The sequence below is a fragment of the Bufo gargarizans genome, chromosome 8 (genome assembly GCF_014858855.1).
Source record: "Bufo gargarizans isolate SCDJY-AF-19 chromosome 8, ASM1485885v1, whole genome shotgun sequence".
NCBI lineage: Eukaryota > Metazoa > Chordata > Amphibia > Anura > Bufonidae > Bufo > Bufo gargarizans.
Genome location: NC_058087.1, coordinates 136,143,958 through 136,288,136, shown reverse-complemented (window position 1 = coordinate 136,288,136; position 144,179 = coordinate 136,143,958). Strand labels below are relative to the sequence as shown.

Below are 144,179 nucleotides of genomic sequence, written 5' to 3'. Positions count from 1 at the left end.
TGCTTCCTCTGGGGATTTTATCCAGTTCTAGAAATAGCAACGCCATCTGGGCAGATTTGTAAACTGTAACCTTAAGGATGGAGGATAGTATGTAAAAAAACTTCTGACCAGTATGTTTCAAGTTTTGGGCAAGACAATAAAGTATGCAGTAATGTTCCTACATGGTCACATTGTCTCCAACAGAGTGGGGAGGTTGTGGGATATATTCTATGTAGCCTATCCTGGGTGAAGTACCACCTGAGGAATGTTTTCATCGCGGTTTCATAGTGTGTACTGCATTTACATGCTAAGTAGACTACCTGCAAGGCAGAAGTCCATGTTTTTCTATCATATGGGTGAGATTTGCAAAATAAAGTATGAGAGTGATTCAGACCATAAATGCCCTTTAAGGTTTTGGTTCTCTTCCGGAGAATTTGTAATATCTGGGGGTGTCCTGCACCGATCCCAGAGGGACCGTCATTAAGGAAATGTCTTATTTGCAAGTATTAAAAAAAATTCTGCATTGGGCAGTGAGTACGCATCGCTCAACCTATCGAAAGCATAAAACAACCTCTCCTTATATAATTGAGAAGTCGGGGACGTAGACAGAAATATATTGTAAAGGCACCGATTCCCATGATGGCAGAGATTCCCCCAGGGTCTGTGAGTGGAAGTCCCTCTAGCATTGCAAGGTGACCTGTGATAGAGAGGAGATATTCCCTATTAGGGATATACTTCTGATATGTGCGTAAGTGAGGGCGTGGAGAGAAGCCGGGAAGACAAGGTGATTTTAATTTGTATCCAATTAGTAATGTCTCCACTCCTTAATCGGGAGACCAACTCCAGTTGAATCGCCATATAGTAAGTCAGAAAATTTGATATTAGTGATGAACAGCATAGGCAATATTAGTTTTCACGATATCTTGCAAATTTTTGGCCTAATATTCACCATAAATTCGCAAGTTCTAGAATTCGTGATCACCAGTCATTATTTTCTTGATTACGCACGCAATACAGGCATCGCCCACTTTTGCTACATTTTTCAAGCTGGAGAAAACGGTTGGCAGCAACTTTCGTGACTGTGAGGAAGAACTCCTGATCACTGTAAGCAATTTTACATTACAGCACTGTTTTTGATTACATTTTGCATGCATGGCAGAACAATAGCTTTATATGCAGATAGAGTGCCCCAATATATTCGCGATTGCGCAAATCGGATCTAATGATGCCTATCTAACCTACACTGACGTCTCCCACTAACTATCAGTATTTTATATATATATATGAGCTAACTATCTAATGTAATTGAATAAGGATCCAGATGACTTAGCAAAGCACAGAGCACAGCAATGACACTGCTCTCTCTCTCAGAACTGCAAAAAAACTGCAGAAAATGGCTGCTGGGGAGGTTGTTATATAGTAAGGGGCAGGTAACTTTCCTATTGGTGGCTAGGGATGTTGCTAAGCTCAGACAAAGATATTGCCCACAAGCAAGAAGCAGTGAGGGTACTAATGAAAAAAAATCTAGAATATTCGCGATTACGAAGATATAGCACTTATATTCTAGATTTACGTGAATTCTCGAAGTGCCGATATTCGCGATAAAAATTAGCGATTAGAATATTCGCGATCAACACTATTTGGTACCCCGATGCCTCCATATAACTTATGCTTAGTTAATAATGTATCTCATCTTGGAATTTGTAGTGTGCAGAAGTGCCTATAGAACAAGACATTGAATCATTAACTACCATGTGTTGTGCTGTGTTTGTGTACAGACAGCAAAGAGCACCTGTGCCAAAGCAATCTATGGCCCCTTTGGCTTCCAGATGCTAATTTGAGTATGAGGCACCCATTATGGTATGCCAATTAAGCAGTAATTGTAAGCCAAGGATGAGGAATCTTTACTGTTATCTCTAATGTCCAATCTAATAGGAAGCTTGATTACGTTTTTATTTTTATTTTAATCAGGGGTCTCCAGTGCCTGCAGAACTCTGTAGGTTGCACAAATGGTATGCCTGTACAGCACCCCAGAACAGGGTCCCTGCAAAGGGCCAACTGATGTGATGTTATATTGCTAAGTTAAGTGTTGAGATTCGTTATATTTGCATACCTAATAGCATTGTATGGAGAATTAGGGGTTAAAATCTTCACTCAGTCTGCTACATTGCCAAGAGATGGGCCTGACTCCACCTCCTATATGTGACCTACATATGCAAGCTCTTCAGAGCTATGCTTGAGCTCAGAGAACCTTCATCTCAGGCTTATACAGCAAGGTAAGCTATTGTAATGTCACAGACCTTCCTGCGACAGGTGGCAGGAGATCTGCGAGACTTGAAACACGTGGTTTGATCTGACATGTTTTCCTTTTGGCTCAAATGACGTCTGTGTTGTTTCTGGTGTTTGTCCCAACTTCTATCCCCAGGTGTTGCTATTGTGGTCATTTAACCTTCTCTATTGTTGTTTCTCCCACTATGCTATGCAGTTTACAACGTCTGTTGGACTTGTGGTTAGCTTGTGTTTGGTTCTCGGCCGAGTTCCTGGTGCTACCAAAGCTTTATTGAAGATAAGTGTTTCCGTTCCCTTTTGTATTTTGTTTTGATATATGTGTGTGTTGCCTTTTCCTGTTTGTCATTAGGCCTAAGGGAGACCCCTGTTCGTCCTTCTCTTTGGAGGAACAGGTAGACTCAGTCCTGACATTAGTTCCAGGGTCCTATAGGGTGAGATAGGATTCTAGGTATCCGGTGTATGAACTTGCCTACCTTTGGGGTCTGTTCATACTGGTAGTCAGTCAGGACTGGAGTTAGGGTTTTCTCTAGGAGGTGTCCATCTTCCTTCCCTAGTTTCCAGGCCTAATTCCGGTATCCCCTTTCCATCCTATGCTCGGTGTGGTGTATTCCTCCCACACACGAGCGTGACACCTAAGGATGCAGATGCAGATACAGTTGTGGACAGACGAGGAACTGTCACCAGAAATAGCTATTCCGGACTGGATGTCCCAAAAGGATAGCAAGGCAGGAATCGCTATTCCCAGTGGAGGCCCCTTTAACCAATAGCCTGGGCTGTTGTGCCGGCGCAGCACACAACGTTACTGATGTTGTATTGTGTATATAGTGATACATGGAGGACAAAATCCAAGCGTTGGTGAAAACCAAAACCAGAATTGTTTAATTCTGACTCTAGTAAGATAAAGATTGTAAATGGTGGGTAAATATAGTATTTTGCTATCCAAAAATGTCTCTAATTAGGATCCACAGACATAACTTTGCTTGGGGCCCCAGTAATGCCAAGTCCACCCCAGTGTATGCCATGTCACAAGTCTCTTAAAGGCTATGTAAACCTTCAGAGGCAATTTATTTATATGATTGCATTTTACTAATTTTTGGCTAAAAATATTTGTTTCAATTGGGTTTTATTAAAAAGGGATAACAGTTTTTCCAGCTGTGTAACTGGTACTTTGACTTTGGCCGGTCATCTAATAAACCTTATCTCTAAAATACTGAGAGGTCATAAACACTTATAGCCACATTCTTATTAGTGAAATAAAAACTGAACTATAATAAGTGTTTAGGAAGTCAGAGAGGAGAGATAAGGAGTCCATCAGCTTCTGGTCTGACAGAAAAGACATAAAATCAAAAGGGTGCTACTAGAGCATCTCAGCTCTGTACAGAAATAAGGACTCCATATTTTTAATAGACTTATTTTAAAAAATATTTTTAGCTCAAAATGACTACAATGTAATAATAAAAAAAAATTGCCCCCCAAAAGATGTACATAGCCTTTTTGGTAGTAACTAGAGCAGAAATATAGACTTCAATAGGAGAAAATTGCACTTTACATATTGTATAATGTCTATTTATTAAACCCATACTTTTAGAGACTAGAAGCCAATACCTCCATTAAGTTTCTGTTTTAAAAAAATTCAAATTGCAAATGTATGCATGGAGCTCAGGCGAGGGAGCAGTAGCAGCAATAATGGAGGTTGTAGTTACTTACTCTGATGCTCTCCTGGGTCATGAAATGATAGGAAGGGTGCAACTTTTCTTCCTTGTAGGGCACACCCTAATTTTGTGGCTCCTGCCATATGTGAGGTGGAGCACCCTTGGTGTACATGAGTTTTGAGGTGCAAGGCAGGGTCCCTGTAGAATGTGACTACAACATAAAGGTTGGTGCACACGATAATGAGGCTGAGTTTAATGCAAGTCCACTGTACTTTACTGAGGCAGTTCAATAGATGGTTCACCCACTGTACACATCAAGCACTATATGGCTGTGATGGCTAACCTCCGGCACCGCTGCTGGGGTAAAACTACAACTCCCAAGATGCTCCCTTGCTTGGCTGTTCTCAGAATTCACCACAGCTGGAGTGCCGAAGGTTAGCCATCACTGCTATATGGTATCTGCAGTATTCTCAGTCTAATACAGTCTCTGAACAGAGGGCTCTTCTGACCTTTTTTTTTTTTAACTGTAGATTTTTATTAGCAAATGACATGCAAATTTTTCAATAATACAGAAATAAAGAAGAAAAACAAAGTGATACAGCATAGTTCGTACAGAGTCCACAGTGGACCATTGAGAAGTAAAAAAGGCACAGAGACAGCGCATACAGCAGTACAAATACCGTGACTATGTCTAATAATGTATCACAAAAGGGACACAGGATAAGACAACTGACAGAACACAAAGGGTAAGGGACGGATGGGGAAAATAGGAACAGGAATGATGGAGGGGGGGGGGGTCCTTAGGGGGATGTCGAGTAGGTATCCCATGGGAGCCAGATCGCTTGGAACTGTTCCACAGTGTTGTTAAGGAATGCCGTGAGATAGTCCATGGACCTGAAGTCACGGACCCTGGCCAGTAGCGTAGACTTGGTGGGGTAGTCTGTTTCCAGGATTTAGTGATCAAGGTTTTAGCTGCGGTACATATGGAGAGGAACAGTCTGGAAAAGCACTTGCTCAGCCCCGAACATGGTAAGTTGAGTAGGTAGACCTTTGGGTCCAGTGGTAAAAGGGATCCAAAAAGGGAGTGAGCCACCTCTTTACCTCTTCCCAAAATGGGGTAATGCTAGGGCATGTCCAGAAAATGTGGTACAAGGAGCCTACATCGTTCAAGCACCGCCAAAAGACAGACGGAACAGTGGGGTTTATACAATGTAGGAGAGCAGGAGTATGATACCAGTGCATTAGCAACTTATACTGGGTCTCCTTGTACATGGTGCAAATAGAGGATTTGGCTGCCCTGTTCCATATAGTCTGCCAGGCACTGCGAGAAAGAGGTGATCCGAGGGCAGTGGCCCATTTATCCATGTACCCATGGTGGGGGATCCCACCCTCCGCACACATGGCCAAGAGGCGGTAGATGAGGGAAATCAGTCCCCTTGTTCTGGTGCCTAATTGGCATAGACGTTCAAATGGAGTAGGGAGTGACACCATAAGTGAAAAAAAAGCAGTACTCACATAATGACAAACCTGGAGATAGTGGAGTCTCTCAGTTGTCGGCACTTTCGATTTCTCCTGGAGCTACGCAAAGGATTTAAGTGTCAAAGTAGCAGCATCTACAATGTCCGCTAAGAAAAAGAGACCCAACAATGACCAGACCTGGACCATAGATGTGGTTAAGCTGGAGGTGATAGCTGGATTGTAAAGGAAGAAGATCATGGAGGAGTGCTGGGAAGCTAAGGCAAATCGGCTGTGGTACGTGTCCCATATGTGCTTGGTAAAGGCCATGGGCCCCAGAAGGGGAGTGTGGGGAGCAACAGGAGTCTGTTGCCATAGTAGTGTGTTCGGATGAATCGGAGCAAGCCACAGCTTTTCAAATTCCACCCATTTGGTGTATGCCTGTTGGGACGCCCCAAATAGAATGACATGTAGATGAGAAGCCCAGTAAAAGTGCATGATATTGGGGACCGATAGGCCGCCCTGTCCATGGCTGCAAACATGACCTTGCGGGGGATGCGGTGGCATTTACCTTTCCATATGAAATCGAAAAAGGCCTGTTGGAGAAGGCATAGTTCTGACATAGGGATCCGCACTGGGAGGGTCTCAAAGTAGCAGAGCAATTTTGGGAGGAGAGACATCTTGACTGCTGCTCTGCGGCCTAACAGAGATATGTACAGGGGTTTCCTTTTAGCGAGGAGGGACTTAAGCTCTCAAAAGAGAGGAGGAAAGTTACTGGAATACAGGGAGGCGTACATAGGGGTAATATAAACCCCCAGGTACTTTAGCGCGGCCTCCAACCAACGGTAAGGGAAGTTACTTTGAAGCAGTGCTAGGTCATGGGTGGGTATAGAAACGGGCACAGCCCCTGTCTTAGAAGTATTAACCTTATATCCTGAGAGGGCACCGTATTGTGATAAGGCTTTTTGTAGGTTAGGAAGTGTGATATGGGGATTGGTCAGTGTAAGTCTGAGACGGATCCGCTCATATAATGCAGACGGTGGCTCCGTTCAGAACGGATCCGTCTGCATTATATTGTTAAAAAAAATTCTAAGTGTGAAAGTAGCCTGAACGGATCCGTCCACACTTTACATTGAAAGTCAATGGGGGACGGATCCGTTTGAAGATTGAGCCATATTGTGTCATCTTCAAACGGATCCGTCCCCATTGACTTACATTGTAAGTCTGGACGGATCCGCACGCCTCCGCACGGTAAGGCGGACACCCGAACGCTGCAAGCAGCATTCAGGTGTCCGCCTGCTGAGCGGAGCGGAGGCTGAACGCTGCCAGACTGATGCATTCTGAGCGGATCCACATCCACTCAGAATGCATTAGGGCAGTACGGATGCGTTCGGGGCCGCTTGTGAGCCCCTTCAAACGGAGCTCACAAGCGGACACCCGAACGCTAGTGTGAAAGTAGCCTAAGGAGGACATGGTCCGCAGAAAGGGAAAACTTAAACTCCTTGTCCCGTACTTTAAGTCCCTGGATATCAGGGTTCAGCCGTATGTGTGCTGCCAGGGGTTCTATACATAGTGCAAAGATAAGCGGTGAGAGTGGGCAACCCTGACAGGTTCCATTATAAATATTAAATGGAGTGGAGGAGCAGAAAGGCAGCTTGATAAGCAAAGAGGGGGTAGAGTAGAGGCTGAAAATGGCTTGTAAAAAGGGTCCTGTGATACCGTAGGTTCGAATAAGAAGGACCAGTCGAGCCGGTCGAAGGCCTTCTCTGCATCAAGAATTAAAACTTCTGTGGGGGTCGCGATGCGAGTCACCACGTCAATTAAATTAAATACTCGGCGAGTGTTATCTCCACCTTGGCGGTAAGGGATAAACCCCACCTGATCTTTATGAACCAGGGTAAGGAGCCGTACATTCAAGCAAGCGGCGAGAATTCAAGTAAAGATTTTAAGATCTGTGTTAAGAAGGGCGATCAGTCTATAGTTAGCGCAATCCTGGGGATCTTTACCTGTCTTGTGGATGACTACAATGTGGGATGACAGCATGGACGACGGGATTGGGGAACCTAGTAAAAACGAGTTAAATAAGACCAGGAGGCGAGGGGAGAGTTCTGATTGAAATGTTTTGTAGTACAAGTCTGTGAACCCATCAGGTCCTGGGGATTTGCCTGAGGGGAGAGTATTAATCACGTCTCCTAGTTCCTCAGCTGATATGGAGGCAGCCACCTCAGTGGAGAGCCTGGGCAATTTACAAGAGGATAGGTAATCCTGTATGTGGGGTAGCGGTGGAGTGTGCGGGTGTTTGCTGGCGAGGTTATATAATTTAGAGTAATAATCACATAAGCATCGGGCTATCGCTTCGGGGTGGTATTGGGGGAGGCCAGTTGTGTCTTTCACCACCTGGGGAGAACATTTGGAGGCAGAGTCTTGTACCTGACATGCCAAAATGGTGTGGGCTTTGTTTTCCTTCTCATAATATCTCTGCTTGGAGTAGAGCAGCATGCGTTCCACATTATGTATGGAGGCATACTTCAGTTTTGCGCGGGCCTCCACTAACACGCTGAGGAGGGAAAGGCTTGGCTTAAGGCTCAATCGGGATTGTAGCGAGTTAATTTGAGCCATGAGCTCCTGAACCCAAAGTGTTCTGTGTTTTTTAAGTCACGAGGCCAGTGCAATACACTGGCCTCAAACTACTGCCTTATGGGCTTCCCAAAGCACGGCCTGGGACGAGACCGAGCCGGTGTTTTCGCTGATGAATGTTCGTATGTACCCCTCAGTGTCTACACGGCACTAGGGGGGCACACTGGGGGCCAGGACAAAAGTAGGGGGCAGCTATAACAACAATAGATTTACACAAGTATGCTTAGGAATGCTGAGATACTTTACCCAATACCTAAAACCGCAACAGGGAAGAAAAGTCCTGCTGTCTGTGGTTAAAAAACAAACAATCACTCAGATTTCAACATGTGCTAGTTGCCTGTGGATGACACTTTTATAGGGAGGGGGATCTGTGGATGACACTGCTATGGGGGGGTATGTGGATGACACTTATGGAGGGTGGATCTGTGGATGACACTGTTATAGGGAGGGGGAATCTGTGGATGACACTGTTATAGGGAGGGGGATCTGTGGATGACACTGTTATAGGGAGGGGGATCTGTGGATGACACTGTTATAGGGATGGGGGTCTGTAGATGACACTGTTATGGAGGGGGATCTGTGGATGACACTGTTATGGAGGGGGATCTGTGGATGACACTGTTATAGGGAGGGGGATCTGTGGATGACACTGTTATGGAGGGGGGTCTGTGGATGACACATACCGTATATAGCATCTTATGCTATATGTGTCATCCACAGATCCACCCATGACAGTGTCATCCCCATTTCGCCCTCCATAACAGTGTCATCCACAGATCCCCCTCCCTATAACAGTGTCATCCACAGATCCCCCTCCCTATAACAGTGTCATCCACAGATCCCCCTCCCTATAACAGTGTCATCCACAGATCCCCCTCCCTATAACAGTGTCATCCACAGATCCCCCTCCCTGCCGCTCACAGGAGTGTACATTTGACATTTCTAAACTGTAATCCATATCCTGCAGTAACCATAACTTTAAATCAGGATTAAGCGGCCGCTCATCTCTACTAGTACCTTAACCTTACACCACTCGGCTAGCTTCGGTAACAGGGCCAGGCTACAGCCTACAGGCACTGCCTGTTAGTTGTTACCGAGCGAGTGCTGATTTCTGCAGGTCAGAGGATACAGATTACAGTTTAGAAGAAATGTACACTCCTGTGAGCGGTCCAGTGGCGGATCCAGAGCCTGGTCTCGGGAGGGGCACTTCCAGATTATTTTCTGTCCGCCTCCACAAACAATGGTGCATTTTAGAATAGACTACACAGTGTAGAGGTATACTGTATATTGTGTGGCACAGTTTATGCTATATGTGTATAACAAACATATTTCACATGAAAACTTACAGTTACTTGGCTTGGCCCTTGGGGATCTCGGACGCCACTTCCACACTTTGGCGGGGGGCTCGGTGGAGCTGATGTTGTGTTTTATCCTAATGAGAAAGATTTCATAATAAGGATTTGAAGAAGGGGCAGAGGGATAGCAGAGCAGGGAGAGGCTGGTGCTGCTACTAGGGGGCTCATACCATGGGGGAGTAATAAAGCCCACCATTATGCCCCCCCCCCCCCGGTAGAAATAATTCTCTTTATAATGTGACAATGGAAAAAATACCCCCTTGTAATGCCTCCAGTTGAGCTAATGTCCCCATAATGTGCCAATATAAAATACCCCTATATAGTGCCCGCAATAAATGCCCCCATAGTGCTCCTCTCCCCCTTCCTCCTAGTGCCCCCCATAATGTACCAGTATAAAATGCCCCATATATCCTGCCCCAGTAGATGCCCTCAGTGTCCCCATAATTTGCAAGTATAAAATACCCCTTCTTAGTGCCCCTGTTGATGACTCCATAGTACTCCTCTCCCCGCTTCCCCATAGTACCCATTATAATGTGTTCTAGTATAAAATTCTACTGTACAGAGCCCCCATATAAAATACCCCTTCTTTGTGGCCTCAGTAGATGCCCCTATAGTGCCCACCAATAATGTGCCAGTAATAAGTGCCCCCAATAACGTGCCAGTAATAAGTGCCCCCAATAACATGCCAGTAATAAGTGCCCCAATCACGTGCCAGTAACAAGAGCCTCCCATCACATGCCAGTAACAAGAGCCCCCCATCACGTGCCAGTAATAAGAGCCCCGCCAATGTGCCAGTAACAAGAGCCCCCCACCATGTGCCAGAAACAAGAGCCCCCCATCATGTGCCAGTAACAAGATCCCCCATCATGTGCCAGTAACAAGAGCCCCCATCATGTGCCAGTAACAAGAGCCCCCATCATGTGCCAGTAACAAGAGCCCCCCATCATGTGCCAGTAACAAGAGCCCCCCATCATGTGCCAGTAACAAGAGCCCCCCATCATGTGCCAGTAACAAGAGCCCCCATCATGTGCCAGTAACAAGAGCCCCCATCATGTGCCAGTAACAAGAGCCTCCCATCACGTGCCAGTAACAAGAGCCCCCCATCACGTGCCAGTAATAAGAGCCCCGCCAATGTGCCAGTAACAAGAGCCCCCCACCATGTGCCAGAAACAAGAGCCCCCCATCATGTGCCAGTAACAAGAGCCCCCCATCATGTGCCAGTAACAAGAGCCCCCATCATGTGCCAGTAACAAGAGCCCCCATTATGTGCCAGTAACAAGAGCCCCCCATCATGTGCCAATAACAAGAGCCCCCATCATGTGCCAGTAATAAGCCCCCATCATGTGCCAGTAATAAGCCCCCCATCATGTGCCAGTAATAAGCCCCCCATCATGTGCCAGTAATAAGCCCCCCATCATGTGCCAGTAATAAGCCCTCCATCATGTGCCAGTAATAAGCCCCCCATCATGTGCCAGTAATAAGCCCCCCATCATGTGCCAGTAATAAGCCCCCCCATCATGTGCCAGTAATAAGCCCCCCATCATGTGCCAGTAATAAGCCCCCATCATGTGCCAGTAATAAGCCCCCCATCATGTGCCAGTAATAAGCCCCCCATCATGTGCCAGTAACAAGAGCCCCCCATGTGCCAGTAAGAGCCCCCCTATCATGTGCCAGCCCAGTAACAAGAGCTTAGAGCCCCCCCCATGTGCCAGTAACAAGAGCCCCCCTAAAGTGCCTGTAAAACTATTGTAAAAAAAAAAACACTTATACTTACCTCCATGTCAGTGATGCGATGCAGGCCTCTTCCGGCCTGTGTACCAAGCTGTATGGCCCAGACGGCATGATGACGTCATTGCGCCGCCTGCACCGGCCTCTGATAGGCTGCCGGCCTAGTGCCTGCAGCCTATCAGAGCAAGGGGAAGGGACACGCTTCTCCCTCCCCTGCCCCGCCACACTAGAACAGGCAGATGACTATGGAGATGAGCGCAATGGAAGCGCTCATCTCCCTGTGCCCGGCTGCGGCCGCTCAGTTGGGGGGGCACATGGGGGGGCAGAGCGTGATGTAGGGGGGGCCGTGGCCCCCTCTGGCCTCCCCTTGGCGACGTCATTTAGGCACCAGTGACAGGTGTGCTGTGTTACAGGCTGGGAGGAAAGGGTGAGGGTGACGGGGGCGTGGTCTGATCAGGAGATAAGTCCAATGAAAACATCACACATCATCTTTGAGGTCAGAGCGTTGCCAAAGAAATAATCTATCCTAAGTGTGTAATTTATGGGGGAGGGAATAGAAGGTGAACATTCGACTTGAGGGGTTTTCCACTCTCCAGAGGTCGTTTAATGGCAAAACGCTGAATCGTGCTGAGAAACTTCCTAGCCTGAAGACACTGGGTCGAGGGTGGGAAGGTAGAGAGGAGGGACAATCGATCCGCATTCTCGGAGAAAAGCATATTGAAATCTCCACCCAGGATCCATGCCGCTGGAGGCAGATCTTGAGGTTTACATAGTACTCAACGCAGAAACGGAAGCTGGGAGGTGTTGGGGGCATACACAGTACAGAGCCCGATAGGGCGACCTTGGTAAATCCCCTCTAGAATTACATAGCGGCCCGCATGGGGGTAGTGGTGATTGGCAAAACTAAAAGATCCTGTCTGGTCGAAGTGGGTCTCTTGGAGAAAGGCCATGTCTGCCCTTAGGTTGGGGAGCTCCCTGAGCACCAAGCGCCTTTTGGCATTGGAGCCCAGCCCCTTAATATTCTAGGTGAAACACCTATTAGGGTAAAGTAGAGTAACAAGGTGTCTTACCAGCTGCAACGGTAGTATCAGTAGAGCAGGGGGGTGATCACTCCGGGGGAGGGGGGGGGGGGTTCTTCCAGGCTACTCGCTGTGCAGTAAGAGAAGAGGAAACAGGAGAAAACGAGAGAAAGACACGGGGGGAGAGGGAGGAGAGGAGAAAAAAAGGTATAAAACGATAAGGGATAGGAAAAGACATAGACACCACAAGACTTCACAACGACAAACAATTAACTCTATCCGTGAAGTGAACAGAATAACAAAGTCTGAAAAGGGACCGATCCCGCTGGGCCAACCGCCAGCAGGACGGACTTACTGAATCCCGCTGTCTGGGGACCGAACCAGTCACGTCCCGAGATTGGGGGGGGGGTGACCTGAGTAGAAAAGAAAACAATCTTGGTCAATAGACGGCGACTATGCCGCCATTATAACTTTCTTGGCCCCGAGCGGGCGATAACAGTGGAGTCCCCAAAAGAAAGGCTAGGGAGAGTGTCCGGATGGGCTGACTAGGCCATCAGCGATAGGGAGACGTTCCTCTGGGTTCGGTAAGTGACGATCTTGCTGAAGGGGACATTCCTCCAGCATCCGCAGATGGCACTTTGGGCGAGGGTAGACAACGCCTCTTATGGCCTCCCATCGTCTGCCAGGTGAGTGGGGCCGGCAGGGATGTTATGGCAATCTTCCAGTCAGAGAGGTATGGCACTGGCAAGTCTAGCGCGGCACAGAATGGGTCCAGGTAGGTGTAGAAGCGTGGGACCACAGTGCGACCGTTTATCCGGGCATTTAGGGCAAAGGGGAACCCCCAGCGGTACGGGATATTATGGTCCCTCAGGTCCAATAGGTGGTGAAGATGGCGTAGTTTCAGCAGTGTGATCCACGACAAGTCCGGGAAAAGTTGGACCCGGGTCCCTTGGAAATCCAGAAATCGGAGGTCCCTGGCTTTCATCATGATCGCCTCTTTCCGGGTGAAGTCATGGACGCAGCAAATAATGTCCCTGGGTTGGGAGGTGGATCCATTGGGCCGAAGAGCTCTATGAGCCCTGTCCAGCTTAGGGCTCTTTCACACCTGCGTTCTTTTCTTCCGGCATAGAGTTCCGTCGCCGGGGCTCTATGCCGGAAGAATCCTGATCAGTTTTATCCTAATGCATTCTGAATGGAGAGAAATTCAGGATGCATCAGGATGTCTTCAGTTCAGGACCGGAACGTTTTTTGGCCGGAGAAAATACCGCAGCATGCTGCGCTTTTTGCTCCGGCCAAAAATCCCGAACACTTGCCGCAAGGCCGGATCCGGAATTAATGCCCACTGAAAGGCATTGATCCTTTAATAACGTCCTGGCTGCCATAGTAACACTGAAAGCATTTTGAAGACGGATCCGTCTTCAAATGCTTTCAGTTCACTTGCGTTTTTCCGGATCTGGCGTGTAATTCCGGCAAGTGGAGTACACGCCGGATCCGGACAACGCAAGTGTGAAAGAGGCCTTAGTAGAATGGGATGGGGGGTCCCCCATAATTTTGTTGAAGAGCGCATCCAAAGTTCCTTGTGTGTCCTCCTCCCCCTGGGGCTCTGGGAGGCCACGGATCCTAATATTGTTCCTCCTCCCTCGGTTGTCTAAGTCCTCCAAATGACGCTGCAAGTTACGAAGTCCCACTGCCTTTGAGGACATTGAGGTATGGAGTTGAGAGACACAGGACAGCGTAACTTTGTGATCCTTCTCCAGGGTCCCCATCCGGGTGGCAATAGATTGTAGGTCACGCCATACCGCTGAGATTTCAGAGCGGCATGTTGCGTGACCTCTGTGACTAGGGCCTGGAAGTCCCCTTTAGTGGGCAGCTGGGTGAGTATGGAGGCCCATTCCATGTGGGGGGGACCACCGCTGGTTCCGCGGTCAGAGAATGGGGAGTGAGCGGGGGTGGGGGCAGCGTATCGCTGCATGGAGGGGGTAGCCCCTATGTCTTCAAATTCCAAAGGGGAAAGAGGGGCAGGGAGCACTGCCACTATATTATTTAAATCTGGAGTGTCCCTTCTGCAGGGGGAGAGAGCTGGGGGGGGTGAAGGCAGAGATTGGTTAGAGTGATTCTTCTGGACACTGACCTGTGGGGGCACTTCTTCAGAAGCTGGTGCGCCGCGCCATCTTTGATGCTGGGTCCTCCTGCTGGGTCCACGTCTGGAGCGGTGGTAGAGAGGCTGGAGGCTGAATGGCTTCTGTGGCCACACTGATTGGGGCTGGCTGAGCCCCTGTTGCAGGTCAACCTGTAAGTGCCTGCTCCCGTCTCTCAATGCAGCGCTGTGGGAGCGCGTCTGTCAGAGCTGCCAGGTCGGGCAGTGTAGATGGCGGCGCACTGTGTCCTGCGCACAGGACAAAGCAAAGGAGCGTGCGGCGATGCAGGGAGTCCGGAGAAGGTAGGGCCCCTTACGGGGGCTGCTTGGGCTGTTTCTTGCCCATGTGGGGAGCAGAGCTGCGGGCTCTGGGCCTCTGGTATGGCGGCTTGGTGGCGGAGCTCAGCGCTCAGACGTCCTGCTCCAGGAACGGCTAGCCTGACCTTTTAATATGATGGGGAATCTGAGGCTTATTGCTCCCACCAGTATGCAGAGAAGTCTTTAGCCACTATGTAGATGTGTTACATTTCTCTGATAAATGCTCTGTACTTTCCCTTATGTGGCGACTGAACCTTTTGTAGAATCCAGTAGCTTCTTCCTCAAGGGCTGGCATATCTGCTGCCACTTTGGCTGCTTATAATTCACAAGGTTGAGGTATTCCCTGGTCTGGCCAGCTCTGCTTCCTGCTGTACCCTTGGTACTTACTCACTCACAGCTTATTCTAGACTTACCTACTTCTTCCTAAAGAGGAAGGGGTGCTACCAGTCCTGCCTAGCAGCAATAGCTAGGAACTACTTACCCTCTCTATATACAACCTGTGGAACACAAAGTGAATAGGATACTGTGTCATTAACCCTTTCAGTGGGACACTGAATGTATTTTGCGTTTATGCTTCCACAAAAGAAATATCCAACTCCATTATACTGTAGGCATGGTGATAATGTAATCTATTGTTATGTAATACAAAGGAATACTAGATGCAATGGAACTATCTCTGCACTCCCTAGGTCAATGATATGATAGGACATAATCTACAATGGCAACTAATTCATAACTAAAATTTGTTTAGCAGAAGTTTATGACTTTGTTTCAACTTCACATTTTTCAGTCTTTTTATAAAATCCCATTCACACTTTGTATTTTGACCTCACATTGTCTGTAGGGCTTAGCTCACAATACAATTTTTTGCACTTGCTACTTAGTTCCACCATAGTAACTGCATTCATCTTTTTCCCTCATCTAAGACGTCACCAGGAAATAGTCCATTGTGGCATAAAACATTTTTGTTGTCAACATAATCACTTCATTTGAAGTACGCTCTGTTCACATCTACTCTTCCTCCAACCTCCAAGTAGCTGTTATTTACCGCCCCCAGGCCCAGCCACCATCTTTCTTGACCACTTTAACGTTGGCCGACATCCCCACTATCATCATGAGTGACTTCAACATCCCTATTGACACCTGCCACTCAGCTGCCTCTAAACTCCTATCACTCTCTTCCTCCTTTGGCCTCTCACAGTGGTCTTCAGCTCCCACCCACAGAGATGGTCACACTCTGGATCTTATCTTTACCTACCTCTGCTCCCTATCTAACACCTTTCTAATTCGCCTCTCCCTCTATCCGACCACAACCTACTCACCTTCTCTTCCCTGGTCTCTTCTGCTGCTCCTCCGGTCAACAAACTAACACACCGACTCCGACTCTCTTCTGCCACTCTCTACCATTTGTTCCCTCCAAGACCCAGATACTGCCACCACCCAATATAACACCACAATAAGTACAGCTCTGGACATTGTTGCCCCCCTTACACACAACAAAATCCAAAAAATCAACAGACAATCGTGGCAAACCAACCTGACCAAAAAACTCGGACAAGCTTCCAGGGCTGCTGAGCGGCGGGAAATAATAATAATCATCATCAAAGCATTTAGACTTGGAGGTCTTATCTTAGGCTACTTTCACACTGGCGTTTCTGGGTCAAAATGGATCAGTTCAGCTCCAATGTATTCTGAATGGATAAGGATCCGATCAGAATGCATCAGTTTGGCTCCATTCCGCCTGTATTCCGCTCTGGAGGCGGACACCAGCGTTTTGATGTCCGCCTGACGATACGGAGCCAAACAGATCCGTCCTGACTTATAATGTAAGTCAATGGGGACAGATCCGTTTTCACTGACACAATATGGTACAATTGAAAACGGATCCGTCCCCCATTGACTTTTAAATGCAAGTCCGGATCCCTTTTGACTTAGACTTTTTTTTTAAGAATAATGCAAACTGGTTCGTTCTGAACGGATACAAGCGTTTGCATTATTGGTGCGGATCCGTGTGTGTGCAGATACAAGACGGATCCGCACCGAACGCAGGTTTAAAAGTAGCCTTACTTCTGCCAAGTTTTAGTTATCTTGTAGAAATTAAATTCACCACGATTGCATTTTGTCACAACACTGTACTATATGTCCTATATATTATTTGTTATACATAATAGAATATATTTTGTTTGTACAGACAGCCTGAAGAATGTCTGAGGACTGAAAACGTTCACCTATAAACTGATTTCCCCAAAAAAGATGAGAAATCAATAAAAAAATATATATAACAGGTTTGGAGTAAGCAGAAGTTTCAATAATCCTGTTAATCTTGAAGACTGCAGCAGATTTTTCCTCCATTTTCCTGCATTTCCTTTTCATATTTATAAGCCTTACAGAGCCACACTTGGTTCACTTATTGTGGTGTGTTATATTTTTAGCCAAGTTTTTAGAATTTTTCTTTATTTTAGAGATATTTAAGAGATATGACATTTCTAAATAAATGGCGGTCCCTTGATTGTCCTTCATATGAAGAGGGAACAGTTGAAACACCAGATACAGGCCATGGACAAGCAGCTTGTTTTTCTCATCCTGGCCAAACCCTTTAATCGCACGACGGGCGGCTTCCGTTTTTGGGAATCCGCGGTTTGCGGAACGCCAAAAACATCAAGGTCGTGTGCATGAGGCCTTATGCAGATTTCTAACAATGACAGCTCAGTTTTATATCAAAGCCACCCTGGCAATCAACTATTTACCGCCTAACTGCTTCTGAAATCCCTGACAATCTGCTGTGATTACTGCATGGAAGTTCCAGCTTGAACCATGTTTCCCCTTATATTTGTACAATGGATCCACCAGTGACTCCGACTTATAAGGTTGTGAGCAGTTTTCAAAGCTTTTCAACTGATTTTCTTTTGTTCCTCATCTGTTTCTAAAATAAAAAAAATAAAGCAGCTTTGAAAAAAAAATCTTAACATTTTGTGTCTACACCTCATATACAGACCTATGTGTTTCCATGGTTACAGACGGCAAACAAACCCTGTGTATTGTGATTCTGCAGTTGTCCTATCTGTCACCTGGTTTGAATCCATTTATTCCCCATGTTCATGTGATTGCAAATATATTTTAAATAAGCATTAACATGGAAAGCCTTGAAGACTATGCTTGCATTATTAATAATTAGAGGATTTGCTGAACATATTCATGAACATTTTTCATATGTGAAAAATGTATCAAATTGGAATTTAAGTCATATTAGTATGTGCAGTGTTAAAACTGTAATAATAATAACTACAAGCAGCAAATAAGTAAAATATATTTCACCTGCTCTCTGTTCTTTAACAAAGAAAAGATCCATAAAAATAAAAAAATTGTTACCCTGGCAGCCCATGTGAAAAAATCCATTAAAAAAAAAATTGTTGCCCTGGCGGACCATGTCCATCATTGCCCTGCTGGCCCTAGCAGTTATGGGTGTCGTGCCACTCACCCTGTGTCTGTATATCCTGTGTTTATAGAGGCTTGTAGTCATTGAACCTCAGTCTGCAGCACTGCAGGGGTTAAACTTCTCCTGCTCTGTGAGCTGCTGCAGGGCTGTGTTCAATTGCTAATCTGCTACTGCTATATATCTGTGGCTGGGTCCTTTAGTCCTTGCCTGATCAACAGGTTCTGTTAGGATCTTGCTGGTTCTTGCTAAAGAGCCATAATCCTTTTGTCTGCTGTGTACTCTCTTCTGCCTGATCTCCTGGACTCTGACCCTGAGCCACCTGCCCTCTGGACTGATTTACGGGTTTGCACAAACTCTACCTGCCCTGACCTCTGCCTATTTCTTGACCACGAGTATTGCCTGATCCCTTGGTTCTTCACTTTGTCTCTGATTCCAATGGGTCAGCAGCCAACAATTCCGTTTTGGTTAACACAGTGGATCCACACCCACAGTCGTCTGTCTAGGTAAAGGTCCTGGGTATAAACTGTTCATTCTTGATAATTGCCTGTTTATTAGTTACATGCAGCAATCAGCTCCACTGTATAGGGATGAGAAATCGCTAGAGTGATAGCTTGTCCCCATACACATTCATTGCTTCTGAGCAGCACACAGTTTTTTAGACCTGGATACTTTTGCCTGAGCTGAGGGGCAAAGTACCACATGTATTATAAATGGCTTATGGTAAGTTATAATGTACCTCTGCAGTATTTTATTGCACGTTCTATGGGAGAAGTTTATAGTTTCATTTGCACCAGAATTCTGGTAGGAAAAAAGAGGCAAACTTTGCTGCACACCAGCAAAAATGTGTATTTTTTGTGATTTTGATGTCACTCTGAAAAGAAGATGGAGAGTGTCATAGTTATCAAAGTTAGAAAAGAGTGGCATAAACACTGGAGTAACCTCTCTAGATAAATGATTTATCTTCAATTCAAAGATGCAACAAATGTATCAATCAACATGCAACGTTTGATATATTTGGTGCAAATTACAGCAATGCAGACTCAAATCTGACTTAATTCCTCTAGTTTTAGTTACCCCTATAACTAAAAGAAAAAGGGTCTTGACCCTAATAAACGTTAAAACTTATGTTCACCTTTACAAGCAATTTCATTACTTAACTTCAGTTCATCTAAAATGAAAAAAATAAAGCAACTCTCTTTTATATCTTATTGTTTTGTTTACACACTAAGCATACCTATACATTTTGCAGATAAGCAAGAAGCTGAAATTAGATGTCAAGGAGTAATACATGATGGGATCAGACTGCACACAGAAGTGGTAGCCTATAACCATTGAGAAAGAAAATGTGGACATATACCTTAAAGGTGTTGGCCACTTTCCGGTTACTTTTGATTAAGGTGTTTTTAAGATGATTATAGGACACTTGCTAATATAGCCTTTGCTGAAATTCTGTGCCATTGTCTGTCTATATATATATATATATATATATATAGATATATATATATAAAGAAGGACGTATATATGTATGTATGTATGTTCCACGATCACTCAAAAAGGCAACCATCGATTCTAACAAAACTTGGTATACACATCCCTTGCTACCTGGAAAAAAATCTTGTGGGGGTCACAGCTCTCTAGCACATATCGTTCCTGAGATATTCACAAAAAGTGCAAAATATGGCACATCACATGACCTGCATTAGCCAATAGAAGCCTGCAGGTCTTTCTCTTCATATCCCAACTGCCATACACACAGTCACATGTCCCTTATCAGCCAATAGAAGCTTGCAGGTCCTTAGTCTCTACCATACACACAGTTTTACACCAGGTTTCCATAACAACCCAGCCATTTTTCTTCACTGCTGTAGGTCAGCTTTAAAGGGGCAGGGCGCTGTGGATGACACTATTAAGGGAGCGGAGTGCTGTGGAGGTGACAGTTCATGGGGCAGGTAGGGTGGTCATTCAGGCCACCCTCCAAAGACGGACTTAAAAACCCCACCCCCAGGTCCCGCTAAGCCACGCCCTCAACCCAGTTAGGCCATGCCCCTCCCACACCGCAGCCGACAGATTAAAAAAATGAAGGTAAAAATCAACTTCTGTCAGCTGCAGGGGTTGGAGGGACGGTAACTTTCTCCCTGCAGCTCACACTCAGACAGCACAGTGCTGCTGTCTGAGAGTGAGCTGTTCAAAAGGACATCCCTGCGTGAGATATTCCTAAAAAAATGCATTAGCCAATAGAAGCCTGGTCACATGACCCTTATCAGCCAATAGAAACTCGAAGGCCCTTAGTCTCCACATACACACAGTTTTACACCAGGTTTCCATAACAACCCAGCCATTTTTCTTCACTGCTGTAGGTCAGCTTTAAAGGGGCAGGACGCTGTGGGTGACACTGTTATGGGAGCGGAGTGCTGTGGAGGTCACAGTTCAGGGGCAGGTTTGGTGGCCCCTCAGGCCACCCTCAAAAGACGGACTTAAAAAACCTCGCCCCCAGGTCCCCCTAAGCCACGCCCCCTCCCACTCCGCAGCCGAGGAGGATTGAAAAAATGAAGGTAAAAATCTACTTCTGTCAGCTGCAGGGGATCGATGGAGGGCGACTTTCTCCCTGCAGCTCATGCTAAGACAGCACAGTGCTGCTGTCTGAGAGTGAGCTTTTCAAAACAACATCCCTGTGTTTGTCCAGGCCCTGCACCGGATGGAAGACAGGGAGTCTGAAAGACGGACTGTCCAGCCAAAAACCAGACCTCTGGCCACCCTAGGGGCAGGCTGTTGATGAGGTCACAGTTAAGGGGACAGTCCGCTATGGAGGTCAATGTTAAGGGATAGATTGCTGTAGAGGCCACTGTTAAGGGTACGGGGTGTTGTGAAAATCACTGTTAAGGAGATGGGGTACTGTGGAGGTCACTAATAAAGTGACGGGATGCTGTCGAGGTCACTGTTAAAGGGGAGGGCTGCTGTGAAGGTCACTAATAAGGGGGCAGGATCCTGTGGGGGTCACTGTTAAAGGGACGGGCACTGTGGAGGTCTTTGGTAAGGGGACAAGGAACTATGCAGGTCACAGTTAAGGGGGCGGGGTGTTGTGGAGGTCACATTTTAAAGTAACAGAGCTCTGTGGAGGTCACTGTTAAGGGGGTGGGTATTGTGGAAATTACTGTTAACAAGATGGGGTACTGTGCAGCTCACTAATAAAGGGGCGGCTGCTGTGGAGCTCACTGTTAAAGGGGCAGGGTACTATAGATGTCACTGTTATAATGTCAATATCTTTTAATAACATATACAAACATTCAATGAAATAGATTAAATATACCCGTGCGAACCCGGGTCCTTCTGCTAGTCATAAATAATCATGTAGTAATCCAAATGTGTTGTGCAAACCAGCAGAACAACTATACAGGTTTATGTATAAATCAAGTTCCTTCATATCAGGGACCTCATCCTCTCATTCAGTGATAAATCAATGAAAACTCTGCTTCCAGCAAAGTAACACGCCTATATTAAGATGAATCTCCCACACAATCAATATTATCAGCAAGCCACGTAAATAAATAATATCAAAGAACATCAGATACTTTGCTAGTTACTTACCTTAAGGTTCTGCCCTCCAGTACATCACTCATGCAGTAGAACTTATTTCTAACAAAAAATAAAAAACAGTTCTCGGTGCACGGATCCTTAGGAGAAGCAACTCCACTGTACAAACAATGTAGTGGGTCCAGCACTCAGTTCTTTTTGAATTTCAAATGTTCTTAAAAAAGTCCAAAAATGGCACACAGTAGAACATTTCCCCACACCAGTCAACGTATTTCGGACTGTAATCATTCCTTATTCATGGCACTCCCTTATACAACTCTACTATCATACTTTGAGACATTTTTATGCGAGAATTGTGCTGAAATTTTGGAGCAAAGTGGTGCATCTTAGGCCTGTCCCTTTCCCATGAAGCTTCAATCCTTTTGACTGAGCCCCGTCCTGTACCGTGCATGTCAGGAAAAAAAGTGTCTAAATCCTAGATTCGCCAAAGTGCAACACCTTTTTAGACAGATTTTTCTAATGTGCATAAATTAAGGATGAGAGAAAAAAACAGAACCAAAGTACTCAGTCAAAAGTTTTGGATCAAACCAAGAGAACAATGAAGCCAAATCAGAAAGCAGATCACTAAACAATACCAAGCCAAGGTCATACACGAGTGGTAAAGTCCAGGTTCAAATGCATCAGTCAGAAGCGAGTCCATGATCCAAGCCAGGGTCAAACCAGGAGATGCAGAAAAGCCAATCTAGAATCCAAGAATCAGGATCAAAAGGCATAGGCAAAGTCAGAATTCAGGAGGTCAGAACAATCCACAATCCAAAGCGCTGGTGAGGTATTAGGAACCATTCACAGGGAATCTGTGACCAGCAGATTGCCTGTTTAAATACCACGCCATTCCTGGTCCTGTGATGCAGCTCCTGGTCACGTGAGACGCCTTCCAATTTTCCCAGAAGGAACCCTCAGACACAAGTTCTTAGTCGACAGCCAAATGTTATCTCCTACCCCAAAATTAACCCCTTAAGTTTTTTGTCTACCTACCTGGATTTTTGTACCTCTTGGGATTTCCTCCGTTTTTTTGGAACTTGGGCGCAAAATGTGCACAATTCATCAGTTACCACCTCGACCTCTGTATTACTGGATTGCGACGATTAAAAGAACCCCATTGTGGGTGAAAGCTATAATTACAGTAGAACGGCGAGATACCAGTATACGAATTTGCATGATTATTTAAAGCAAATTCCACTAATGCCAAGTATAAAACCCAATTACTTTGATTCTCGGTGACATAACATCTCAAGTATTGTTCTAAGGCTTGATTAACACATTCAGTTTGACTGTTCAACTGAGGATGAAATGTCAAAGAAAAAAACTAATTAATTTCCAATTTGAAACACGCGGCTCTCCAGAATCTAGAAACGAATTGAACACCCCTATCAGACACAATTTTTTCTGGGAAACCGCGCAAACTGACAATGTGGTCAAGAAATAACGGGGCTAAGACCTTCGCACTGGGTAATTTACTAAACGCCACAAAATGACACATCTTACTGAATCAGTCAACAATGACCAATATAAGTAAGTGATGAAGTCCATAGATAAATGGGACCATGGTCTCTTAGGGATGGGCAAAGGATACCATTTCCATACAGGAAGACACCTCGGAACCTTGGAGTGAGCACAAATCTTATAGGCAGCAATATAGCTAGACTCCCGGGTGACCGCTTAAAACCGAATTGTGATATTCCCAGCCGACAAAGGGGGTTCTATAGGCATTAGGGACAAAACAAAATATATACAGGAGGTGATGCGTTAACTATCTGATACCGAAACCTATAAGACTCTTGATGGAAACCCTATTTTTCAGATTAAAGGGGTTATCCCATCTTAGACAATGGGGGCATATCGCAAGGATATGCCCCCATTGTCTGATAGGTGCGGGTCCCACCGCTGGGACCCGTACCTATATCGAGAACGGAGCGTGGAGCGCTGTGGCTGGAGGACCCTGGGTTTCCCAGGGTCCGACCACCACCAGGCACAGCTCCCCGCCTCTCCCATTGAAGTGAATGGGAGCGCACACCGCATATGCACGGCCAACGCTCCCATTCATTTCTATGGGGCCGACGGAAATAGCCAAGCCAGCGCTCGGCTATTTTCGGCGGCTCCATAGAAATGAACGGAGGGCGGCTGCGCATGCGCAGTGCGCCCTCCTCCACTTTCTCTGCTCCGTTCTCCTTGTAGGTGCGGGTCCCAGCGGTGGGACCCGCACCTATCAGACAATGGGGGCATATCCTTGCGATATGCCCCCATTGTCTAAGATGGGATAACCCCTTTAAAGAAAAAAATTGTGAAATTGCTAGGTCACTATACTGGTCTGGGGGTCATAGATAACCAAATGTATAATTTTCTTACAAACCAATCACCAGTTATACCATTATGTTCTATGTCCTCCCTAAGGTACACAATACTTTAATAGACCCTCCTGGGCACCCCATAGTGGCCTCAGTGAATTCTATATTGTCACCATTATCCAATGTATTGGAAAAGATAATAAAAATACATCTTCTTTTCTAATGGACACTACACATTTTTTAGGGGTGATTTCTGAACTACAAACAATACTAAAAGCTGGCTGGTGACGATTGATGTGGTCAGCCTGTACACCTCCATTGAACACAATGGAGGAATGCAGGCTGTCCCTACTCTTCTACAAACCAGTGGTTTTACAGACATGCAGCAGGAATTCTTGCTTGAGCTATTGCAACTGGTTCTGTTTGAAAACAGTTTCTGCAGCAACGGGGTACCGCGATGGTCTTGAATGTGGCCCCGACCTACGCTAATGCATTTAGGGCATTTTTTGAAGAATTATATGTATACAATACTCAAGTGTTTCAAGATAACAGCTTAATATGGAAAAGATTTATTGATGAGATTTTCTGCATGTTGGCGGGGCCACTTAAGAACCTTCTATCCTTTTTCAAATACTTATGAGGGTCTGAAGTTTACCATAACCTATGATAAATACTCTGTGAGCTTTTTGGACACCTCTGTACATAAAGATGAACAGGGTCACCTCTCCATAGATTTATATAGAAAAAAAGACCGATAAAAGCAGCATTCTACATTTCAGTAGTGCCCATCCTTCACCTCTTAAAAAAGCTATACCAAAATCCCAATATCAGAAGATCAAACAGATCCAGAAAAACAGACATTGAGATTAGAAGAGATGACAGAAAGGTTTAAAGAAAGGGGGTATCCTACAGAAGTGTCAAATAAGGCCAAGGGAGACTTGGATAAACAATTGCGTTCCCTTGTCAAAAAAGAACAAAGAGTAACTTTTATTAATACATTTCATCCCTACAATGCACAGTTTGACAAGATCATACGCAAACATTGTTGTTTTTTTTTACTAAAGCCTATCCACAAATAGAGGAATTTAAAAATCCAGAACTGGTTTGCAATAAACGGAACCCTAGTTATTGGGATAAATTGGTACGTGCAGACTTGGGTAGTGGTAAAACTGATTTAAGACAAATCACACTGTCTACACAGAGGTGAGGCACATTTCCCAGCCTACATTGTTTTCAATTTTCTCATAGCATTAAAAGGTGAATTTTTCCATCATCCACATACAGGAAAGGCATTCAAAATAGAAGGCTTTTTCACTTGCGAATCTGAAAATGTGATATACCTGATTAAATGTCCCTGCGGACTATTATATGTTGGAGAAACTATGCAGTCCATAAGAGACCGAATCTGTAAACATAAGTCGACGATCAGGACAAAAAACCTGTTACTACCATTACCGCTCCACTTTGATAAGTACAAACATTCCATTGCCCAACTAAAAATCCAGGTCCTGGAACAAATAAAGAGACCAAGAAGAGAGGGTGACATTAAAAAACTTTTTTTTACAGAGAGAGGCATACTGGATCTACATACTAGACACATTACAACCGAGAGGCTTAAATAAAGAATATGAAATAATGCACTTATTGCTTAATGTTTCATTTTTTTCTTTGCAGACTTCATCCTCACGCTAAGGACATGGACTCTATACGCTACAATAGTATTTTTTTTGTCATATGAATTTGATGTAATATAATATGTTTATTTGATACATGTTAACCGCCTAAAATTGCCATCTGATGAGGTGACCTATCCTGATACATATATGTACCGGATGTATGTCTGTTTGTTTCACTTGTTGATGAAGGCTTACTAGCCGAAACGCGTCCTTGTATACACGCTGTATGATTGGATAGAATTAAAGTATAGGACTCGCAAGCAAGTTAAAGTTGCCGGGATTTTCTTTTCATAGATATTCCCCCAGTAGACAGAGGCGAAGATAAGGGTAAATAGTTTACGGGTGCAAGACCTTGGTTACTTTCAATTTCAGATGCCAGATCAGATGAAATGGGAGCTAGACCTTGGTTACTTTCAATTTCAGATGCCAGATCAGATGAAATGGTAGAGATCACAATATCCGTCGGTAGAATGAATTCTGGTTTAGCTTCAGGAGATTGGACTGCACAGAAGCTCCGGAATAAAGCATCCACCTTCACGTTTTTAGTTCCTGGCCTAAATGTAATTACAAAATTTAAACGGTAAAAAACAATGCCCACCTTGTCTGCCTAGGATTCAATGGTTTGGCAGATTCCAAAAAGGTAACATTTTTGTGATCTGTAATCACCGTTGCTTGGTGTTGCGCTCCTTCCAAGAAGTGGCGCCATTCTTCAAAGGCCAACGTAATGGCAAGGAGCTCCCGATTTCCAACATCATAATTCCTTTCAACTGCAGAAAATTTGCGAGAAAGAAAGGCATATGGCCTAAGATGAATGAGAGCCCTAGTTCCCTGAGAAATCACTGCTTCCACTCCCACCTTAGAAATATCTACCTTAAGCAGAAAAGGCAAAAAAGGAGCACCCAGAAAACACTTTTTTTAAAACACATAGGCATTAATGTCCTCTGGTTGCTGGTGACTTACATCTGCCCCATTTTCAGTCAGATCTGTAAGTGGTTTAACCACTACCAAAAAGTTAGGAAATTTGTGTTAATAATTTGTGAGCCCTAAAAAGCATTGAAGGGCCTTGAGGGATGTAGGTTGAACTAAGTCCACTTCCTGGACTCCAAATATACACTTCTCAGCTTTTGGAAATAAGTGATTTTCCCAGAGAATCTGCAGAACCAGTTTAATATGTGAATCGTGCAATGCCCAATTGGGAGAATAAATTTGTATTTCATCCAGATGGACTACCATAAATTTTCCGATATACTGTACTCTCTAAAAATATTGTTAACCAAATTGTGGAACACAGTAGGGGCATAGCTCAGCTAAAAGGGCATAACTAAATATTCAAAATAACCCTCTGGGGTGTTTAATAGGGTTTTCCATTCCATCCTTGCGGATAAGGTTATAGGCACCTCTGAGATCCAACTTAGAAAACCACTGTGCCCCCAAGATCTGATTAAATAGATCGGGGATCAAAGGCAGAGGATACAGATTTTTCACAGTGATTTTATTCAATTCACAATTATCTATGCATGGCTTGAGAACCCCATGCTTCTTAGTCACAAAAAAGAATCCTGCTCCCATAGGAGACATGGAAGGATAAATGTGACCCTTAAATAGACTTTTCTCTATATAATCTCACGTTGCTTGGCATTCAGGACTGGAGAGGTTACAGTATATATATATATATATATATATATATATATATACACAGTACAGACCAAAAGTTTGGACACACCTTCTCATTCAAAGAGTTTTCTTTATTTTCATGACTATGAAAATTGTAGATTCCCACTGAAGGCATCAAAACTATGAATTAACACATGTGGAATTATATACATAACAAAAAAGTGTGAAACAACTGAAAATATGTCATATTCTAGGTTCTTCAAAGTAGCCACCCTTTGCTTTGATTACTGCTTTGCCCACTCTTGGCATTTTCTTGATGAGCTTCAAGAGGTAGTCACCTGAAATAGTCTTCCAACAGTCTTGAAGGAGTTCCCAGAGATGCTTAGCACTTGTTGGCCCTTTTGCCTTCACTCTGCGGTCCAGCTCACCCCAAACCATCTCGATTGGGTTCAGGTCCGGTGACTGCGGAGGCCAGGTCATCTGGCGCAGCACCCCATCACTCTCCTTAATGGTCAAATAGCCCTTACACAGCCTAGAGGTGTGTTTGGGGACATTGTCCTGTTGAAAAATAAATGATGGTCCAACTAAACGCAAACCAGATGGAATAGCATGCCGCTGCAAGATGCTGTGGTAGCCATGCTGGTTCAGTATGCCTTCAATTTTGAATAAATCCCCAACAGTGTCACCAGCAAAGCACCCCCACACCATCACACCTCCTCCTCCATGCTTCACGCTGGGAACCAGGCATGTAGAGTCCATCCGTTCACCTTTTCTGCGTCGCACAAAGACAGTGGTTGGAACCAAAGATCTCAAATTTGGACTCATCAGACCAAAGCACAGATTTCCACTTGTCTAATGTCCATTCCTTGTGTTCTTTAGCCCAAACAAGTCTCTTCTGCATGTTGCCTGTCCTTAGCAGTGGTTTCCTAGCAGATATTCTACCATGAAGGCCTGATTCACACAGTCTCCTCTTAACAGTTGTTCTAGAGATGTGTCTGCTGCTAGAACTCTGTGTGGCATTGACCTGGTCTCTAATCTGAGCTGCTGTTAACCAGCGATTTCTGAGGCTGGTGACTCGGATGAACTTATCCTCCGCAGCAGAGGTGACTCTCGGTCTTCCTTTCCTGGGGCAGTCCGCATCTGAGACAGTTTCTTTGTAGAGCTTGATGGTTTTTGTGACTGCACTTGGGGACACTTTCAAAGTTTTCCCAATTTTTCGGACTGACTGACCTTCATTTCTTAAAGTAATGATGGCCACTAGTTTTTCTTTACTTAGCTGCTTTTTTCCTGCCATAATACAAATTCTAACAGTCTATTCAGTAGGACTATCAGCTGTGTATCCACCTGACTTCTCCACAACGCAACTGATGGTCCCAACCCCATTTATAAAGCACGAAATCCCACTTATTAAACCTGACAGGGCACACCTGTGAAGTGAAAACCATTTCAGGTGACTACCTCTTGAAGCTCATCAAGAGAATGCCAAGAGTGTGCAAAGCAGTAATCAAAGCAAAAGGTGGCTACTTTGAAGAACCTAGAATATGACCTATTTTCAGTTGTTTCACACTTTTTTGTTATGTATATAATTCCACATGTGTTAATTCATAGTTTTGATGCCTTCAGTGTGAATCTACAATTTTCATAGTCATGAAAATAAAGAAAACTCTTTGAATGAGAAGGTGTGTCCAAACTTTTGGTCTGTACTGTATATATATATATATATATATATATATAGCTGGATCGTTCCACTTAGAAGCCACATACAACTTGTATGTCGATCCTGTTTAAAAGAGATTAACTGTGACTCCACAAACGCCCCTCTATCAAGTTCATCATAAAGAAGACCCAGAGCTGAAACAAAAACATAAACAGATGCCAGTTTAGGAGAGTCAACCAGCAGTGAGAAGGCCCATTCCTGTGGGTAACCTTGAAGAAATAACAATACAGACTCGTTTGTCATTCAGAACCAGAGGAATAGGGGCGTAACCGAAAATACAATTTGCAACTCTCTCTGAGGTTCCAGGGGTTGAGAGGACACCGTTGGGCTAGACAGCTCCTGATATCTTTCCTGATGATGTATAGTGGTCCCTCAAGTTACAGTATTAATTGGTTCCAGGATGACCATTGTATGTTGAAACCATTGTAAGTTGATTAAATCGGTTCCAAGATTAAAGAAAAATAAGCAGATAACTAAGACAGATAAAACAAGTCCTTACATATAACAGTTAGGAATAGCTGCTAACTAGCAAATAATACAGCTATTATACTGGAGAAGTGGCATTGATTGGTTGGATCCGAGTCTTAGACATTGTATGTTGAGTCTGGTTTCAACTTACAATGGTCTTTTCTGACCCATCGTATGTTGAAAATATTGTATCTTGAGGGGGTTACTGTACTCTCTCTGCCAAATCTTGCTTATTTATATGCTGGGGTTTACCAGGGAAAAGCAGAGGGAAAAAACAAACAAAGCCACAGACAGGCACACAAATACTGTGAAAAACCTAGAACCAAAGTACTCAGAGTCAAAACCAAGAGACAATAATAAAGCCAAATCAGAAAGCAGATCACTAAACGATACCAAGCCAAGGCAGGGGTGTAACGATCGCGGTCGCAGGGGGTGCGACTGCGAACGGGCCCAGCGGGGGCCCGCTGTACTAACATGTAATGAAGCGCTGTGACAGGGCCCGGCATGAAGTACAGTGATCATGCCGGGCCTCGTCAGGGCGCTCCATTACATGTTTAATATGAGGCAAGGTGGGGGAGGTTTGAGCAGAGGGGGGAGGAGGAAGAGGGGGGACGCTCGCACTCACTCACATACACTCGGCCCGGCAGTTCTTGTCACTGCCGGGCTTTCTCCAGATCATCAGTGAAGCAGGAGCTCTAGCGCTCCCTCTGCTGGCCGCACATCGCGCTGCTGGCTGTGGGAGGAGCTCTGAAGGCTCGGGAAACTGCCTTCAGTACAGCCAGCAGCGCGATGTGAGTGTGGCAGCGCAACATCAGGGAAGAGGGTAAGTATGTGTTTTTTTTTCTTTTCCCAACACTGCAGACTGGGGCAAAGGGGAAGGGTGGGGGTTGATGGGCACAACTAGAGTGAGGGGGCAGAAAAGTGGGCACCTCTACTGTGGTAGATAATCTGCCATAACTACTGTGAAGGGGGCACGTATAAAAGCATAACTATGAGGGGGCACATATATCAACTACTGTGAGGGGGGCACATAATCTGGCATAACCACTGTGAGGGGCACATATTTGGGCATATTTAAAGGGATTCTGTCACCTGCTTTTACCATTTTAAGCTGTCACCATCGCTATGTTGACTAAAGTACCTTATTTCCAGCAGTCGTCTTTTTACTTATTTTCGTTTGGTAGTTTTGATATAAAAGCGATTTTTATGTTATGCTAATTAGGGTCCAAGGTGCCCAGAGGGGCGTTTTTTTCACTCTCCGGTGCCCAGTGACGCCCCCCTGCAGTGCCCAAGACAGCCTCCTGATCATCAATTAACCTCCCACAGCCCGGCAAACGGTTCCGCCCCCTCCCCACGTCATAGTGTACCTTATAGATATGCCCCGTCCTCCTGCCTGTCTGCGGCCAGAAAACTCACGCAGGCGCAGTACCGCCTGCGGCCTGCGCGATCATCAACGTCCTGAGGGCAACAGCGCTCAGGTCACATCACTGGGCTCGGCGCATGCCCAGTGAGACTTTTGAGGCTGTTGCCCTCAGGAGGTTGATGATCGCGCAGGCGCAGGCGGTACTGTGCCTGCGCGAGTTTTCTGGCCGCAGACAGGAAGGACGGGGCATATCTATAAGGTAGATTATGACGTGGGGAGGGGGCGGAACCGTTTGCCGGGCTGTGGGAGGTGTTTTGATGATCAGGAGGCTGTCTTGGGCACTGCAGGGGGGCGTCACTGGGCACCGGAGATTGAAAAAACGCCCCTCTGGGCACCTTGGACCCTAATTAGCATAACATAAAAATCGCTTTTATATCAAAACTACCAAACAAAAATAAGTAAAAAGAAGACTCCTGGAAATAAGGTACTTTAGTTAACATAGCGATGGTGCCAGCTTAAAATACTAAAAGCAGGTGACAGAATCCCTTTAATGTGAGGGGCACATAATCTGGCATAACCACTGTAGGGGGGCACATATCTGGTCATAACTACTGTGAGGGGCACATAATCTGGCATAACTACTGTGAGGGGGAACATATCTGGCCATAACTACTGTGAGGGGGCACATATCTGGCCATATCCACTGTGAGGGGCACATATCTGGTCATAACTACTGTGAGGGGGAACATATCTGGCCATAACTACTGTGATGGGGCACATATCTGGCCATATCCACTGTGAGGGGCACATATCTGGGCATAACTACTGTGAGCGGGCACATTTCTGGGCATAATCACTGTGAGCGGGCACATATCTGGGCATATCCACTGAGGGGCACATATCTGGGCATAACTACTGTGAGGGGGCACATATTTGGCATAACTACTGTGAGGGGCTCATATCTGGGCATAACTACTGTGACAGGAACAAAAGGTGGGCATAACTGCTGTGAGGGGCCACAAGAAGGACATAACTTTTGTGAAGGGGCCACAAGGTGGGCTTAATTACTGTGAAAGGCCACAAGGTGGGCATTAGTACTGTGAGGGGCCACAATGTGGACATTAGTACTGTGTGGTAGCACTTAGGGGAAATGTCCTAAATTACCCTGCCATACATTGGCATAGCTCAGTCTACCAGGCCAGCACAGCGCCCCCTGCGGGTAGTTTCACAGGGGCAGTCACCATCCCTTCCTTATGTGATTATTCTTTTTTTCTCACCACAGGGACCTTGTTCTGGATCCAGCGGACATCACGCCAACGCCAGCAACACCCTGGATGAGGTAGGACCAGATTTTATTAGGACTGGGTGAGTGTAGCCATGCATTGGGCTTAGGGCTCTTTAACACGAGCGGATCCTGTGTGGCTAATCCGCTGTGTGAAAGACAGCCAAGCCCCGCTCCGGACAGCAGAGACACGGAGCAGTGACATAATTGATAATGCTCTTTGCCTCTCTATGATCGTTTTGCTACAAAATCACAGTGACAACTTTATCTTACTGTGATTTTGTAGTAAAAAGGTCACAGAGAGGCAGAGAGCATTATCAATCATGGCATATGTGGTGCCAATATTCAAAAAGGGGCCAAAAACAGACCCTGGAAACTATAGGCCGGTAAGTTTAACATCTGTTGTGGGTAAACTGTTTGAAGGTTTTCTGAGAGATGCTATATTAGAGCATCTCAACAGAAATAAGCAAATAACGCCATATCAGCATGGCTTCGTGAGGGATCGGTCATGTCAGACTAATTTAATCAGTTTCTATGAGGAGGTAAGTTCTAGACTTGACAGCGGCGAATCAATGGATGTCGTATATCTGGACTTCTCCAAAGCATTTGACACTGTACCACATAAAAGGTTAGTATATAAAATGAGAATGCTCGGACTGGGAGAAAACATCTGTATGTGGGTAAGTAACTGGCTCAGGGATAGAAAACAGAGGGTGGTTATTAACGGTACACACTCAGATTGGGTCACTGTCACTAGTGGAGTACCTCAGGGGTCAGTATTGGGCCCTATTCTCTTCAATATATTTATTAATGATCTTGTAGAAGGCTTGCATAGTAAAGTATAAATTTTCGCAGATGACACTAAACTGTGTAAAGTAATTTACACTGATGAGGACAGTATACTACTACAGAGGGATCTGGATAGACTGGAGGCTTGGGCAGATAAGTGGCAGATGGGGTTTAACACTGATAAATGTAAAGTTATGCACATGGGAAGGAAAAATGCAAGTCAACCGTACATACTAAATGGTAAAACACTCGGTAACACTGACATGGAAAAGGATCTAGGAATTTTAATAAACAGCAAACTAAGCTGCAAAAACCAGTGTCAGGCAGCTGCTGCCAAGGCCAACAAGATAATGGGTTGCATCAGAAGGGGCATAGATTCCCGTGATAAGAACATAGTCCTACCACTTTACAAATCGCTAGTCAGACCACACATGGAGTACTGTGTACAGTTCTGGGCTCCTGTAAACAAGGCAGACATAGCAGAGCTGGAGAAGGTCCAGAGGAGGGCAACTAAAGTAATAACTGGAATGGGGCAACTACAGTACCCTGAAAGATTATCAAAATTAGAGTTATTCACTTTAGAAAAAAGACGACTGAGGGGAGATCTAATTAATATGTATAAATATATCAAGGGTCAGTACAGAGATCTATCCCATCAGCTATTTATCCCCAGGACTGTGACTGTGACGAGGGGACATCCTCTGCGCCTGGAGGAAAGAAGGTTTGTACACAAACATAGAAAAGGATTCTTTACGGTAAGAGCAGTGAGAATATGGAACTCTCTGCCAGAGGAGGTGGTGATGGTGAGTACAATAAAGGAATTCAAGAGGGGCCTGGATGTATTTCTGGAGCTTAATAATATTACAGGCTATAGCTACTAGAGAGGGGTCTTCCTCTGGATCAACTTGCGGGATAACAGGCCGAACTGGATGGACAAATGTCTTTTTTCGGCCTTATGTACTATGTTACTACTATGTTACTGCTTCGTGTCCCTGCTGTCCGGAGCGGGGCTTGGCCCTCATTCACGCAGCGGACTAGCCGCACGGTAAAGAGCCCTTAGTAAGAAAATCTGCCGCTTCTTTGTAAAAATGGGGGTCCCGATCCAAAGTTTGCACTAGGGCCCATAACACTCTAGTTACTCCACTGAGCCAAGGTCATACTCAAGTTGTCAAGTCCAAGTCCAAATAAGTCAGGCTGAAGCAAGTCCAAGATCCACGCCTGGGTCAAACCAAGGGATGCAGAAAAGCCAAATCAGAATCCAAAAATTCAGAGTCAAAAGGAGTAGCCAAAGTCATGAGGTCAGAAAAATCCACAATCCAACGCGCTGGTGAGGTATATAGAACCGTTCACAGACAAGCTGTGACCAGCAGATTGCCTGTTTCAATACCCCACCCTTCCGGGTCACGTGATGAACTGCCTGGTCACGTGACACTCAGAGAATCGCGTCTGCCGGCGCTGGTAGTGACATATTCTTACCTATGTAACAGTTTTTTTATTATTTTTTGCATCAACTCATATGACTTATAACCTTGTTTTACCACTATTGCTGTTTTAAATGTACCCGCACAGACGTACTTCTATGAGGTTTTCCAACCTGATTGGAAGAAGCCAATTCTGGTTTTGAAACACATGATTTTCATGGGCATCAATAAGGGATAATTCTTTGAAATAACAACTGCTATAGATCCATAGAATCTTGATCCGTTGTTAAATCCTCTGCAATGCTTTACAGAAGGCACAGCGCAGGGTATAGAAAAGACAACCTCACTGAACATATTCTGCGGTTGTCACTATTTTAGTAACCCTTCACCCGCTTATTATGTGCCCTTCAAAATCCAGCAGTATGAATTGCAAGATGCGGCGCAAAGAATATTTCCAGATGATTGCACGAAGACGTTACGACATGCAGTATTTTTGTCACTTGAAGAGTCTAAGTGATGGTATTTGACAGTAACTGGAATGGATTTCAGGAATAATAGAAGTGTCATTTGTGACATAATGTATAGATAAAATGTAATCCACCGTACATTCATTTATTCTTGCTTTCCTGTAATGTATAATTAAAGAATATTGGTCTACATCAACCACAAATGAAAGAGACATCTGAGCAGACAATATACAAAAGAGAAAGGGGTTATATTTATACTCTGGGTGTCTTCTCAGCAGCGTATTACAGAAATATCAAACAGACTGAGCTGCATACATGTTAATGGGGGAGTCCTCAGTGTCGCTGAAACCAACAGTTAGGCTGGGTTCACACCTGAGCGCATTCGATAAGCGCTGTTTACAGGCGTTTTTATCGGGCGTATTTTGGGGCTTTTTTGTGTTTTGAAAACGCGCGTAGTACGCGCGTTTGTGTGATTGGACACAGAGGCATCCAATGAATCTATGGGCGGGAACGCGCAACAATACGCCCCAAAGCAGCTCCTGTACTTCTTGGGGCGTAGGGCGTTTTACAGCACGTTCGTACGCGCTGTAAAACGCTCAGGTGAGAACCATGCCCATAGGGAAACATTGGTTTTTGCCTGTTGAGCGTTTTACAGCGCGTAGGAACGCGCTGTAAAACGCTCAGGTGTGAACCCAGCCAATAAAAAGATTATTTGCAGCCAGAGCAACAATTTCTGCAGTCGGCAAGAATCTAGGAATTTGACCAGAAGTTTTGGATCAGGTCTCACAAAGGCCAGGAGGTAATTTTATGTGTTGGGTAGTTTAAGAGAAATGTTTCCTCTAAGGTTTGTAGCTAGTTAACAAGGATGTTCCCCTTTACAGGGAGTCTGTCAGCTCAAAAAAAGGTGTATAGAAACATAGAATGTGACGGCAGAGAAGAACCATTTGGCCCATCTAGTCTGCCCAATATACTGAATACTATGGATAGCCCCTGGCCCTATCTTATATGAAGGATGGCCTTATGCCTATCCCATGCATGCTTAAACTCCTCCACTGTATTTCCAGCTACCACTTCTGCAGGAAGGCCATTCCATGCATCCACTACTCTCTCAGTAAAGTAATACTTCCTGATATTACTTTTAAACCTTTGCCCCTCTAATTTAAAACTATGTCCTCTTGTAGCAGTTTTTCTTCTTTTAAATATTCTCTCCTCTTTTACCTGGTCGATTCCCTTTATGTATTAAAAGTTTCTATCATATCCCCTCTGTCTCGTCTTTCTTCCAAGCTATACATGTTAAGGTCCTTTAATCTTTCCTGGTAAGTTTTATCCTGCAATCCATGTACTAGTTTAGTAGCTCTTCTCTAAACTCTCTCCAAAGTATCAATATCCTTCAGGAGATATGGTCTCCAGTACAATAGTCACTATTACACAGTATAGTGTAACTGATGCTGACTCCGATTATGTAATTTTTATATTCCTGCTCACTTGCATTCCGAAGCTGTGCATTTAGAGGACTCCATTATGTCAGTGAGGTCAGGAGTCCTCAATGCATTTTTCCACTGGTTTTTGGAGCATAGCGTCGGCATGCAATTGAGTTAAGAGAACAAGTACATAACTGAAATCAGCGTCACTTACGCCATGCACTGCTGACTCCAGCTTGGCGGTGTTTCGGAGCCGACAGATTTTCTTTAACTTGAGCAATTTGAAGCAACACCAAATAAATATTACCATAAGGCCCCCCAAGTAATTAAAGGGGTTATCCAACTTGCACTGCTCTCCCGGTCCAATTACTGTATATGCAGTGGCCACTACTGGGATCACATGCCGTACATTGGGCATATGATCCTAGCCTGGTTAAAAACCGCAGCGCATGCGTGAGAATGAATCTCTCGCAACAGCGCTAGCAAGAGAATCATATTTCTCACGCATGCGCTGTGGGTTCTAAACCCAGGCGAGGATCACTTGCCCAATGTACGGCATGTAATCCTGAAAGTGGCTGACACATATAATTGGACCAGGAGCACAGCGCAAGTTATATAATCCCTTTAAGCATGCAACAGCCACTGTGTGCTGAAAGATTTTATTGTCTAAATAAATACATTTTGGTGCTCTCTGACAAAACAAAAAAAGTGGTCTATGAGACTGAGGGGATAAAAGGTAGTATCTTTGGCAGTCTAGGGTAGAAAAAACCAGTAAATGGTAATATCTAGGTCTAGGGAAGAAAAGAGATAAATGGTAATATATTTGTTGATCTAGAGTAGACAAGGAGTAAATGATAATATATTTGGTGGTCTAGGATAGGAAATGGTAATCTCTTTGGTGGTCTACGATAGGAAATGGTAATCTCTTTGGTGGTGTAGGTTTGAAGGCTCTAGACCACCAAGGATGCTGATAACCCCTTTATTGCCATAGATCACTAGGTATAAACACAAATATCTTTAGCGTTCTGGAGATATGAAGAGATGCAATAAGCTGGATGATTTGGGGTACTGAAGAGGTACTAAAATCTAGAAATTTGCCAATTGGCTTCCTATAAAATTGACCCTTATGTGCATTGTGTGTTGGGGTTGAGCTGACTTCCCAGGGAGTCACCCCAGCCACACAACTATCTCTGCTCCTTGAGTCCCTGAGAGAAAAGCACTTTACAAATGTTTTTTATTGTCCTAGTGGACTGGGGTAGTTTAAGTGTGAACACAAACATATCTGGTGGTCTAGATTATCAAAGAGGCCAATATCCAGTGCTCTAAGGCTTTTAAAAAGTTTATGTCCGCATACATAGTGGTCTTGGACAACAAAGGTGTTTCTGGTAACATACCTAGTGATCTATGGCAATAAAGGGGTTATCAGCATCCCTGGTGGTCTAGAGCCTTGAAGGGTTTTGTCAGCATCCCTGATGTTCTAGAGAAGTAACATCCCTATGACCAGTGGTTTAGGGCCGTAAAGGTGTTAATAATCGACCTAACCAATGGTTTAGGACAGTGATCAATAATATCAGCCACAGTGATACTATTAAAATCCTAAAAACATAACAAAAAGTAATAACAAGCAATGAAGCATAAAATATGGCATATAAATGTTTATTGGCCAATCATTTAAAGCTTGTCACAAAACATGTAAAGGTGAAAAACATTTAAATATTACACGCAAGACCTGCTCATTGTATACAAGACCACATTCGGTGACGTCTGTATTCCACCAGGTGTCTGTCTGTGATGTGTTCTAGTGAATGAGTTCAAAAAGTTATAAAAGTAAAGGTCATCAGATAAATATAACACAATATACGTCTATGTACTTAAGTGAAGGTGTAAACATATACATATACCATTACTGTAACAGTCAATTAATAGAGACCCCAGGCAGACAAAAGGCCACAGTTTCAGTAGTAACATATCTTCTAGTCAATGTGGGTATTGTCCTTTGAAATTCTCCTGCCCATAGGAGAGTCTCCAGTTTGTGAGTCTGGATTAGCCTGGTTTGGTTTCCTGGATAGCAATCTATGTAAAAAAAAAAAAGATAAAGAAAATATGTGTTTATTGCACACCTGATTTAGCTAATCAGAATGTTCTAGCACATCTTTATATTCACCTTAAAGTGGTTGTTCAGAATTACACAAAGAAAGGGGTTCTCTATAGTCTATTCTTAGAGGGCATCTGTCAGCAGTTTTGTCCCTATGACACTGGCTGACCTGTTACATGTGCGCTTGGCAGCTGAAGCCATCTGTGTTGGTCCCATGTTCATATGTGCCCGCATTGCTGAGAAACATGATGTTTTGATATATGCAAATGAGCCTCTAGGAGCAACGGGGGCGTTGCCATTACACCTAGAGCCACAAGCTCTCTGCAACTGTTGCAACCTCTCCACTTTAATTGACAAGGCCAGGAGGGTGTGATCACATTTACACTGCCTGGCCCTGACAAAGTGCAGAGGGTGCAGCAGTTGCAGAGAGGGCAGAACCTCTAGGTGTAACGGTAGCGCCCCCATTGCCCCTAGAGGCTCATTTACATATATCAAAACATCATTTTTCTCAGCAATGCGGGCAGATAGGAACATGGGACCAACACAAAGGCCTTCAGCTGCCATGCAACAGGTCAGCCAGTTCCATACGTATAAATCTGCTGACAGATGCCCGCTGAAGAAAGAGCACCACTCTTGGTGAACAGGATGGCACAGGCATGAGATTTACACGGCAGACGGGGCCAGCAGGAGAACCAACGCTTGCCTGGCCCCTGTCAATCAAGACAGAAGGGCGTGGAAATGAGGTGGGCGAACGGAGCCTCTAGGAGCAGGTGCACCCCCCCCCCCCCCCCCCCCCGGTCCTAGAGGCTCATTTGCATACAATAAAAGTAAAAATTACACGAAAACGGGGGCATACTTAAATAAAATAAATGCAGAGTTAAATTCATTTTCACATCTATAATGTCAGCCTGTTTAATAGCGAAAATTGGGGTGACAGAAACCCTTTAAGGTAATATTCTATACCAAAGACATTTAAGCCATGAAAAAGAAATCAATATTAGCCGGCAATTAACATTTAACTACGACGTAAATCTATTTTTACTTTTTAATTTCACACTTTGCTCTGTTTTTAATATTGGCTTTGAATGTCAGTAATAAGCAGGCACTTTTGAGAATAGATACAGCAACCATACTGAGATGCCTACACCTAGTCAGACAAGGCTAATGTTTCCATAGAATGTGACAAAGGTCTCCCACCGAGTGAAAGTAAATAGAACCCAGAGGATTTATTCCATATAATACAGGCCTCCCTGCTAGAACAATATGGTAGACTCACTGCCAAGCAGGGGTTCACAGTTCCCCCCCGTGCTATAAAGCATCACGCTGCGAGTACCTTTGACAAGCGAATATCATATTAAATGCTAAATCGCCTCCAAATGAAACACCGAACAAATGCATTTTGCCTGGATACAGTATATGATAGGAGGTTGTAATACATCTAGTGGGCACACAGAGGGGATTAGAGGGACAGAACAGAGATTAGAAATGAATAACATGGGGGATAATGCCAAATAAACAAGAAATCGTCAGCTATTTCAGCTTCTTCTTTCCCACATATATCTCATCCTTAGGGCTCATGCACACGACAGTATTGCTTTTTCAGTGTTTTGCAGTCCGTTTTTTACGGATCCGTTGTTCCATTTTTTGTTTCCGTTTCCTTTCCGTTTTTCCGTATGCCGTATACAGTAATTACAGAGAAAAAATTGGGCTGGGCATAACATTTTCAATAGATGGTTCTGCAAAAATGGAATGGATACGGAAGACATACGGATGCATTTCCGTATGTGTTCCTTTTTTTTGCGGACCCATTGACTTGAATGGAGCCAAGCACCGTGATTTGCGGACAAGAATAGGACATGTTCTATCTTTTAACGGCACGGAAATACTGAAATACTGAAACGGAATGCACACGGAGACACTTCAGTATTTTTTGCTGAACCATTGAAATTAATGGTTCAGTATATGTTCCGCATACTGAACGCAACATACTGTCGTGTGCATGAGCCCTTACTGCTGCAAAACGAATTCACTTATGTTTTTTCTCACTAAGCGGAATCATCTGTGTTTCAACCATGAAAAGTAATCAATTAACCCCTTGAGGACCGGGCTCATTTTCACCTTAAGGACCGGGTCGTTTTTTTGCAAATCTGATCAGTGTCACTTTACGTGGTGATAACTTTAAAACGCTTTTACTTATCCAGGCCATTCTGAGATTGTTTTCTCATCCCGTATTGTACTTCATGACAGTGGTAAAATTGAGTCAAAAAAATACATTTACAAAAAATTGGGAAAAATTAGCTAATTTCCAAATTTCAATTTCTCTGCTTTTATGATAGATAGTAATACCTCCAAAAATAGTTATTACTTTACATTCCCCATATGTCTACTTCATGTTTGGATCATTTTGTGAATGCCATTTAAATTTTTTGGGGACGTCACAAGGCTTAGAAGTTTAGAAGCAAATCTTGAAATTTTTCTGAAAATTTCTAAAACCCACTTTTTCAGGACCAGTTCAGGTCTGAAGTCACTTTGTGAGGCTTACATAATAGAAACCACCCACAAATGACCCCATTTTACAAACTACACCCCTCAAGGTATTCAAAACTGATTTTACAAACTTTGTTAACCCTTTAGGTGTTCCACAAGAATTAATGGAAAAATTGAGATAACATTTCAAAATTTCACTTTTTGGGCAGATTTTCCATTTGAATAAATTTTTCCAGTTACAAAGCAAGGGTTAAACAGCCAAACAAAACTCAATATTTATTGCCCTGATTCTGTAGTTTACAGAAACACCCCATATGTGGTCGTAAACTGCTGTACGGGCACAGAAGGAAAGGAACGCCATACAGTTTTTGGAAGGCAGATTTTACTGGACTGGTTTTTTGACACCATGTCTCATTTAAAGCCCCCCTGACGCACCCCTATAGTAGAAAGTCCAAAAAAGTTACCCCAATTTTAGAAACTACACCCCTCAAGGTATAAAAAACTGATTTTACAAACGTTGTTAACTCTTTAGGTGTTCCACAAGAATTAATGAAAAATAGATAACATTTCAAAATTTCACTTTTTTGGCAGATTTGCTATTTTAATTAAAAAAAATTCCAGTTACAAAGCAAGGGTTAACAGCCAAATAAAACTCAATATTTATGGCCCTGACTCTGTAGTTTACAGAAACACCCCATATGTGGTCGTAAACTGCTGTCCAGGCACACGGCAGGGCGCAGAAGGAAAGGAATGCCGATTTTGCTGGACTGTTTTTTTTACACCATGTTCCATTTGAAGCCCCCCTGATGCAACCCTAGAGTAGAAACTTAAAAAAAGTGACCCAATTTTAGAAACTACGGGATAGGGTGGCAGTTTTGTTGGTACTATTTTAGGGTACATATGATTTTTGGCTGCTCTATATTACACTTTTTGTGAGGCAAGGTAACAAGAAATAGCTGTTTTGGCACCGTTTTTATTTTTTGTTATTTACAACATTCATCTGACAGGTTAGATCATGTGGTTTTTTTATAGAGCAGATTGTCACAGACAATACCAAATATGACCATTTTTTGGTTGTTTGTTTCAGTTTTACAAAGCATAAAAAAAATATATATATTCTTTAGTGTCTCCACATTTTTGGGCGACTGTCTTGTGTAGGGGCAAACTTTTTTCGGGATGAGATGACGGTTTGATTGGCACTATTTTGGGGTGCATATTACTTTTTGATCGCTTGCGATTACACTTTTTGTGATGTAAGGTGAAGAAAAATGGCTTTATTTACACAGTTTTTATTTATATTTTTTTACGGTATTCAGGGGTTAGGTCATGTGACATTTTTATAGAGCAGGTTATTACGGACGTGGCAATACCCAATATGTATACTTTTTTTTATTTATGTAAGTTTTACACAATGATTTCATTTTTGAAACAAAAAAAATAATGATGTTTTAGTGTCTCCATAGTTTGAGAGCCATAGTTTTTTCAGTTTTTGGGAGATTATCTTGGATAGGGTCTGATTTTTGCGGGATGAGATGACGGTTTGATTAGCACTATTTTGGGGTGCATATGACTTTTTGATCACTTGCTATTACACTTTTTGTGATGTAAGGTGACAAAAAAATTGCTTTTTTTACACTTTTTTTACGGTGTTCACCTTAGGGGTTAGGTAATGTGATATTTTAATAGAGCAGGTTATTACGGATGCGGCAATACCCAATATGTATACTTTTTTTAAATTTACTTACCGTAAGTTTTACACAGTAACAGCTTTTTTAAAACAAATAAAATGATGTTTTAGTGTCTCCATATTCTGAGCCATAGTTTTTTTATTTTTTGGGCGATTGCCTTAGGTAGGGGCTCATTTTTTGCAGGATGAGGCGATAGTTAGATTGGTACTATTTTGGTGGGCATACGCCTTTTTGATCGCTTGCTATTGTACTTTTAGTGATGTAAGGTGACAAAAAAATTGTTTATTTAGCATAGTTTTATATTTTTTTTTATGGTGTTCATATGAGGGGTCATGTGATATGTTTATAGAGCTGGTCGATACGGACGTGGCGATTCCTAATAGGTCTACTTCCCCCCCCCCCCCCCCTATTATTTACCAATTTTTTTTTAAACTTTATTTGGGGAAAATGACGTTTTGTTTTTTTTATACTTGAAACTAATTTTTTTGGGGGGGAAACTTAATTTTTTCAAATTTATTTTCACTTTGGTACTTAAACTTTTGGGGGTCTGATCCCCTTTACAATGCATTACAATACTTCTGTATTGGAATGCATTGGCTGTATGAGTAATACAGTGTGTATTACTCATACAGCTTCCTGCCTGTGAGATCCAGGGGGCTGGATCTCACAGGCTCTTCACCGGAAAGCAGCCCCGATGACTAAGGAAGGCATCGCGCTGACTTCCATGCCATCGGGTCCCCATTACAGCAGCATGGGGACCCGATAGCGCTGGAATGACCCCGTAAATGCTGCAAACCGCAGGTCTGAATTGACCTGCGGTTTGCAGCGATCGAAGATACGAGGGGGGTCACAGGACCCCCCTCGGCATTGACGCAGAGTGCCTGCTGAATGATTTCAGCAGGCACTTTGTTCCGATCACCGCGCACGGGCGGTGATTGTAAATACACATGACATACCGGTACGTCATGTGTCCTTAAGTACCAGGGCATCATGACGTACCGGAGACGTATTGTATAACACTGACAGCATTATGAACTCTAAAGGATGTTTCACACGAGCGAGTCCAGTGCGGGAATCACACTCCGTGTGCGAGTGTGATCCTCCGCTTGGGACTTGCAGGAGCGGACGGCATGATCATGATTTATGATTTATTTATTTATTTCCCACAGAATCATAGTGACATAAAGCTGTCAGTATGATTCTGTAGAAATAAGGTCAAGCAGAGGCACATAGTATTATAAATCATGATAATGCCGTGCGCTCCTGCAAGTCCTGAGCAGAGGATCACACTCACACATGGAGCGTGATTCCCGCAATGGACTCGCTCGTGTGAAACAGCCCTAACGGTTACATAGCATCATAAATCAATATAATGCTATGTAACCCCTTTAACCAGCCAGCATTAGTAATGTCAAAGCAGCATAAATAGCTATAGGTAAATGGATGGTATCTGGTAGTAAACTGCATGTTTAATTACACACATTGTAAATAAAAACATGGTCTACAAATTATCCCTTTTTGGTGGCAGATGTTTCCTTCTTGGTCTTCTGACCTATAAAATGGTAGCTCTTTTGAGTGATAAATACAAATTGAATCACAAAAGATTCAAATTCAGCTAGAACTGAATTTCTGGTAAAATCAAGAGTAATTTGATTTGTTTAGAATCGATTCGCTTATCTGTAATGATGACTAGCCTATATAGGTCTCTGAACTCCTTAGGGTATGTTCACACCATGGAACTAGGGGTATAAAATCTGCAGTGTACTAAAGTCCTCCAAAGCAAAAGAGACTTTAGGGTCCATTCACACGTCCGCAATTCTGTTCTGCATTTTGCGGAACGGAATTGCGGACTCATTCATTTCTATGGGGCTACATGATGTGCTGCCTGGATCCGGACCCTGGACCTGAATTTTCTATTAAGTGCCGGCAATGTGCGGTCCGCAAAATGCCGAACGCACATTGCCGGTGTCCGTGTTTTGCGGATCCGCAAAACACACACGGATGTGTGAATGGATCCTAACAGCCTAAAATGTATCATCCCATTTCTCCTGTCTTCATAAATATCCCCTTTGTGGCCCTAATCTTATGTCTTGATAGACGGCAGGGTCCAAACATAAAGGAGCACCTGGGGCGTTTCAGATAATAAACTGAAAATGGTTCAGGCCCAGTTGCGCACATGTAATGGTGTTGAGCTGCAAAATAATAGAAAACCCTTCTAAATGACCCCATTTTAAAAACTAGATCCCTTAAAGCATGCACCTAGTGGTGTAGTAAGCATGCTGAGTGCAAAATTATTATAGGATGAAATAATGAGTATATATGGTTTTATTCAAATTGTTAATAAAATTTTCACATGAAACTGGAGATTTTTTATTTTATTTTTAGATGGGTAACCCTGTTAACTGTCTTAGAAATCCACCACATGGAGCAAAATGTTGGAAATTCCAGTTAGTTCCCAAGATGCAAGAAGACAGATAGGGCTGTAATGACAAGCTGGCATTCAAGGACAGGACTGGTCGTACAACGTCTCTTTATCCCCAATAATCCCTATACGAGAGATAAACCTGCTAAGTAACACGCTGCACCATATTTCTAGACGTGTTGTGGGGTGTCCACAAAAAAGAAATTCTTCAACTCAAATCATTAGAGATCCTCCAAATAAAAAAATATCATGCCAATATCATGATACAGTAATGTGAATGGAATTAACAGCTTTGTGTGGCAGGACATAGGTCATAAAAAATGAAATCAGGAAAATTAAGAATACAAATCAGAAAAGGTAAAATTTGTTTCAATGTCTGAAAAAAAAAAAATTTGCTCCACAATCCATCCCAAAAGGATCCCTCCCTAGAAAGTCCACAAACTAAACAGAAAAAGAGAATAAATTGACTTCCTGAAAAGCCACCCTTTTTGGTATTAAACAAAATGAATAACTGGCAACCGTAAGGTAAGTCTCAAAACAGGAGTCCGGGTTGTGATGGGCAACTGGGGCAGTAAATTCGGGTGTCCCACCTACTTCCGTGTTTGCTACACACCCGGCATCTTTTCTGAGGATATGTCTTGCTGGTAGTGGCATGGTCAGGGTGAGGGAAGTGGCTTTCTGAAAGCCTTCGAACGTCCTCAGATTTAAAGGCTTGCCCAGGTGCAGGGGACTCAAACAGGAGACTCTCAACCACCTTCTCCTGGAACTCAAGAAAGTTGAGGGTTCCTTGGGACTTTTTAAATAAAAACAAAACTATTGTAGGTAGCAATCTGAATGAGGTAGATTGTTACCTTTTTATACCAGGCCTCTTCACCTAGTAGGGTTGAAGCGCCTGGTCCGAGAGGTCTACACCTCCCATAAATGTATTGTAGTCTGTCACACAGACTGGTTTGTGTTTGTCCACAGTAGCCCCCCCTCTCCCTAACTGCTACTGTGGGCTCTGCCTACACGGTGGTCAGCATATAGACATCATTCCTGTTCTTCCACCTCACTGCAAGCAGTTGGGTCACTTGCAAGGGCGAAGGATGCTCCTTTCTCCAAACGCTTGGACACCAGGGGTTGTGGGTATCCCACTCTGTTTTTGCGCACTGTCCAACAAGCCCCTGTGTTTGCAGCATGGAGGGATTTAAAAAGGGGTATACTACTATAAAAATTATCCGTGTACACGTGGTACCTTTGTGTATTTTTTCCGATGTCCCAATATTTTCGGGGCAGCCTGTGGGGTTAAGTTGGGAGTCTCTGCCCTCATAAACAGACAGACCGCAGGTGTAGCCGGTTGTGCTCTCGCACACCTTGTATAATTTTACCCCATATCTGGCATGCTTGGAGGGAATAAACTGACGGAAGGAAAGGCAGCCTTTAAAACTAAAAAGGGATTCATCGACAGTTTTTTTTCAGGGGTATACAATTTAAAGAATAAATCTGACACCCACTGACCGCCAGTTACGGACGGACAGTTTATAAATAGATTTTTCTTTTTTTAACAGTAAATCGCACAGCCAGGACAGAAGTCTGATCTCTCTCTCCTCACAGAAGACTGCACTGAGGGCAGAGAGAAGCACAGCACATGTCCTGGCTGAGGTTTAGTAAATATAATGGATGTGATCTCCATGATAGGTTTATCATGGAGACCACATGATCAGGGACCATTATTATTGGTCCCTGATCGTTACTGTGCTGAAGGCAGATCTTCAGCACAGTAACCAGTGCGCATGTCTGTGCCATTTTGTATAGTTTTTTTTTACACTGAGGATAGGGAGAGGGGGGTGGGCTCCTGCCCTTTAGTTAAATGAATTTAGGGCTATATTGCTGCCGGACCTGATCGGGGCATCATTATTACTCTCTCTCCTCTCCTGAGTAGAGAGAACCTGGTGCAGAGGCGAAGGCGGCCGTCTTACAGTGTGCGCATGTGCCGGCCGCCGCCGTCTTTCTTGTGGGGTGTGGGTGAGGATCGGGACCCAGCTTTCGCTGCACCAGAGGCTTTCTCACTCCTCTCTTACATGAGAGAAGGGAGAAAGTTTACTGCCAGCAGCATTTTCAGTGATCGCCGTGATACAGTGTATCACAGCGATCACGTGATCAGAGACCGCTTGTCAGGGTCTCTGATCACTGCCCCGATCCACTCAGATACCTCCGGTAGCTGCGGGCATGGAGCTAGAGCGCTTGATTTAAGCGCTAACTTCGGCTGAAGTGCCGCCGTAAAAAAAAGCTGAGCTCCAGCCCAAGCCCACTTAGTGACCGCCGTAAAAACTCGTATGGGTGGTCAGTAATGGGTTAAAAAGGCATCTGTCAGCAGATTTGTAACCCATGTTCACATGTGGCGGCCACATTGCTGAGAAAAATATAATGAGCCTCTAGGAGCAATGAGGGTGTTGCTGGTACTCCTAGAGGCTCCTAGGGGGGGGGGGGGGGGGGGGTCATATTCTAGAGACGAATGGGTCCCAGATGAACCTATCTGACATTGATGGCATATCCTAGCAATATGCCTTCAAGGTCTGAGATAGGAATACTCCTTTAAGGTGGTCATACAAGACTTTATTCCCAGATGATTTGTTGGTAATGAGGGGGGCTCAGCTGATTTAAGGGGGAGAAATATTAACTAAACTTCAAAAAACAGAGCCTGAATGACATGACCAACGAATAATCAAGCTCCCATGTTTAAAAATAAGGGAGGAGAACATAAAACATGTCATCTGTGTTACTTAGATACAGACAGTATAATTATGCTAATTGCATCTTGTGTAAGAAAATCTGATTTTCTAAAGATTTCCAACTAGCATATTTTTTTGCTCTCAATTCAAATTAATTATGCCTTTTTTTTATTGTGAGTGTGATCGTTCATTTTGGTAAAGGAAGGTTGGATACATGCAATTTTAAATAACAATATGATCACGAGCTTGTGTACGTAAGCCGTCTTCTCCCTTGGGCACATCAATACTACATCTATGAGAAAATCCATTTTGAAGAGCAGGTCTCCAATCTTATTAGTACGGGTCTATCCATCCCTAATACCATCAAGATAGTTCTCTTAGACTAGTGCTGATATATTGAAAAGCTCTGGAGTGTTCCTATACACAATACCATTGCAAAACTTGTTTTATTCTACTTTAGGGGATAGAAAACAATGCATTCCTTACAGCAAACTGTTGATTTAATCTATTCATGCCTGAACTGTTTTCTTATAACTTTTGCATTTGAGAAATTCTCCAAAGAAATAGGGAGCGTGGATTTCTTTGAACGGACCTGTCCTTGACTTTTAAAGCCGAATCAAACTGGGCAAAAAAAAACGTATGAATTGGAATTTTATTCAATTAATTTCTTATATTTTCAAGATTTATTATTTGGTTTTCTTGTTTATGCGGTTATAAACTTCGTGTTGGTTTCTTATACTTTTTGTGACGGTTGTTTTGTACTGATCTGTGTATATTTTATCCTCTCCATTAAAATGTGTCTGCATCAAGTCTCTTTGTAATTATCACTGGGAATGTCCTATTTAATATTTCGATAATTTTTTTATACATGTGTTAAATGGAACCTGTCACCAGAAAAATGCGAATGAATCTGTAGGCAGCATGCTCTAGAGCAGGAGGAGCTGAACAAGTAGATATATAGTTTGTAGGAAAATATTTAGCATAACTTGTATTTTATTCGTTTAAATTACTGCTCATTCTGGGCTTTGAAGTCAAGGAGGAGGTCCTATCGGTGACTGACAGCTATCTCTGTATACACAGCTATGGAGGGGATGCTGTCAATCACTGCTAGGGCCGCCTCCAGGGGCGTAGCTAAAAGCTCATGGGCCCTGGTGCAAGAGTTCAGCTTGGGCCCCCTTCCCACAGTGCTTGTTGGCAAGGGGCAGGGGAGCACATATCCTTCCTGCTGCCAGAGGCAAACATTGAAAGGGCACCCCCTCATGCCAAATTCTTAACCTAACCCCTTCCCTCCAGCCAGAGGTGTAAATTGACCAGTATGCACTTTCTATAATGCCAGTGTCTTATGTGGCACAAGGGTCTTTGGGCCCCTCAGGCTCCTGGGCCCGGTAGCGACTGCTACCTCTTCACCCTCTATAGCTACGCCCCTGGCCGCCTCTATGATGTCAAATCCCAGAATAAGCATGGATATAAATGGTTATATTAAAAGATTTACTGAATGTTTTCCAATAAAACTATATATCAATCTGCTCTATAACCTGCTGCCTGCATCTGAGACATCATGTTGAACGTGACAGAGCCAGGACCCTTCTTAGGCCTCTTTCACACTACAGTATGTCCATTTCAGTGTTTTGCGGTCCGTTTTTCACGGATCCGTTGTTCCGTTCTTTTGCTTCCGTTGTGGTTCCGTTTCCGTTCCGTTGTTCCGTTCCGTTTTTCCGTATGGCAAATACAGTATACAGTAATTACATAGAAAAAATTGGGCTGGGCATAACATTTTTCAATAGATGGTTCAGAAAAAACGGAACGGAAACGGAAGACATACGGATGCATTTCCGTATGTGTTCAGTTTTTTTTGCGGACCCATTGACTTGAATGGAGCCACGGACCGTGATTTGCGGCCAAATATAGGACATGTTCTATCTTTCAACGGAACGGAAAAACGGAAACGGAATGCATACGGAACACATTCCGTTTTTTTTGCGGAACCATTGAAATGAATGGTTCCGTATACGGACCGTATACGGAACGCAAAAAACGGACCGCAAAACGGTAAAAAAAAAAACGGTAGTGTGAAAGAGGCCTTATAGTGAGGAATTTTTTTTGTCCTTTATGTTTTAGTACTCTTTTTGAGTACCTTTCAGAGGCGGATTGGTCATAGACCCTACAGGGAAATTTCCCGGTGGGCCAGTGCTCCAGTGGGCCACCTAAGTTCTCCTCTCTGCCACTGACCGGGTACAAAATGAGCTCTCAACAGTAATTAACGCTGTGAGAATCAGGTACTCGTGTACCCGGCCAGCGACTGCACATGCCCTCCTGAATTCAACTGCTGTGGCCCGTACATCACCTCCTAAACCCCCTGCTCCATAGACAACTGGAGGAGGAGGACAGAAGATGGTAGCTATTGATGGCCACCACAAAGGGCCAGCTTTCGGGGCAGTATATTGTGCTACACTGTTATTTGGTTCTGCCGGGATAGTATTTTGCGCTGTGGCATTGTTGACCCCGCCTACTTGTGTAGCCCCGCCTTCTGTTCATTTGGACCTGCCTACAAAATGGGGTCACTTTAAGTTCCCAGTCCAGCCCTAGTGCCTTTTGTATGTGCATTACAGTAAACATTCATTTGAGAAGTGTGGAGCATTTCAGATGACCTGTGCCTTTTTCTTCAGCACCCCAAAACCCACAAAATATTCAATGAATTTCACTTACCTAGAAGTGTGCATGTAATTTATAATACTAGACACCGCCAGGTAACAGACACTCAGAACTCCTGACACTCCGAACGACAGAATCACAAGTCCACATAGGACACACAGCAAGGTGACGCCACACACGGTTATCACAATGCCTAAGAAAACAAAAACGCCATAGTAAATCACACTATAGGCCCATTTACACACAATCAATATTAAATCAATGACTTTAATCCCGAGAAATGCTTCTTTTTATTTCTATGTAAATAGGTTTTCAGTGCAACATGGGCAGGGCTGCTTCACCTGATCACCAATGGGCCGCCAGTACCGCTGCGCTGCCAGCGCCTCCCGCTCTTGTTTGATTGACATTCCCTGAGACTTTACAGCCAGTAGCAATGACACAAGGGGCGCCATTTCTCAAGATTAGAGGACCGGATTCTCACAAGAAAGGCATGGTTACGTTTCAGAATTCACCAACCCTACATTTGTGGCATGCTTTTTTTTAAACTGATTTTGGAAGCGACATACTCCCTTTAACAATTTGACATATTTACAGGTGATTTTATTCTAGGGTGGTCTATACAATCTCTACAGTTTGTATGATATAATCAAACAAAAGACAAAACATATTTAAAAGGGAAATGTGTAACCAAAACAATATTTGTGAAGACTTTTTTGGTGATGTTGTTTCTAATTTTCCATGTCACCATCTACATTTAAAAGAAAATCCTAAAATCATGCAGTTTTAGCCCTGTTTTAGGTTTATCCCACTAAACCTAAAAAATATGCACGAGTTCTTTGTCTATATACAGATCACTTTACTGCAGATATCATTACAGGCAGGATTAGAATGACAGATATCACCTATATACAGATAACACAGGATCCACCATTCATAATAGGCAGGGCCGTCTTTACCAAGGGGCAAAAGGGGCAGCTGCCCTGGGCCCAGTTGCTCCTGGGGGGCCCAAGGCAGCTGCCTCTTGAGCCCTGCTAGCTACTGCCCCGGGTGTCAGGCTGTCGGCTACACAGGCATCATGATCGTACTGTGTTAATGATCTTAATTCTAGGACCTTAATGAGTTTTGCTCTAGGACCTTAATGACATCATTACCATGTGACCAGTAACCTAGCAATTACTGGTCACATGGCTATGAGGTCATCACAGGTCCTACTGAGTGTTGCTGAAGTTAACTGTGGAGCTTTTTTTGTGTAAAGATTACATCAGAAAAAGGTGACAGGGGCTGTTATGTTAATATACTGTAAACTACTGTATAGTGGGGTGCTGTATACTGTGTGGTGGGCTGTATATTATGTGGTGGGCTATATACTGTGTAATGGGCTGTATACTGTGTGGTGGGCTGTATATTGTGTGGTGGGCTATATATTGTGTAATGGGCTGTATATTGTGGGGGGCCTGTATAGTGTGTGGGGGCCTGTATAGTGGGGGGGAGTGCTATACTGTTGTACTGTATAGTGTGGGGGGCTGTATCGTGTATAGTTTGGGGTGCTGTATACAGTGAGGTGTATACCATGAGGTGCTGTATACTGTGGGCTGCTATACTGCTCTACTATATACTGTGGGGTACTGTATAGTGTGGGGTGCTAAACTGCATACTGTGTGCTGCTGTATACTATAGGGTGCTATACTGCATACTGTGGGTTGCTGTATACTATAGGGTGCTATACTGCATACTGTGGGGTGCTGGGGTGCACTGTAACACTAGGGTGAGCCGAGCCCTGGTCTCCTTCCTGCAGAGCGGTGCCCACTTCCAGCCCAGAGCACTGATCCTGAGCCGCTGGAGTCTTCAGAACTGGAAGTATTTACAGTCATTCACTGGACTCTACCAGATGTGTGGATCTTTTGTGTGTGTGTTGTGGTGGAGGGCGTGATTGCCTGCTAAGGTGTGGGAAGGCGGGATCCAGGGGGCCCAAGTAAATTTTTGCCCAGGGTCCAATCAATATTAAAGACGGCCCTGATAATAGGTGATATCACAGCTTATCTGCTCCCTCCTGACCTCTGTACAGGTCGCAGAGCATGCCTAGAAAACTCTGCCATGGAAGTCAATGAGTTTAGCTCCTGTCTAGTGTGTCTATGGCCGACAGTGACTGCTGTAATACATATCGGACAAGATGGCTGCCCTTATAACATTTCCAAGAAATAGAGTAAAAAATAAAATAAAAAAAATCTACTGCAAAAAAATATCAACTTTGTAATACCCTTACAAAGTTCATATTTTCTTTCTGTAGATTTAGGTTTTTTTTTCACACTAGCGTTTTTGCTGGATCCGGCAGGGTTCAGCAAAAACGCCTCCGTTACTGATAATACAACCGTCTGCATCCGTTATGAACGGATCCGGTTGTATTATCTTTAACATTGCCAAGACGGATCCGTCATTAACTCCATTGAAAGTCAATGGGGGACGGATCCGTTTTCTATTGTGGCAGATTGTGGCAGAGAAAACGGATCCGTCCCCATTGACTTGCATTGGGGGTCATGACGGATCCTTCTTGATCAGTTTCCTAGGACGGAAAGCAAAATACAACATGTTCTGGTTTGCTCTCCGGTCTGGGAACGCAACTAAACTAAACGGAATGCATTTTGGAGCATTCTGTTCTGTTCAGTTCAGTTTTGTCCCCATTGACAATGAATGGGAACAAAACTGAAGCATTTTTTTTTTCCAGTATTGAGCCCCTATGATGGAACTCAATATCGGAAAACTTATACGACAGTTATCCTTTATTTTTTTGGAGTATTGGATTGTGGTGATTAATATCACCTTGGTGGCCCTATTTCAACTTTCCACTGTATTCAATTACCCCTTAATTCCACAGTTTTGTTCCCTGTACTGCCTACTTTTACCTCTGCTTAAAATCAGGTTGCTATGCAGGTCCGTCTATGTGTTGAAGGACGGAGGACGCAGAAGCACGCAGCGTGCAAGGTCAGATTACTGACAGCCAGGGACTGTAAGTAAAGGATTAAAGCCAGGTCCTCCCCAGCAGCTGATAACAGTGCCTGGGCTGTGTGCACTTCTCCCTGTCCCTGCACTTGGCAGACGCTCCCTCACTCAGCAGAGCTGGAGAATGCAGAGTTGGTGCAGCGCAGATCAAGGAAGGGAGATCTGCCGTCTGCTCAGTGTATACATGAAAGCAACATGTGGTAAGAGGACCCCTTTGTGCTGCAGGTGATTAACCCTTTAGGGGGAGGGCTCTGGTTACTGACACTTTTGGGGGGCTATTGTTACTGGCTAGTGAGGGCAGGCGGGATTAGCCTCAGGGTGAGGGCAGTGGCGGCCATCTTAACTGAATAGTGAAATTGTAGTTTTATGCAGACTTGTTGCTAAGGGCTGAATCTTATTAAATATTGGGTAAGTCAGTCTAAGGCCTCTTTCAGACGGGCGTTGCGGGAAAAGGTGCATGTGCGTTGCGGGAACATGCTCAATTTTTCCGCGCGAGTGCAAAACATTGTAATGCGTTTTGCACTCGCGTGAGAAAAATCAGCATGTTTGGTACCCAAACCCGAACTTCTTCACAGAAGTTCGGGCTTGGGATCGGTGTTCTGTAGATTGTATTATTTTCCCTTATAACATGGTTATAAGAGAAAATAATAGCATTCTGAATACAGAATGCATAGTAAAATAGCGCTGCAGGGGTTAAAAAAAAAAATTGAAAAAATTTAACTCACCTTAATCCACTTGATCGCGCAGCCCGGCATCTCTTCTGTCTTCTTTCTTTGCTGTGTGCAGGAACAGGATCTGTGGTGACGTCACTCCGGTCATAACATGATCCATCACCATGGGTAAAAGATCATGTGATGACCGGAGTGACGTCACCACAGGTCCTTGTCCTGCACACAGCAAAGAAAGAAGACAGAAGAGAAGCCGGGCTGCGCGAGCAAGTGGATTAAGGCGAGTTAAATTATTTTTTATTTTATTTTTAACCCCTTCAGTGCTATTTTACTATGCATTCTGTATTCAGAATGCTATTATTTTCCCTTATAACCATGTTATAAGGGAAAATAATAATGATCGGGTCTCCATCCCGATCATCTCCTAGCAACAGTGCGTAAAAGTTGCACCGCATCCGCACTTGCTTGCGATTTTCACGCAGCCCCATTCACTTCTATGGGGTCTGCTTTGCGTGGAAAACGCACAATATAGTAGCATGCTGCAATTTTCATGCAACGCACAAGTGATGCGTGAAAATCACCACTCATGTGCACAGCCCCATAGAAATGAATGGGTCCGGATTCAGTGCGGGTGCAATGCATTCACTTCACGCATTGCACCCGTATGGAAATCTCGCCCGTGTGAAAGAGGCCTAATAGTAACTGATTCTAGAATATCATGTTAGTGGTAACTGCATATATGAAAATTTAAATTAGGGTCTAAATGTGACAGTTATCCTTTAAACGCTAGTGTGAAAGTACCCTTACTGTAACCAATGAGCACTTTTATTGTGAAAGCGCTCATTAGTACAGGAGGACCAGGGGCGGCGAGTATGATGTTGCTAGCGCTGGCAATACTCACCACTTCCTGGTCCTCTTCTCCAGGAGCCGCGAGAAGCACAGGATCCTGACAGTGTACAGCTTCAGGATGTTGTGTGCGTAGGCATGTGCTATGACCTGACGATGTACTACTTCCTGATGCAATGCAGCGCTGGATTAGACTGCTTCTTTTAAAATGTATTTCAAACTCTACTACAAAATAAGATCATTTTGATGAATGACATGATGAATTTTCGTTTTTGTGTTCTCGTTTTTTTATCCCATGCTTTTCCAGAGCCATAACTTAAAAAATTAAAATAAAATTCCGTTCATATAGATGTATGAGGACGCATTGCATATTATGTATTGGGAGGCTGAAAATTCCAAATGGGGTGGAATTGGGAAAAAATGCAATTCTGCCATAGTTTTATTTGTTTCATTTCCCATATTTAATAAAACTAAACTGTTATGATTACAGCAATACAAAATTGATAGTTTTTCTTGTGTTTGATTACTGAAAAAATAAAAATAAAAATTGTGAAAAATATTTTTCTTGCATCGCCAGAAAGTCTGACCCACATAACTTTTTATACTTCCATCTACAAAGCTTGTGAGGGCTAATTTTTGGTGGGGCGATCTAATTTTTATCGATACATAGAAACATAGAAACATAGAATGTGTCGGCAGATAAGAACCATTTGGCCCACCTAGTCTGCCCAATATATCTGAATCCTATGAATAGTCCCTGGCCCTATCTTATATGAAGGATAGCCTTATGCCTATCCCATGCATGCTTAAACTCCTTCACTGTATTTGCAGCTACCACTTCTGCAGGAAGGCTATTCCATGCATCCACTACTCTCTCAGTAAAGTAATACTTCCTGATATTACTTTTAAACCTTTGCCCCTCTCATTTATAACTATGTCCTCTTGTAGCAGTTTTTCTTCTTTTAAATATTCTCTCCTCCTTTACCGAGTTGATTCCCTTTATGTATTTAAAAGTTTCTATCATATCCCCTCTGTCTCTTCTTTCTTCCAAGCTGTACATGTTAAGGTCTTTTAACCTTTCCTGGTATTAACCATTTTGGTGTTTATATAACCTTTTGATAACCTTTTATTTAAGTTTTTTTTCGAGGGGGAGATAAAGTGAACCAAAAAAATATTTAAAAAAATGGCGAGTTGGCCATTTAGATTTTTTTTCTGTTACACCATTGGGGATGGGATACATACATTTATATTTAATAGTACAGAGATTTTGGAGTATGGCGAAGTTTATTATTATTATTTTTTTATCGCTTATTTTTACTATGGGGACGTACTGTTTTGATAACCTCAGATTCTTCAGAGGGACACGGGTTATCACAAGGAACAAATGGCTCCCCTGATCAACCATGCAAGGACGCCATTCGGGCCCCAGGTGTGTGAAACAACAGACATCCAGGTGCATTTTGAAAGAGACAACATGTACCATACAGGTACGTGCATGTCATTAAGGGGTTACATTAATTTGGGGCACCTAGAGCACCAAAATGCCTTATCCTAGCCCTGGGCAGAATGCATCATTAAGTACCCAAGGTGCAAAGAATGAACTATCAAACTGTCACTATCGTTTACCGCCACAGATAATTCTGGATAAAAAAAATACAATGTGACTGCTGTGATTGTAAAATAGAAAACATAAAAAGTGAATTATTCACTGCATAAAGGTGAAGTAAGGACAATGAAGGAGTCAATATGTGTTGCAAAAGCTATCACGCTGCTTGTCTAGCCACTGCCATTACTTGTTCTAGGCTCCCAAGGTAATTATAGGAACGCAATGTGCAGAATGCGAATGAGTTCCATTAATCTTGGTCACGTTCATGCAAACCAATGTTTTAAATCACCTCATGGTTATTTGCATAAGGGTACATTCACATGACCGTGTGTAATCCTTTCCGTTTTGCGGTCCGTAAATAACGAATGGATCAGCATCTATTCCGCAAAATGCGGAACGGATGCGGATAAAATAATACGGTTGTGTGAATGTACCCCAAGTTACACCTAGGCACACTGCTTTCTTGGATTCATGTCAGCTAATAATAAGCATATTTGTATATAGGGTTAAGCATTGGTCCCAGATCCCACAGGACACCTTCAGAGGTCTTGTGAAGTCCATAGGCTCGACAGGTCAGACCTGTTTTGTTTGCATGAAGGGGACCTACTCAATAACATTATGGCTGATCGGTATACACACAAAACATATACAAAGCTCATTTCAACATGACAACTTAAATAAAAATAACAAAAAATAGTGCATTAAAAACCAAATAAGAATGGTCAGTATTTCTTTTTTAATTGCAAACTATTTCTTAGCTAAATTTTAGTTTTCAATGATGACATTTCATAAAGAATATCAGAACTTCTTTATGAAACATATGGAGCAGTTTATCTGTGAAATTACTGAATATATAAATATATTGTGAGAAGATTATTACCACATAGGACATCTGTTACAAAAAATGCATTCAAGAAACTGTGAAAAACAGATGTAAGTACTAGGAACAAACAGCATAACAAGAAAAGCTTATAGTGTGCGGAGTAACAAACTATATTGTATATGCAGTGACCCAGTGGACAACTGCTAAAGGGTCAATATTGCAATTTACGGTTAAAGTGGTAATACTTTAAAATGTTTAGCGAGATATTTTTTTCACTGTGAATCCCAAATAGTGATATACAGGTGCATCTCAAATTGGAATCATAAAGTTAATTCAAAAAGTGAAACTCATATTATATAGATGTATTAAACGTGTGAGTGATCTATTTCAAGCATTTATTACTTTTAATGTTGATGATGACTTACAGCAGGGATGCTCAACCTGCGGCCCTCCAGCTGTTGTAAAACTACAACTCCCACGATGCCCTTCTGTAGGATGATAGCTGTAGGTTGTCAGGGAAAGATGGGAGTTGTAGTTTTGCAACAGCTGGAGGGCCGCAGGTTGAGCATGCCTGACTTACATCTAATGAAAACCCATAAGTCAGAATATTATATAAGACCAATTAAAAAAATATTTATTTTTTTACACAAAAATGTTGGCCTACTGAAAAGCATGTCCAGTGTATGCACTCAGTACTTGGTCTGGGCTCCTTTTGCATTAATTACTGCAGCGTGGCACGGAGGCGATCAGCCTGTGGCACTGCTGTGGTGTTATGGAAGACCAGGTTGCTTTGATTGCGGTCTTCAGCTCATCTCCATTGTTGGGTCTGGTGTCTCATCTTCGTCTTGACAATACCCCAGACATTCTCTATGGGGTTTACTTAAGGCGAGTTTGCTGGCCAATCAAGCAAAGTGATACCGTAGTTATTAAAGCAGGTATTGGTACTTTTGGCAGTGTGGGCAGGTGCCAAGTCCTGCTTGGCTGCACCACCATAAAGCTTGTCAGCAGAGGGAAGCATGAAGTGCTTTTAAATTTCCTGGTAGACTGCTGCGCTGACTTGATATAACACAGTGGACCAACACCAGCAGATGGCATGGCTCCCTAAATCATCACTGACTGTGGAAACTTCACATTGGACCTCAACAGATTGGATTTGTGTGCCTCTCCACTCTTCCTCCAGACTTTGGAATCTTGATTTCCAAATGAAATGCAAAATCTACTTTAATCTGAAAACAGGACTTTGAACCACTGAGCAAGAGTCTAGTCCTTTTTCTCCTTAGCCCAGGACCCTGGATCATGAGTGGCTTGTGACAGTTGTAGACCATGTCCTGGATAGGTCTGTGTGTGGTGGCTCTTGAAGCAACGACTCCAGCCACAGTCCACTTTGTGTGAATTTCCCCCAAATTCTTTAATGGCCATTTCTTGACAATCCTTTCAAGTCTGCAGTTATCCCTGTCCCTTTTGCACTTTTTTCTAGCACACCTTTTCCTTTCACTCAACTTTCCATTAAAGGGATTGTCCGATTTATGAAAAAAAAATTAACCACTATAAATCTGATGGGCAGTGTCAGGATTCGGGGACTTAGATTCAGGAGGAGAGCCTGCAGGGCCACGCTGGACGTCCCTTTGTCAGCACTCCTTCCTGAAACTAACCAATCTTAGGTGCCACCACGCGTCATATCATATTGACGAGACACCTTTGCATGAAATAACACCTAAGTACACGCTACAACTGCTAGCATTCACAGGGCTAATAACTCAATATAGGTAATGCTTCTTCTAAGGTCATGGAATCGTTAGAACATAAGAAGACTCCTATTAAAGTTAAGTTTTAACCCATAGGATATCAGCGGCGTACATGTACGGCGCTGGAAACTGGGACAGAAATCTCAGTGCTGTACAGCTATGGCTCTCTGATCAGGCGGGCACAGGAGCTGCGCCCGCCCGATCAGCTGCAGGGGTCCAGCAGTCACTGATAGCCAGACCCTTGCTGTATGCACAGGCATCGGTGAAAACACTGATGCCAGCGCATTAACCATTGCACTGCCACGATCAGCGCTGACGGTGGCACATGCGGTATCCCGCCAGGTACGGGGTGTCTATGGGGTCCCCGCACTGCTGTGACGGGGACCCGATGGCAGGGAAGGCAGCCCTATACCTTCCTTAGGCATTGCGTCTGCCTTCCGTGAGAGCCTCCGAGAGCCAGCCCCCTGGATCTCACAGGCAGGAAGCTGTAAGGGTATTACAGCGAGTAATAAACTTACAGCCAATGCATTACAGTACAGAAGTATTGTAATGCATTGTGAAGGGGATCAGACCCCCAAAAGTTGAAGTCCCAGAGTAGGGCAAAAAATAAAGTGAGAAAAGAAGTTAAAAAAAAAAAATGTTTACAACAAAATCTAAAGTTGCAAGTAAAAAAATATATACAGTACAGACCTTCTCATTCAAAAAGTTTTCTTTATTTTCATGACTATAAAAATTGTAGATTCACACTGAAGGCATCAAAACTATGAATTAACACATGTGGAATTATATACATAACAAAAAATATGTCATATTCTAGGTTCTTCAAAGTAGCCACCTTTTGCTTTGATTACTGCTTTGCACACTCTTGGCATTCTCTTGATGAGCTTCAAGAGGTAGTCACCTGAAATGGTTTTCACTTCACAGGTGTGCCCTGTCAGGTTTAATAAGTGGGATTTCTTGCCTTATAAATGGGGTTGGGACCATCAGTTGCGTTGTGGAGAAGTCAGGTGGATACACAGCTGATAGTCCTACTGGATAGACTGTTAGAATTTGTATTATGGCAAGAAAAAAGCAGCTAAGTAAAGAAAAACGAGTGGCCATCATTACTTTAAGAAATTATGGTCAGTCAGTCCGAAACCAAGTCTGCCTCAAAATCTTTGTATGGAAATATCTTTTTGGATAGTCACCTTAGCAATTTCATATTACCTCCATCCACTCCGTCCAAATGTCCCGCACACGTGCGTACTAAACATGGAGAAGGTAATGGTAGGTTAGCTGCAGTTATCTAATTGCTCCCTGTTACTGAGCTGGGATCGATTTGTTTTTAAATACCATGGAAGCATATACGTGGCCTAAGTTCTCAGGAGAAAGCATGTGGCTCAAATATGGATTTGTCCACTTATTTCTTCCATGTATATTGCAAGATAGGGGTTTCATGTGTGACCTCGGCTGGAAAGGATACTAGCCTTTTCATGACCCGTCTAATGGTTCTGGTCTGTATCACACTGGTATCTGACATCTTCACACTTTATTATAGGGCTCTGGTCTTCTGTGTTGTTCCATCTTACAGAGTAAAAAAAAAAAAAGAAGATATTTACCTTGTTCTGTTTTGGCCCTTTGTTTACATGCAGTTGCAGAGCTGGGGGAGCGTGTTACAACATTGTAAGGTTTTTTTCATGAATATTTGTGGGTTTTATTAAAGACTGCCTTTCCTCTCCCCCTGCTCTGAAAAGGGAGTGAATAAAATTGTGGGACTACAAGTCCTAGCTGTACAGTACAATGACATTGCCGATATTCAGGATCTTCCCCTAACTGTTCTTGTGCAATGCTCTGCAGACACTTCTTTCAGCCAGCAGAAGATTACAGAGGAGGGAATTCCTCCAGTCTTCGTCAGCTCTGTGTTTGCAGGGTGAGGAGGGAGGGAAGATCCTGTGAACAGCATTTATTTCCTCAGTGCCTGGAAAAGTGGAAACCCTGCAGCTGCTCAGTATATGAGGCAGAACCTCCAACCCGGAGCCTGTGCTGCTGATGGTAGAAGGGGTTAAAATTTTCAGAACAATCCAGGTGGAGGGGAGACACAGGGCAGACAGCTCAGCCAGCAAATCGGGCAGTGCAGGGGGCAAGGCTTGTTGCTCCACCCAGCACAGCCTACACAGTGACATGCAGTGCACAGAGGCAGACTTGCTCCCTCCTGCTGCCTCAGGCTTGTGCACAGATCATCATCAGAACAGGGAAAGAAGCGGATATCACAGGTCATGTTACGCTTAGCTAACTAGGAAAACAGGGCCACTGTAGATGAAGTAAGTGAATTGAAGACCCCTTTAATTTGCTTTGTTAGAAATATACAGAGAACAAAAAAATAATTTGGATAACCCCTTTAATATGCTTCAATACAGTGCTCTGTGAAAAGCCAGCTTCTTTAGCGATGACCTTTCGTGGCTTACCCTCCTTGTGGAGGGTGTCAGTGACTGTCTTCTGGACAACCGTCAAGTCAGCAATCTTCCCCATGAATGTGTCATTTAAAGGCTTAGGAAGCCTTTCCAGGTGTTTTGTGGGATTAACTGATTAGAGTGTTATGCTATTAGTCTACAATACTGAACTTTTTCACAATATTCTAATTTTCTGAGATACTGCCTTTTAAGTTTTTATTAGCTATAAGCCATAATCATCAACATAAAAAAAAAATGCTTGAAATAGATCACTCTTTGTGTAATTGATCCATATAATATACGAGTTTCACCTTTTCAATTACTAAAATAAAATAAACTTTTTGATGATATTCTAATTTATTAAGATGGTCTAGTATAGGAAGGAAGGAGATAGTTAGAACTGACACCCTGATGAACGGGCCCCACCCCCCTCGTTAGGAATCTTTGCCCAACAAGCCTAGAGGAAGGATGTGCATGTGTGAACTAGGCCTAGTCCTGGGAACCTTTATCCCCGAGACTGAAAGCTGCCAGAGAAGCAACCGAACTGAGAGAAAACCCCTGAGAGAAAGAGTACAGACATCCACAGATGGTTGAGAACCACTTAAAGGAGGTGCTGGGACAGAGAGGATTACTATCATCGATACCTTCTATATACAACTTTTGGGATAGACTTCCTTTGTCATATACCTCAATATTGGGTCTACTGCTCAGTAAAGAGATACTTTCTTTATTATAACCAAACAGGCCTGGTCATTGACTCCACCATTCATCTGCTGACCCCTCCAAAGTCTGCCCCCAAAAGTCCAGGGTGTGCCCCAAGGGAAGAAAGGATGAAATGTCCCAACACCACACGCTCGACCCAAGGAGTGCTAGAGGGAGAAGGATTAGCAGCATGAGGACTACAACCACCCTTATTGCTACTGCCACCACTCCCATCCTCTGCGCCGCTCCTGTGGCCTGGTTTGCTGCATATAGTAAAATAGGAGAACACAATAATGACATTACAATAAATTTAGAAATTTTGTGTGACATGTCACTTTAGGAAAGCATAAAGCATTACAATGAAATACTGTAAATAAAAGAGAAGTAATATGGATACATAATCTGATTGCCTTGGGATACAGACACTTGGCTGTAACATGGTTCAAATATCTGCAACCAGAAACAGGACATAGACATGTGAATGAAGCCTAAAAGAGAAAGCAGAAGCACGGAAAGAAGCCAGAATTGGCAAAACTGGAGTTGGATAGAAAGATACTGTAGACATTATCTATTATGTTGTTTTACTTAGCAAGTATAATTGAAGGGGGGCAGGAGCTGTGTTCCCTCTAAGCCTTGGCAGCTGCTGAGCGGGGTCAGCTCAGAGCTGGGCACAGCGCCAAAGGTGGGCGATAGGAAAACCTAAGATAATTATCACATTAAAGAGCATACAGTGTAATCCCTGCGCCATGCTTTGTAATATACACTATAATTCATACACCATGCTGTACAGAATACATTATAATCCCTGCACCATGCCGTACAATATATAGTATAATATACATTATAATCCCTGCACCATGCCGTACAATATAAAACATAACCCCACAGTGTAGGTGTTATACTGTATATTGAATGGCATGGTGTATGGATTATAATGTATATTGTATAGCAAATGTATGGAGGTTACACCATGCCGGACAATAAACCCCTGTGGGATAGATAGATAGACCTATACACAGACTATACCTATACACAGACTATACCCATGTACATATATACAGCCTACACCTATGTACAGTCTACACGGTGTAGACTTTATATAGGTATAGACTGTATATCGGTATAGACTGTACATACAGTGCTGCCCATAATTATTCATAACCCTGGCAAATTTTGACTTAGTTACTTTTATTCAACCAGCAAGTAATTTTTTGACAGGAAATGACCTAGGTGTCTCCCAAAAGATAATAAGACGATGTACAAGAGGCATTATTATGGGGGAAAAAAAACATTCCTCAGCTTTTATTTACATTTGAGCAAAAAGTATCCAGTCCAAAATTATTCATACCCTTCTTAATAATCAATAGAAAAGCCTTTATTGGCTATTACAGCAATCAAACGCTTCCTATATTTGCAGACCAGCTTTTTGCATGTCTCCACAGGTATTTTTGCCCATTCATCTTTAGCAATGAGCTCCAAATCTTCCAGGTTGGAGGGTCTTCTTGCCATCACCCTGATCTTTAGCTCCCTCCACAGATTCTCAATTGGATTCAAGTCTGGGCTCTGGCTGGGCCACTCCAAAACATTAATGTTGTTGTCTGCTAACCATTTCTTCACCACTTTTGCTGTGTGTTTTGGGTCATTGTCATGCTGAAATGTCCACTGGTGCCCAAGGCCAAGTTTCTCTGCAGACTGCCTGATGTTGTCGTTGAGAATCCTCATGTATTGCTTTTTTTTAATGGTGCCGTTTACTGTGATTAGGTTCCCTGGTCCATTGGCTAAAAAATACCCCCAAAGCATTAGGTTCCCACCACCATGTTTGACAGTGGGGAAGGTGTTCTTTGGGTTGAAGGCTTCTTTTTTACGCCAAATGAAGGAAACATCATTGATCATTGTGATGAAACAATTCAATTTTTGTTTCATCTGACCATAACACAGAAGTCCAGAAGTCTTCTTTGTCCAGATGAGCTTTTGCAAAGGCCAAGCGAGCTTTTGTGTGCCTTATCTGGAGAAGTGGCGTCTTCCTTGGTCTGCATCCATGGAACCCAGCAGTGTGCAGTGTCCGTTGGATTGTCTGCCTTGAGACGTTGTCACCAGCAGAGCCCAGATTCACCAGGATGGTCTTGGTGGTGATCCTTGGATTCTTTTTCACCTCTCTAACTATCCTCATGGCCAGCACAGGTGTCACTTTTGGCTTCCGACCACGTTCTCTGAGATTTTCCACAGTTCGGAACATCTTGTATTTTTTAATAATACTTTGCACTGTTGCCACTGGAACTTGAAAACATTTAGAAATGGCCTTGTAGCCCTTTCCTGACTTTTGAGCAGCCACAATGCGCAGCCGCAGGTCCTCACTGAGCTCCTTTGTCTTAGCCATGACTGTCCACAAACCAACTGCAGAGAGCTGCTGTTTTTCACCTGTTGAGTTGATTAAAACAGCTGTTCCCAATTAATCAGGGTAATTAGGATGCTTTAGAACCCCTTGTGTTCCGCAGCTGAATGCCCTCCAGGTCTGTCCCCAGCATACTTATGTAGGAGGCAGCTCTAAGTCTCAGGAGTCTAGCTTCTAAGATGGCGCCGCCAACGCCGCCTCCACGTTGCCTCTCCCTGTGCATTGCTGCTCCTCCTCTTCGGTCAGAAAAAGAAGGAGGAGGCAGCAGTAGCGCAGGAATATGTGGTAGGCGGCGCCCCTCTTACCACGCACACAAAAGGAGGAAGTTTGGCAACTGTGTGGGCATTTTGCAAGCAGGGTGAGCGGGTGCTGAGGAGACTTATTAAACTGGTGAGCGGGGCACAATAATTGCTGCGCTGCCGCTCACCCGCGCAGCTTTGAGGGAACACTGGCCAGGAGGGAAGAGGACGGGAGTAGTGGTATAGGCAATAATTGTGGTAGTGGTTCTCACAGTGGCAATCCTCACTCAGGTGCCCCCTGGGCTTTGCAGTGAAGGAGTGGCGTAAATGTTCTTTCCTTGGTTTAAGATCTCCTGCCTGGGGTAAGGTGGCTTGCCCTTGGTGTTGGTGGGTTTTATGGTGCCATGTAGGACTCCCTTGAGGTACCGGACAATGCTATACTGTGGCAGAGCAGGTGGTGATAAAGAGCAATGCTGAAGCCAGTTTTGGTATAACTAGTCAATGGATCTTATACTGAATGAATGTGGTGCTTGGCACCAGGGCCGTCTTTGCCAAGGGGCAAAAGGGGCAGCTGCCCCGGGCCTAGTTGCTCCTGGGGGGCCCAAGGCAGCTGCCTCTTGAGCCCTGCTAGCCACTGCCCTGGGTGTCAGGCTGTCAGCTACACAGGGGGAGCTGCCATGCCATGCCTGCCGGCACTCCAGCCAGCGTAATGTGTCTGTGAGAGCTGTGATCTAGGACCTTAATGACATCATCACCATGTGACCAGTAACCTAGCAATATTACTGGTCACATGGCTATGAGGTCATCACAGGTCCTTGAGTGTTGCTGGAGAAGTTTGCCTTAACTGTGGAGCTTTTTTTGTGAAGATTACATCAGGAAAAAGTGACAGGTGCTATTATGCTAATGCTAATATACTGTAAACTACTGTATAGTGGGGTGCTTTATACTGTGTGGGAGCCTGTATACTGTGGGGGGCTGTATACTGTGGGGGCGCCTGTATACTGTGGGGGGGCCTGTATACTGTGGGGGGGGGGGGCGGGCTGTATACTGTGAGGGGCGGGCTGTATAGTGTGGGGGGCCTGTATAGTGTGGGGGGCCTGTATACTGGGGGGCTGTATACTGTGTGTGGGGGGGCTGTATACTGTGTGTGGGGGGGCTGTATACTGTGTGGGGGCCTGTATACTGTGTGTGGGGGGGGCTGGAGTGCTATACTGCTGTACTGTATACTGTGGGGGACTGTATACTGTGGGTGCTGTATAGTGTGGAGTGCTATACTGCTGTACTGTATAGTGTGGGGGGTTGTATAGTGTGGGGTGCTGTATATGGTGAGGTGCTATACTGCTCTTCTGTATACTGTGAGGTGTTGTATACTGTGGGGTGCTGTATACTGTGGGCTGCTATACTTCTCTACTATATACTGTGGGGTACTGTATAGTGTGGGGTGCTATACTGCATACTGTGTGGTGCTGTATACTATAGGGTGCTATACTGCATACTGTGGGGTGCTGGGGTGCACTGTAACACTAGGGTGAGCTGAGCCCTGGTCTCCTTCCTGCAGAGCGGTGCCCACTTCCAGCCTGAGCCCAGGTGCCCAGAGCACTGATCCTGAGCCGCTGGAGTCTTCAGAACTGGAAGTATTTACAGTCATTCACTGTACTCTACCAGGTGTGTGGATTTTTTGTGTGTGTGTTGTGGTGGAGGGCGTGATTGCCTGCTAAGGTGTGGGAAGGCGGGATCCAGGGGGCCCAAGTAATTTTGCCCAGGGTCCAATCAATATTAAAGACGGCCCTGCTTGGCACATATATGCACTTGTAAGAGTAGGCACAGTCTTTAAATATTACATCAGATAGATTTTCTCAAGGCTGTATATAGGGGCACAGGGCAGGCTAATGCTTCTCTCAGAGTCCCTTTTCCAGATAAACCATGCAATCCTTCCAGTTTGGCTAAAAGGGGCACACGTGCACGTATTCTCTTCTTCAATTTGTAATTCTATAATACCCAGCTGTGGGATGTAGTTCTTTAAGAGATGGCCAATCTGTCTCCTCAGTATGGAAGGGAGCCTGAAGCTTCTAACCCAACCAAACTGCAGTCCACAGCCTATATACATGCTTTTTCTTCACTGGCTTGTATTTTCCCAGCACTCTTCATTATAATGGCCACTCTACCTTCTGCTAGGCTCACTACTTCTCTGCCTCAGATGCTGGCACTTGCTTCTGTCTCCTTCATCCAGTCTGCTGGATGATATTTGCCCCTTATTGTAACTGCTGCTATCTCTGAGCTTGCTCCTCTCCACCTACTACTCACTTAAGGAGGGTGGGACCAGCCCACACCTAGCAACTGGATCTAAGGGCTGACCAATTAACCCCTTACCCCCATATATATACAGCTTTAGGGAAATAAAGTGTTTATATAGAATCATGAACCCCTTGGCAGCAACTACTGAGTCACTGCATAATCCTTCATGCACACATTTTAGCAGATAGCATTCATTCCTATAGAGCCACACACATCCATATTTTTGGCCGAGCCACATGGCTGTTTTACAAATCATACAACATATCCCGCTCTGTTCTGCGATGCGGATGAAAATAGTCTTTCCTATTGATGGGAGTGAGAAAATTACAAAACCCACACAGAAGGTATCCTCAGTTTGCAGACTAAAATATATGGACACGCTGTGTGCATGAAGCATAATAACAACTTTTAACAGTTTGGTTTTGGATTGTGTGGAGTTTTTATGCCAGTAGATTGAGTTGTATGGTGGAGATAAGTGAGCATTCTGAAAAAACCTACAGTAAATCTATATGAATTGTAGTATTAGTCATTACTCATAACAACATAGCAGTGTGATTCCATTGTGTGAAAATCATAGGGGAAAATCCAATGCCCTTGACTTTGATACAAAAATTGTTGAGCTGCAGTCTCAAACTGTTGCAAAACTATAACATCCAAAATATCATGCTGGGGGTTGTAGCTCTGCAACATCTGGTGAGTCACAGGTTGAAGATTACTGTTAGAAAGATTTATAAAGGCACATTTCAGAACATAGTTTATCTTATGGAGTGTCTGTCAGCAGCTTTTAGGGATCAAAACTGCTGACAACACTATAGAGGTGAGTGGCGCAGACATACCTAGAGTAATAACAAAAGAGAAAGTTAGTAGGTGCACTTTACCATGGCTCAAAATACAAGCCCAAACACAATGCGACAGCACTCTGCAAGCATAGAATATATGAACCAATGCTATATTCACTATATAAAATGAATAGGAGATACTTAACAAATATGAGGTCACCTTGTCATGATGGGTGGGCACAAACATCTTTTTTATTAACTCTTTCGCTACCAGCACCGTACAAGTTTCAAACAGCAGAGACCGGCGGCTAATGACCGTGACCGACAATCACGCCGTTCATGGTCATTAAAGCCTTGAGATGCCGTGATCCTAAAGGTTAAACATTTTCAGAAAATAAAATGGTGCAGAACAAGGAGTACAGATATGTAGATATGTATCAGGTGCTGGGCCCAAGCAAGCAATAAATGGTCAAAGACCCAAAGAACAAAACGGTAGGGTTCACCATTGAAGAAGGAAGGCAACTTGAAGGAAAGGAGAATGAAGGGGTAGAAAAAGAGAGAAAAAGATACCCCACCGTCCTGCTCCCTTCAAGGGGGAAACATGGCCTCACTGCAGATCCCCAGATTGCCTGTAAGAGTGATTTCACAATCACTCACCTGAAATGAGGAATTGTCTGGAAAGGCCTGGAAGGTAAGGTAAGGAGTCCAATGGAGACAATCTGGAGCACTGGAGAAGCGGAAGCAAGCAGTGTCGAATATCAGTCCAGGTTGGTAACAGGTAAACACAGCAGTTTTAGGATAAGGCAAAAGCGTGGTCAGGTAACAATCCAAGTTCGGTAAACAGGTAAACACAGCAGTTTGGGAGGACGCTCAGGAGCTAGATAGAGGCAGGAAGCACAATAATCTGGCAAGGAGGGAGTGACAAGGTCTGGTTTATATAGGAAGTTCCAAGCTGTGGCTGATTAGGTTAAACGAGCAGGACGGCAATACAATTGAATCTAATGCACTGGAAGAGCTGAAGGACCTGTAGTGACATCACAGGTCATGTGACCAGCAAAACAGGCAGTGGTTGACAAGGACCTGCGATGATGTCACCATCATGTGACCAGTGCAAGAGAGGACGGTAGTGAAGAGAAGAAGCTGTGGGGAGGTCTGCTACATGAGGAGAGGTAAGTGAAGGGAGAGGCAGAGCACTGCTGGCCGGGAGTTGAGGTTATTTCACTGGGACTGTATGTTAGGGCTGAAGGGAGGTATGTGACATGGAACTGTGTGTTGGAGGTGGCCGGGGAGGGGGTCATGTTATTTACATGGGACTGTAGGGGGGGGGGGGGGGGGGAGAGCACGCACTCACACGGCCAGGCAGTTCCGTTTCCATAGTGAAGCAGGGAAACCTCTCTGCTTCCTGCTTCACTGATCTACAGAGCTCCCCCTACTGGCCCCACATCGCGCTGCTGGCTGTAGGTGGAGAGCTGAAAGCCAGGGAATCTGCCTCCTGTCATCAGGGAAGAAGGCAACTATGTTTTGTTTTTTTTCTAACGCTGCAGACTGGGGGAAGGGGAGGGGGAGTGTTTTATGGGCACAACTAGATCGAGGGGGCACAAAAGTTGACATCTCTACTGAGGGGCACCTAATCTGCCATAACTAATTTGAGGGGGCACCTAATCTGGCATAACTACTGTGAGGGAGGCACATATGAAGGCATAACTACTGTGAGGGGGCATGTAATCGGGCATAACAACTGAGAGGCACATATGTGGGCATATCTAATGTGAGGGGCACAATCTGGCATAACCACTCTGAGGGGGCACATAACCGGGCATTACTACTGTGGAGGGGCACATAATCGAGCATTACTACTGTGAGGGGCACATAATCTGGTATTACTACTGTGAGGGGACACATAATCTGGCATTACTACTGTGAGGGGACACAATCTGGCATTACTACTGTGAGGGGACACAATCTGGCATTACTACTGTGAGGGGACACAATCTGGCATTACTACTGTGAGGGGACACAATCTGGCATAACCACTCTGAGGGGGCACACATCTGGACATAACTACTGAAAGGGGACACATTTGGCATAACTACTATGAGGGGGCACATATCTGGGCATAACTACTGTGACAGGAACAAAGGTGGGCATAACTACTGTGAGGGGCCACAAGGTGGGCATTAGTACTGTGTTGTTGCACTTAGGGGAAATGTCCTAGATTACCCTGCTGTACATTGGCCTGGCTCAGTCTTACAGGGCAGCACAGCGCCCCCTGCTGGTGATTTCACAGGGGCAGTCACCATCCCTTCCTTATGTAATTATTTTTTTTTTCTCACCACAGGGACCTTGTTCTGGATCCAGCGGACATCACGCCGATGCCAGAGACACCCTGGATAAGGTAGGACCAGATTTTATTAGGACTGGGTGAGTGTAGCCATGCATAAGGCTTAGGGCTCTTTAACACGAGCGGATCCCGTGCGGGTAATCCACTGCGTGAAAGACAGCCAAGCCCCGTTCCGGACAGCAGAGACACGAAGCAATAACATGATTGATAATGCTCCGTGATCTTTTTACTACAAAATCACAGAGAGATAAAGTTGTCACCATGATTTTGTAGTAAAAAGATCACAGTCAATCATGTTACTGCTCCGTGTCTTTGCTGTCCAGAATGGGTCTTGGCATTCACTCACGCAGCGGAATAGCCGTACGGAAAGAGCCCTTAGTAAGAAAATCTGCAGTTTTTTTGCAAAGATGTTTGCACTGTGGCCCATAACACTATAGTTACAGCACTGGTAGGGGATGTAGTAGAAGAGGGGGGTGGAGGCAGGTTGGGGGGGGGGCGACGGGGAGGGGGCCCCATGGATCAGTTTCGCACGGGGGCCCCATGGATTGTGTGTACGCCACTGACCATCTGCGTCCGTTATGAACGGACCGGTTGTATTATCTTTAACATAGCCAAGACAGATCCGTCATGAACTCCACTGAAAGTCAATGGAGGACGGATCAGTTTTCAATTGTGTCAAAGAGAACGGATCCGTCCCCGTTGACTTGCATTGTGGGTCAGGACAGATCCATTTTGCTACGCATCCCATGGCGGAAAGAAAACTGCAGGATGCTGCAGTTTGCTGTCCGGTATGAGAACGCAACCAAACGGAACGGATTGTATTTTGGAGCATTCCGTTCTGTTCAGTTACGTTTTGTTCCCATTGACAATGAATGGGAACAAAACGGAAGCGTTTTTTTTTTTCTGGTATTGAGCCCCTATGAAGGATCTTGTTAGTGTAAAAGTAGCCTTATTTCTACTAAGAGCACTGTGGGGGGACTTATTACTACTGAGGGGTCTGTAGAGAGCTTTATTACCACTGTGGGAACAATAGGGGGCCTAATTTCTACTGGGGGCTCTGTGAGGGTATTATTAATACTGGAGGGCTCTTCTACTAATAGGGGCACTGTTGGGGAGCGTTATCACGGTTGGGGGCACTGTAGGGGGGCTGTATTACTAGTGGGGGCATTTTTTGGGGGCATTATCACAGTTGGGGGCACTGTAGGGAGCAGTATTACTAATGAGGGCATTCTAGAAGGGAATTACTATTGGTGGGACTATAAGGAGCACTATTACTATGAAGGCACTAATGTTTCTTCAGGATAGTATTTGGGGGTATTGGGGAGCACAGCAAGCAGCAGGATAACACTGATAGGACTCCAGGTTGGGAGATGATTATAGAAATGTGAAGAAGCTAAGATGTCTGTGTGTCACACTCAGCAGAGACGAGGAGCGGCTAAGACAAGTTGTCTGGACCGAATGGAGAAGATAATGACAGAGAAGATCTACATTGGAGGTGACGTCACCTGGGAGGCCCTGGATGTGAGAGGTATGTGCTACTGTATAGCAAGTACAGAAAAATGCGGTGTGCGGGGGGGGGGGGGACTTAGAGCACTAGGCCATATTCATTGGGGCTTGGGCCCCGGATTTTTTGAGACCCTAGCAACGTCCCTGCATATAGCATTAGTTAATTTATTGTATGCTTGCAGAGTGCTGTAGCACTGTGTTTGAATACCTAGAGTGCTAGTCAAGAAGGTTGCATGAATAAGAAATCCAAATTTTAATCCTCTAGTGCCGTGACCCTTAAGTGCCTAGAAAGCAGTTCCTTTATGTTCAGAGGCCTTGGCTCTTTGCATGAAGCGCTTCCCCACCCCTCCCCTCTGCTTTGAGTGACTACTCTAGTGGTCTTCATATTGGAGAAGAGTACATTGATTCCCATCAACCCAATGACTCCCAAATCAGCATTTCCTTGAGCGGTAACTTGAAGATTCTCAATCCTAATGTAACAGGGCTCCAGCATGCTGTGAACACTGAAGTATTGCTATGTGGCAGTAGGACTTTTGAGCCCCTCAGGTACCAGGGCCGGGTGCAGCTGCTAGATACCTCTTATAGCAATATAAAAAGGTATTACAAAAGACATATAAAATAAGTGTTTGCTATAAATTTAGCAAAACAGATAAAAGCGAATGTAAAAGTCTCTCACCTTCTAATATTATTACTCCAAAGCAGGCAATTACTGCTGTTCCCGCAATTACTGTCAAAAATAAGCCAACTGGGACAGCAGACAGTGCAATAAAAACCAGGAGTGATAGAGAGAGGAAGGGACGTTCCTCCAAGTACTTTCCTGCTGGAGAGTTCATAAAGGCAACCACCTAGAACAATATGAAAGAAGATACAATAAAATAAAAATAAATAAATAAATACAAAAATAACAATAATCATACGTAAAGAGGTTGTCCCATAATGAATATTCTTTATAGTTAAATCCAGCCGAATAGGAACACGAAATACTAATACAAATATTTTTGGGGTAATGTTAGTATAGCGTCACCTCCTGCTTCTATTGAAAAGCCTTTCTGTGTCCACCTCAGCAAATATGATGAGACAGCGTTCCTGTATTTTGTGTACCAGCAGTGCACAGAATAACATACAGTTGCAAGAAAAAGTATGTGAACCCTTTGGAATAATATGGATTTCTGCACAAATTGGTCATAGATGAAGATCAGATTACATTTTAAGTCACAACAATAGACAGTCACAGTCTGCTTAAACTAATAACACACAAAGAATTAAATGTTACCATGTTTTTTATTGAACACACCATGTAAACATTCATAGTGCAGGTGGAAAAAGAATGTGAACCCCTAGACTAATGACATCTCCAAGAGATAATTGGAGTGAGGTGTCAGCCAACTGGAGTCCAATCAATGAGATGAGATTGGAGGTGTTGGTTACAGCTGCCCTGCCCTATAAAAAACACACACCAGTTCTGGGTTTGCTTTTCACAAGAAGCATTGCCTGATGTGAATGATGCCTCACACAAAAGAGCTCTTAGAAGACCTACGATTAAGAATTTTTGACTTGCATAAAGCTGGAAAGCTGGAAAGGGTTATAAAAGTATCTCCAAAAGCCTTGCTGTTCATCAGTCCATGGTAAGACAAATTGTCTATAAATGGAGAAAGTTCAGGACTACTGCTACTCTCCCTAGGAGTGGCCGTCCCGTAAAGACGACTGTAAGATCACAGCGCGGACTGCTCAATGAGGTGAAGAAGAATCCTAGAGTGTCAGCTAAAGACTTACAAAAGTCTCTGGCATATACTAACATCCCTGTTAGTGAATCTACGATACGTAAAACACTAAACAAGAATGGATTTCATAGGAGGATACCACAGAGGATGCCACTTCTGTAAAAAAAAAAAATTATTGCTGCACGTTTACAGTGAAGTATGGTGGTGGGGGCATCATGGTTTGGGGCTGCTTTGCTGCGTCAGGACCTGGACGGATTGCGATCATCGAAGGAAAAATTTATTCCCAAGTTTATCAAGACATTTTGCACGAAAACTTAAGGCCATCTGTCCACCAGCTGAAGTTCAACAGAAGATGGGTGTTGCAACAGGACAACAATCCCAAGCATAGAAGTAAATCAACAGAATAGCTTAAACAGAAGAAGATACACCTTCTGGAATGGCCCAGTCAGAGTCCTGACCTCAACCCGATTGAGATCCTGTAGCATGACTTCAAGAAAGCGATTCACACCAGACATCCCAAGAATATTGCTGAACTGAAACAGTTCTGTAAAGAGGAATGGTCAAGAATTACTCCTGACCGTTGTGCACGTCAGATCTGCAACTACAGGAAACGTTTGGTTGAAGTTATTGCTGCCAAAGGAGGTTCAACCAGTTAGTAAATCCAAGGGTTCACATACTTTTTCCATCTGCACTGTGAATGTTTACATGGTGTGTTCAATAAAAACATGGTAACATTTAATTCTTTGTGTGTTATTAGTTTAAGCAGACTGTGATTTGTGATCGTCTATTGTTGTGACTTAGATGAAGATCAGACCTACTCTTCCACAAGATGAGAAGCTTAGTGGAATAACCTTACCAGGTGAGAACATAACAGAAAGTAAACAGGAGAAAATCTTGCCTCCATTTTCAGTGGGGTGGTCTGAAAGGGGTGGGGATCATTATTATTATTATTATTATTATTATTATTTTGCAGACAGGGAAGAGGGAGGATGTTCCTGCTGTGGCCAGTTGTCTTATAGCCAGACACTGGACAAAGAGAATAAGGGAGGATATGGCAGAGCTCCTGGGAAACTTTTTTTTTTCCTCCTTTATTTTTTATGTAATAAGAGATTAAAGAAGAAAGATCTGGTATTATTTTCTTGTTTTATGCTTATTTAATATTTAGTGAGTCTCCATTCCTATTTCGGTTTCATGCATTGTTTTACAATGACAATTTACTTACAGAGCCTAGACCTGAGAACATTAATCTTAGGAATATTACTGTATAAATACAATCTTGTTGTTTATTATATTCATTCTAATCTTTTTGATCCATGAATAGAATTACAGTGAAGACTGACCCCGACAAGAAAAAGGAGCAGAATGGGGAGTGAAATTTATATTCAGAGTTTGTGTTAAGGCTCTTTTGTAAAAGGTACAATAAAGAGCATTATAATAAGCACACCTTGTACAAAGGAACTACAGCAATTCCAGTATTCAGCAAAAATATTGAATCGAGTAAAAGAGTTAGAAGAAAAAACACTCATATCAAGAGAGAACTTGGCAGCATGAAGAATAAGCAAAAGTCCCGGTAATAGTTCTGGAAAATAATAATTAGACTATTTTTCAGATTTACATAGCTGCCTTCAGAATTGTCGCGCTTAGTCGTCAACAGCATTTGATATCCTTTGCAAATCTTCTCTATATCCCCAGATAATTTGCAAAAATCCCTAAAATATTATATAATTATAAAGTTATATATAATTGCATTGCATACGATAACTATTTCAAAGTGTAGGGTAAAACTGATGCATTTTAGTTGTATTATCTAAATCAAGATAATTCTGCTTACTATACCTCACTTGAAACACAGCCGACAACTTAAAGACATAATCACTGCACAAGTACTAGTATTAGTGACATAGGCAGCACATCCAAAGGTATGGCCACACGGCAGAGCCGTAGAGTTGCTGATGCACAGCTGCGGAGCAGTACAGCTATGAAAGCTGCAGTAGTGCTCAGCAACCTCATCACAAGCAGATTCTTTTTTCGCCATTCATGGTTACGGGTCACAGAGTAACCTTCAAAACCGCACGTCCAATAATGGTGAACCGTGCAAAGTGCAAAAACTATTAGCTTGTGCAGCAGCAGCTCAGGAGGAGCAAGTGGAGGATAGGAGTGGTAGTAGCTCTGGCACTGATAGCTTTGCACACGGAACACAGTGGCAGTCCTCACAACGATACCCTCCTAGGGCTGTGCAGTTATAAGAGGGTGCACTTTCTTTTCTCGGGGCAGACCCTGTTGATGTGGCTCCTGCCTGGTGGTAGTTGGGCTGCCCATGGTGTTAAAGGGGTTGTGTCATGTCAAGCATTGGTGGCATATCGCTATGACCCACATCTATCTCTAGAACAGAGCCCGCAAAGTGAAGGAGAGCAGACTGCGCATGGGTGGCCGCCCTGCATTCATTTCTATAGGGCATCTAAACATAGCAGAGCACGTCACTCGCCTATTTTCGGCAGTACCATAGAAATGAATGGAGGGCGGCTAGTCGTACGCAGTCTGCTGTCCTTCACTTTTTGGGCTCTGTTCTAGAGATAGGTGCAGGTCCCACCTCTGGGACCCCCACCTATCATACATTGGTGGCATATCCTACCGATATGCCACCAATGCTTGACATGACCCAATCCCTTAAAGTATTTTGGCTTTGTGCAAAGCAGGAGATGTAGGTGCAGTGGGCAATGGATGATGGAGGGGTCAGCAACCAGGCCAATTGTAGCTAACATATAAGTCTCTCTTAACTAATGTGCAGAATAGGAGTAGTAGTACAATCAACAGTATCAAGGTACAGTTCTTAGATGTTACACAGAACTTCCTTTTGACAACAACTGAATATAAACAGCCACAATAATGACAGGTGTAGTAATCCCTGAGCTCTTTCTAAACACTTTGTAGAAAGAGTAGTTCTGCATAAAAAAAAAAGGTTACGTGAACCCGGCCTAACACGCACAGCCTTGCGATCCTAAACAGTCTTTGGATTCCCTCAGGAATTTTCCTCTGTACAGGAATCATGTTTTTTGTTTTTTCTTGGAGTAAAGTTCTCTTTCCTTGCTTTAGTTTCATACATGGACCAAGCATCTGCTTTCCTCACAATCAGAACCCAGAATGAACTGGCTGATGCAGTCCTAACTAGACAGCACCTCCCTCACAGGGGAAAGCTAGTCTTCCTCTGCTGAGTGAGCACATAAATAACTTAACAGTTTCCCCTATAGACAGCTTTTGGGAATACAGAGAAAACACAATACAACGCATTAGCTCTTTTAGTAATGCACCAAATTAACCATTTGTAGTGGAACTGTTCTGGGATTCTGCACAATGTTAGTTGAATACTGTGACGAAACCAACCTCGCCACTGGGTGGTGGAGAAGCCTGGCTACCAGCCTCTTGCCTCAGGATTATGGCCTATGCTAACTTTGAAGGAGAAGACAGACCGGCCGCACAGCTTAAATCTGTGGAACTGTTTTGAGCAGGAAAGCCATGCTTGCGGCCGGCCAAATGTGACTTCCATGGAATTCGGGAACCCCTGCTTGGATATAGGTGGCTTTTGGATATGTTGTTCACCCAGATCAGAGCTGTAATGTATACATTATGGGGATATGTGGGGTTTTGAGGTGTTTTCTGTGTTTTGGGAAAAATGTGTGGTTTCTGTCTGTGAGTAATTAAGTTAGCTCATTATGTTGGCAATTGTATTTTGTTGATTGCGTCACAGACAATGCCAGTGTGTTTGTTAATTGTGTCACAGACAATGCCATTGTGTTTGTTGAATAGGGTTAATTTTGTGTTTAAACTGTACAGGATTGGCTGCTACGTCATGTCCTCAGTATGTCATGTGTATATAAGTCAATGCTGTGTGTTCAATAAAGAGTTCCTGTTTTTACCGTTCATCATGTTGAGGCTGGTGTTTGGGTAACTGATCAACACTGGGGGGATTGATATATGCTGAAGATTTGCTATACTTCCCTGGCTATAACTACTAGCTCTTGTAAGAGCTGTTCTTGCTCTCTGGATTTAGGAGAGGTTCACCCACTGGAACCTGGAGCCTTGTCGTAGGTCCAGAGTGGGTAGGAGACGGCGAGACCTCAACCAAGCTTCGGCGGTTCGTGGGGTCTGCAGCACTTACGGTGTCAAGTGGAGTGCTTGGAGTCCTCGGGAAGCACTAGGAGCATCTATCGACGGAGGTACCCGGTCGGGTGCCAGGATATCCGTTACAAATACTACTGTGGCATGCGTTTTTTTTTTTTTTTTTCAGTGCAGTGTTTCCAATGGGGTAAACCCCAATAGGTCATACTTTATATGGATTTATTTATGAAAATAAATTCTTAATTGAAGGAGAAACAATCCTTTTAAAAAGAATGGAAGGCACAGAGGAATTGAATAGGGTATCAGTAGTAATAGGTCAGAGCAACTGGACTTACTGTATTTTTTTCTTGAAGACGTTTTAATAGTCATCCAACTGGTTTTCTCAATTAGAATGACTTTCACAAGAAATGTCTAGCATTAAATACTGGTAACTCCTGTTTCAGTCATGGAGGTAAGATGTTGATTGCCTTTTCACGAATGAAGCTGTTAAGTGTGATTAAACTGCCTTGGTATATGTGTTAGAACAGCATTGTAAATGGCAGATAATAGATGTGGCACCCCTTAACCTCTATTCATGCTTTTTTTTCCTCATAAATAGATTCTTTCACACCTTTTTTTAACCAGACACAATGCAACAGCACTCTGCAAATATAGAATATATCAACTACTACAATATATTTACCTTATAAATGAATATGTGGTACTTAGGAAATATATTTTGAACAAAATCATTTGTGCCCATCCACCATGGCAAGTTGACCTCATTCTTGGATGGGACCTACCCTATTTGATACCTCTCTCTGTGCCAGCTGGCCTCAATTCAAGGAAAGCAGGTTCCACATGAACGTATAGGTCAGCTAAGAGTGCATTATGAAATGGAGACAGCCACACATCTAATGCAAACTGCAAAGACAAAAAGTCAGCACATCCTGCTAAATCAAATAAGTGTGCATTGCCATGGCTGAACCTACAAAAGTAAAAAAAGATATATATTTTGAAAAATTTCACCTGTTCCCATGCACCATGGCAAGGTGACCTCATTCTGGATGATTTAAGAGGCCAGCTGACACAGAGAGAGGTATCAAATAGAGTAGGTCTCATCCACAATGAATTCACCTTGCCGTGATGTTTGTGCACAAATGATTTTGATCAAAATATATTTGCCAAGTACCTCATATTCATTTATATAGTAAATATAGTATAAGTCCATATATTCTATGTTGTGCAGAGTGCTGTTGCATCGTGTTTTCTTTTTTAATAGTTTTTTTTTTTACTTTTGTAGATTCAGCCATTGCAACAGATACCTGCGCACTTATTTCATTTTGTAGAATGTGCCAAGTTTATCTTTTAGCTCTTTTGAATCAGCCCTCCTCTATGCCACTTACAATGCTCTTCTAACACCTCTCCCAAGGCAGTTTAATCACACATAATAGCTTAAGTCATGCAAATCCAATCAAGATCTTACCTTCATGACTTAATGCTATAGATTTCTCATACAATCCATTATAATTTACAAAGCCAGTCACACTACTATTACTGATAAACCATGACCTGGATGCACGATAACCTTCACAGACGAATTGACTAGGGCTTAGTTAAGAGGTGGGGCTTATTTAAGAGGGTGGCTTCACTCTGCATACTTTCTGTTTAGGAAATATCAGTGGAGGGAGGATATTGAGCCAGAGTTAGCTCAGAAGATAGTCACCAAGAGAAGAGTTTACCTCTTGAGAGAAAACAAGTTCCCATAAGCAGAGCAGAGACAGTATTCCAGCTAGACAAAAGAGCTGAAGGGCAGAAGGATTCACCCAAAGCAAGGATAAATACCTGAGGAAGTTCGCTACCAAGGATAAAGCCAGAATTAGGGCATACGGGCCTTGGGATTGAGACAGCCAGGAGTTCTGAGGAATAGTGCACAGGATTTCTGAGGAAAAGTGCAGCCTGGTCTGTAAGTGTTGTTTTTACCCTCTGAGTATCTTGCAAAGAACATTGTACCTGCCATATATTTAAAGCCTGCTTATTACTACTGCTGTATCTGGAACCTTACAAAAGACTGTATAAAGTTAACCGTTTCCAGTAAAGAAAGTTTGGTTCACCACAACATCGTGTTTCTCACTTATTACTACTATCAATCGGTGTGCCACCGTTACAGGCACTGGCGTCACGAATCTTAAAGGGACCTTGCCCCAGGCACATTAAACACCTGCCACATCCAGGGCACCTCACCCAACATCAGGCCTGGTCCCTACATACAGAGAGTGCCCCAGAGGACCCCTGTGCCAGCCTCTCCATCACTGCTGTACGCCTGCCCAGGGTCTCCCTACAAACTGTGAGTAACCCAGAGCAACCCTCGTTTGCCTACTAACCGTGACCTCACATCGCAATACCCTGCAGGTCTGCGTACTGCACTTAGGCTACTTTCACACTAGCCTTTTGGCTTTCCGTTTGCGAGATCCGTTCAGGCCTCTCAAAAGCGGTCCAAAACAGATCAGTTTTGCCCTAACGCATTCTGAATGGAAAAGGATCCGTTTAGAATGCATCGGTTTGACTCCGTTCAGTCACCATTCCGCTCTGGAGGAGGACACCAAAACGCTGCCTGCAGCGTTTTGCTGTCCGCCTGACGAAGCGGAGCCAAACGGATCCGTCCTGGCACACAATGCAAGTCCATGGAGACAAATCTGTTTTCTCCGACACAATCTGGCACAATAGAAAACTGATCTGTCCCCCATTGACTTTCAATGGTGTTCAAGACTGATCCGTCATGGCTATAGAAGACATAATACAACCGGATCCGTTCATGACGGATGCATGCGGTTGTATTATTGTAACAGAAGCACTTTTGCAGATCCATGACAGATCCTCAAAAAAACGCTAGTGTTAAATTTCCATGTAAAGACACCCAACAATAGGGTACGAGCACATAATATGCTGTGAGTGCTGTATTACACATTCATACTACCTCACAGGTCCACTATAATGTCATGCTCATGAGACCAAAGACACTCTATAAAATAAAATTCAAATAAAATACTAGACATAATGCATGGTCATGTTGTAAGAGGGATTGAGGATATGGCGATGTGGTTGGTTTGTAATATATGGGGAATTTGAGTTTTAGGACTCTTAGTGAGGGGTGGTAGACCTCTATAAATATCAAACCAATGAGCCATGTACTAAAGAAATGGTACTATAGTATGTGCATTTATATATCAGAAAACACACGTGCCTGCCTGCTTGAGATAACCCATTTTTTATGTTGCATAGTATCTGAACCAGAATGGAGGCTGTACATTCAGCAATTCCAGGCTCTGAATACTATAAATAGCTGTGGTACTTACAAATGAATTACGGTACTTTAAAAAAAAAAAAAAAAAAAGTACTGGCAAGCATAGGTCTGCGGTTGTAAAGTGCCTGGATTCTACAATTTTGCATGAGCAGAATACTAATAGATTAAAGGGGTTGTCTCACATCAGCAAAGGGCATTTATCATGTAGACAAAGGTAATACAAGACGCTTACTAACGTATTGTGATTGTCCATATTGCCTACTTTGCTTGCTTGATTAATTTTTCCATTGCATTATATGCTGCTCAGTTCCAGGGGTTACAACCACCCTGTAATCCAGCAGCAGTAGCCGTGTTTGCACACTATAGAAAAAAGTGCTGGCCTCTCGGGTGGCTAAGACCGCGGGAGTGCGCATAGGTGCTTTTTCCCTTGGACTGCAAGCACGTCCACCGCCGCTGGATTGTAGGGTGGTCGTAACCTCTTGATACGAGACATGTACAATGTGATGGAAAAATGAATCGGATCAGTAAAGGAAGCAATATGAACAGTCACAATACTTAAGTAAGTGCCTTGTATTCACTTTCTCTACATGATAAATGCCACTTGCTAAAGTGAGAGGACCCCTTTAAGGATGTTTTTCATCTGAAACACGTAAGCAAGTTCGAGTTTACGGTGTTTTGTACTGCACCTTTGTGGATATGCTGCAATAAAGAGGATACTGCTTTTATGAGATGAAGTTTTCTTCTCCTATTTGTACTGTTCCTTCATTTTTCATAAATGTGGGATTCCTCCAGTTGAAGCGGGCGAGCTGGCTTTGGGCATTTTTTTTATTATATGTCTACAGAACTGTACAGAGTTTTTCTTTCTGTCAGAGTCCGTAAATCATGGCATGTTCATCAAGGGGCCGATTGGCTATAGACCTAACAGGGAAATATCCTGGTGGCCCGATGCCCAGGGGGCCACCCAAGCCCCCATCTCTGCCGCTGGCTGGGTGCATAAAAAGCTATCAGTGGTAATTAACTCTGTGAGCATCAGGTACTCATGTACCCGGCCAGCGACTTTCCCTCCTGAATTTAACTATGTCCCGCATCTCACCTTCCAAGCCCCCTTCTCCATATCTTAAAGGGGTTATTCCATGAATAATGTAAAAAATGAAAATCAGATGGCATATAGGAAATGACAATACCTCTCTAACAAACCTAGAACCAGCCTTGTACCTCACATGGATCCAGAGATCTCCACATTAATTGTTCTGCTACATTTATATCAAGCTGGCAGCTCAAGGGGCGTGTCTTTCTGCTGCAGCTAAGTGGGCGTGTCTTTTCTGCTGCAGCTAAGTGGGCGTGTCTCAGCTCTCCCTATCACAATTCAGCAGGCAGTTGAAGGATGAAACTGAGCATGTGCGGCCATCTCAGTGAGCAGGTCAAAGAAATAAGAAAAAGAACAAACAGCAGGTGGCGCTACACAGATACATCTGATTGAATAACTCTGCGGTATACAAAATTTTTAATTACATGTAATTACAAAAGTATTCAGATCCAGGTGCTGGTTTGAAAACTCTAGAACAGGGATGCTAAACCTGCGGCCCTCCAGCTGTTGTAAAACTACAACTCCCACCATGCCCTGCTGTAGTCTGATAACTGAAAGCTGTTCGGGCATGCTGGGAGTTGTAGTTTTGCAACAGCTGAAGCGCCGCAGGTTGAGCATGCCTGCTCTAGAATATTTTTTATGGGACAGCCCCTTTAATTAGAGACAACTGGATTACAAAGGAGAGATCCTCTTCTCTGTCCACCCCTACATCATAGAATTAATCAGTTTTGTTGGTTTTTGACATACAAATAAATACAATGTTCACAAACAGCACTATAGGCAAAGACATATAAAATGAGTAAAAACCTTGGAGTTATTATTGATGGTCCGCATGACAGAGTTTATCTGCTTCTGTAATTCCTGCATTTTCTCTCCGCATACAGTTTCAGGGCTGGCCATGCTAGTCTCTTGCTGCCAGTATCCAATCACGTGGTTCTAATGTTAGCAATTTCTTGAAAGAAGAAAAAAATATATATTTTACATTCACATACACATTGTGTTTCTTTCTTTCTTTCATTCTTTCTTTCTTTCATTCTTTCTAATAGCATAATATGAAGCGTGATTATACAGCTATCAATAAACTAAAAGAGCTTTAACCCAGGTGGTAAATCAGTCATGGTTCAGCAGTGGAAACCACTAATCTCCTATGAAGCTAAAAACAAATTCTACAATCTGCACAGATAAAAGTGTTCATGTATAAAAATAAAGTCCTGGTTTCTGTGCACCATGCTGCCTGTATCTTAAAGGGGTTATCCCATGAGTAACGTAAAACATGAAGAAAAATATATCATATATAGTGCATGGCAATTGCTTTCTAACAAACTTAGAACCAGCCCTGTACCTCACATGGATCCAGAGATCTCCTCATTAATTGCTCTAATTGGTCTGCTAGATTTATTTTATGCTGGCAGCTCTGGGGGCGTGTTCTTTCTCAGGGGGGGCGTGTCTTTTTACTGCAGCTAGTAGCAGTTGAAGGAGGGAACTGAGCAGGTGTATCCAACTTACTGAGCAGGACAGAGAAATAAGAAAAAGAACAAACAGAAGGTGGCGCTATACAGATAGATTTCAGTGAATAGCTCAGTGGCTATACAATATTTTTAATAACGTGCAATTACGAAAGTATTCAGATCCAGGTGCTGGTTTCAAAAATGTAGAATATTTTTTTGTGGGACAATCCCTTTAAGGGATGGCAGCTTTTGGCATCATTGCTCCCAGATTGTCATCTTAGATGTAAGTTGTTTGGCATCTTAGATGAAGACCGCACCTTAAGGCCTATTTCACATGAGCAAGTTTTCCGCGCGGGTGCAATGCGTGAAGTGAACGCATAGCACTCACACTGAATCCGGACCCATTCATTTCAATGCGTCTGTGTACATAAGCATTTTTTTTTCATGCATCAGTTCTGCGTTGCATGAAAAACGCAGCACTTTCTATATTCTGCGTTTTTCACGCAGCCCTGGCCCCATAGAAGTGAATGGGGCTTCAGTGAAATGCACATTGCATCCGGAAGAAAGTGCGGGTGTGATGCGTTTTCACTGATGGTTGCTAGGAGATGTTGTTTGTAAACCTTCAGTTTTTTATCACGCGCGTGAAAAACGCATTAAAACTGATTGCACCCGAAAGGAAAAAACTGAACGCAATCGCAGAAACAACTGACTGAACTTGCTTGCAAAATGGTGCGAGTATCACTGAACGCATCCCGCTCTAGTCTGTCACGCTCGTGTGAAAGAGGCCAGAAGGGTCCATTCACACGTCCGCAAAATGGGTCCGCATCCGTTCCGCAATTTTGCGGAACAGGTGCGGACCCATTCATTTTGAATGGGGCCCGAATGTGGTGTCCACATCCGCATTTGCGGATCCGCACTTCCGTTCTGCAAAAAAATAGAACATGTCCTATTCTTGTCCGCAATTGCGGACAAGAAAAGGCATTTTCTATGAGAGTTCCGGTGATGTGCGGTCTGCAAAATGCGGGACGCACATTGCCGGTGTCCGTGTTTTGCAGATCTGAAATTTGCGGATCCGCAAAACACATACGGACGTGTGAATGGACCCTAAATAATATATAACTTTTAAACATTTGTCTCCTCTGCACCCTCTCCAGTTTTCCCCATCTCCCTTAATGGCACCTCCAGCCCACCACCACTTCCACAGTGGTAGATGAGTACTCATCAACCTCCAGCTGAACAAGCCTTCTGTGGCCTACAGTTTGTAAGGTGCAGAAGAGATCCCCTTCACGAGTGCATACCATGATAATAGAGATTGTATCATACACATTCTCCCATATGCTCGGTCTGTACTTTATCTATTTTCCTTTTTGCCACAGGTTCAACACGGAGAAACTACTACTACTAAAGTACTACACTTTTCAGCTGTTCAGCAAAGCTTGAGCCCACCAAATTAATAAATAGTAGCCTGAACACTAGTGAAAATTGCAGACAATTGATGTCACTGAGATCCAAAAATTATTATTCTTATGGGAGCAGAAGATGGGAGTGGTAGTGGCCCTGATAATGTGTCACAGTGTACAGTCGTGGCCAAAAGTTTTGAGAATTACATAAATATTGGAAATTGGAAAAGTTGCTGCTTAAGTTTCTATAATAGCAATTTGCATATACTCCAGAATTTTATGAAGAGTGATCAGATGAATTGCATAGTCCTTATTTGCCATGAAAATTAACCTAATCCCTAAAAAACTTTCCACTGCATTTCATTGCTGTCATTAAAGGACCTGCTGAGATCATTTCAGTAATGGTCTTGTTAACTCAGGTGAGAATGTTGACGAGCACAAGGCTGGAGATCATTATGTCAGGCTGATTGGGTTAAAATGGCAGACTTGACCTGTCAAAAGGAGGGTGATGCTTGAAATCATTGTTCTTCCATTGTTAACCATGGTGACCTGCAAAGAAACGCGTGCAGCCATCATTGCGTTGCATAGAAATGGCTTCACAGGCAAGGATATTGTGGCTACTAAGATTGCACCTCAATTAACAATTTATAGGATCATCAAGAACTTCAAGGAAAGAGGTTCAATTCTTGTTAAGAAGGCTTCAGGGCGTCCAACAAAGTCCAGCAAGCGCCAGGATCGTCTCCTAAAGAGGATTCAGCTGCGGGATCGGAGTGCCACCAGTGCAGAGCTTTCTCAGGAATGGCAGCAGGCAGGTGTGAGCGCATCTGCATGCACAGTGAGGCGAAGACTTTTGGAAGATGGCCTGGTGTCAAGAAGGGCAGCAAAGAAGCCACTTCTCTCCAAAAAAAAACATCAGGGACAGATTGATCTTCTGCAGAAAATATGGTGAATGGACTGCTGAGGACTGGGGCAAAGTCATATTCTCCGATGAAGCCTCTTTCCGATTGTTTGGGGCATCAGGAAAAAGGCTTGTCCGGAGAAGAAAAGATGAGCGCTACCATCAGTCCCGTGTCATGCCAACAGTAAAGCATCCGGAGACCATTCATATGTGGGGTTGCTTCTCATCCAAGGGAGTGGGCTCACTCACAATTTTGCCCAAAAACACAGCCATGAATAAAGAATTGTACCAAAACACCCTCCAACAGCAACTTATTCCAACAATCCAACAACAGTTTGGTGAAGAACAATGCATTTTCCAGCACGATGAAGCACCGTGCCATAAGGCAGAAGGGATAACTAAGTGGCTCAGGGACCAAAACGTTGACATTTTGGGTCCATGGCCTGGAAACTCCCCAGATCTTAATCCCATTGAGAACTTGTGGTCAATCCTCAAGAGGCAGATGGACAAACAAAAACCCACTAATTCTGACAAACTCCAAGAAGTGATTATGAAAAAATGGGTTGCTATCAGTCAGGAATTGGCCCAGAAGTTGATTGAGAGCATGCCCAGTCGAATTGCAGAGGTCCTGAAAAAGAAGGACCAACACTGCAAATACTGACTCTTTGCATAAATGTCATGTAATTGTCTATAAAAGCCTTTGAAACGTATGAAGTGCGTGTAATTATATTTCACTACATCACAGAAACAACTGAAACAAAGATCTAAAAGCAGTTTAGCAGCAAACTTTGTGAAAACTAATATTTGTGTCATTCTCAAAACTTTTGGCCACGACTGTACACCCTCAGGCCATCGCTCCCTGAGGTTGGTGCACCAAAAGAGGGGCACCATGTGTTCCCTCAGGCTCTCCCTGTAGCCGTTTACTCCCTGCCTGATGGTAGTTCTGGGGTGCACAATAGGAGTTGTAGTACATCCAGCAGTTATCTGTACACAGTGCTAATTATTCCCAGATGTCCAAGCATAAGCTAAGCAGCTTGTTGCAGCAATGGTCCTCCTAGGCAGTGATGGTCAGTTCGTAGTGTTCGCCAACGAACACATGCGGCTGCCATCTTGACACAGCCGCCGGGGGCCTTGATCGGGCTGTTCTCGGAACTGCCTGCTCCCGGTGACCGCATTTGATTTCAGACCGGCTCGCAGCACAGGCACAGGTAAGGGCTTACCTGTGCATCGCCGGATGGGTGAGTGAAGATGGCAGCCCGCATATGTTCGTTGGCGAACACTGCGAACTGGCCGTCACTGCTCCTAGGTACCCCTTCTCTTCCTAAAATCTCTGTTACTGGGATTTATGGCCAGCAACTACAATATGGCAACAGTGACTGTAGAGTTTAGGGTGCATATGGTGTCTTAACTCGTTTCCCATTTGCGTAGGAGGGTCTGTAATGCTTTATGTTTGGTTACCTTACTGATTCTCACAGTATAGCCATACAAATTCTACTGCAGCTCTTACTTTCTTTCATCTCCTGGAGCACATGGAGGTGCTGAAGGCTCCAGGCCATGAAGCCGAAGTCTGCAGAAGAGGAGCACATGGATACTGCTCCCTACCTCCTTGGCATTATCAGATTTATACTGACCCACATAATAAAGTTATGTTATTTATACCACACAGTGAACACTGTAAATAAATTCCACAAAATAATGTTACAATTTCTATTTTTTTAAATCTTTCCCCATAAAAGTATTTAATACACTATATGAAATTGTGTACTACACTAATGTACCTCAAAATGGTTCATAAAAACTAAAAAAATTAAAACTCATTCTGCAAAATCAAGAAGAAAAAAATTAAAAGTTACGACTGCTGGAACACAGAGGTGGAAAATGTTAATGGTCCTTAAAGGGGTTCTGCAGTTTTTTTAAACTGATGATCTACCCTCTGAAAAGATACTCAGCATCTGATCGGCGGGGGTCCGACACCCGGGACCCCTGCCGATCAGCTTTTTGAGAAGGCAGCGGCACTGGCAGTAGTGCCGCGGTCTTCTCGCTGATGTCACGACTAGTATCACTTGCCTGGGCGCAGATAAGCTCCATTCAAGTGAACAGACCTTAGCCGCGCCCAGGCCATTGATACTAGTCGTGACGTCACTGGGCCAGCGGTAAACAGCGAGAAGGCCGCAGTGCTACTGCCAGTGCCGCTGCCTTCTCAAAAAGCTGATCGGCAGGGGTCCCGGGTGTCGGACTCCTGCCGATCAGATGCTGATGATCCCATAAAGGTGGATTTACATGTCCAGATAATCGGGCAGCTTATCGGGAAGGAACCTGCCTGCGAATGCTTATTTCTGAGAATCTACCCATGTAAAGGTGCCGCAGATCACCTGATGAGTTTGTGCAGTCACCTAAATTATTGATTCTGAGCAGAAAATTGTGCTGTCTAAACAGTGTAAATCAATGAGCTAAATAGTCCTTATACAGCCTGCAAAGTGTCTGTGTAGAACTGGTATCTACCACTACATGGTTACTGTATGGTATTTATCTTTGTATCTTGTTTATTTTTAGTTGCAGTATAGCGGTATTATTCTGTTACTCCCAAGTGGCCCTAATGCTCCAGGTTTAATACATTTACAGTAAATTAAATAAAATGTCTTTCCAAGAATCAAGCCATACAAACAAACCCCGAGGCTTAACAATACTTCTAAACACAGAGGTGCGAAACATCTCCATTACAATGTGAATAACATATGAGCTGTACAGCCACAAACAGTCATTATTATCATTTACTTATAAAGTGCTTACATTTCAAGTCTCTGGAGTATGAATTCTCTCCATACACCTGCTGGGTCTCTTAAATATTAACCAGTAACACCGTGAGCTGGTTTGATTGTCATGAGCATTTTTGGATCCTAAATTCACATCAATACAGACTAGTATTCCCTGACAGGGCTCTGGGGGTAACCGAGTAGTGCACAGGGTGCAGTCACAATTGGGTCATGGAGAGGTCCCTATCCCCCCTCTGCTACAAAAAGGAACTGCAGTGCTATAAATGACATGATAATAAAGGGGAGATAAAATAAAAGGACCGCTTGGCGCAAAAAACAGAGGAACACGACGTGATAAGGTGGATCTTCTTATTTATTCAGAGTACTAAAAACAACGCGTTTCCAGGGAAGACAACCCCCTTCATCAGGTTAACAGTTGCTCCCTAGGGCCATGCAATGATAGGAGGGTGCACCTTTTCTTGCCTCAGGGCACACCCTGGTTCTGGAGTTCCTGCCTAAAGGTAGTTGGGGTGCCCGAGATGCTGAGTGTTTGTATGTGTGCAACACAGGACGCGTGGAGTGAGATGGCCGGCGTATAGTGCAGAAGTCAGTAACCAGGCCGGACGTAGCAGAATAAATGTCTCCCTTTACTGAAGTGCAAATTAGGAGTCCGAGTACATCCAATTATAGCAGACACAGTTCCCACTATACACAGTGCAATTCTTCCCAGATAATGATGTATGGATTTAGGCAAGGATGGGAGTTATGGCCCTTTTCCCTCTCTGTCTTCTCAAGTCTCTTCCTGCAGACTCCAAGGGGGGGGGGGGGGGGGGGGGGGGTAGGGGAATAATACTCTTGTAATGGTGACTGTAATGTCCATACAGGGCTTTGGAGATACAACTGGCCAGGTTTGATGGGTGCCTTAACAGTGCCACTCACTGCAGTAAAGTCTTAACAGCTTTTAGTTGCAGGTTGCCTTATTGACTCCGTTGCTCGGCCAGGCAGATTTTAAGTTCTCTGCCCTTTCCTTTGTCCTTTGGTATATCATTCAGAGATTGGTTAGTCCCTGCAGCTTTCTGGAACTAAGAGGAGGAAGCTTATTGTCATGTCTTCCTGCCTCTTCCAAACTCCAGTCTAAACTCTCCTAAGGTTAGGGGTGGGGCCAGCCCACATCCAGCCTCCTACAAGGGCTGAACCAAGATTGTTAACCCTGACTGTGCCATCCACACACAAGTATGATGGGTACAGTACATAACATAAGAAAGAAAGAATTTGCAGATACCCCCTGCTCTGGAGTCTGCCCTCCTAACATACAGAAAATTTTTTATTATGAAAGCAGAGAACCCTTTTAAAATTACTGTCAATTGCTGGAAGATCTAGGATGACAAGTCTTTGTGCCTAGGGGTAACAAAGCCTCTCATGTGCAAGGTTTATTCTGTTGTGTTTTATGAAAAGATAAATAATTATAAAAAAAAATTCCTCTTCCAGTATACAAAATGGTACATGAGTCACCTTAAATTGTAAAGATAGGATAAGATGGAGATAAATAAACACTTCAACTTTTACTATATTGTCACAGTGTTATTTCCCCGCATCAGCTGCAAGAGGTAAGAGGAACAAGAACAATTACATGGCGCTGTACAGAAGACAGATTCATTGGATTCATATATGGATGAATAGCAATATTTCTCTCTTGTTGGGAGTTGCTATAATTACTTACTCAAAAATTAAATAGGTTCCAGGATAACAAGTTCTGTATTCCTCCATTTTCAATCAAAAGGTTCAAGATGCTTGAAACATCAACCCGCATATCACTAATTGTGTTAAGGTAAGGCATGTTTTTGAAAAAAATAAATAAACAACAACTGTATAATTCCCTATTAGGACACATTTGAGAGATAAGAAGGGTATTACCATTTGGGATAGTACCAGCCACAGAGTACAATGGAGAGAAGTGGCTGCCAGTCAGTGGTGGACTGGCCCACCAGAGTACCAGAGGATCCACCGGTGAGCCAAGGCTCCGAAACCATAGTGGGCCCCAAAGGTCCATGAGACCAAAACATCTGGCTGCCTCTGGAGCCAATCAGCTACTGCTAGGGTCTGCTTCTTTGATTCAAACCCTATTAGCCTTTATTGATGATAAAGGGGTTAAGTCTTGAGAATAGTTTCCTCTGGTGGCCCAAGAATCCCCAGTCCGACACTGGCCAAAGGGGAGAGGGGTTCCAGCATCATAGTAATGTCCAGTATGTGGAGCTGATTTTAGCTTAGCCTTGATCAACTCCAGAGAATGGTTTTAAGTGTCAAACACTGACCACCCATATCAACCTCCTGCTCTACTGGGACTTCTCCAATTTTTTTGAAGACTCTCAAACAATCCCAGATGAGTAATGCCAAGCCTCCTTGCCTCTTTTATGCTATTGATATGGTGGCCAGCGCAATATAAGACAGACTGATTTCTAGGAATGATAGCACCATAACAATAGGGGGTATTAGTTGGACTATGGCTCCAGTGCCTGAATGTTGCCCCTCCACCTCATAAGAGGTCAACTGCATTTTAATTGTCCCCAAGTTTCAAGTTATATCTCTGTATCTGGCAACTCTGTTGAAAGACTAAGGTTGATAAGTTGTGCATCCTTAGCAACTAGGTTGTCAGACATACTGCAGGCTAGCTCATTTGCTCATCTTCAAGATGGAGATGGGATGGCACCGTACATACAGTGGAAAGAGTAGAGAGGAGCTTGGCAGCAGTCATGCCAAGCCATTCAAAAGCTCAAGCTAATAAAGCAATACATACAAACAGTATATGTAATTGAAGTTCTATTGAACAGAATCCCCATTACATAAGAAAAGACAATTTAAAATAGTTATAGTCCCCCTGGTCACAGACAATCATACACTACAGCGTCATGGGGGGGGGGGGGGGGGAGTCAGATTTCACCCACAGCGTAAACTGCAAAAGTGTAAGTAGACCATTGGGAACACCAAGTCCTGGCCTGGTTGCATCAACAAATGCTAGACAGAGGCTAAAGTGTTGAAAAGAGAAAACAAAAACAAGGTTCTGGGACACATAGATGAACAGGAAAGGGGGACAGATCAGAACAAAGAGGAAAGAAAGAGATAGTAAAATAATGGAAAGGATTAAAAAAAAAGTTGGCAAAGAATGAGACCAAAGTCCAGAACAAGTTATGGTCCCCAGTTTTCATACAACAGTTTATATATATGGCCCTCTGGAGATAGGGGTGTTAGAGAAGGAACACAGGAAAGAACGAGGCAACATTTTTGTGAAAAATGTTACTTATACAATAAAGATAATGGGCTTTTGATATAGAAGGCTTGCAAAAAGCATACCAAAAATCATCAAAATACAAAAGGCTTTGAAGACTATCACGAGAACATAACATTCAAAACCCTGCTGTGAAAATACGATTGATGTCGTGTGAGGTTACTTTGGAAGAATAAGAACACTCCGCTGTCTACAGTGTTAGAAAAAGTAATAAAACAATATCTAGTTCATTCACACATTGCCGAGTTCTCTTTCTGCTACAGCAAAACATATGAGAAATCATTATCATTATACAGTTTGTGAATTTCGATCATAGCACTGAAAGGTAATAGATAATTTACAAGATTTAGGGCTCGTGCACACGGGCGTGTGTTCCCCGTTCTGCAGTCCTCAAGATACGGAGCAGAGGCACGGATCTGAAGCCCATGGAAGCACTACGAAGCGTTTCTGTGGGATTTCGATCTGTGCCTCCACACCGCAAAAAACGCGTTCAAGTGAATGGGGCTGAGCGCGATACCAAGTACAGCCGCTATACAAGGTACGGCACTATGCTTGGTAAGCTGCGAGAAGGCAGCGGTGCTCACAGGAGCGCCAGTGTCTTCTCAAAACAGCAGAGGATAGGTGATCTGTTAAAAAATCCTGGAGAACCCTTTTAAGCCTTTATTCCCAGATGCTATTTACATACTAAACATTGCAGGTTACCTCTCACTTTTAGGTCCCTTTCACACAAGCGATTTTTCCACGCAATACGTGATGCGAACGCATTGCGCCCGCACTGAATCCGGACCCATTCATTTCAATGGGTTTGTGTACATGAGCGTTGTTTTTCACACATCACTTGTGCGTTGCGTGAAAATCTCAGCATGTTCTATATTCTCCGTTTTTCACACAGCCCTGGCCCCATAGAAGTGAATGGGGCTGCGTGAAAAACGCATCGCATCCGCAAGCAAGTGAGGATGCAATGCGTTTTTCACTGATGGTTGCTAAGAGATGTTTGTAAACTTTCAGTTTTTTATCACGCGCGTGAAAAACGCATCAATTCGCATTTCCCCCGCGCGAAAAAAACTGAACCACTGAACGCAACCACAGACAAAACTGACTGCGAGTTTTCCTGAACGCATCGCTTGTGTGCAAGAGGCCTTATGCAACGCTCATCCTGCCTGAAGGTATAGGACCTTCACACCATATACATCTATGCCTCAATATATAGAGCATTTAACCCACAATAAGGAACACTTAGCTCAATATCTCACAGCAGCTTAAAGTCATATACCCACTACAAGGGTTCCAAGTGAAGATGTCAACCTACATTGTATTCTACAGCTTGATTCTGGGTGGTACTGCCATCCTAACAGGGTTAATGAAAACCCTTAGCAACAGAACAGAACTCACAGACGACATGGGTTTTCTTGTAAGGCCTCTTTCACACGCCAGTGATTCAAATACACTCGCCATCCATGGTCTCCATAGACTTCTCACATATCCATTGGCTTTAATGTTTGTATTTACACATCATTGATTTTCCATGAACCGCGCGCGGGTCTGTGGTTGCCCCACAAAAGCATGCCCTATCCTGTCTGTGATTATGGATCCCTCATACACATTATAGTCTGAATCTGTGAAAACCATGGACACAACAATGATGGCACCCGTGCTTGGTCCATGGTTTTCACAGACCATTGGTAGGAGTTTCTCTGGAAACATTTTCATCCTAGCAGTGTCCACAGACCAAACACAGATCATTTACAGACATCTTCACTCATGAACCACTGACCATCTGGTCACGGATCTCATCACGGACCGAATGTGTCCTAAGAGCGACGAGGGCATTTCCAACCCTCTTACAGGTATGCAGATACACCAATTATAGTAATAATAATTATAATAATAATCACTGTAATGTAGTTTTACTCAACCCTGAATTTTGAGTGAGTAATGGTCTACAACTGCCGAGTCGCCCATATTACACTGATGATTCATTCATAGCTAAGTCACTATAAAAACATACAGAACAGAGACTATATATAAGCAATGATAAAACAGGCTTGACAGAATGTGACACGGAGCAGTTTTGGGTACCATATTTCCTTATAGAGAGTGCCTATTCAAGCCTAAGGAGTCTTATAGGCCAGCCAACAGCCTCTAATGCCACAACATGTAATGTAGATATCCTATAAATCAATGTTTGACTTTTTAAACAGGCCTTGAGACATGACTTGGACAATAATTACACCAGCACCTCATCTGCAGATGGCTGTTTCGGAGTGATTGCCCCTCAACAGCTCTGAGCAGAGAGCACTGGCCTAAAGGGGTTGTGTAGGCAGTAATATTGATGACCTATCCTTAGGATAGATTATCAATATCTGATTAGTAGGGATCCGACTCCCGGCACCCCCAGCTGTTTGAAGAAAAGGCGGCGCTAGTGCGAGTTCTACCCCCTCTTCAAGATTACACGATGCGTCATCTTGTTTGCAGCAGTGGGACAGTGTAATCTCTAGTGCAATTACATTGCACCACCAAGACTTTCGAGATGACACTCAGTGTAATTTTGAAAAGGAAGTAGCATTCGAACGAGCGCCGCCTCTTCTTTAAACAGCCAGAAGTCGGACTCCCACCGATTAGATATTGATGACCTATCCTGAGGATTACTGGCTGTACAAACCTAAGGGCCTAGGTAAGGATTCTGGGGATACTATATCTCCTTATGGAGAGCGCCTTACTTCAGCTTAAAAATGCATGCTATTTATGTCAGCAGTAACTTTATTGAGGCACTTAAAAATATTTAAGAAATTCTCAAAAATAATACTTCATAATACTCCTTTTCCAATACTTCCCCATCCCTCGCTTGGCTCTACTTCCTGATGCCCAGCTTATCCCTATGCTAGGCCTACCCTAAGGAAATTACATCAATATAACATTGAGGGGGACCCACACTCGGCATCACTGTTTTTGGAAGGGGCGCCGTGCTTGCTGGATCCTCCTCATTGCTCCATACTGCACTCGCAATGGACAAAGCACAGTCACTACTAAAACACTTTATATAAGGAGTGCACAACCTTTTCTGGTCAGAGGGCCACATCGTCAGATTGAACCATTCTCAAGGGCCACCACAAAATTTAAACGTGTATTCCCATTTGAGATATCAATGGCATATCAAAGGTATATGCCATAAATGTCTGATAGGTGGCAGTTCCACTTCCAGAAGTCCCACTTATCAGAAGAATAATGGTCGTCTTCTCCCCTGTTCATGATCCAGAAAGGAAGAGACCATGCATGCTTCTATCTCCATTGTAGTTTAGGCGAGTCCACCGCTTCATAGCCACACAGTGCATTAGTACTTGGAGTACCTACCCCAGCATTCGGCCTCTTGCACATGACCGTGGTTTGGTTCCACAGTTTTTGTGGCTCAGGTGCGGACCTATTTACTTGAATGGGGCCGCAAAAGATGTGGACAGCACTCCGTGTGCTGTCCGCATCCGTTGCTCAGTTCCGTGGCCCTGCAAAAATTATAGATCATGTCCTATTCGTGTCCGTTTTGCAGACAAGAATAGGCATTTCTATAATAGGCCATCTGTTCCGTTCTGCAAATTGCGGAAGGCACACGGGCGGCATCCGTGTTTTGCAGATCCACAATTTGCGGACCGCAAAACATGGCACGTTCGTGTGCAAGAGGCCTTACGCAGCACTTCTTTGTGACATGCAATATCCATGTAAGGGCTCATACACATGAACATATTTTATTTCCATGTCATTCCGTTTTTCTTTTGTGGACCATATGCAGAACTATTCATTTCAACAGGCCAGCAAAAAAAATTAAAATAAAGCTACTTCGTGTGCATTCCATTTCTGTATGTCCGTTCCGCCAAAGAATAGAACATGTCCTATTATTGTCCGCATTACTTTTATTATTCTGTTCTGTTAGGGGCCAGCTGTTCCGTTCCGCAAAATAAGGAATGCACACGGACATCATCTGTGTTTTTTGCAGACCACAAAATACATACAGTCGTGTGCATGAGCCTTAAGGTTTTGTTCACACTTCAGTTATTTGATCAGTTATTTCCTTCAGTTAGGGCTCATTCACACGACCATGTGAACGGATCCGTACCTGTTCCCGCAATTTTGCGGAAGGTCTGCGGATCCATTCATTTCTATGGGCCCTCAAAAGATGCAGACCGCAGACAAGATGGAACATGTCCTATTCTTGTCCGCAATAATAGTCTAATTTATGATGATGCACGTGCATTTTCTGCCAGCACAAAAGGTAAGTAAAAGACTGGTGTGAAAAGCTGGTCTTTGTAAATGACCCCCAGTGTCTGTGAAGAGTAGGTTGATACTGCCGCGCAGCGTTGGACTCCATAGACTATAATGGGTCCAGCCGCTTTCCGCTGGACACCTGAACTGTTTAGGTCCTGTACAGGGATGAGTGAACTTCTGTTTTAAATTTCAGCTTACAAGGTTCGGGTTATCTAAGAATTCTGTTATGGATTCCGAATCTTGTATGCCAAACTTGGAAACAGAAGTTCGCTCAACACTAGTCCTGTATTAACCCCAGCACTCATGCTGGAAAGTGTCCGGATCCCATTATAGGCTATTGGGTCCAGCAGTGCACAGCACTATCCGGCTACGCCGAATGACGCAGATGTGAATGTACTTATGTGCAGAACAGGCGCAGACTGGGAACTTAAAGAGGCCCTGGAAAATATAAAACTAATTGTGGCCCTAATATTGTAGGTGGGTGCAAATTGGCAGAAGATGGGGTAACACAAGTAGAAGGGGCGAATACAAGTTAGCAGGATCAGCAATACTATAGTACAGCACAAAATACCTCCCAAGAAGCTGACCCTGTATGATGCCCATCAATAGCTGCCATGTTCTGTCCTCCTCCCCTAATTGTCTCTAATTAAGATATGGAGCAGAAGGCTTAGGAGGTGAAATGTGGGCCACAGCACCATGCCAGCCTTACCTTCGGCATGCTGCCTGGACTTCCTCTAATAATGACCCCTATAGTTCCGCCAGTAGTATGTACCCAGCCAGTGGCAGTGAGTAGGGCTCCGGTGGCATTATGGGCATTAGCCTACCAGGTAAATTCCCTGCAATATCTATGGCCAGTCCACCCCTGGTGCTAAAGCACTTCATTCCACAACTTACAGCACTGTTTTCCCCTATGTAACTTGTCACCAGGGGCAGATTTGGTATATCTTAGGCCCCAAGCAGATATGTCTGGGGGCACCCCACTGCACCATCTTGTCACATCAGCCTGCCAAGCCCCACTCTCAGCTGGTATGTGGCCCATTGCCACATTCACATCTACGGTGAACGTTTGTGGCAGGCCTGCCCGGGACTACCTGGCATTCCCAGATTTAACAGATCATCGCCGGATGCCTATTGACCATAATGGGATCCGGCGGCTTTCTGCTATGAATGCCAGGTTCCGGACAGACAAATACTGTTGCATGGAGCGGTTTTTGTCGGGCCATCAGCCGGCATTGCCGCCGGATCATCTCTAAGGCTAGGTCTACACGACAACATTTGTCGCACTAATGTCGCGCGACAATTTTTATAATGGCAGTCTATGGTGTCACACTGCAACATGCAACATGCTGCGACTGCGAAGCAACAGTCGCAGAAAATCCATTCGAGATGGATTTTTCTGCGACTGTTGCGTCGCAGTCGCAGCATGTTGCATGTTGCAGTGCGACACCATAGACTGCCATTATAAAAATTGTCGCGCAACATTAGTGCAACAAAAATGTTACATGCACACGGACGGTGTTTGTTTCCGTGTCCGTTCCGGCTTTTTTTTTCAGATAGGATGCGGACCCATTAATTTCAACAGGTCCGAATCAGTATGTCAGTTCTGTAGCCCCGCAAAAAAAAAATAGAACATGTCCTATTCTTGTCCGTTTTAGGCATTGTTACAATAGATCCACACAAAAAATAACGGATGGCATACGTTTTTTTTGCGGATCCACAATTTGTGGACCGCAAAACACATACGGTCATGTGCATGTAACCTTACATCCGTTTTTTCAACTGACCACCTGTAAGGGTCCTCCAATCATTTGCTTGGTTTGCATGCTGGTAAAGTCCGTCACTGCTTGCCACCTTTAGGCCCTGAGTTATAGGAGCCCGCAGGGTGATTACAAACACTGCGACCTCTATCACTACACTGAGCTACACCAAGAGTTAAAGACATAAGGTTGTATATATCTGCTAGCGTTAATATACATTAGTACGTCTTTACCTATGCCATAAGCCGTGATCATCTGCTCCTGTGCCAAACTAGCAAGACCTAGGCCACTCACAAGGTGCAATGTGTAAGGAATCAGCAGGTAAGGAAGCAGCAGACGGTGAAAGTAACCTCAGCCTCTTACCTCTCAGGGCTGCCTGTAAGATCCCTTCCATACTCACTAACACAAGAGAGACAGAGAGAGCAGCATTTCCTATAGACTCCCCGCCCCAGGGATCTGCTCAGACACAAGACCAGCCTTCATCGCCTCCTTGCAGCGCCTGCCTGATCACTCCTCCTTCCTGGTCTCTTTGGCATTGCATACTTTCTTCCTGCACTGGCACACGCTGTTATTAAAGTCACAATAATAACAGAGCCAAAAAGTTCTCCGCTGACGTGTTTTATAAGAGCGATAAATATAGACGCCTGGATGGCTCATGGAGATGCATGCATTTCTGTCAGTGGGGCAGAGGTGACCTTATCATTCTTCTAGAACGGTATAATCAGTCTCATGCTGCCTACTCCATTGCAGTAAACATTCCTACTTCTGAAAGGGAAGTTTCTGGAACTTTTGAAAGGCATTTAATTATCTGCTTCTATACGTGTTGCAGGAAGGGGACATGTATATGTATCAGTTTTAAAAAGCGCAGTCGCTGTCACCTAGTTTTTGGTAAGTATTTAGCCGTTGCTTGTTACCGATTCTTCACACTGGTTCATAGGTGTCTGGCTACACGGTCAGGTTTTCTGATGCAGTTTTGGAAGCCAAAATTAGGAATGCAGAGAAAGGGAAAGGAGTGGAGAGAAAGTATAAGGCCACCTGCACACGTTGCGGAATATGTGCGGTTTTCTGTGCAGAAAAACCACAGCGTAGTACATTACCAGCAAAGTGCATGAGATGTCATGTAAACTTCGCAAAATTTTTTCTGTGCGGAAATTGACTTGCATTGCGGATTTTCTAATCCGCAGCATCTCAGTTATGTTTTTGGTTTTCGCTGCGGATTTCTCCCTTTTCCAATGAAAGGTGAGATCGGCGGCAAAACCGCATGTAATCTGCACCAAAAACTGCTGTTAGAAATTGCGGATTTTGGTGCGGATATGCTGCAGAAACGCACATAAATCCGCACAGATTCCGCACTGAATCCTGACCCATTCATTTCAATGGGTCTGTGTACATGACAGTTTTATTTATTTTTTCGAGCATCATTTCTGCGTTGTGGGAGAATTGCAGCACTTTCTATATTCTGCGTTTTTCACTCAGCCCTGGCCCCATAGAAGTGAATGGGGCTTCAGTGAAAAACGCATTGCATCTGGATGTAATGCGTTTTTCATTGATGGTTGCTAAGGGGCTGTTTCACACGAGCGGATGCCGTGCGTGACATCCGCTCCGTGAATGACAGCCAAGACCCGATGCGGACAGCAGAAGCATGGAGCAGTAACATGATTGATAATGCTCCGTGCCTCTCTGTGATCTCTTTACTACGAAATCACAATGACAACTTTATCTCACTGTGATTTCGTAGTAAAGAGATCACAGAGAGGCACGGAGCGTTATCAGTCATGTTAATGCTCTGTGCTTCTGCTGTCCGCATCGGGTCTTGGCTGTCATTCACGCAGCGGATGTCACGCACGGCATCCGCTCGTGTGAAACAGCCCTAAGAGATGTTGTTTGTAAACCTTCAGTTTCTTTTTCACGCGTGTGAAAAACGCATCAAAATGGATTGCACCTGTGCAGAAAAAACTAATCGACTGACAACTATTAGATTGATTATATAGAGCATGCTGCGTTTTTCACGCATCGCACAAGTGATGCATGAAAAACAACGCTCATGTACACAGACCCATTTAAATGAATGGGTCAGGATTCAGTGTGGGTGCTATGCGTTCACGTCACGCATTGCACCCGCGCGGTAAACTCAATTGTGTAAAAGAGGCCTAAGGCCTCCTACCCAGGACCGTGTCTATATTACAGTTCGCAAAATACGGACACCTTCCATAAAATGACTATTCTTGTCCACAATACAGATAAGCATAAGGGCTCATGCACACGATCATATTTTTATTTTGTTTCTGTTCTTTTTTTCATATATTTTTTTTGCAGGTCTGTATATGGAACCATTCATTTCAATGGGGCTTAAAAAAAAACTGAAATTACTCCATGTGCATTCCACGTCTATATGTCCGCATGTCCGTTCAGCGGACAAGGACAGGGATTGTTACAATAGATCCACACAAAAAAAAAGGATGAAACACGAACGTCACACGGATGTCATCCATTTTTTTTGTGGATCTGTGTTTTGCGGACCGCAAAATACATACGGTCGTGTGAATGAGCCCTAAGACATGTTCTATAATTTTCAGAAAGGACACACGAAGGCGGACAACACATGGATGACATCCGTGTGCTGTCTGTTTATTTAGCGGACCCATAGAACTGAATATGTCCATGTGAAATCCGCAAAAAATGCTGATCGGACAGGCATGTAATATGCAGTTGTGTGCATGAGGTCATACTGATGAATTGTTGGATAGACGTAATGGGGTACTCTATGATTGGAGAGCAAAGGGCCCATGTACTGTTCTTGTCCTGGGGTCATCAGCTGTCTATGGCTGCCCCTGTTAGCAGGAAATGTAGTGGTCATAGTATGGGACGTGTGACCTGCTTTATAAAAGGGGAACTATATGTGAATTACCTTATTAGCATAGGAAGGGTACATTCACATGACAGTGAAAATGGCCATGTGACAGTCGTTTTCAGAACCACTGCAGTCTATGCTTCTATTCACACGGACATTTTTTTTAATGGGCCGTGAGTAATGGCCGTAAAAAAATAGGACATATCCCTTTTTGCCGGTTTTCATGGACTGACAGCCCCCATACAATTCAAATGGCCCCTGCCCAACTATTGAAATATTTTCAGCACCAGCCATGCAATTTAGGGCTCATGCCCTCCGAGACATACGGTCCGTGAGCGGGCCATATGTCCTGGAGCGGCATACATCGTGCGCACGGGAGCGTACAGCATCATAGGCTACTATGATACTGTGCGCATTGTCCCGCAGTCATATGATATTATGAGTGCAGGACAATTGCCCCGCGGGCGGCCCGATGCTCACCGATGCGCGCATAGTAACCTATGATGCTGTGTACTCCCATGCACACGATGTATGCCGATTCGGGACATGTGGCCCGCTCACGGACCGTATGTCTCGGAGGGCATACGGTCATGTGCATGAGCCCTTACCGTGATTTTGTCGCATATCGCAAGCCCCTTGACAAATATCCCCAATAGTGTTAAGGGCATAGAATTCAGTGCTCCAGATGGCGACCAAAACGGTCGCCAATGCGCCTTAAAATTTGCAGATGGCGACAAGACTATTTAGTCTTTTTGCCATTTGCGACTGGACCGCCGGGCTGCAGCTGAATATTGTGGAGGAGCACAGGAGCCCATAATTCCTTGCCCCGACGCTGTCATAGGCTTCAGGCCTAGAAGGCCTGAGGCCTCTGTGGTAGTAAAAGCCCAGAGCAGGTGGACGATGTGTGCGCATCTGCGTTGCACCATCCTGGGTCGTCTAGCAGCGAGTGAGCGCCGCCAAAAGGACACAGGTGAGAATTAAAGATTTTAGATTTTTTTTTTTTTTAAGTGCCGGCATTGGGGGACATTACTGGCCCAAAGGGTGGCACTGGGGGACATTAGTGGCCGGAAGGGGGCACTGGGGAACATTACTGGCCAGAAGGGTGGCACTGGGGCACGTTACTGGCCAGAAGGGTGGCACTAGGGCACATTACTGGCCAGAAGGGGGGCATGTGTGAGATTGTGAAACAGCTATTTCTGCATAATGTCTGTACTTAAACTGTAATTTGGCTTTCCGGGCACTAGAGGCCACTGTTTTGCAGCTACAGCCAGCACACTCTGAGATTTGAATATGCAAAACAGATGATGACTCATGCTGCTGCCTGTGAGTGAACCAGGAAGTGTGTTGATCTGGCATGGTGGAAGGATTGTGCTGTGAGGGACTGAATCCGATTCCATCCTGGCTTGCAGATGTCCGGCAGTTAATGGACACTCAGAAGAAGGAGAGTAGCTGTAATATCCTTTCTGTATTCAGCTCTTTTGAAAGAGAGGTTGTCCCAGGAAGACCAGTCCAGTGTGTGGACAGAAGGCCTCACTATCAAGCAAGGCCGCACGGTTGCTGAGAAGTTGGTGGCCATCTCTGGTAGGCTGCATCCTCGGGCCCAGAACGGACACAGGTCTGTACACCTGGTTACTGATTGCAATATATTGTGTGGCGCCTGAAGTTACAGAGACTAGCCTAGGCCTAGCATTAGTTAGTCAGTTAGGATTTATATCGTTTTGCTAGGCTGTACTGTACTGGACTGCAGCGCAGTTATTGACTTGCAGGCTCTGCTGTGTTTGCCACCGGCTAGGGGTGTTCTCTGTAGCGGCACAGCACGACTTGCAGCCTCTGCTGTGTCCACCATCGGCTAGGCCTGTCCATTGGGCAGGGACATTTACTGTGGGTCCGGGATATAGCGTTTCTATGCATGTTTGTATTGCTTTGGTGATGCTTATGTTATTACTTGTTGTTTAAGTAAAGTTTTCTGTTCTTGCATATTAAGCTGGTGTCAGTGTCGCTTTCCTTGTCTGTGAGTTCACTGTATTCTGGGGAGCCCACCCCGGTACACGGCGTACAACTTGGTGTAGTCTGCAGGATACAGCGACCGCTATGGACGGGAACACGGCGGGAGATCGTCCCCCGGCGCCAGTGGTGCCGGATCAGAACCCAGCTCAGGGTGCATAGGCGCAAGTTCAGCTTGCCCCCAACAATATCGCTACCCCAGTAGGATACATCCCTGTAGGGGCACTGCTGCGTCATCTGCCAAAGTATGACGGTAGCAACATGACATTGCAGGACTGATTCTGACCAGGGAGCATGCTTTCAGGGTACTCTAATGAATGAACTGTACCAACTGTATGGGATTGAACGCTCCTGAACCACTCCATATCACCCACAAGGAAACAGGGCATGCGAACGCTTCAATCAGGCCCCTCTGTTGGGTTTGCCGAAAGTACGGCCATATGGTCAGAGAGTGCCCAGAACAGGTAGCGTCAGAGCCAACGTTAAACTTCCGACCGCTGCAGTAGCTGGGCGTCCTGCGGCGGTGCACCAGAAGTTAAGCCCTCTGCGTGAAGAACGTGATCTGTATGCCAGCAGCCCCGTATTAGAAGCCGAGCTGGAAGGCCGAAAGGTTTGCTGCCTAGTTGATACAGGGTCAGAGTGCACTCTAATGCCTTTGGAGTTCTTCAAGAGGCACTTCAGGCATATGATGGAGCCCAAAGATGGGAGCGTCATCAGGCTGACGGCTGACGATAATAGAGAGATGGATGTTCGAGGGATAGTCTGGATGCGGGTCCGACTGTTTGGGCAAGATATCGGCAAGAAAGGGGTCGTGCTGGTGGACCATTCGTCCCGGAAAGGAATGGACTTGACCCTGGGCATGAATATACTGATAGACCTAGACCATCAACTCTATGCCAAGGAAGGGCCGAAGTACTGGCAATGGGCCACCGCACACCGACCTACCCAGAAGGTCTTACAACAAATGGTGAGGAGCTGTAGCCTGCAAAAGAGTAACCTGTCCGGACGGGCCATTGGAGATGTGAGGGTGCTACGGAGGACTCCGTTGAAGATCCCACCTCTACAGGAGCGAATATTGATGCTGCCAGTGGGGGCTGGACGACGACTGAACGGACTGGAGGTCCTGATCGAGCCCGCTTATCAAGAAGAATCGCAGATTTGCCCCCACTGGTAGCCCGGCCATTGCCGTTGTGAAAGACAGATATGTGCCTATACGCTGCTGTAATGTTGAGGACTGCGAGTTAACCGTCCCCGCAAACACCCTGCTGGCCAAAGTTTATGTGTCCGAAGGGGATATTGCTCGACGAAGGGGCTTTACGCTGCAGCCGGATAGAAGATCAGCCTGGACCTATGCTGTGGAGATCCATTCAAGGGAAACCCTGACAGAGGAGTGGAAAGGTCGAGTGATCATGGCCCGTATGGGAGTGGACTGCAGACCCCTGACCCCGGGAGAACAAAAGCTGCTGGAAGACACCCTCTGGGAATTTCAGGAGGCCTTCTGCGCCGATCAGGGAACGCTACCGGCAGATCCCACCTAAGATGTATCAGGAGGTGAAAGATATGGTGGCCAGCATGTTGGAGAACCGGGTGATCGAGGAGAGTCAAAGTCCGTGGGCTGCTCCGGTAGTCTTGGTGCGGAAGAAAGACGGGAGTCTCCGGTTCTGCGTGGATTATCGGAAGCTGAATGCTCAGACCGTCCGGGATGCCTATCCCCTTCCGAGGATTGAAGAGTCATTATCAGCCCTAAGCCAAGCTAAGTTCTTCTCAACTCTTGACTTGGCTAGTAGGTACTGGCAGGTGCCGGTGGCCAAGAAGGACAAAGCCAAGACGGCCTTCATTCTACCTATGGGACTCTACGAGTTCAACCGGATGCCCTTCGGCCTCTCCAATGCTCCGGCGACATTACTTCGAATCAGTGTTAATATACCTGGATGACATAGTAGTGTTCGGGACCTCCTTTCAAGATCACCTCCAGAAGCTGCGGCAAGTCTTGGGACGGCTACGAGACCATGGGCTCAAGATCAAGCCAAAGAAATGCCAGCTGTTCCGACAACAGATAGAGTACTTAGGACATGTGGTCACCCAGGAGGGGGTAAAACCGGCCCTCAGCAAGGTGGAGGCTGTTCAGAAGTGGCCCCGGCCAAGTACGCTACGGGAGGTACGGGCATTCGTGGCACTGGCCGGCTACTACAGGAGGTTTATACCCAAATTCGCTCATCTGGTGGGCCCGTTAAACGAGTTGCTAAGAGGCACGGCTGGGGGCCCGAAGAAACGCCCCGTCAACTGGGGGCCCCGGCAACAAGAGGCCTTTGAAGCGGTGAAAGAGGAGCTGACCAATGCCCTGATCCTGGCTTACGCGCGGTTTGATACCCCATTCCTGCTGTATACTGATGGAAGCCTACATGGTTTGGGGGCCGTCTTGTCCCAAGTCCAGGATGGATGAGAGAGAGTCATCGCCTATGGGAGCCGGTCCCTAAGAGAGTCAGAACGCAACCCTGATAACTATAGCTCCTTTAAACTGGAACTACTGGCACTGGTGTGGGCCATGACCGAAAGGTTTGCAGAATACCTGACTGGTGCAGAAGTGACCGTGATGACGGACAACAACCCGTTGGCACACCTGGAGAATGCCAAGCTCGGCGCACTCGAGCAAAGATGGTTGGCCCGCCTCTCTAAGTACCAATACCGCATCAAGTTCCGGTCCGGTAGGGAGAACAGCAACGCCGATGCACTCTCTCGAGTTCCAGTAGGACAGTCAACTCAGAGAGCAGATGAGGAGTTAGAGGATACTGAAACTTCTGACCTTGGTCGCTTACCTCTGTTCCCGGATGTGGCACATTCAAGTAGGGTGGCGTCTGGAATGACGCTGGTGCTAGGGAAAACATTGAATGATTAGGAGATAGTCCAGGATAGCTGCCGGGATTTGTGGAAGGTGAAAGAATGGGTTCGGAGCAAGATCTGGCCTCGGCCAGAAGAACGAGCCCTCCTGACCCCAGAGGGTCAGAAGTTGTTAAGGCAGTGGGACAGGCTGACAATTACTCAGGGCCTCCTGTGCCGGATCATATACTTACAGTCAGAGCTGCGGTACCGGCAACAGATTGTCATTCCCATGTCGTTGGGACCGGAGGCCGCCAGAGAAGCTCATGAAAAGGGAGCTCATTTCGGGAGCGACAAAATGTTCAAGTGGCTCTAACGGCTGGTGTACTGTCCAGATCTGGCCAACATGGTGGCCGAGGGATGTCTTAAGTGTCGATCCTGTGGGTTGAGTAAGAGTACTGAACAGTGGGCTCCTGTGCAGACCATCTGCACCTCAAAGCCCCTAGAACTTCTGATGATCGATTATGTACAGATCGGATATTCTACCTCGGGACACTCGTACTGTCTAGTTATGACAGATCACTTTACCAAGTATGCGGTGGCTGTGCCCACCAGAGACCAAACCGCAGAGTCGGCCGCCGAAGCTGTCTGTAAACACTTTATACAGGTGTTCGGGTGTCCACGGAGTATACATTCTGACCAGGGAGCATGCTTTCAGGGTACTCTAATGAATGAACTGAACCAACTGTATGGGATTGAACGCTCCCGAACCACTCCATACCACCCACAAGGAAATGAGGCGTGCGAATGCTTTAATCGCACCTTGCTTCAGATGCTGCGGACTCTGGAAGACAGTCAAAAAGCCCAGTGGCCCGCATACCTACCTGAGTTGATGTGGGCCTCATATCATAGAAGTCTCATATTTTTTCAGTCAGAGGTAAGGCAACTCTTATGGCCGTGTGGTTAGGTGCTTTGCCTGTGATATAGAAGGTCGTGGGGTCGAATCCCTGCAGAAACTTTTCTGAAATACACAAGCACTGACTCCATATATGGCCATACAAGGCGGGACACAGGAAGAGGCTGCATCGCTGACATGGAGGTAAGTATAAGTGGTTTTTTTGGGGTTTTTTTTATACCCGACTGTTACTGCCATGGGGGGAGTGGGAGGCACTTGATACTGGCACATGGGGGAGGGGGGTTTCCATCTGATACTGGCACATGGGAGGGGGTTGGCACTATGATACTGGCACATGGGGGGGAGAGAGGCACCTGATACTGGCACAGGGGAGGTTGGCACCTGATACTGGCACATGGGGGGGTGTTGGCTCGATGATACTGGCACATGGGGGGGAGAGAGGCACCTGATACTGGCACATGGGGGGAGGGGGGTTGGCACTATGATACTGGCACATGGGGGGAAGGAGAGAGGTACTTGATACTGAAACATGGGGGGGGAGAGGCACTTGATACTGGCACATGGGGGGGAGGCAATTGATACTGGCACATGGGGGGTTGGCACTTGATACTGGCACATGGGGGGGTTGGCACTATGATACTGGCACATGGGTGGGAAGGAGAGAGGCACTTGATACTGGCACTTTGGGGGGGAGATTGCACTAGGATACTGGCACATTGGGGGGAGGAGAGAGGCACTTAATACTGGCATATTGGGGGGGAGATGGCACTATGATACTGGCACATGGGAGGGGAGGCACTTGATACTGGCACATTATTTGGGGGGGGGAGATGGCACTATGATACTGGGACATGGGGGGTTTGGCACTATGATACTGGCACATGGGGGTGGAAAGGAGAGAGGCACTTAATACTGGCACTTTCTTTGGGGGTGGGTAGATGGCACTATGATACTGGTACATGGGAGGAGGCACTTGATATCCGATTCCATCCTGGATTGCAGATGTCCGGCAGTTAATGGACACTCAGAAGAAGGAGAGTAGCTGTAATATCCTTTCTGTATCCAGCTCTTTTGAAAGAGAGGTTGTCCCAGGAAGACCAGTCCAGTGTGGACAGAAGGCCTCACTATCAAGCAAGGCCGCACGGTTGCTGAGGAGAAGTTGGTGGCCATCTCTGGTAAGCTGCATCCTCGGGCCCAGAACAGACACAGGTCAGTACACCTGGTTACTGATTGCAATATATTGTGTGGCGCCTGAAGTTACAGAGACTAGCCTAGGCCTAGCATTAGTCAGTCAGTTAGGATTTATATATCGTTTTGCTAGGCTGTACTGTACTGGACTGCAGCGCAGTTATTGACTCGCAGGCTCTGCTGCGTTTGCCACCGGCTAGGGGTGTTCTCTGTAGCGGCACAGCACGACTTGCAGGCTCTGCTGTGTCCGCCATCGGCTAGGCCTGTCCATTGGGCAGGGACATTTACTGTGGGTCCGGGATATAGCGTTTCTATGCATGTTTGTATTGCTTTGGTGATGCTTATGTTATTACTTGTTGTTTAAGTAAAGTTTTCTGTTCTTCCATATTAAGCTGGTGTCAGTGTCGCTTTCCTTGTCTGTGACTTCGCTGTATTCTGGGGAGCCCACCACGGTACACGGCTTACACACGGGGGACATTACTGGCCAGAAGGGGGGCATTGGGTGACATTACTGGCCAGAAGGGTGGAACTGGGGGACATTACAGGCCGGAAAGAGGGCATTGGGAAACATTACTGGCCAGAAGGGGGGCACTGGGGGACATTACTGGCCAGAAGGGGGGCACTGGGGGACATTACTGGCCAGAAGGGGGGCACTGGGGGACATTACTGGCCAGAAGGGGGGCACTGGGGGACATTACTGGCCAGAAGGGGGGCACTGGGGGACATTACTGGCCAGAAGGGGGACACAGGAGGACAGTGTGGGGGTAAATTACAAATATAGAGCATATTACTAGTGTGGAGGCAGTGTGGGGCATATTACTACTGTCAGGCAGTGAGGGGGGAAGTTACTACTGTGGGGGCAATGAGGGGGGAAGTTATTATGTCGGGGCCGTGTAGGAAAATTACTACTGTGGAGGCAGAATGGGAGGAAACTACTATTGTGGGGGCAGTGTGGGGGCAAATTATTGTGTGGGGGGAAATTATTATGTGGGGGCAGTGTGGGGGAAAATGTATTATGTGGGGGCAGTGTAGGGGGAAATTACTATGTGGGGCAGTGTGTGTGGGGGGGGAAATTACTACTGTGAGGGCAGTGTGGGGGGAAATTACTATTGGGGAGGCACTGTAGGGGGATTTCTATTACAGGGACATATTAGGAGACATTATTTTTGGGGACACTATACAGGCATTATTACCTGGGGCACAATCTAGGGTTTATTATTATTACTGGGGGCACTCTAGGGGGCATTTATAATAGCTATAGACACTATAGGGACATTTTTTCTACTGGGGTCAGTATTTTTTCAGCAGTATAGTACCTGGGGCATTGGGGAGCACAATAGGCACAGTATTGGGAGTGGCAGCAGGATGACCAGGATGGGGAGGTTGATGGAAAAATTGAGAAATCTAACATGTCTGTGTAACAAACTCTGTAGAGACAAAATGCGGCTGAAAGAATTTGTCATGGTGGTCTGGGTCAAATGGAAGAGAAGAGGAAAGAGAAGGTCTACATGCCAGAAAATGTCACTGGATGTAAGAGGTATGTGGTGCTGTATTCTTCTATATGTAGTGCTGGCTCACTACTGTGACCTGTGTCTCATCTTCTCCGCCAAGTCCTTTTTTTAATTATAATTATATGCATTGTAAATTCAGTTTAGGAGCCAATGGCTCCTGGTTATTTTTTTTAGTCTGGAGAACTGGAATTGATATGGGGGAACTGGGCCACACAAATATACAGAACATACATATGTATTTGAATGTAACCGCACAGCACACAAACCCATTAAAGTAAATGGCGCCGTTCACACCCCAGTTCTTGCAATTCACAGTTCAAAAACGCGCAGCATGCACCATTCTTGTCCATTTTACGTCTGACACTTCATTTCAACATATGGGTCTGGAGATTTTGCGGATGGAAATGGCAATGGACATCTGAATCCAGCCTTAAGTTGTACACATGCTCAGGAAGAATCCAATGCATTTCTATACCTTGAGATCCAAGTTACTGACTAGTCCTACAGTCAAGTAGTTAAAAATTCTGTTCAACTATCTTTTAGGTGAGTAGCAACCAATATGTTCACTGTTCTAGTTCTTAGGGTAGGTTCACCTCCATTTAACGGATCTGGCAGGCTGTCTGGACAGAGAACAGCCTTCCAGAGTTCACTGGATCCGGATACTGTTGTTCACCGCCGGACCCCATTGACTATAATGGGATCTGAAGGGGATCCGGCCGCTCTCTCTGGAAATGTCAGCTTTGAGCTGGACAAAAAACGTTGCATGCAACGTTTTTTGTCTGTCCGAAAACCGGCACTTATGCTGGAAAGCGTCTGGATCCTCACCGGATCCCATTATATTGAATAGGGTCCGGCAGTGAACGGCAGTATCTGTTTACAGGTTGCAGTCAATCCGTTTGATGCAAGTGTGAACCTACTCTCATGAGAATGGTTCTTGTTATCCAGTTTTCCTAGAGCCGTGTATAGCAAATCTGTCTAGTTATGCAGCCTTATGTGTGCCTATGGGCTGGGTTCACACATACCATAGAGTGCCACTCAGCTATAATAACTGCATTGCCAAACAACTGCAACTCATGGTAACGTGCATACGGCTTTGCCATGTGACACATTGCCTGGCCTAAATAGCAGGGGTGTAGCTAAAGGCTCATGGGCCCTGGTGCAAGAGTTTAGCTTGGGCCCCCCTTCCCTCAGTGCTTGGTGGCAAGGGGCAGGGGAGCACATAGCCTTCCCACTGCCTGAGGCAAAAATTTAAATGGCAACCCCCCCCCCCCATGCCTCTGGCAGGTACACAAACCAACTAGTTACCACCCCTCGGTACCCTTACTGCAGACTGCTAACAATTAGTTCATAACTTCTAGTCAGTGGCGTAGGGATCGCCATAGCAACCATAGCAGTGGCTATGGGGCCCTACGCCACTGGGGGCCCGCCCGTCCGGACCGCATCATTATTTTTTTTTTTATAATCACAGCACTTACAGGCAGCCAGGGCCGACCGCCCGCCTAGTGTAGTGGGCGAGGCGCGGGCGGTCCAACATGAGGTAGGCCAGCGGATGCGGTGGAGGGGGCCGGAACAGGGGCGTAGCGGAGGCGGAGCCAGGCTGGCACCAGCGCCGCCCGCAGTGCAGGAAAATAATGAATTTCCCCGCCCCCTCCACCGCCTGAGTCCGCCTCCTGAGTCCTCCCACCCAGTCCCTCTAGTTAGTAGGAGGCGGACTCAGGCGGTGGAGGGGGCGGGGCCGGGGCAGGCCCAGGCCGGGGGGGGGGGGGAATGTGATTGTTACCTGTCCTGCTGTGTGGAGGAGGGACTGGGAGTGGGACGAGGAAGAGACTGGTCCCGGACTCCCGCCTAAAACCTACTACTGCTGTCACTGGATGGCACAGAGGGGTGATGGCACCTACTTCTCCAGGCTGCCTGTGAGGACCAGACATCAGCTGTCTACAGGAAAGGTAAGTGTCTGTCTGTAGAAATAGTGTCTGTCTGTCTGTAGAAATAGGTGTATAACTACTTGAAAGTTCATGTGTATGTAATGTGTGTGTGTGTGTATATATATATATATATACACAGTATATATGTCCATATATGTGGTGAGTGCGTATGTGAGTCTGTCCATGTATGTAGTGAGTGCCTGTATTAGAGCGTCCATGTATGTGGTGAGTGTATGAGTGCCTCCATGTATATGGTGAGTGCCTGTATGAGTGAGTGCCTATATGTGGTGAGTGCGTATGTGAGTGCGTCCATGTATGTAGTGAGTGCCTGTATTAGAGCGTCCATGTATGTGGTGAGTGTATGAGTGCCTCCATGTATATGGTGAGTGCCTGTATACGTGCGTCCATGTATGTGGTGAGTGCCTGTATTAGAGCGTCCATGTATGTGGTGAGTGTATGAGTGCCTCCATGTATATGGTGAGTGCCTGTATACGTGCGTCCATGTATGTGGTGAGTGCCTGTATGAGTGCGTCCATGTATGTAGTGAGTGCGTCCATGTATGTAGTGAGTGCGTCCATGTATGTAGTGAGTGCGTCCATGTATGTAGTGAGTGCCTGTATTAGAGCGTCCATGTATGTGGTGAGTGTATGAGTGCCTCCATGTATATGGTGAGTGCCTGTATACGTGCGTCCATGTATGTGGTGAATGCGTGTATGAGTGCGTCCATGTATATGGTGAGTGCCTGTATACGTGCGTCCATGTATGTGGTGAGTGCCTGTATGAGTGCGTCCATGTACAGTCATGTGAAAAAATTAGGACACCCTTTGAAAGCATGTGGTTTTTTGTAACATTTTTAATAAAAGGTTATTTCATCTCCGTTTCAACAATACAGAGAGATTAAAGTAATCCGACTAAACAAAGAAAACTGAAGAAAAGTCTTTTCAAGATCTTCTGTAAATGTCATTCTACAAAAATGCCTATTCTAACTGAGGAAAAAGATAGGACACCCTTGCCCCTAATAGCGAGTGTTACCTCCTTTGGCTGAAATAACTGCAGTGAGACGGTTCTTGTAGCCATCTACCAGTCTTCGACATCGGTCTGAGGAAATTTTACCCCACTCCTCAATGCAGAACTTTTTCAGCTGTGAGATGTTTGAGGGGTTTCTTGCACGTACAGCCCTTTTCAAGTCACCCCACAGCATCTCAATGGGATTCAAATCTGGACTTTGACTTGGCCATTCCAGGACTCTCCATTTCTTCTTTTTCAGCCAATCTTTGGTTGATTTACTAGTATGTTTTGGGTCATTGTCATGTTGCATGGTCCAGTTCCGCTTCAGCTTTAATTTTCGAACTGATGGTCTCACATGTTCTTCAAGCACCTTCTGATACACAGTAGAATTCATCGTGGATTCTATGATGGTGAGCTGACCAGGTCCTGCTGCAGCAAAGCAGCCCCAAACCATGACACTTCCACCTCCATGCTTCACAGTTGGTATGAGGTTCTTTTCTTGGAATGCTGTGTTTGGTTTACGCCAAACATGTCCTCTGCTGTTGTGTCCAAATAATTCAATTTTGGACTCATCTGTCCAAAGAACATTATTCCAGAAGTCCTGGTCTTTGTCAACTTTATCTCTGGCAAATGTCAGTCTGGCCTCGATGTTTCTCTTGGAAAGCAAAGGTTTCCTCCTTGCACACCTCCCATGCAAGTTAAACTTGTACAGTCTCTTTCTGATTGTAGAGGCATGTACTTCTACATCAACAGTAGCCAGAGCCTGCTGTAGTTCTCGAGATGACACTTTAGGGTTTTTGGAGACCTCTTTTAGCATCTTGCGGTCTGCTCTTGGGGTGAACTTGCTGGGGCGACCAGTCCTGGGCATGTTGGCAGTTGTTTTGAAAGCCCTCCACTTGTAGACTATCTTCCGGACAGTGGAATGGCTGATTTCAAAATCTTTTGAGATCTTTTTAAATCCCTTCCCAGACTCATAGGCTGCTACAATCTTTTTTCTGAAGTCCTCTGACAGCTCTTTTGCTCTCACCATGGTGCTCACTCTCACTTCAACAGTCAGGAGCACACCAAACTAAATGTCTGAGGTTTAAATAGGGCAAGCCTCATTCAACATGCAGAGTAACGATCTACTAATTATGTGCACCTGGTGTGATATACCTGTGTGAGATCTGAGCCAATTTAAGAGGGAATACATGTGAGGGTGTCCTATCTTTTTCCTCAGTTAGAATAGGCATTTTTGTAGAATGACATTTACAGAAGATCTTGAAAAGACTTTTCTTCAGTTTTCTTTGTTTAGTTGGATTACTTTAATCTCTCTGTATTGTTGAAACGGAGATGAAATAACCTTTTATTAAAAATGTCACAAAAAACCACATGCTTTCAAAGGGTGTCCTAATTTTTTCACATGACTGTATGTGGTGAGTGCCTGTATGAGTGCGTCCATGTATGTGGTGAATGCGTGTATGAGTGCGTCCATGTATGTGGTGAATGCGTGTATGAGTGCGTCCATGTATGTGGCGAGTGTGTGTATGAGTGCGTCCATGTATGTGGTGAGTACGTGTATGAGTGCGTCCATGTATGTGGTGAGTACGTGTATGAGTGCGTCCATGTATGTGGCGAGTGTGTGTATGAGTGCGTCCATTAAGTTTGGGAGGGGCCCAGTACAAAAATTTGCTATGGGGCCCAGTCAGTTCTAGCTACGCCCCTGCTTCTAGTACAAATAATAAAGAAATGGCACAGCATAGAGCCATAAGAATAGATGCTCAGGAATTATTACATGGGGTACGCAAGTAGTTACTATAACTGACATGTCTGGAGCGGTGACAGGTCCTCTTTAGGCTGCATTTACAGGCAACATTCATCCACTCTGTAGGGGGATGAACAATAGCTACTGCGATCATTCATCCCCATATAGATTCATTGTTTGTCAGCAGCACATCACAGGCAGATGTGGGGATCATTTACTACATTGATACTTTTTAAATGTCCATGCAAAAATATTTTGTCGCATGGGCATTTCTGCACCATCCTCGCCACTTAGGAGTTGGCTGGGGAGTGGCGGGGTCAGGGCCTCGGCTCTGGCATGATGTGAGTACAGCACAGTAGACCGATGGTCAGCCAGGACATAATTCACTATGATGCTGTGAGTCTGGGTCCCATGAACCGCGGCCATGCCGGGAGATGCAGCCAACACATGGGCTGCTTTTCCTGGACACCATATGACTGTCTGACACTGACCTGAGTGTAGCTATAGCCTTATGGCCCATCTACATAGGCAGATTATTGGGGCCATTAGCGGGAGCACACAAATTCTTGTGAGTTCAGGTAAAGGGTACGTCGACACTGGTCATGGCCAGGATTGCAGAGTAGTGGTCATCCCATAGAAATGAATGGGTTCGCAGCCTTAGGCCTCTTTCACACGAGCGTGACGGATTGGCTCCGGATGCGTTCAGGGTGCGATCAGGGTGCGTTCAGGGAAACTCGCACCATTTTGCAAGCGAGTTCAGTCAGTTTTGTCTGCAATTGCGTTCAGTTGTTCAGTTTTTATTGCGCGGGTGCAATGCGATTTATGCGTGAAAAACGCAGAATATAGAACATGCTGTGTTTTTCACGCAACGCAGAACTGATGCGTGAAAAAAATGCACACAGACCCATTGAAATGAATGGGTCAGGATTCAGAGTGGGTGCTATGCGTTCACATGACGCATTGCACCCGCGCGGAAAACTCGCTCGTGTGAAAGGGGCCTTAGGACTCTTTCACACGAGTGAGTTTTCCACGCGGGTGCGATGCATGAAGAGAACGCATAGCATCCGCAAGAGAATGCATCAGTTCTGCATTGCATAAAAAAAATCCAGCAGTGTTGGATTTTTTATGACTTGCGCGCAGTGATCCAATACATTTCTATAGGATCACCGCTACTCTACGATCCTGGCCACGATGTGTCGTCACCATGTAGCTGTACCCTGAGACCTCTTTCACACTAGCATGACGGATTAGGTCCGAATGCGTTCAGGGTGCGTTCAGTGAAACTCGCACCGTTTTGCAAGCAAGTTCAGTCAGTTTTGTCTGCAATTGCGTTCAGTTGTTCAGTTTTTTTCCACACGGGTGCAATGCGTTTTGATAAGTTTGTCATGCCAGGGCTGCGTGAAAAACGCAGAATATAGAACATGTTGCATTTTTCATGCAATGCAGAACTGATGCATTCTCTTGCGGATGCTATGCGTTCTCTTCATGCATCGCACCCGCGTGGAAAACTCACTCGTGTGAAAGAGTCCTAAGGCCCCTTTCACACGAGCGAGTTTTCCGCGCGGGTGCAATGCGTCATGTGAACGCATAGCACCCACTCTGAATCCTGACCCATTCATTTCAATGGGTCTGTGTGCATTTTTTTCACGCATCAGTTCTGCGTTGCGTGAAAAACACAGCATGTTCTATATTCTGCGTTTTTCACGCATAAATCGCATTGCACCCGCGCAATAAAAACTGAACAACTGAACGCAATTGCAGACAAAACTGACTGAACTCGCTTGCAAAATGGTGCGAGTTTCCCTGAACGCACCCTGATCGCACCCTGAACGCATCCGGAGCCAATCCGTCACGCTCATGTGAAAGAGGCCTAAGGCCCCTTGCAGACAAGCGTGTCCGGATTAGGTCCGGATGAGTTGCGAATGCGTTCAGTGAAAAATGCGGGATTTCGCAGCAAAATCATTCAGTTTTGCCTGTGATCGCGTTCAGTTTCTTCGTTTTTTATCGCGCGGGTGCAATGCGATTTAATGCGTTTTGCACGAGCGTGATAAAAAACTGAATGTATACAAACATCTCTTAGCAACCATCCGTGAAAAACGCATTGCATCCACACTTGCTTGCAGATGCGATTTTCACGTAGCCCCATTCACTTCTATGGGGCCAGCGTTGCATGAAAATCGCATGTAGAACATGCTGCGATTTTTACGCAAAGCACAAGTGTGATGCATGAAAACCAACGCACATGTACACAGTCCCATTGAAATGAATGGGTCCGGATTCCGTGCGGGCGGAATGTGTTCGCATTACGCATTGCACCCGCGCGGAATGCTCGCTTGTGTGAAAGGGGCCTAAATGAGCCAGGGTTGGTCCAGGAGATGAGGCCGACAAGCAGACTGATTTTCCCCAACTGCACACATAACCAACCTAAGGCTTTTTAGCTTTCATTACAAAAAGTCACTTTCAAATTGCTGCCCATTGAAATGCACTAAGGAGATTGAAAATTTCTTCAAAACCACTCCAGTCAAGCGAGGCACTAGCTATTTCATTTTTTCCCCTCCACAGAGTATAATGATAATCGTTTGGAAATTTTTTTAAAAGCTCTTGAAAATCACTCTGTAGGTTTCAGACTGGGCATGGCCACACAGTCAGGATTCTAGATGCAGTTTTGGAAGACAAAATCAGGATTGGATCATGAAAGGAGAGAAGGTATAAAGGAATAAACTTCTGGTTTTGGCTTCCAAAACTACATTCAGAAACCTGAGCACGTGGCAGTACCTTTACATCTAAGGCCCCTTGCAGACGAGCGTGTCCGGATTAGGTCCGGATAGGTTGCGTCTGCGATCAGGGAAAATTGTGCAAGTAGGTACACAATTGCAGTCAGTTTTGACTGCGATTGCGTTCCGATGTTCAGTTTTTATCGCGCGGGTGCAATGCGTTTTGCACGCACGTGATAAAAAACTGACTGTGGTACCCAGACCCGAACCCAGACTTCTTCACTGAAGTTTGGGTTTGGGTTAGGTGTTCTGTATATTTTATTATTTTCCCGTATAACATGGTTATAAGGGAAAATTATAACAATCTTAATACAGAATGCTCACTAAAATGTGGCTTTAGGGGTTAAAAAAAATAATAATAATTAACTCACCTCATCCTGTTGTTCGCGCAGCCGGCATCTTCTTCTTTCTTCTTCTTTCAGGACCTGCCAAAGGACTTTTGATGATGTAATCGCGCTCACCACGTGGTGAGCGCAGTGACGTCAGCGCAGGTCCTGCTGAATGAAGATAGAAATCTTCTATCTTCATTCAGCAGGACCTGCGCTGACGTCGCTTCAACAATTGACATTTATCATGTAGAGAAAGTTTATACAAGCCACTTACTAATGTATTGTGATTCCCCATATTGCTTCCTTTTATTGTTTGATTTATTTTGCCAACACATTATACACCACTCGTTTCCATGTTTACGGCCACCTTCAAATCTATAAGTGGTGGTCGTGCATCCGCACTATAGAAAAAAAACGTTGGCCCCTGTGGTGGCCGGGACCATGGGAGTGCACATAGGCTAGTGCTTTTTCCTATAGTGTGCAACATGACCACCACTGATGTATTTGGTAGTAACAATAGAAACGAGCAGTGTATAATGTGATGGAAAAATAAATCCTAAATCCTGCCAGCAAAAGAAGCTATATGGATAATAACAATTTTGGGGATTCGCTCTGGTAGACAGGGTATGCGGACGCAGTACAGAGGGAAATTACCAGTTCTTAGCCCCTTCTACCCCGGGCCAGTTTTCACCTTCCTGCCCAGGCCATTTTGTGCAAATCTGACATGTGTCACTTTATGTGGTAATAGCTTTGGAACACTTTAACTTATCCAAGCCATTCTGAGATTGTTTTCCCATGACACATTGTACTTCATGATAGTCATAAATTTGAGTCAATATATTTCACCTTTATTTGTGAAAAAATCCCAAATTTACCGAAAAAATTTAAAATTCACAAATTTTCAAATTGCAATTTCTCTACTTTTATAATAGATAGTGATACTTCATATAATAGTTATTACTTTACATTTCCCATATGTCTACTTTATGTTTGGATCATTTTGAAAATTACATTTTATTTTTTAGGGATGTTAGAAGGCTTAGAAGTTTGGAAGCAAATCTTGAAATTTTTCCGAACATTTCCAAACCCCACTTTTTAAGGACCAGTTAAGGTCTGAAGTCACTTTGTGAGGCTTACATAATAGAAACCACCCAAAAATGACCCCATTTTAGAAACTACACCCCTCAAGGTATACAAAACAGATTTTACAAAGTTTGTTAACCCTTTAGGTGTTCCACAAGAATTAATGGAAAATGGAGATGAAATTTCTGAATTTCACTTTTTTGGCCGATTTTACATTTTAATCCATTTTTTACAGTAGCAAAGCAAGGGTTAACAGCCAAACAAAACGTGTTATTTATTACCCTGATTCTGCGGATTACAGAAACACCCCACATGTGATAATAAACTGCTGTACGGGCACACGGCAGGGCGCAGTAGGAAAGGAACGCCATATGGTTTTTAGAAGGCAGATTTAGCTGAACTGGTTTTTAGATGCCATGTCCCATTTGAAGCCCCCGTGATGCACCCCTACAGTGGAAACTCAAAAAAGTGACCACATTTTGGAAACTACGGGATAAGATGCCAGTTTTATTGGTACTATTTTGGGGTACAAATGATTTTTAATTGCTCTATATTATGTTTTTTTGTGAGGCAAGGTAACCAAAAAGTTTTGGCACCGTTTTTATTTTTATTAACATTCATCTGACAGGTTAGATCATGATTGCAGGCAGAATTGACGTTTTTATTAGTACCATTTTTGGGTACATATGATTATTTGATCATTCATTATTACACTTTATGGGGCAAGGTGACCCAAAAATTGGTTATTTTGTCGCAGTTTTTATTTATTTATTTTTACAGCGTTTACCTGAGGGATTAGATCATGTGAATTTTTATAGAGCAGATCGTTACAGACGTGGCAATACCTAATATGTCTAAATTTTCTTATTTAAGTTTTGCACAATATTACCATTTTTGAAACCAAAATAATGATATTTTAGTGTATCCATAATCTGAGAGCCATAGCTTTTTTATTTTTTGACCAATTGTCTTAGGTAAGGACTCAATTTTTGCGGGATGGGGTGACGGTTTGATTGGTACTATTTTGGGGGGTATATGCCTTTTTGATCGCCTTTACACAGTTTTTATTTTTTGATGGTGTTCACCTGAGGGGTTAGGTCATGTGATATTTTTATAAAGCTGGTTGTTACGGATGTGGCGATACCTAATATGTATTTTTTTATGTATTTCACTTTAGCACAATAATAGCAGTTTTGAAACAAACAAATAATGTTTTAGTGTCTCCATGTTCTGAGAGCTATAGTTTTTAGTTTTTTGGGGCGATTGTCTTAGGTAGGGGCTCATTTTTTGCGGGATGAGGTGACGGTTTTATTGATAATATTTTGTGGGACATACACCTTTTTTATCGCTTGGTGTTGCACTTTTTGTGATGTAAGGTGACAAAATTAGCTTTTTTTTACAACGTCTTTATTTTTATTTTTTTATGGTGTTTATCGGACAGGGTGGATCATGTGATATATTTATAGAGCCGGTCATTACGGATACGGCAACACCTAATATGTGCGTGGGGGTTTTCAGTTTTTTATTATAAAATAAGGGGAAAGGGGAGTTTCTTTTCTTTTTTTACTTTATTAATTTTATTATTTTATTAAAAACACTTTTTTTTAACTTTTTTTCTTTACTTCATTTCTGATGTTCACTTTTGGGGGTCTGATCCCCTCTGCAATGCATTACAATACATCTGTATTGTAATGCATTGCCTGTTTGTGTACTACAGTGAGTAGTACACAAACAGGTTGCCTAGGAGATGCAGCCTGAGGCTGGATCTCCTCGGCACCTGTAGAAGACAGGTCCCGATGCGGTGCAGGGCATTAGGCAGCCTCTGCACGGCATTGGGCTGCCTTCTGACACATCGAGACCCGCCACAGCAGCGCGGGGACTCGATGCGCTCACTCACCCGACATAAATCTCTTCTATGTCGCAGTCAGCGCGGACCGCGGCATAGAAGGGGTTAATCCGCAGTTAACCTGCAGTGATCGCGCGCGCACCGCTCCGGGGCCCGCCTGATCACCATGATGTACTATTACGTCAAATTGCGGGAACTAAGTGGCTTCCATGATGTAATAGTACGTCATGTGTCGGGAAGAGGTTAAATCAAACTTCCGTGTTTATTCACACATAAGGCAAAAACAAAACGTCACTTTGCAGTCTTGGTGTTAGTTCACACACAATGGAAAGTCCACATAGCCAAAAATCACCTTGTTGGCAGTTCTATCTCCAGCAGTACACAGCAGGCTTTTAGGTGGCCTGTTTTCCTTAAACACGGGTCTCAACCCTCCAGCACGGCACAAGCCTCATATCCCAGCACACACACTCTTTGTTGCTGAGCCCAGCTGTCTTTTAAGGACAGCTAGGTGCTGTGAAAACCCGGATCGGCACTTAAAATCCAGTCCGGTATTTGACCCCACCTGGCTGCAAATCAGCCCAGCAGCACATGCTGGGAGGAAAATACCTGTTTTCCCAGACCATACCCTTTACTGTGTCACATACCCCCACTTTGTTCAACTCTGAGGGGGTGAACACTCGCCAGACAATGTACTTGGGACAGGGCATCCGCGTTTCCCTGTAACCGGCCTGCCCTGTGTTCCACTGTAAATTTAAAGTTCTGTAGGGAAAGGAACTGTTTGCGGATGGTAAACGGACGTCCGTAACTGTTTGCTATGTAGCAACTTACAGAGTTCCCTCATGACTTTGGACATAAAAGGGGTCCCCTGGTCAGTCAGAACCTCTTTAGGTAGCCCCACTCGGGAGAACATCTCCATTAGCTCCTTATCTATAAGTTTAGCCGATGTATGTCGCAGTGGCACCGCCTCCGGGTACCGAGTGGCGTAGTCTAGGACGACCAAGATGTGTTGGTGTCCTCTAGCGGACTTTGGTACTGGGCCTACGAGGTTCATAGCGATTCGCTGAAAAGGTACTTTGATGATCGGGAGAGGTACCAAGGGACTGCAGAAAAGGTGCTGGGGGCTAGTTGACTGGCAGGTCGGGCAAGACTTAGTTTTCGTCCACCTCCCTAAACACACTGGGCCAATAAAACCGTTGTGTCCGGTTCTGTGTTTTCTGCATTCCCAGATTACCCCTGAGAACATGTTGGTGGGCTAACTCTGACACGAGTTTGCAATAAGCCTGGGGCACCACCAACTGTTCAATGGGTTCACACCACAGTTGGTTTACCCAATACAACATATCCTGATAAACCACAAAATGGGGGAACACCAGCTTGTTGTGGTTCACCATCTACTAATAAAAAAAATTCCCAAGCTCAGGATAGGATTGGGTCCCGGTGTTGTGCAGCACCAAAATTATCCCCGGAGACATTGAGGTCTTCCAGCTCAGGCCCCAGCGGCAAGTCCTCTACGTCTCCCATCATTACACTCAGTGGGGCTGTCTCCACCTCTTCCACCGAAGTGGCAGTCACCCCTACCACTGGCCCTTCGGCCTCGGTTTCCCAGGGTTCTGGCCTCCCCCCTGGGGCAAGGCCACTCTGCTAGGGTTACCTCTGTCTCATGGGTATCAGTCACTTTTGTAGCAGGCCACAGTGCCGGGAAACCCGGGAAGTTTCTACCGATTATAAGTTCGTAGTGTAAGTTTGTGGCAACTGCCACTTCGTGAGTCCACCTGCCGACCCCCTTGGTTAGAGACACCATAGCAGTGGGGTAGTCTTTTAAGTCCCCATGAATGCACATGACCCCGACTTTCCGGCCAGTATACTCAGCGAACCATACCAGGGGAGCCCTTACTAGGGACCTGTCACGGAAGGTGTACAGGAAACTAGAAGACACAAAATGAATATCTGACTAACTGGATCCAAAACTAAGGAACAAAAGGGAGAGCCCTGCATCAGACCTGGCTCTCTCCCTGACTGCTCAGCCTATGCGAAAATCCCAATGGTAGATGATCGCATATCCTCGTACCTCGACTGTATAACACCTGAACACCCTATAATAGTGAGGGGACACGGCCACCGGCTCCCTACACTTGATACGGAGGGAGTCAGGGTCACCTGGGATCCAGCAAACAGAAAAACACAAATGAATGAACAAAACTTATCTGTAGAAGACTCAGAAGTAGGATCAGCATGCAGACACTCCAGGAAGGAATATAAACCGCAAAGTGAAGCAGTCTGGGAAGGGATGCAATCAGTGCAACTACATGACAGCTGAGAGAGGCTAACGAGATGAGAAAATGAAAGCAAAACAAAAGGAAGCTCAAGGAGGAGGTTCTGAAAGACATCTGTCAGAGCTTCTCAGATGTCTGGTGGCGACAGGACCCCAGACTTCCTGAGTCCAGCAGGGCCTCCGCTGGAGTGTCTCCCACTTCCACCTGGCACAAGTGATTTAGAGTTTCTGGGGTACCTGTTGCACACAGAATCCTGGCATATAGCAACTGACGGTAGCCATAGTTAGTGTCCATGGGCTCAACCCGATGGGGACAGTCAGCCCTTACATGGCCAGGCTCCTGACAACGCCTGTCACGATGCAAAGTTTTGGGAAGCGGGGACGGCCAGGGCGCACTCGCGTCATCAGTGCGCCCGGCGTCACCTGTTCCCATGACAACCGCATGATCACTCAGCGCTCGGCTGCATCAGAACTCAGAAGTCATGTGACGCTGACCGCGTCACATGACTCCACCTGCACTCTATTTAAACAGGCAATCTGCTGGCCACAGATTGCCTGTTATTGAGGTCCTTCCTGCATGATACTCACCTTGTTAGTTTGTTCCTGCTTGGCTTCCAATTTCCCGTCTGTCTCATCCTCTGGTCTTGGCGTGCTCTCCTGGTTTGACTACGGCTTGTCCTGACGATTCTCTGCTTGCTCCTTTCTGTTTATGTGTTGTTTGTCTTCCCTGCACTATCCAGCTAAGGGTTTGTCGACCAGTTGTCCCTTGTCGCTAGGACTTGCGAGGCAAGTAGGCAGGGACAGGGGTGAGTTCAGTGGTCACTACCCCACCCCCTGTGTGTGTGACACCGCCATCGGAGCCAGGAACGGAGCGACGACCTCAGCCCACTGATCTCTGGGTAGATTCTCCCTTGTGGCCACCTTCTCACACATCGCCAGGTAGGTTTCGAGGGTGTCTGGCTGGTATCTGAGGGTGTCATCTTGGGGATCGCCACACAGATCGCTTTCCGGACATCATGGACACTCTGGGATGCTCCTGCCATCTGTAAAGCCATCACGTGTTGTAACAGCAGCTGGTTTGTTTCTTGCTGGTGTTGGTTAGCCTCCACGAGAGCTTTCATTACAGCTTCCATTTTGTCACGTGACGTTTGAATTTAGCTGATTTAATCCAGGACATCCAGCCGTACCCTAAAACAAAATTATTTCGGTGTTTACACCAGCCTTTCTGCGCGTACCCACATCCTCCACCAATTGTGGGGATTCGCTCTGGTAGACAGGGTATGCGGACGCAGTACATAGGCAAATTGCCAGTTCTTAAATCAAACTTCCGTGTTTATTCACACATAAGGCAAAAATAAAATGTCACTTTGCAGTCTTGGTGTTAGTTCACACACAATGAAAAGTCCACATAGCAAAAATCACCTTGTTGGCAGTTCTATCTCCAGCAGTCCATAGCAGGCTTTTAGGGGGCCTCTTTCCCCTAAACACAGATCTCAGCCCTCCAGCACGGCACAAGCATCAGATCACAGTACACACACACTTTGCTGCTGAGCCCAGCTGTCTTTTAAGGACAGCTAGGTGTTGTCAAAACCTGGACCGGCACTTCAAATCCAAACCGGTGTTTGACCCCTCCTGGCTGCAAATCAGCCCAGCAGCACTCGCTGGGAGGAAAATACCTGTCCTCCCAGACCATACCCTTCACTGTGTCACACAATACATTAGTGTCTTGTAGTAACTTTGTCTACATGATTAATGCCATTTGCTGAAGTGAGACAACCCCTTTAATTATAAGGTCACAACTAGGGATGAGCGTATCGACTTCGGATGAAACATACTGTATTAGAATGTAATGGCTCTGATGAGCCGAAGACTTCGCACAATAACTTAATAAATTAATTTGTACTGTAAAAAAACATTTCCCGAACTCGGGTTTGGTTCCAAGTGGTAACCGACTCATCGGAGCCAATACATTCTAATACTGTACGGAGCTCTTGCTCCGTACAGTATTAGAACGGAAATTTATGACAATCGACCTTGGATGTTTCATCCCTAGTCATAACAATGTCTTACTATACAACCAGAAACCGATTCTATGGAAAAAAAAATAACCCCTGTGCCCAGCCTTTAGAATCAATGATGTCTGTAATTTTCTCTGTCAGGCATTTAGTTTTATTAACACACGTAGGATGATTGGTAATTACAATGAGATTACGTTAAGACTTTGTTTCACAAGCTTATTATGGCACTAGTGAAAAGATTAAGTCTTAATTCATTAAACTCAGGATTGAGGATCTATGATTAGATGTATAAACTGTGAGGAGCAGATTACAGAGGATTTCATAGCATGTCCAGTCCCATGATTATTCTGATAAAGGAATATATTGGTACTGTCTCCGTAAGCAATGTGTTGGATTTGGGTCCCCATTTTCAGGTTTGTCATCCCCAATTCCCCAAGTACTCCAGCACTGAAGGACAAAAATCAATTGTCATCCTTAGCTTCCTAGTTTATGAATATAATACCTGATCTATAAACCTTCCATAACTACTATGATACAGGTAAAAGGGAGGAATATAACAAGTAATGGTTGCCATTACTGGTGGTTGACTCTGGAAAGCCAAGATCTGTTAGGCCAAGTAATTACAAACAATGAATGAGATTTTGTGAAAAAATTAAAGATTAGCTCTGGGCAAATTTTAGCAAACCTACCCTTATTACAAAAAAAAGAAGAAAATTGCCAAAGAAGGTGGGCTGTGGTAGAGGGTGGCTTTTCTACCCAAACTACTATAGTTGTTTCAGGCAAGAGTCATCAGCCACCTTGGTTGCAATCTGACCTCAAGGTGGAGTAGTGGTGTGGCACAATGTCCTCTGGGCCCTAGTAAAGACACTCCTAATGTAGCGCCCTGGAGCAGGGATACTTTGTAGTCTGGTCATTTGTGGAAATTTGCCCCTGTTTCCACTACAAGAACTCTTTACTTTATTTCACTTTAAAGGTTTAACTTGCATTTACTTATAGTGTTTAATACTGTGTAACTTTTATAAAATTGTATATGCTTACTGTGATATATACCTTGTTCATCTGAACTGTATTTGCGAGGCTCTGTAGAAAGGGTTAATGAATACTCTTTCTGCAGACTTTTTGGACTTTAAACGAGAAGCTGGCAATTTTTCACAGCTAGCATAGGGTTTAAAGAAGAACATGTTTTAGAGGGAGAAAGCCATACTTGTTTACCACCAAAACCAGACAGATTGACATTTTGAATGTCTGGTTTAGCTCTGTTATGTCTGAAAACTTGTTTGTTTGTCTGGAAAAACTATCATTGAAGCTCAGTATGTAGGTCTAAGGGAGCATTCACACGACCGTGTTGGTTTTGCGGTCCGTAAATCACGGATCCGTGTGTTCCGTATGTCTTCAGTTATCTTTCCTTTTCCGTTCTGCAAGTCCGTATAATACGGACGTGGTGCTTCCGTGTGTCATCCGTTATTCACGGTCCGCAAAAAAAACGGATGGGTAATGAAATGGGGTTTCATAGAATGTTTTCAGTCCAAGGGTCCATTAAAAACGGATGACACACGGATGCATTTCCGTGTGCTATCCGTTTTTCACGGACCCAATGACTTTCTATGGGGCCACGGACCGCGATTTGCGGCCAAGTATAGGACATGTTCTAAAACACACGGAACGGACACACGGAACGGACAGCACACGGATGAGAATAAAAGGCATACCGCAATTTTCACGGACCCATAGAAATGAATGGGTCCGTGCATTGTCCGTCAAAATTGCGGAACGGACACGGAAGAAAAACACGTTCGTCTGAATGCTCCCTAAGAAAGATGGGAGCTGTAACGTTGAATTTGTTTGTGCTGAGTTTCTCCACTCCACCCAACACCCCCCCCCCCCCCACACACACACACTTGAAGGTTCTAATTAGCCATAAGCTGTATACATGGAGATCAGTCAGAGCCCCTAGTGTTCTGCAAGTAGGGACCAGTGCTTGGAGGGGAAGACTCTCCAGTCTGCATCAGCGCACTGGTTTACTGCATACCCTGACTCTCTGGACCTATTTCCCATTTGGGTGCACCTTGCCTTACCATCCCTTCTGGAGAGCAGCAACACGTGGTGACACCTGGGGCATCTGGGGGACTCAGCATAGCATTGGGGCCTCCCCAAACCCGGCCACTGCACTAAATCCAAGACCAGGTTACAGTTGCCAAGCTGCCAGTACAGATGGTGTACACCTGTTTAAGAGTAAGACTAACTACTAAGCTCATTGTACTTCTTAAAGGGGTTGTTTAAGTGTTTAATTCTGATAAACGATCCTCAAGATGTAAAACTGCTGATACTGGTAACCAGTTCTGGAATGTGAATATAGTGACAAATGTAAGCACTGCTTTCATGTAGGCTACAACCTGGATGAGGGGTGCAGAGGTAGGCAGGGGAGGATTTATAGATTTTGCACTCAGGCACAGGAACTTCAAGTGATGGTGGTGTCGGGTACCGTAATTGTTAAGATACAGCACATAAAGGGGAACATTTACTAAGACCAGTGCTTAATACGCTGGTCTGAGTATAAAGTCCTTTGACATAAGATGCAGCAAAATTATTAAGGGGCAAATGTGGAAAGTAAAAGGGGAAAAAGCTGCAAATTTTTTGTGCAAAGCAAGTCTTTTAACCCCTTAAGGACCGGGCTCATTTTCACCTTAAGGACCAGGCCATTTTTTGCAAATCTGACCATTGTCACTTTATGTGTGAATAACTTTAAAACTATTTTACTTATCCAGGCTATTCTGAGATTTTTGTCACATATTGTACTTTATGACACTGGTAAAATGGAGTTAAAAATATTTATTTTTTATTTATAATAAAATACAAAATTTACCAAAAATTTAAAAAAATTAGCAAATTTCCAAGTTTCAATTTCTCTACTTATATAATACATAGTAATACCTCCAAAAATTGTTATTAATTTAAATTCCCCATATGTCTACATCATGTTTGGATCATTTTGTGAATGTCATTAAACTTTTTGTGGATGTTACAAGGCTTAGAAGTTTAGAAGCAAATCTTGAAATTTCTAAAACCCACTTTTTCAGGACCAGTTCAGGTCTGAAGTCACTTTGTGAAGCTTACATAATAGAAACCACCCAAAAATTACCCTATTTTACAAACTACACCCCTCAAGGTATTCAAAACTGATTTCACAAACTTTGTTAACCCTTTAGGTGTTCCACAAGAATTAATGGAAAACAGAGATAAAATTTAAAAATTTCACTTTTTTGGCAGATTTTCCATTTTAATATTTTTTTTCCAGTTACAAAGCAAGGGTTAACAGCCAAACAAAACTCAATATTTATGGCCCTGATTCTGTAGTTTATAGAAACACCCCATATGTGGTCGTAAACTGCTGTACGGGCACACGGCAGGGCGCAGAAGAAAAGGAATGCCATACGGTTTTTGGAAGGCAGATTTTGCTGGACTGTTTTTTTGACACCATGTCCCATTTAAATCCCCCCTGATGCACCCTAAAGTAGAAACTCCCAAAAAGTGACCCCATTTTAGAAACTACGGGATAGGGTGGCAGTTTTGTTTGGTACTATTTTAGGGTACATATGATTTTTGGTTGCTCTATATTACACTTTTTGTGAGGCAAGGTAACAAGAAATAGCTGTTTTGGCACCGTTTTTATTTTTTGTTGTTTACAACATTCATCTGACAGGTTAGATCATGTGGTATTTTTATAGAGCAGGTTGTCACGGACGCGACAATACTAAATATGACAACTTTTTCTGTTTGTTTTCAGTTTTACATAACAAAGCATTTTTTTAATTATTATTATTCTTTAGTGTCTCCACATTCTGAAAGCCATAGTTTTATGACTTCTCCACACATGCTTGAAGTCAAGGAGGCAGCGGCCTCCTTGCTTCAAGTCACTGTAACCGCCCCCCCTTCTATGCCCCTTCACTGTGACTGACAGCCGGCTGTTCGGCAAAGGCAGCCGAACGCTCGTGCATAAGCGCTGTCAGTCACAGCAAAGGGGCAGGTGAGGGGGCATGGTTACTGTGACTTGAAGCAAGTAGACCTCTGCCTCCTTGACTTCAAGCATGCTTGGAGAGGCGCGCCGGGCAGGGGATAAAACAAAGTTTTCAGTACTTTTGCTGCATCTGCCTTCAGGAAGAAAGGCATCATCAGAAACACGCTGCTGGTTACACGCAGGTACTGCTGGCGTCTTGGGATGGTTTTGGGAGGTGACAGGTTCCCTATAAGAAGATATATTAGTAAGTGTAATATCTCCCTACTTTCTTTATAGTTTTAATAAGTGGCCAACCCCTTTAAACGTTGCAATGAACACAACCACAAATGCTAGGAACATACAATAAATTTACATACACCCAGCCCGAAGGCTGAGACCCTTGTGCTGCACAGCAAGGCTCCCTCCGATGGATGCAGAAGGAAAGTGCTGTCATTTACCTACTGACAGGCACAACTAAACTGCCACACCTTACCTGTTATTACCCTAAAAAAACAAGAACAATTGCTTGGGTGCGTGGTGTGGACTAGCCTGCGGTGCAGCACAACAGCTTACAGTCTTACAGTGCTCTACATCTACAGTATTCCCCCTCCCAACACTGGTTTTGTAACATGTGTCTGAGTATTCCTCTTGAGCAAAGCGCCAGCCTGGCTTGAGTTTGTGGGAAGTTTATCAACTCTCCAAAGTGAAATGTCACTTTAAGCTATGAAGTCCTTGCAATGAACAGTAGCAACACTAACTAACTACAGGCCTTGTGGCCTTGTCTCAGTCTCTAGGAGCCAACACTGTAATGAGGGGCATGAACGATCTTACCGACCCGGGTCTGCTCTGCATCCGCTGGTGACTCTGAACGAATGCCTCTCCAACAAGCATGCTGTCCCGCAGTGTATGTAGCTTTGCTCCTCAGCTCTCACCAGCACTCCTGGAAGCAATCCTTGTTCCTCTGGACAGGATCAGGGTCTTGGACACGATCAGCTTCACTAAGCTGCAGCTCTGGTCACTGAGGTATACTCCCACACCTGGATGCCATCGGATCCTCTGCTCACACAGTTCCTCAGTCTCAGCTTCCTCTAAGATGAGTGCTCCCTTTCTTCTCCAGGCTCTGCAACTCCACCTCTCATGAATATGGAAATATATGCAGCCTGTTAGCTGTGTTTAGGAAACAGTGGCATCTTGTGGCCAAACAGCAGAATAACCGCTACAGATCATTTAATTTAATCTATACAAACAGTGTTAAGACAATGAGAGCTGTTTCCCCATCTCACACAAATTAGCCTCTAGGAGCCGTTACACCTAGGTAAATTACGCCTTTTCAGAAGGAGGGAGCATTACAGTACATTCAGTAGGTGTGCTTCTAGTTCAGCCATCTATAAAAACTGGCCACCTGCCCCAATGGGAAATCTGGTCCAGGAGCAAAGTTTAGGTAGTGTGTGATGTTCTATTGTGAAGCAGTGAATCTGATGTGAGATATATGCTGTATATCTCCACCATAACTCTCCAAATCAAAATCTATCAACTTGTTCCTAGACAATGGCTTGCCCTGACATCGCAGGCACAAGACAAGAGTAGTATGCAGCATATTGAACTGAATCCATTTACACGCCCCCCTCTCGCCTTCAGTTACACGGCCATAGCATTGATGGGAAATGTTCAGCAATTTTCACTTGACGGTCTTGGCCCCCAGTCACTCCCAATTAAGCCCACGAAGTAGTGTTGTAGATTGAGCCACATCAGTTTACAACCTGCTGTGATTTATTTCAAGTACCTACAGCTTTTTCTTTGATGCTGAATGATAGATGTAATATCAGGGCTGTCAGCTATTGAACAGATATACTGATACCACACACAATCTACGAAACACAATTTCCAGGGAATCGATGGAAAATAGCGTGGGATGTGTATTTGGTATCATTAGAGACTGAATGGAAAGGAAATATAAACGGTGATGAAAAGGATACATTTCTAGATCAGCTATTCTTCTACTGTGATTTATACTGTATCTTAGGCTGGAATTTCTTGTCATTATAGCCTGATATCCTGAAAACGCACTACTGACATTAGTGACTGCTTAGGGTAGGTCCATATCAGCGTTATGGATTCCGTTTTTGTTTTATAACATGGCTATAAAGCTAACGGAATCCATAAGATGGAAGTTAAAATGGAAGCCTTTAAGAGGCATTCCGTTTTGCTTTTCGTCATAATAGAACCCTATGGGAATCATAACGGATCCGTCTGGTTGCTGTTATGCAGAACGGAAAAAAAACATCCTGTCGACAGGACTTTGTTTTCCGTCTTGCATAACGGGAACCAAACTGATCCGTTATGATTCTCATAGACTTCTATTATGACTGATCAAAATGGAAAGCTTCCTAAAGGCTTCTGTTTTGACTTCAGTATTATGGATTCCGTTATTTTCCATTATAATAATAATAAAATGTATTTATATAGCGCCACAATATTCCGCAGCGCTTTACAAGTTCATAGGGTTCATGTACAAAACAAAAATAATGCAACTGAAACACTAGGAGTCAGGGCCCTGCTCGCAGAGCTTACAATCTATGAGGAATTGTGGGTGACACATAAGGTAGTTGATTGTGATAAGTAGGATTTGAGCCATTATTGAACTGACAGGAGTGGTGCCGGCCGATCTGCTTCGGGTTTGGGACTACTAGAGGATCGAGTTTAGGCCAGAGGAGTTGGTGGGGGGAGGTTTAGTCGGGGAATAGTCAGTTTAGGTAGCTTGATAAGCCTGCCTGAAAAGATGTGTTTTTAAGGCACGTTTGAAGGTAGGGAAGTTGTGGATTGACCTAGTATTCCGGGGCAGAGTATTCCAGAGAGTAGGTGCAGCTCGAGAAAAGTCTTGAGGACGGGAGTGAGAGGTACAAATTATGGAGGTTATTAATCTTAGGTCGCTAACAGAATGGAGAGCACGAGTAGGGTGGTAGATGGAGATGAGGAAGGAGATGTATGGAGGTGCAGCACTGGGGAGAGCTTTGTGGGTGAGGGTGAGAAGTTTGAACTGTATTCTGTGGTGGATGGGCAACCAGTGAAGTGACTGGCACAGACTAGTAGCATCAGTGCAGTGGTTGGATGGATAGATGAGCCTGGCTGCAGCATTTAGGACAGACTGAAGGGGGGAGAGTTTAGTGAGAGGGAGACCGATTAGTAATGCGTTGCAGTAGTCAAGACGAGAATGAATCAAGGCAACAACAAGTTTTTGCCGTTTCCACCATAAGAAAAGGGCGGATTCTGGCGATTATCTTGAGGTGCAGACGACAAGAGTGTGTAAGTGATTGAATATGGGAACAAAGGAGAGATTGGAGTCAAATGTGGCCCCAAGACAGCGGGCATGTTGCACAGGAGTTATGATAGTGCTGCAGACCGAAATTGAAATATCATGGCTAGGTGAGTTAGTAGATAGGGGGGAAAGACAAGAAGTTCAGTTTTTGAGAGGCTCAGTTTTAGATACAGAGAGGACATGATGTTAGAGACAGCTGCCAGACAATTACTTGTGTTTTGGAGTAAAGCAGGGGTGATGTCAGGGGACGAAGTGTATAGTTGGGTGTCATCAGCATAGAGATGGTATCGAAAGCCAAATCTATTGATAGTCTGTCCGATGGGGGCTGTATAGAGGAAGAAGAGTAGAGGACCTAGTACTGAGCCCTGAGAAACTCCAACATCAAGAGGAAGAGGAGAAGAAAAAGAGCCAGCAAATGATACACTAAAGGAGCGGCCAGACAGATAGAAAGAGAACCAAGAGAGAGCAGTGTCCTTAAGGCCAATGGAGTGGAACATGGTGAGGAGGAGTTTATGGTCTACGGTATCAAACGCTGCAGAGAGATCCAGCAGAATCAGTAGAGAATAGTCACCATTTCTTTTTGCTGTTAGGAGATCGTTAGACACTTTAGTAAGGGCGGTTTCTGTAGAGTGAAGAGGGCGGAAGGCAGATTGTAAGGGGTCAAGAAGAGAGTTTGCAGAGAGATAGCTTATTAATCGAGAGTAGACAAGACGTTCAAGGAGTTTAGAGATGAAGGGGAGGTTAGAAACAGGTCTGTAGTTAGCAGCACAGGTCGGGTCAAAAGATGGTTTCTTTAGTAGTGGGGTGATAATAGAGTGTTTGAAAGAGGAGGGAAAGATACCAGAAGAGAGAGGTTAAAAATTGTAGTTAGGTGAGTGATTACAGCCGGGGAGAGGGACTGGAGGAGGTGTGATGGAATAGGATCACTGCTACAGGTCGTGGGTCGAGAAGAAGAGAGAAGCCTGGAGACTTCCTCCTCTGTTATAGGGTCAAAAAAGGAGAGAGCGCATGTGGAGGAATTGGAGGGAGGAGGATTGAAATTATTTGGGGACTGGGAGATTATTTCCTGCCAGATAATGCTAATCTTGTCTCTGAAGTAAGTGGCCATACCATCAGCGCAGAGGTCAGTGACAGGTTCTGGAACTTTAGAGTTTAGAAGGGAGTGAAAAGTCTCAAAAAGTCGTTTTGGGTTATTTGAGAGTGAGGAGATGAGAGAGGTGAAGTACTTTTGCTTGGCAATGTTGAGAGCTAAATTATATGTTTTGAGCATAAATTTATAATGGAGGAAGTCTGCTGATATTCGCGATTTTCTCCATAAGCGTTCTGCACATCTGGAGCAGCGCTGGAGAAAACGTGTTTCAGGTGTGTGCCAGGGTTGCCGTGTTCTGTGTCGAGAGGGTCGGACTGATATTGGAGCAACTTCATCTAGGGTGGTTTTGAGGGTCTGGTTGTAATGATTGGCAGCCAAGTCTCGACAAGGGAGGGAAGTGATTGGGGTAAGAGCTAGTTGTAGGGTGTTAATAAGGTGTCTGGCAGTTAATGGTGTGTAGGTTTCTGTAAGCCCCTTTCACAAGGGCGAGTATTCCGCGCGGATGCGATGCGTGAGTTGAACCCATTGCACCCGCACTGAATCCTGACCTATTTATTTCTATGGGGCTGTGAACATGACCGGTGATTTTCACGCATCACTTGTGCGTTGCGTGAAAATCGCAGCATGCTCCTCTTTGTGCGTCTTTCACGTAACGCAGGCCCCATAGAAATGAATGGGGTTGCGTGAAAATAGCAAGCATCCGCAAGCAAGTGCGGATGCAATGCGATTTTCACACACGGTTGCTAGGAGGCGATCGGGATAGAGACCCGATCATTATTATTTTCCCTTATAACATGGTTATAAGGGAAAATAATAGCATTCTGAATACAGAATGCTAAGTAAAATAGGGGTGGAGGGGTTAAAATAAATAAATAAAAATAATTTAACTCACCTTAATCCACTTGTTCACGCAGCCGGCATCTCTTTTGTCTTCATCTGTGAGCAATAGGACCTTTGATGACGTCACTGCGTTCATCACATGGTCCGTCACATGATCCATCACCATAGTGATGGATCATGTGACGGACCATGTGATGAGCGTGGTGACATCATCAAAGGTCCTATTCCTCACAGAACAAGACAGAAGATATGCCGGCTGCGCGAACAAGTGGATTAAGGCGAGTTAAATTATTTTTATTTATTTATTTTAACCCCTCCAGCCCTATTATACTATGCATTCTGTATTCAGAATGCTATTATTTTCCCTTATAACCATGTTATAAGGGGAAATAATACAATCTACACTACAACTAACCCAAACTTCTGTGAAGAAGTTCGGGTCTGGGTACCTGTCACGGCTGAGGATGTGGAAAACCCTCAGCCGTGCGATGCCAGAAGATGTTAGGCTGCTCGGCCAGGACGACAGGATTAGGGAGCAGGTCACCTCCTAAAGCGTCCCTAACCTGACCCTAACTCCTAGCTGCATGGGCCGACCTTGAAGGTAGGAGGGCCCATGCTCAGGAACCTCGGATCCCTAACTCACCCTCCGACCGGTCCCTGCACTAGGAGTCAAAGTAAGACGGCCTGTTCCTTCTGGACACGGAGGAACAGGGGTCTCACTGGCCAAGCTACAAGGAATGGGGAAACACATACAACATACAGATATGACAGGCAAACTACTAGTTCCACACGTACCTGTCACAGCCACGCTGACTGGAACCCATGCATGCACTACTAATGTCCACAGAACAACTAGAGGACACAGCACACAACACACAGGTAAGGCTACTTTCACACTAGCGTTCGTCGGTCCGCTCGTGAGCTCCGTTTGAAGGGGCTCACGAGCGGACCCGAACGCTTCCGTCCAGCCCTGATGCAGTCTGAATGGATGCGGATCCGCTCAGACTGCATCAGTCTGGCGGCGTTCAGCCTCCGCTTCGCTCAGCAGGCGGACACCTGAACGCTGCTTGCAGCGTTCGGGTGTCTGCCTGGCCGTGCGGATCCGTCCAGACTTACAATGTAAGTCAATGGGGACGGATCCGTTTGAAGATGCCACAATATGGCTCAATCTTCAAGCGGATCCGTCCCCCATTGACTTTACATTGAAAGTCTGGACGGATCCGTCCGAGGCTATTTTCACACTTAGCTTTTATATGCCAAAATAATGCAGACGGATCCGTTCTGAACGAAGCCTCCGTCTGCATTATTATGATCGGATCCGTTCAGAACGGATCCGATCGAACGCTAGTGTGAAAGTAGCCTAACCAGGACATCCGTAGTTGCAAATAAACAGAGACAAAGGAAAACATCAACTGAACATCAAGACATAAACTTCACAGATAAACCTAAACGTATGACCACAAGGGTGGCCCCCCCCACTGGCAGGTGAAATAACACAGGAGGCTAATCCAGCTAGTCATGGCTGAAGTACCCCTCAGACTGGAGATAAACACAGAGGCTTAATAGGCCCAAGTAGTCACACCCACACCCAGTGTTCACACACACAGAAGGGAATTAACCCTTCCAACACCAGGAAGTGTAGTGAGACCACATAAAGGGAAATACACACAAATACTCACTGCAGCTGTTACCGATGACAACGACATGTGTGGCAAACGTGTCCTGGGAGCCGGCCAAAAGGCCGAGACACTGCCACCACATGTACCTCTAACCAAACGTTGCCACGGGCAGCTACAGTGAAGGGAAAAATGTCACAGTGCACACCAAACATAAAACAGAGTGCACACCAGACATACAGAGTGCATACATACACACACACACCAACAGGTGTAACCGCATGCACTTGACAGTAAGCAACCTAGCACCAGCTCCGGCTGCTATACTGCCAAGTACAATCACATGTTGCCAGCGGCAACCACAAGTCAGGCAACAAACTAGCGGCCCTCACCTGTGGCTGAACAACAACAACCAAACCGCAGGCAACAGCATGCGGACACAGGAGTCACGACCATGACCATGGCCGTGACAGTACCACAGTCAGTTTTTTATCACGCGCGCGCAAAACACATTGCACCCGCGCAATAAAAACTGAACATCGCAACGCATCCGGACCTTATCCGGACATGCTCGTCTGCAAGGGGCCTAACTCTTGTGGACACCTAAAGGGTTAATGACGTTTGTAAAATCAGTTTTGATACCTTGAGGGGTGTAGTTTCTAGAATGGGGTCTTTTTTGAGTGGTTTCTATTATGTAAGCCTCACAATATGACTTCAGACCTGAACTGGTCCTTAAAAAGTGGGTTTTTGAAAATTTCGGAAACATGTCAAGATTTTCTCCTAAACTTCTAAGCCTTGTAACATCCCCAAAAAATAAAATGTCATTCCCAAAATTATCCAAACATGAATTAGACATATGGGGAATGTAAAGTAATAACTATTTTTGTATTACTATGTATTATAGAAGTAGAGAAATTGAAACTTGGAAATTTGCTAATTTTTCAAAATTTTGGGTAAATTTGGTATTTTTTTAATAAATAAAAATACTTTTTTTTTTTACTCCATTTTACCAGTGTCATGAAGTACAATATGTGACGAAAAAACAATCTCAGAATGGCCTGGATAAGTCAAAGCGTTTTAAAGTTATCACCACATAAAGTAACACTGGTCAGATTTTCAAAAATTGGCCTGGTCCTTAAGGTGAAAATGAGCCCGGTCCTTAAGAGGTTAAATGAATAAAATGCTAATTATACCAATCTGCTCAGCTCCTCCTGCTCTATAGGACGCTGCCTGCAGGCTGCACTGCATCTACTGTGAAGGTGCACTAATGGGGCATCATTGTGGGAGCACTAAACAAGCATTCTATTGTATGGGGAAACTAAGGAGGCATAACTACTATGTGGGGGCACTAAGAGTACATAACTACTATGTGGGGGCAGTAAGGGGGCATAACTACTGTGTGGGGGCACTAAGGGGGCATAACTACTATGTGGTGATACTAAGGGTACATAACTACTATGTGGGGGCACTAAGGAGGCATAACTACTATGTGGGGGCACTAAGGGTACATAACTACTATGTGGGGGCACTAAGGGGGCATAACTACTATGTGGGGGCACTAAGGGGGCATAACTACTATGCGGAGGTACTAAGGGACCATAACTACTGTGTTGGGGCACTGAGACGGCATAACTACTGTGTGGGGGCACTAAAAGGTCATATCTACTGTGAAGGGGCACTAATGGGACATAATTGTGGGGCGCTAAAAGAGCATTCTACTGTATGGGGGCACTAAGAAGACATAACTACTGTGTTGGGCACAAAGGGGGCCTAATTGCTGTGTGGAGGCACTAAGGAGGCATAACTACTGTGTGGGGGCACTTAGGGGGCATAACTACTGTGTTGGGGCACTGAGACGGCATAACTACTGTGTGGGGGCACTAAAAGGTCATATCTACTGTGAAGGGGCACTAATGGGACATAATTGTGGGGCGCTAAAAGAGCATTCTACTGTATGGGGGCACTAAGGAGACATAACTACTGTGTTGGGCACTAAGGGGGCATAATTGCTGTGTGGAGGCACTAAGGAGGCATAACTACTGTGTGGAGGCACTAAGGAGACATAACTAACTTGGGCTCTGGGGCCTCTGTTGTCATGGGTGGGGGGTCCCAGCTCAGTGGCTAACTTCTCATAACGGGAATACCCCTTTAAGGTGCATAATAGCTTTACCTAATGGCTAACCTCCGGCACTCCAGCTGTGGTAAAACTACGACCCCTAAGATGTACACTTGCTTGGCTGTTCTCAGAACTCCCTAGAAATTAATGGAGCATGCTGGGAGTCGTAGTTTCACCACAGCTGGTGTGCCGGAGGTTAGCCATTAGAGACGAGCGAATTTCCACTTATGAAATTCGTTCTCTGGTAAAAGCAGAATTGCGTTATGGATTCTGTTACCACGGACAATAACGCAATTCTATGACGGAATGCATAACGGAATGCCTTTAGAAGCATTCCGTTATTCATTGCGTCATAATAGAAGTCTATGGGCTGTATAATGGATCCGTCCCGTTTCCGTTATGCAGGGGAGTCCTCTCTTGGACGGATCCGTTTTGCAGCCCATAGATTTCCATTATGACGGAGTGAATAACGGAATGCTTCTAAAGGCATTTCGTTATGGTCCGTGGTAACGGAATCCATAACGCAATTCTGCTTTTTATCAGTAAACGAATTTCAAAATATGAAATTCGCTCATCTCTTTAAGGCTACTTTCACACTAGCGTTGTTGGATTCCGGCAGGCAGTTCTGTTGCCGTAACTGCCCGCCGGATCCGGAAATCCGTATGCAAACGGAGATCATTTGTTTCCGGAACCAGATGCAGATCCGTCTCACAAATGTATTGCAATACCGGATCCGTCTCTTCGGTGGTATCCGGAAAAACAGATCCGGTATTTATCTTTATCACAGATTTAAAGGTCTGCGCATGTGCAGACTGGGAAACCAAAACCGTTTTTCTGGAACACTTGGTACCGGAGCCGGCATTAATACATTTTAATGGCAATCTGGCAAGTGTTCTGGAATTTTGGCCGAAAAAAATACCACAGCATGCTGCGGTATTTTTTCCGGCCACATACCGTAAAAAGGACTGAACTGAAGACATCCTGAACGGATTGCTTTACATTCACAATGAAGTGTTTTTTTTTTTTGGTATTGAGCCCCTGGGACGGAATACCGGAAAACTTTAACGCTAGTGTGAAAGTAGCTGACGCCATCATTTGCCTCTAGTCTTTTTTTTGTCTGCTTGTAGAAAAGCTGGGTGACAACCAATATGGCTGCCATTATGGATGACCCATCTTTCCCTGGCTTGTGGCTGGAAGTCTCTGACATCCCTAATTCCTTCCTTCTACCATTAACCACAGAAGGGAATGGTCTTCCTTTCTTTCTGAGACTTTAACGTCCTGCAGCTTTTGCTGGGAAGATGGCTCCCTCGCCCTCCCACCAGCAAGGCTTTCTCATGGTAGAACACTGCACGGCCAGTGACAGGAGTGAAATATTCCTGTCAGGGAAGGAGACGAGACGCTACCAGGCCGCCATGATGGCCGTACACAAGCGCCACGGTTACCATGGTAACCCAACCACCGAGTGGCGCGCAGCAAGCTTCACTTTACACAGGGGGCTGCGCCTGTTTCTTCACAGACTTGCGACTTCTCTGCCCAGTTTATGCGCCTTTTCATGTAGTGAAGCGAGAGTGACAGGGTTAATTGCAGGGCAGCTCTGCGGCTACACAAACACACCTTGTGGTCTGGCTCCCATAGCGGGTTACCAGGTTACCAGAGTTGTGCCTGACTCTCTGCAGAGCCATAAGCGTCCTCCGCACAGAGATCCCCTCCAGTACTAAGTCTATGGGACGGGGCAGATCCCCCCAGATCCGGGCGATCCACTATGGACTCTTCACTCTCTCCCAGGTTTCTCAAGGTAACGCAGCTTGTTTTGCACTTGTCACAGTCTCCATGCGTTTTGTTCTGATTTATTTCATTCCAATTTGCAGTAATTATGAAACGCATCCATGTTAAACAAGATATAATGTATCCAGTCAGAATTCGGTGTGACCCCAGTTAGGAGCGGGTCACCTATACCAGTATACCTCATGCACACCTCAGCATGCGCTAAAAAGCAGATTCAGGAAAAATGTGAGCATTATTAGGGCTCGTTCACACGACCGTGCCGTTTTTTTGCGGAATGGAACAGGAGGCCTATTATAGAAATGCCTATTCTTGTCCGCAAAACGGAAAAAAAGGCCACGGAACGGAACAACGGATGCGAACAGCACACAGAGTGCTGTCCTCATCTTTTGCGGACCCATTGAAATGAATGGTTCCGAATACGGACCGCATGCAGATTGCAGAAAACGGCCCGTATACGGAACGCAAAATCCGTTTGTGTGAACGAGCCCTTAGGGGCCATTCACACGTCTGTAGAATGGGTCCGCATCCGTTCCGCAAATTGCGGAACGGGTGCGAACCCATTCATTCTCTATGGGGCAGGAATGGATGCGGAGAGCACACAGTGTGCTCTCTGCATCCGCATTTCCGGAGCGAGGCCCCGATCTTCCGGTCCGCAGCTCCGGAAAAAAATAGAACATGTCCTATTTTTGTCCGCAATTGCAGACAATAATAGGCAGTTCTATGGGGGTGCCGGCCCGGGTGTATTGTGAATCAGCAATACACTACGGATGTGTGAATGGACCCTTACGGTTCTTTTTCTCGCCCCATTTAATAGAAAGGGATAATACAGACAGGAAGATTCCGTTTTTTATCAGACGTATTGAAAACGCATTAAAATGCTTTGCACTCGCGCGGAAAAAAACTGAACAATGCAACGCAATCGCAGACAAAACTGACTGAAATTGTGTGCGCACTTGCGCGGGTTTCCCGCAATGCATCCGGACAAAATCCGTGATGCCCGTGTGAAAGGGGCCTTAGGGATCATGCACACAAATGCATTTTTTTTGCAGCCTGTATGCAGATCCATTCACTTAAAAAAACTGAATATACTCCGTGTCCTGATGGCCTGTGTCCTATTCTTGTCCGCTTTTGTGACTTTTTGACGCTAGAACTCTGGAGTGAAGGAATAGTAAATCTTGGGCCTTATTATTTATGCAGACGAGGGTGCACTTAGTGGTGGGGCCAGCACTGGACAGAGTGCACTGAGCGCTTTATAAGGGTTATAACCAGGATGAAACTTCCGAAGTCGATTCACATAAACCTTCGTTCTAATACTGTACGGAGCAGGAAGCGAAGTTTTATGCAAATCGGCCCTAAAGGCTCCCATTAAAAAATATACCTTGTCATGCAAAATGCAAGCCCTCGTACGGCCATATGACTGGAGGGATTGAAAAAGCTATGGCTCGTGAAACACATGTCCTCATGGCCCAAAACAGCTGCTTTCTTAAAGGGCATCTGTCAGCAGTTTTGTCCCTATGACACTGGCTGACCCGCTACATGTGTGCTTGGCAGCTGAAGGCCTCTGTGTTGGTCCCATGTTCCTATGTGTCCGCATTGCAGAGAAAAATGACGTTTTAATAGATGCAAATGAGCCTCTAGGAGCAACGGGGGCGTTGCCATTACACTTAGAGGCTCTGCCCTCTGCATCTGCCTTGCCCTCTCCACTTGGATTGATTGGGTCGGGCAGTGTTAACGTCATCATCTCTGGTCCTGTCAATCAAAGTGAATAGGGCGCGGCAGTTGCAGACAGAGCAGAGCGTGACAGGGGGGAAGGGGAGCCGCTGCTCGTGACTATCGGGACTCCTTACGCAGACTCCGGCGGTTCTTTGAGACCAGAAAGCCCTTTTTTTATGGCCAGGCAGGGGTTAAAAAAAAAATCCTCACCTGTCACCGGTGCTCTGGATCCTCCTCTACTCCCATACGGTGTCAGTGCTGCTCTGTTTATTGGCCGGTGACTCTTTTTATGCTGGGTTCACACCTAGGCGTTTCACAAACGCGCGTTTCTATGCGCGTTTTTTTTTATAGTGAACGCGCGTTTGACGCGCGTTTGGGTGATTGACAGCAGTGTTGTCCAAAGAGTCTATGGCCCAAACGCGCGTCAAACGCGCCAAAAAAAGCTCCTGTACTTGTTTGAGCGTCGGGCGTTTTACAGCGCGATCGTACGCGCTGTAAAACGCCCAGGTGTGAACCCTTCCCATAGGGAATCATTGGTTCTTGCCTGTTGTGCGCTTTACAGCGCGTAGGAACGCGCTGTAAAACGCTCAGGTGTGAACCCAGCGTTAGGCTCTTCCTTTATCTGTGTTGCATAATAATACTTTGCAGCGGGTCAGCTTTAGTTCGCTGTTTGGCGCCACGTGCTGATATTTTTGGAAAGCCGTCTAATTGTTTTAAACAGATGGCGGTATGTAGAGGATCCTACAGTGTATCTGGCTGCCAGAAACTAAACAACGAGCGTGCTCTCATATCCCTGCCCAATCCCGATAGCCTTCAGAATGGGGATTCCTTTGTGTTCTGCAGTTGGTTTGCTGCCAAATGCTGTGCGGGTGGGTGCAGCGGTCGGCGGGGTAGCGGCTGCGCTTCAGTCCGTCTGGCGGGGTTGGGTGCATTTGTTTACAGTAATTGCTGGTTGCTCAGCTAAGTGCTCAACACTTTATTGTTTTATATCTTTTATTACTATTATTATCGCCATCATTATTTTCTCCGGGGTTTGATAAAAAGCGGCTTTTAATTGTGCGTATAAGGCTACTTTCACACTAGCGTTCGGGCGGATCCGTTCAGAACGGATCCGCCCATAATAATGCAGACGGAGGCTCCGTTCAGTACGGATCCGTCTGCATTATTTTAGCAAAAAAAAGCTAAGTGTGGAAATAGCCTGGGACGGATCCGTCCAGACTTTCAATGTAAAGTCAATGGGGGACGGATCCGCTTGAAGATTGAGCCACATTGTGGCATCTTCAAACGGATCCGTCCCCATTGACTTACATTGTAAGTCTGGACGGATCCGCACGCCTCCGCACGGCCAGGCGGACACCCGAACGCTGCAAGCAGCGTTCAGCTGTCCGCCTGTCCGTGCGGAGGCGAGCGGAGCGGAGGCTGAACGCCACCAGACTGATGCAGTCTGAGCGGATCCGCCTCCATTCAGACTGCATCAGGGGTGGACGGCTGCGTTCGGGTCCGCTCGTGAGCTCCTTCAAACGGAGCTCACGAACGGAATACCGAACGCTAGTGTGAAAGCAGCCTAACCTGGATGACAGGCGTTCAGGCCGCAGGGATAGTTAATGCGGTTGGGGAAAGTGACAGAGGTTTTATTGGAAAAAGGTGTGATTTTTGATGTAATAAATATAATAATATACTTCCTAATCCTAGGGTCTCGTTCACACGAGTGAGTTTTTCGCCTGGATACGATGCAGGTAGTGAATGGATTGCATCCGGACTGAACCCTGACCCATTCATTCCAATGGGTCTGTGCACATGAGCGCCGCATATCACTCATCATCTCTGCGTTCAGGAAATATCGCAGCGCCTTCTGTATTGTGGCTTTTTTCACGCCGCTTCAACTCCATAGAAGTGAATGGGGCTTGTGCGAAAAACGGAATGTGTTTTACACTGATGATTACTAGGAGATGTAGGTTGTTATTCTTTAGGTTTTTCTTCACGCACGTGAAAAATACATCAAAAACTGATTGCATATGTGCGGAAAAAAACGGAAACACTGAACGCAATCGCAGAGAAAACTGACTGAAGTTGCGCGCAAAACCATCCGTTTTTTCCTGAACAGATCCTGAGAGAACTTGCATCGCTTATGTGAAAGAGGCCTTAAAGGACTTGCATTCATTTTAATGGGAGGCAGAACTTAAAGGGGTTGTCTCATCATGGACAATGGGGGCATATCGCTAGGATATGCCCCTATTGTCCTATAGGTGCACGTCCCACGACCCGCAGCTATATCGAGAGCGGAGCCCCGCAAGGTGGTGGCTGGAGGACTCCAGTCCGGCCACCACCAAGCCGGCTTCCGATAGTAGTGAATGGGAGCGCACCACACATGCGTGATTCCACTCTGATTTTGATTCAGTGCGGATTCCACTCTGATTTTGTTCAGGCTGTTTTCCAAATCCAAATTTTGTGTGAACATACCCCAATAGTTTTACACTTTGTCCGTGAGATATTTTGTATGTACAACGCTGCCTACAAATCTGTGCTGTGTGCTCAGCAGGGCTGTGGAGTCAGTAGGCAAAACTCCCGCTCCTCTATTTTTCTACATTCTGACTCCAACCAAAATTGACTCCACAGCCCTGCTACTTAACGTTCGTTTGAGCCTTAGATTGGAGATACATTTCTACCCATTTGGACTCCATCCAATACTGGCTCTGACACCATAACTCTGGCTCTCCCCCCTGCCTCCCAACTAAGCCCCTGACCAAGGCCTTGCATGCCATGCCACCAGGTAACCAACTCACACAGGCTACCAGATCTCGGCCTACTGCACAGACCAACAGCACTTCAGTCCGGTACTCCATGCGGACTACCATAATTTTAGTGCCATGGTCCTACTATTATGGAGCCATCATGGTGGGTCAGCACATAGGTGTCACCACCCTGTGTCGCCTAGCTAGCAGCAGGCTCCTCCTGGGCCTAACTCGGTCAGTATACCTCCCGTTCTTACCTTCCTCGGCAGCCACAGCATCACATGCACTCGTGCCTTATGGAACAACAATCTAGTTGGCAAATTTAGTTCTCCGAACCCCTGCCCCTGGACTTCCCAACTGGGTAGGGCTTACATAAACCTGCCCATCTCGCTGGAATTGTTTCTAACAATTAAAGCCACGTCGTAATTGTAACACAACCCCACTGTGTGGTCATACCCTAAAACTGAATTAAAAAGCAGAGCAAAATAAAAAATATAGATATTATTGTTGCATTTTTGGTTAGGCATGCTGCTGGTAGGTCATACTGCTGTTTAAAATGTTTGCATCATTCTCAGACAACCCTTTAGGTCTCTACTGTGAATTGGGAACAGGATTTTTAGAAATCTGATTCCCTTCAAAGGGAAGTTTTTCATTAAGAAGGAGAGTATGACGCCCTGTGCTCTCCATATGCCATAAGTGCATATTGACAGGGGATTGTCCTGATGGGACAAGCCCCTTTAAAGGGGTCCCTCCCAGAATAGGTACTCGAGCCATCCTTGCATTACAAGGACAGATGGCCTTTGTCCTATAGAAATCAGCAGGTATTTTTTGATTTTCCTAAAACCAGCTGATTGCTTCAGGGCTGCATTTTGAAAGGTGTTGTCCCTAATAAGAGAACTCCATTGAAGGGTACTCCAACTCTAGACATTTGTTTCAAAACGTGAATTCAAAAGATTTGAGAATGAATAAGCTTATGCAGGCTAAGTGAATAAATATATTTACTAAGTGTGATTAACTATAAGATAAAACAGACAAATCACATACAGAATAATAAAAAGTAAATAATCATCACTGGCCTACATAGACAATATGGGATAGGACTCCGGTCGGCATGAGATAGGGAAAATCAATACTTACATCCTACCTAGAATGAAGTCTTCAATGGATTG

The 144,179-nt window shown here is 44.7% G+C and overlaps 2 protein-coding genes across 3 annotated transcripts in view; one reads left to right on the top strand and one right to left on the bottom strand.

The window, feature by feature from the left end:
* Positions 1 to 37,739: 37,739 nt before the first annotated feature.
* Positions 37,740 to 98,043, bottom strand: LDAF1 (lipid droplet assembly factor 1). 2 transcript variants are annotated; one of them, XM_044304103.1, is made up of 5 exons: positions 97,886 to 98,043; positions 82,537 to 82,681; positions 72,199 to 72,367; positions 50,209 to 50,347; positions 37,740 to 38,172 (listed from the first exon to the last, which is right to left on the bottom strand). In XM_044304103.1, the coding sequence occupies exons 2-5, from the start codon at positions 82,627 to 82,629 to the stop codon at positions 38,073 to 38,075; spliced, it is 501 nt and encodes a 166-aa protein (XP_044160038.1). In that variant the 5' UTR covers positions 82,630 to 82,681; positions 97,886 to 98,043; the 3' UTR covers positions 37,740 to 38,072. The 2 variants fall into 2 exon arrangements, with proteins under 2 accessions (XP_044160038.1, XP_044160039.1); XM_044304104.1 differs by having other exon boundaries at positions 97,756 to 97,892.
* Positions 98,044 to 138,442: 40,399 nt separating this feature from the next.
* DNAH3 (dynein axonemal heavy chain 3) overlaps positions 138,443 to 144,179 on the top strand; it is a 373,397-nt gene continuing 367,660 nt past the window's right edge. The window contains exon 1 of the mRNA XM_044304498.1: positions 138,443 to 138,575. Coding sequence (XP_044160433.1) covers positions 138,543 to 138,575 — 33 coding nt within the window. The 5' untranslated portion in view covers positions 138,443 to 138,542. The remainder of the gene's footprint in view (positions 138,576 to 144,179) is intronic.

What these genes read in the sequence shown, in the direction of transcription:
- LDAF1 (XM_044304103.1), bottom strand. Translation starts at nt 82,629, where the DNA reads ATGGCCAGCCCTGAAACTGTATGCGGAGAGAAAATGCAGGAATTACAG. An exon ending in TGGAGTAATAATATTAGAAG is followed by an intron (nt 50,348 to 72,198) that starts GTGAGAGACTTT and finishes TTGTTTTCTTAG; the next exon opens with GCATTGTGATAACCGTGTGT. An exon ending in AATTACATGCACACTTCTAG is followed by an intron (nt 38,173 to 50,208) that starts GTAAGTGAAATT and finishes TTTTTTACATAG; the next exon opens with ATTGCTATCCAGGAAACCAA.